The following is a 121,857-nucleotide window of genomic DNA, read 5'->3' on the forward strand; positions in this document are numbered from 1 at the left end:
GTAAATAATGGAATTATTACAGCTTTTGGCATGAATGTATTGCTCGCACTGGTAGTAGTCAGGGCTTGACAAATTATAGGCATCAGGTCAACATGGCGCCTAAAACTTTCTATATGTGATTAATAGCTCTGAAAAATACACTTGGCTCTCTGAAAATATTCTCTCAGTTGGATGCCAAAATTTTTTTCATAGTGGTTAAATTAGTTGATAATGGTGTTGATTAAATAAATTGCCAAATTTTAGTTACTGAGAATGGACGATGGTTGACAAAATTAGTTAGATATTGCTATTCAGTGAGTTTTCAGAAATAAGTCTCACAAAAACCAAAACGTTGTTATTCAAATATTTTAAGGAAGTAAAATTGGCTGGAAAACAATTAAGGAAAAACCTGCCACACACTCTCTCTAAAATCTTATCCAATGTTTCTCTGGGAAATAAAAAAAACTTGCCAAAGTTATTTTGCTACAGCTGTTCCCATGAAAATGTTATTTTTTTTTGTCATACTGTAGATAGAACATTTGGAATTCTAACAGTTTAGACCAGGGCTTAACAAATTCTAGACATTGGGTTACAATGGCAACCCCCCCAAAAAAATTGGTATCAATGCTCAAAATTTTCCATGGAATTACCAACACAGGCAAAAATATAAAAAGTAATTTTGCTTCTTCCTAAAATATTTGATTGGCACTTGGATTTTTTCCTCGATTTGTCAGACTGTGGTTATGACACAGGCTTCACAAATTTACAGTGCTAGGCAGAATAAGAAAAATTATAATTTGCACTTAATACAAATTCTTCGGTATTCATTTTGGAATTGCCTAATAACCAGGAAAAGGTTAATTTTCCATAAGCATGGGTTATAACCAATGCATCAACATTTTTTTGTTCGCACCAAAATCAACAAAACTGACCGCTGATTCGGTTTTTGCTAGTTTTTTGGCAACACTTTATCTCTTTCTTAGCTGTATTTTCTTGCGTTAATCAACCACATATTTTGTTAAATCAAATTTTCCATATCTTTCCACATTTCCTGCATATTTTTATTGAAAATTGCAAATTACCGCATACTAGATTGATTCATTTTTTGCGTGATTGTATGCATTGTCGGCCATCTTGAATTGGCCGCCAGAAGCAAAGAAAAGCAGCTACATGTTAGACCGACAATGCTAATGGAAAATTAGAACCAGGAAACAAAACCAATTTCCCAGAACGGTAAAAAGAAATTTTTCTGGCACTCTAGAAATATCAAGGTTTGGTTTAGACTAGGATGACCATACGTCCCGTATTTCCCGACCGTCCCCGACTTTTTAGCGAAAGTGTCCTGGTTTTTCCCGTTTTTTTACACGAAGCTTACTTGAATTTTTATTCTGTACTGAAATCAAAGAATGAAATTATTTTTACACTCATAAATTATAATTACAATTATAAATAAGAATATAAATCTCTCACATTTGTCTTGGTGAACGTTTGATTTCATGGAATTCATTTAAATCCACTGCAATTTGCAATAATGCCTTATTTCCCGCCATTTTGACTTTTACGTAATTTCGCCAATATTTTTCAACTTTGTTTACTTTTAGCGATAATTGACGATGTCCCGTATTTCTTTCGAGGAAATATGGTCAGCCTAGTTTAGACGTTATCGGTCAAAATCATTTGATTTCATTCAGACGAGATTCCCAGAAAACTTTTCGAGCAACACAAAATTTTTTTTTCAAGAAAAATAATGTTTTACTCAATATCACGAGGACACACATATCGACCCCCTTCCATGTCGGTAGATATGCTTAAATAAATCTTAAAAATGTGTTATCCTGGCCATAGGAGGTGTTTCAAGTTTTCTTTTCTTCTGAAGAGAGGGGGAGTTTTATTTTTTCCGGCAAAATAACAATATAATCCAGGCTCAAGGGGAAGGGGCTTACAACCCCGAACTCTCTCCCCCTTTGCCTATGCTAATCGTCCCGACTCTAAGTAACCTCTTTGGTAGTATCTAGTTTTTTGTGAAACATTGCGATATTTTACGGATTATCAATATTAGCGATGTTATAATTCCCCCTTTTTTTTCCCCATCAGATGACGATTTCCCAGGTCGTTGTCTGAAATTTCCAGGTTTTAGAACAAAAATGTGCTATTTTCCCTGACTTTTTTTTAGTAAAAATTCTGTGGTGTTTGGTCAGAACTCCAAAAATCACATTTTTGAGATATAAGCATTTTCATTGTCACTTAAAAAACAAAAATGAAGCTTACACACAAATACAAATTAAAATATCATACATCAACATGTTGTTTAGCAGTACGCAAGTATTTGTGCATTTATCTCACTTTTAATTAGTTATAATTGGCAAGAGACTTACTACAAGATCAAAAAAGCCCTTTTTTGGAGATATGTTCTGACCAAACGCCACAGAATTGTTTCCGTTTTCCTGACCCGTACAAACCCAGCAATTCTGAAGTCATCGATGGATATCTCAATTCCAAAATATGCTTAATCGTTTTTAATATTAACCATATACAGGGTGCATAGGGAACAGAGGTACGGCATTTTACTGGCAAACCGTTGACCCTAGAGGCATACTTCCATTTAGAAAAAGTATCCAAATAACGTGTAGTACTCAGGTATGTCATTCATGTTGCAAGGGGATGTGTAATCATTGAAATGTTAACTTTTTGTACGGACATCCTGCGCTCAAGAAACCAATTTCAAAGTTGTTGCCCTGTCTCTTTTCAGTACAACAAAGAAAATTCTACGTTATTGAGTGCAATATTCACTGAGATTTTCGATTTCAAAAAACGAAAGAAAGTTTGGGGGAAAAGCAGCATGAAATGCGGGTAAACAGTTTTATCCGCATTTAAAGCTCTTTTTTCTAAACTTTCCTCCAGTTTTGGAATTCAAATATACATCAATGAATATTTCACTTAGAAAAGTGGATTTTTTTTTGTTGTTGGCATCACAGGAGAGATGAGGCAACAACTTTTTAATTGGATTCTTGAGCACATGGTGTCTGTATAAAAAGTTTTTTATTGTAATAACTATGCAACCCCTTGAAACATGAATGACATATCAGTATATGACATGTCTGAGAATGACATATCTCAGTATATGACATGTCTGAGAATGACATATCACGTTATTTGGATACTTTTTCTAATTGTAAGTATACTTCTAGGATCAATGGTTCATCAGTAAATTACCATAGACCCTGTATATAGGCTCGAAAAAGACACTAAAACCATGGCAACAGCCTTAGGCAGGAAATGTTAAGGAAGAACAAAAATAATGTTATGAAATCATCGAATCTCACAGCGGTGGAGTCGGAACAAAATTTGGCCCCTCCCCACAAAAAATCTTACTCATGACCATGACTATTGCCAATAACTGGTGAAGACAAATTTTATTGAAAAATTTTGACAAACACAACATATTTTTATTGAGCACCATTTTTGAATTAATCCTTTAATTTTTTTGGGCCACTTGACACAATCGCAAACAAATGAAGAATGCGTTGATCCATTGAAAAAAGTTTTCATGATGCGAAGTATCACACTAGATAACTGTTTATATGGGATGATCAGAGAAAAAAAAAATCTGTCAGTCTAGAACAGTATACATTGAGAGAGTTTCATTAATAATTTAGTTTCCACGTCAGTCAATAAAAGTTTCACAGAAAACTACTTGACCTCCATCAGTTGGCAAAATCCAGTGCAAGCTTCTCAAACAATGAAAAAAAAAAACCCATTTACTTCATTTCTAAAATAGGTTTTAGAAGATTTCTAATAAGGGGTTTTTTATATGTGTGTACTTATTCTCCACCCTCTAAAACACCCCACTTTATCACTTGTAAGAGCTGCAAGTTCTCCCACTGAATTATCATGGTAAGACCGGGGCTTGACAAATCGGGGGAAAAAAATCTATGCACTAGAAGAATTTTTTAGGAGTCAAACATTTCTTTCTATAAGAAAAATGGTGAGAAACAATTTTTTTGCTTTTAAAGAACATAGTCACTCCTTTCCATGTTCGTACATATGCAGAGATAAGTACCAAAAATTTTATATAGTTCTCGGACTATAAATTTAAAAACAAAAACAAAGAAAAATTTGGGCACCAATACCAATCCTTTAGTCACCATGGCAACCTGGGATTTGTCAAGCCTGAGTTAGGACATATTCCCATGCGAAGCTATTTGCTTGACGACACTAATTTCATTTGAACTCCCTTCTGAATGAATCAACTTGTGCTTCTTCAGATCAGAACTGGTTGAAAACTTCTGGTAACAAAAATTACATTCCTGTGCCTTCTCTCCAGTGTGGGCTCTTATGTGTTTGTTAAAACTGATACTTTGAGAAAATGTTTCAAGACAGATATCACACTGGTGTGGCTTCTTCCCTGGTATGGACCCTGTGGTGTGATTTTAAACTGCCTACTCGAGAAAATGTTTTACCACATATTTCACACTCATGTGGCTTCTCCCCCGTGTGGATTCTTTTGTGTCGGTTAAAATTGCTATGGTTAGAAAATACTTTACTACAGATATCACACTTATGTGGCTTCTCCCCAGTATGGATCCTGTTGTGTACTTTTAAATTACTTACTCCAGAAAATGTTTTACCACAGATTTTACACTCGTGTGGTTTCTCTCCAGTATGGACCCTGCTGTGCCCTTTCAAACTGCTTACTTGAGAAAATGTTTTACCACAGATACCACACTCATGTGGTTTCTCTCCCTTGTGGACTTTTTTATGTGATGTTAAAACACTTACTCGAGAAAATGTTTTACCACACACATCACACTTGTGTGGCTTCTCTCCAGTATGTACCCTATTGTGCAGTTTTAAATCTCCTAATCGAGAAAATTTTTTACCACAGATGTGACACTCATGGGGCTTCTCTCCCGTGTGGAATTTTTTATGCATGCTTAAATCACCTACTCGAGAGAATGTTCTACCACACATATCACACTTGTGTGGCTTCTCTCCAGTATGGACCCTGTAGTGTAATTTTAAATGGATTAGTTGAGAAAATGTTTTGAGACAGATTGCACACTCATGTGGCTTCTCTCCTGTGTGGACTCTTTTATGCCTATTTAAATAGCTTACTACAGGGAATGTTTTACCACAGACATCACATTTGTGTGACTTCTCCCCAGTGTGGACTCTTCTGTGCATATTCAAATTGTTGCAGCTAGAAAATGCGAGAAATATTGACAAAATGTGAATGTTTAAATCACCTACAAGAGAAAGTGTTTTACCACAGATTTCACACTCATGTGAATTCTCCCCAGGTGGATTGTTTTGTGTTGGTAAAAACTGTAAATGTCAGAAAAAATTTTTATCATTGAAATATCACTTATATGGCCTTTCTCCACTATGGAACCCGTTTTGTTATTGAAATTGCCTGCATGAAAAAATATTTTACCACAGACTTACACAGGTGCAGCTTCTGTGTGGACTTTTGCATCAGTTTAAATTGCTGATGTCAAAAAATGTTTCATCACAATTGTATTACTTCCCTCGTGTATTTTGGGTATATTTACATTTTTTGCAAAATAATTCTTTCCATGAAATTCACTCATGTGACATCTCCTCAGAGCGAATTTTTGTGTGCTTGTTTGAAGTGTTCATCTGATGAAACGTTCTTTCGATGTGGATTTTTTTGTGTAGGTTCAAAAATTGCTGATTTCTGAAAATGTTTCACCAAACATATCATCTGATGTGTGTTTTCTACATTGTGGAAATTTCAGTCTAATATTTTTATGGACACTAGTCTAATAAATCATTAATTTTCATCAATGTTTTTCTGCAACACTGGCACTTGTCTGAGTTTTCTTCACAACGAAATCGGCCAGGAACTATATATTGTGTCTAAATCAATATAAAACTGGCATTTTTTTCATCCACATCATCTTCATTATGTCATCTCACAGATGATTCACTCATACTCTCAAAGATGTGTCTGAATGGAGAGTGGGCAATCAAATCTGTTTATAGCTTCTGCAATTCTTCTGAAGTCTGAGGTTTTTAAAAAAACTTCTCTGGATATCCTTTTGTACAGCTTCTGCTGTTTATGATAACTTCATTTATCTGCAAAAGAAAAAGTATCATCAAAAATTGTAAATCTATTACAATCAATGTTGGCAAGGTTTTGATCAATACTGTAAAACCCTTGGTATTTACCATACTGCACAAAACACCCGCTTCAAAAACCATATATGAAAAATGAAAATCAAAGTTTCGATAATGGGCCGTATTAATAAAAAAATAAAATGCTTACAAGCAAAAGGATCGAAGTAAAAGAAAAACTTTCAATTTGTATAAATAACGATTACCTTTTAATCGCAAGTAAATCATTTTAATCTATGAGTAAGAGGCGAACCAGAGCAACTCATGTTGATATGTGGGAATCTGTCGATTGTGCAGATTACATTGGTCAACAGCTTTTAATTTTTTTAATAACACGATTGAAATAAGTTTATTTAGACTAATTTTGGGGTGCTGAATTCAAATATGATTGTAAATAATCTCTATCAGGTACAGTTTTTTCTGAATCAATGATTGCCATTTTTTTTAATACAAATACACAATGAAAAACTTGCATACCTAGAAAATGGAGATAAATAGCATGTACTAAATGCTATTAAAATCTAATAACAAAACATTTATTACGGTAGTTATTTTATTATATTCATACATTGTTATACGTGAAATAGCGATATGTATATTGGTCATTTCTGAAAAGAAATGTACCTTCCACATTTTTGAAATGAAAAATTCAAAAAGTTGAATTTCCAAAATAAAATTTATATCGAATTGTAGCCAATGACTTGAAAAATTTAATGTTTCACAAACATTTTAATTTTATTTTGTAATAATATTTTATTTTTGCGTTTTATGACTCAAAGTCATGGAATTTTTCCACTCTGTTACGAAAACAAATACTGCTGCACAAAAATAAATGTTATCATTTCTGCTATTTTTAACCCTTCAAATAATGAAATTGACTCATTTCTTACTTGTATATTGTGTTATAGAGAACAGAAAAAATGGAAGGTGCATGGTCATTATTATTATTCTGTGATGTGTTTTAGAGACTGAGGAAAAATTAAACCTGATTACTTATTACACTCATTTCACATACACACATGCACACGTAAATACTCCCTATTCGTATATGTAGCCCACACGTAAAAACAAACAATACACAGTCATCACCTACTAGATTATTATTTATTAGATGTTTCAGCAAGGCTGAAAGTTGTGTTTTTTTATATTATATTGAAATCGACAAACACTATTGCACACACTATTCCACCCCATCTATTGATGTAAACTCCACACCGAAACATGGCACATATCCACTAATTGCATCATGATTGGTATTATTATTTTGTTGTATGATATTCAAGGGAAGTGACGGAAAATATATATTTTTTTTCATTTTATCAAATCCTCACGTCACACCTCGATTTTCCCATATCACCATGTATGTAAACCCCACCTGGAACACCTCCCACACTAATTGATTGCCTTAATTAGAACCCCCATTGATTAACACGTGAGAAAATTAAATCCTTCTTTTGGCCCATTCAACTCTGTTTGCCGATGCTGCGATTGGTCTCATTCGACGGGGAATAAAATCAAGAAATCGAATTCAAGATCTCAGAACTTTCAACTCATAATTTCTGCAGGAATTCAAATTTCACATGCTAAGTCAACATTTCTGCTTATTCGTGTTTCAACACGTTTTTGGCCCTTTTGCTTTCTCTCCCCCCCCCCCCCCATCCCTCCTTCTCTTCCCCGGGGGTGAGTCATCAATTCCCGCGTGGTTTCATCGAGGGAGCATGACGTGACGATCCCTTAAGCCTCTTCGCGTCCAATCGGAAGTCAGAAAAAGTTCAAGATCTGGAAAAAAGTAGAGAAAAACAGGGCTTTTTGCTGGAGGAGATGATGCAGTTTGGTCATGCTCTCCTCTGTCTCCGTGGGTCTCTCGCCACCCACTCCCCCCTTGAACTCTCGTTGCCTTTCAAGGTAAGGGGAACCATTTCTCTGATACTCCCCGAATAAAAGATCCTCAGAACCTTCCATGGTGTCAAGCCTTCAACTTAGCCGTATCAGTCTGGTCAGCTGCTACCATGGTGCCACATCTCTGATGACTTAACAAAAATTTGCTGGTCAGCCATACCCATAGTCCTCTTCGATGTCTGCTACATCCGTGGTGTCACTTCTTCGATGGCCTCAGAACCACGCTGGCCAACCATAACCAAGGTGCCACATCGTAGACGCCCTAAGAACCACGCTGGTCAGCCACTATCAAGGTGTCCCCATTTCTGACTTCCCAGCAGAATCTCGCTGGTCAGCCGCATCCATGGCACCACTACTTCGATGTCTGCCACATCCGTGGTGTCACTTCTTTGATGGCCTAAGAACCACGCTGGTCAGACGCTACCAAGATGTCCCCGTTTCTGACTTCCCAGCAGAATCCCACTGGGCAGCCACATCCATGGGGGCCACCTCATCGCGACTAGAACTGTCTTCCTCGAACCGTAAGTAAATTGACTCTAATCCGCTATTAAACATATGTTTCGCCCAAGTAATGCCATTACCCTGCCCATCCCAACAGCTACACTATCATACTAGATGTAAAGAAACTGTAAAAGATGTTAAATTTTTGTCTGCATAATTCCCTAGGGGCCCCTAAGTTTTCATATCAAGTTTTTTTTCTCGTTCATTTTTCATTAAAATTTAATATTTAAATTTCACTTATTACTTGGACTCCTGGTGTCAATTGTTGGTCGAGATTGTGTTTTCTTTTTGTTGTAAGATTTTCAGCTATAGCGTACCTGGGTACACTGAATGATACCCCTCCCCTCTCTTCACGGTCACCCTCAGTTAAATTTCTAAATAGGTAAAAATGTTAAACTTTACAATTAAGGTATAATCTAAATAAACTAGATAACAATTGAAAAAAAAAAAACAGTTTTAAGTATTTTTTACTTTTTATCTGTCATGTTGATGGTTTTTCATTTTTCAAAATAGCACTTAGAAAAGTATATCTTTTATGCATATCTAATGGCTTAAAACCAAAAATTCTATTTCTAACAGACAATGGGTTGGCAATTTATAATTTAATATCTTAGTTTGGAGTGTTTTTCAGTTTTTTTGCCTGTGAACTGCTGACTCTTTCATTTCAATATTTTTGTATTTCCAGCAAGGGTGAAACACATACTTTCAGAGGAAATCAATGAAAATTTTTTTTTGTAAAAGTTTTATTTCTGTTTTTGGCAACAACTTCAGCATCACTCCCTATTACTGATTGAGGCACTTTTTGAAAAAAAGCTCACATTTTGTTACACTTTTTTCAAAAGAAGCAAATCAGGTATGTAATTGTTGCTATTAATTAATTAATTTGTGAAATATTTCAAACCAAATTTTTGAAAATCAAGAGCTTTAAAATCAAGCTTGACTGTTATGTAACATCAGTCACAAAATATTTTAATTGCTTCTATCATTCTTAAACACGGCTACCAAAAAATTTAACAAGTCATATTCTCCTTATTTGTGTGGATTTAGTTTTAATATTAATGTCTAATTTTTAAAAATATGCATTACCATTCACCTAAATTTTATTTGAAATGTGTAACATCAGTCACATCTGCCATACTTTCTTTTTTATTTTTCAAGGTTTTATTTAGAGAAGCAGGGCAGCAACTAGATGCTTGGTCACGCAGGGCAAGCGCACATTTTGACGCATCCTTGTAATGTTGAAGGAGAGATTTCAGAATGAAATTTGTGCCCCCTTGGGTCTAGCGTCCAGGGCACGAGAACCGCCCGCTCTCCCCTAGTTGCGGCAATGTAGAGAAGAATATTAAAATGACCATGACTGCAGCAGAAATACAGAAAAAAAGAGAAACTAAAGAAAGGAGGAAAGTATGAAGAATATAGAGAAAAAAATAAAGTAGAAGCAGCTAAAAGTCAAAAGAAAAAGAATGAAAATTTCGAAAAAAAAAAAATCCAAATTACCAAAATCAGAACAAACAAAAATAAAACATGACACAAGACAAAACATTAAAAAAAAGAATGGCAATCTTTTTTAATGTTGTTTTCAGACAACATTCAGAGCATTGTTTGAGCTTTTGGAACACGTAACAGAGTGAACAAATCAGCCTAAATACATTTTTTCCATTAAAAATTGAAATGACTGATGAAAATTTTTATTATATTTCAAAGTAAATTTCTATGAACTATCACTTGATATTGACACAAATGAAAAAAAAACTTAATTATTTATGATAACGACGTAACAGAGTGGGCATTCTATAAAGAAAAATCAGGTACTAAAGACAAAATGTGAATTTTAAATCGTTTTTCAAAAGTCAAATCCAAAATTGTTGATCAAACATTTAAAGTAAACCTTTCAATGAGTTCAAAAGTGTTGTCATTTAATCTAGTATGAAAATATATTTCCCAAATGAGACCGTAAAAGAGTGGTCCAAACACAACATCTTTAAAATTTATTAAATAAATGTTATCTTCTCAAAGGATGATGTCACTCTTCGCTATCCCTTAAGAAGGTTTTTTAATAACTAGCTGATGCGAAGATAAATTTAGGAAAGCCAGACAATTCAACTCGCCTTGTGGGGAATTGAACCCATGTCCTCTCACTTGCCGGATGAGTGCCCTAGACCCACCAGACTACAAAGGCAATGAATATCTAGCTTTCCTGAGAGCTCGTGTGCACTGAACAGTCCATGTACGGAATCAGTGCCTGAACAGTCCATGTCAGTGCACATAAGCTCTCAGGAAAGATCGACATTCGTTTCCTTTGTAGTCAAGTGGTCTAGGGCACTCATCCAGCAAGTGAGAGAACGTGGGTCCGATTCCCTTCAAGGGCGGTTGAATTTCCTTTCTTTTCTATGTTCGTCTTCTCATCAGTCAGCTGTTAAAAACCTTTTCATAACCAATCTTATTAATAATAATACGGGTGGGATGCAGTTTAGACATCTTCAGAAAGTCGCCAACTGTGGCACTTCGGAAACGTTTGTTTACATTCTGCTTCAACTGCATTATACTGCCTGCTAGGGCAGGATGTTCTGCTCACAGTCGTGTTTCAGCCCCAATTTTTTAAATTTTTGACGGTGTTAAATAGCTTCTGTTGGGCCGAGGCCTAGTAAGTTCAAATACTTCGGAATTTATTTTTTCTCGTGATTTTAATTTTGTATTGTTGTGACTTATTATTAAAATTTGGTAGTATGAGTTTACCGCTCGTTCAATTCCGTTGGATTATTTCAATTTATTACGCTCATTTTGGATTATTTGTGCCTCAAGGATTATTATGTGTCCCAAGGATTATTTCTAATGAATTATTGCTGTACTGTTCAGGATGGGGGAAAAAAACAGGCGAGCACTGAAAAAAAAACTTTTTTTATTTCCCTTTCACAGAGTTACGTTAGACTCAGCACTGCTTGGCGCCAAAGCAGTTCCAAGAAGGGTGCTTAAACTGCTTTTTCACCAAAAAAAAAAAATATTTTTTTTTGGTTTTCTTTGCACTCATTTTGATCATGGTCTCCATAAATAATAAACTGAAAAGTTCTTTGATGTTCTGCCGAAACTGATATTTAGAAAGAAAAGTGATCTGTCTTCTCCGGAAATCAAACCTGGATCCCCTTGCACTTGCCCAGATCCGGGTTTGATTCCCGGAGAAGACAAATCACTTTTCTTTTCCAAATATCACAGTTTCGGCATAACATCCAGAAAATTCAATTTCTCTGTATACTTTTCGGGCCGAAAAAATACCATCTCTTCATATGAAAAGTTCTTTAATTTCAACATGGGGGCCGGGTAGGAATTGTAATTACTTCAATTTGTTTGTAGACCATCTCCCCCCCCCCTCTACACAAAATTAATGTGACCCTCCTGCAAAGGATTTAAAACTTATTAGGAGTAAGATGTTAAAAGGGGGGTGGAACTCTTTCACATAAGCATTATGTTAAGGGCGGCATAATTTCTAGAACCGGCTTTGTCCCTCACCCCCCCTCCCCTACAAAAGGAATGCTTCGGCTCGAGAGTTCGTTGAGACGACTCTACATGTGTATCTACTGACCTGTAGTTCAATTTGAACTTGACAACGAATGAATCTGTCCCAAGAATCCACGCCAAAAAAAGGAGATCCTAATTATATTGCCTTGATGACCAATTATGGCCATTCAATGGTCCTTCAGTGATAAGCACGACTTGACTTGACTTGACTTGTTTTACGTCCTTTTGTACCAACCTAGGGTTTTAGGACGGGTAAAAACAAGAAATATACAAGGTTAATGTGTTAGTTTGTTAGTTTTTTAGGGTAGGAAAAAAAATTTTGATACATCAACATATATGGAAAATACCATACATTTAGAAAATTATAAAATAACAAACATATATATAACTATACCCATTCACTTTGTATATACCACCTATACAAAACCCATACCAGTACACAGCTTTATCACAAATTGTATAAATATTAAATCAAATTCACAATATATACAGCACAAGAAATTTTCTCGCATCAAACCAAATAGCTACATACAAGAAAAACAATCATACTTGTATGATCCAACATAATTATTCATAACAAAAATCACAATACATTAAGCAAAAAAAAAAAATAAAATAAAATAAATTCCATAAAATAGACAAATGTATTATAAAAAAATATATATATACAAGAATTATAACGATGTTTGCAAGACATGAGTAGATGGAAAAACAAATCAGTGATATTTACATCAGATTAATCAGGGACTTGAGGGGAAGAAAGAGAGAGAGAGAGAGAGAGAAAAAAAAAATTTGACCATTCAAAACAGGATGTATATCAAATTATCAAATTTTGAAAAAAAAAAATCAGAATCTATTACATTTAGATAAATACACTTCCAATCCTTTGACAAATAATTTTGGAGGAGCAATAAACATAGCTCTCCAATTACAATTCTGATTATTTCTTATACCAATACTTTGGAAAAAGGTATTGCGATATTTATTCCAAGGTTTGCATATAAAAAAGAAGTGATCATTTGATTCTTGATCATCACAATAGTCACATTTCGCAGTCTCTTTCTGATTAATTCTGCACAGATAACCATTAGTTGGGGCTCTGTTTGACAATAATCTGTAAAATAATGTTTCATATTTTCTCTTCGTAAAGTAAGGTGAATATTTATTAATAGTATTAAAAAAATGTGATGCAAGTGGATAAAGAAACTGATATCTGAAATATCGTTCAATGTGGATGTTCCATGACTTCTCAAGCAAATTCAGCACATCTTCAACATATGAAAAATCTGGAAAAGTAGGGTTTGCATTATTAGCAGCAGTTCGAGCCAGTTTATCTGCAATTTCATTGTAGATGTTCTTGTGACCAGACAATTGAAATGAATTCTGCCCGGCTAGAAGCATCTATTAAAGAGATGTGTAGTAAAGATGGCTGAATGTGACTTTGGATTTACGGAGGCTAATGCAGAAATTGCTGATTTGCTGTCTGATAATATAACGTAGTGACGTTTTTCAGATATAAATTTTGAAGCAGCAACAGCAATGGCAAGACACTCAGCTGTAAAAACAGAAGAAGAGTCATGAACTGTAGCCTGGAAAGTTCTCATATTTTTATTACAAAAGACTCCTATTGTTGTATGAACTGATTTGGATGCATCACTAGCAATTATAATTGAGTTAGACCAATGTAATTGTTCGTATTGTTGAAATAAAGGGTTGACCAAGTTTGGATCTGTCGTAATCTGGAATGGCAGTTCATCAGTAGTATACGATATATTAGAGATGATCCAGGGTGGATTAGCAAAAACTATAGGTTGAACTGGTATGAGTAGATGATTGTCCTGGATGAAATTTATGACTGAAGAACTAAACATGGGTAGAGAAGAAGTCACAGCTGTATTATTTAAGTTGGCACTAATGAATTTGAAGCTGGTGTTGTACGTTGATGCTCTGGCTTTAATAATTTGTCTTGATACAGATTTCATAATCATTAGTTCAAAAGGAGGTTTGCCACAAATACTTAATAATAATGGTATTGGAGTTGAAATGGGTAATCCAGCTGCAATTCTGAGAACTTGACGATATAATACTGCACATCTGTTTAAATTTCTTTGTGAACAGTTATGCCAGAGTGAAGAACTATAATTGAAAAAACTGCAAATGATATTTGATGCAATAGCAAGGAGTTTGCTACCAGGGGCTCCTCTAAGACGACCAGCAATGATCCGAATTATGTTTAATGTTTTTATTCCTTTTTTAGGATGTGATCAACCTGAGGATTCCAAGTAAGTTTCTGGTCAAAGATGACACCCAAAATCTTGATGTTTTGTACTAATGACAGAGGGTTCCTATTAATGGCCAGATTACAAGTACCAATAACATTTTTCTTTGTAAATATACTATACGAACACTTTTTCAACTGATAGGGTAAAACCCCATTTTCCTAACCAATCAGTAATCTTCAACAATGCATTGTTTATATTATTTTCTAAGATTTTAATGTCTTTATCACTACACCATAACAGTATGTCATCTGCATAAACAAATTGATGGATAGAACTTGGTAATTGAGCAAACATATCATTCATATATAAATTGAAAAGCCATGGTGATATAACTGATCCTTGAGGAAGGCCTCTATCAAAATTGATTAGATTTGACTTGTGATTTCTCCAACTAATATAACATTTTCTTTCAGATAAGAAACTTTTCAACCAAGCAATAAATTCACCACAAAAACCTGTGGATTGAAGTTTATATATAAGAGCAGAATGTATTATAGAGTCGTATGCACCCTTTATGTCTAGAGAAACTAAAATTCCAATCTCTTTAGATTTGAAAGTATTGACAATATTGCACTTTAAATCATTTAACAAATTTTGTGTCCCAGATTTAGATTTAAAAGCATATGTGTTTGAAGGGAACAGTTTATATTTCAATGATATCCAGTTCAATCGAGATAAAACAATGCGTTCAAAAATCTTCATAATTGTGTTTGTGAGAGTAAGTGGTCGATATGATGAAGGGCAAGTAGGTGTCTTGTTGGGTTTGAGAAGAAATATTATCTTTCCCTGCTTCCAATCTGAAGGAATGGTGCCTGATGACCAAATCTCATTAAGTTCAGAATTGAGGAATTTTAGATGATCATCTGGAATTAATGAATAGGCCTTGCTGTTAATTGAATCAGGACCTGGAGTTGTATGTGGTGATTTAATAATTGCTGTCTTCAATTCCGAAATTTGTATTGGAGAATTCATATCTGTGGCAAAGTTTTGACAAGGGACACAAAAAAAATCAAAGTCTTTATGGATATAAGGTTTGATGAGGGTTTGCTGTAAGAGTTCAATTTGTTTATAAGGATCACTGATGACTGTATTGTTATGACAGAATAACAAATTTTCATCTTCATATACTTTGGAGTGAATAACTTTCAGTCTTCTTAAAATAGTAAAAATTTTTGGATAGGCTGCATGTTTATACAGTTGATCTTCAAATGATTTATTTCTTTGATTTTTCAGAGTTCTTTTAAAAATAGCTGAGTTTTTCTTATAATTAATCCAGCATACCTGACATGGACATCTCCTGTATTTTCGAAATGATCGTTTCTTTGCTATTAGCAGCATACGTAGATTAGCATCAAAGTAGTCATTGTATTTGAAATGATGACGATTTGAAGATCTTTGAGCTTCCATGTGTTTATTTTTCACAAAATTAAAGTAAGTAATATTTTCATCATAGTTATTCAGACTGTCATTAAATGTTCTCCAACTAGTGTATTTATGAATAATGGATGTAGATCTTGCTTGAGTTTTCAATTCTAATGTTATTGGAATATGGTCACTGTCATACAGAGAGTTACCACATGACCAAGTAATATTTCCAATTAAATCGGTACTACAAAAACTCAAATCAATTGAGTTGGAAGATTGTGAAGAGTAATGAGTTGGAGCAAGCGGTTGAATTAGCCCAATAGAATTCTGAAGATACCAATCATAAAGCTGACGACCAGCATTATCAGTTCTGGATGAGCCCCATGCAGGATGTGAACTATTAAAATCACCCAAAATAACAAAAGGTGGAGATATTTGATCAAAAATCACATTCATGACGTTAATAATATTTGAAGAATCTGATATATATAAGTTTACAATGGTGAAATGAAAATTCTGCAAATAAATTTTGATAACAAGAGCTTCAACACCAGATGAGTTATATTTGAAAAGAATGTTTGATGGAAACTTATTTCTGATAGCCATTACTACACCTCCTCTCCCACTGTTAAGTCTATCACATCTGTATATTTGGAAATTAGGTAAATAATATAATTCATCAGATAAAAATGTTTCTTGGAAGCACATGATATCAAAATCATTCATGAAACGAAGAATATGATATTTCTTATTTTTAATACTTCTACAATTCCATTGAAGAATTCTATGGATGTTAGTCATGTGTGATTCAAACCGAATCTTCAAGTAAATTTTTAATAAAGTAGTATTTATAAATTAGTTTGGCAATGAGTAAATGTGGCATAAAATCAAATATAAAAACAGGTTAAGACTTTCTCTTTGAACCATGTCTGTCTTTAACAGTTTCAGAAATGGTGCTATTGAAACTAATTGCATCTCTCAATTGATCATCAGAAGAAGCCGAAGCCGATCTTTTTCTTGAAGAATTAACAAGATCTTTTAACATAGGCTGAAGCTGGTTAGATATACAGGAGATGATTTCTGGTACAATTTCTTTCAATGATTGTGTAATTATTTCAGCTACAGACTGTTTGATTTCCAGCATTATTGATTCTTTTATTTCTGCCAGTTCTTTTGCGACAAGAGATTGGATATCTTTTTTGATATTAGATAAATCTATGTGTTGAGACGAAGTTTGCACTCTAGTGGCATATGACATCTCATTTGGCTTACAGAATCTCCTCGCTACATGAATAGGCACATTATGTTCAGACTTGTAATTGAGAATTTTTTGTTCATGGATATATTTTGGACAATTTCTGTCAGTAGGAAGATGATCTGGTGATGAACAATTAATGCATTTCTTTTCACTATCACAATCTTTGGCAATATGGTTACCACCACAATATAAACAGATTTGAGACTTGACTGGGCAGAATTTTGATTTGTGAAAGAAACTGAAACATTTGTTACACATGGAAGGTCGTTCTATAAATCTTTGTGGCTTAAAGATCTGATACCATAATTTAAGTTCAATGGGCACAGAAGTCCCTAGTGCAATAATAATAATAGTTGGTGTCTGAATTTGGTTTCGTAGAATATGGCGGATATTCAAAGGGTAAAAACCATTTAGAATTAACTCATTAGCAATTTCATCTAATGGAATTTCAACTGGAATATTCCTCACAATATATTTTGAAGATAGTGTATCGGTTAGAAGTGAGTTAACAACTGGAATGTCAAGGATAGTTTTGATGTTAAGTAGCTCCTTCGCCACCAATGCAGAATTAGTAGTAACAAAAAGATCACCGCTCTTGGCTACCCTTATTTCAGTAATTTGATCTGAATTGCTGATCATATTAACAAAGTTCCTTCTGAGATCATTAGGTCTGGACGTTGGAATTCTGGTATTTCCGTGATATTTCACGGTGAAGCTAGTGATGTCTGTTGAAAAATCTATTATTTCATTATCAGAATAATTAGATGACCATACAGGGAAATTAATACCCTGACCTTGGTTTGCATTACCATTCCCTTCTTGAGTCTCCATTAAACTTGCCGCCATTATCGCCAGAGCTATGGTGGCTTCAATTTACGAAGCCATATAAATAACTGAAGGCAACTTGAAATTAAGTATTCAATACGGGTATGAAGTTAGAAAACGTCTTCCGACGTTGTTCGATGACAACTAACCCAACGCTGGTACCACTAATGTTCGACACAATAGGCCTGTCTTTCAATCTATATTCCTTAACTTGATAATTGTTAGAGCAAAAAAAATACAAATTCACAAAACAAAGAATTCAATCACGAAGAGCAAACACAACACGTCCGTTCATGAACTCACCTCTTTGTCCCGATAAGCACGATCCCAACAACATTGGGTACCAGTAGGGTAAATACAGTCGGCTGTAACCAAAATCAACTCCAATGTTCTAATATTTTTTCATATTTTACGGCGCAAACGCCATCTTCCGAGAAACTGCTCCTCGTCGAATTCCGTAGTGGCATTACGATAACTTTCGGAGATCGTTATGATAAAACTCATATAAGACTTTCCAATTACGATTCCAACCCAAATCAGACTCATTCAGTTTTTCGGAAGATGGCGCTCCAGTTTTTTAAATTAAAAAAAAAAAAAAAAATGGTGCGGTGGATATTGCTCTAAAATCAAGAAAGAAAATTGAATATCAAAAATAGATAACTATTTCGAAAGGGAAGTTATTTGAGATGAGAATAAGAAAAAAATTGTCACGTCACTATACAAATACAAATACACCACCACCAGGGGCGTAGCCAGAAATTTCGTTCGGGGGGGGGGGGGAACCAAAGTGACAGAACAATGGATTTGGCCATCTTTTTTCCTTTTTTCTGTCATTTTCTCACATTTCGGGGGGGGGGGGACTTGGGGGTCTGGTCCCCCCCCCCGGCTACGCCCTTGACCACCACAACAGGCATCACAACCACATCTTTTTCTCAGCCACCTCGTTGTGGCTGAGAAAAAGATGCCCATAAAAATATGGATGTCATATATTTCAAAAATACAGCAACCCAATTAAAAATGCAACTAACACAAATTATAATCAATATATACACATGATAAAATATTATACTATATTATTACTGATAATAAATAAATAAATACAAGATATACAGAAGACTGGATGTTGTGAAGATATTTATTATTTTAGATGTTAATTTTTTTTTTAAGGAAGGAAGAAAAACTCATCTCTGCCTCTACCGGGAGTCGAACCCGGGTCCCTCGATTGCCGGACGAGTGCTCTGACCACTAAGCTACAGAGGAGATAGAGATTTTCCTTCGCTAGAGCGTATATGTGCCGAACAATATGGAATAATAAATAAATATTTCTTCTCTAAGAAACTATGACGTCACATGGTGATTCGAAAAACAACCACTACGAACTTCATACTTTGTTTACCTCATGAGTTGAGTGCAGTTATAGTCGACAATATTTACCGGTATCTTGTTGATGGGAGAACAGCTGTCGTATGGTCGGGCGCGGTAGCCCGGTCGATAAGATGCTCGCCTAAAGTACCCAAGGATGTTTAGAGGTGTCGCGAGTTCGATACCCGGTTCATCTTTGTCAGAAAACTTCCCTGATACAGGAGTGCAACAAAAAACGGCGACTTCATCGCAGCAAAAAATTGGTACCGCAGGGAGTTCCCCCATCGAGGGGTTAGCGCACCAACCTCTCGATGAGTATAAAAAAAAGCAAGCCTGCTGTTCGGAATCGGCAATAATTTGTAGGTCCCGGTCTAATTAGCCCTCGTGTGCAGAAAATGACCGTGGTGCGACAAAAATGATGTCGTATGGTCCGCCACTTGGCGATTATTTGGCGCCAAACATGTCTGATGGCCCGACGAAGAGTCGCCAAGGCCGTCAGACACTACGGACGCCGAAAAAAAAAAACAGCGTGCAAAACATAATAGAAACCACCAAGCACAAAAATAGAAAAAAATATCAGTTAAAAAAAATTACACCTGGCCCATCTTTTTAATAATAAAAAGATCGGGGCATAAGTAGGGTGACCATACGTCCCATATTTCCCGGGACAGTCCCGGTATTTTCTGTTTCTTTGGCCGTCACGACTTTTTGGCAAAAGTGTCCCGGTTTTTCCCGTATTTTACACGAAGCCAACTTGAATTTTTATTCTTTATTGAAGTCAAAGATTGACATTATTTTTCAACTCATAAATTATTTTACGATAATTACAACTATATATGAGAATATCTCCCACATTTACCTTGAACGTTTGTCTTTCGTGGAATACATTGTAATCCACTGCAATTTGCATCATTTCCCGCCATTGTGATTTTTCCGTAATTTCAACAATATTTGGCAACTTTGTTTGGTTTTGGCGATAATCGGCGATGTCCCGTATTGGGAAACGCAATGTCCCGTATTTCTCTCGAAGAAATGTGGTCAGCCTAGGCATAAGGAATTCCGGGCATAAATATTCTATGTATTAAAACTAAAACCCGGACCCTTTTTTTTAAATAAACGGATCCGGGCATGAAAAATTCTGTAAGTTCATTTTAAATAATAAACCGATAAAACAGAAGGCATGGCAATGGATGAATAACTAATAAACACAACGAAATAATAAAACGGTATGATACAACCTGAGTAGGCTGACCATATTTCCTCGAGAGAAATACGGGACACTGCGTTTCCAAATACGGGACATCGCCAATTATCGCCAAAAACAACGCCAAAACCAAACAAAGTTGCCAAATAATGTTGAAATTACGGAAAAATCCCAATGGCGGGAAATGATGCAAATTGCAGTGGATTACAATGTATCCCACGAAAGACAAACGTTCAATCAAATGTGGGAGATTAATATTCTCATATATAGTTGTAATTATCGTAAAATAATTTATAAGTTGAAAAATAATGTCAATCTTTGACTTCAATAAAGAATAAAAATTCAAGTTGGCTTCGTGTAAAATACGGGAAAAACCGGGACACTTTTGCCAAAAAGTCGGGACGGCCAAAAAAACAGAAAATACCGGGACTGTCCCGGGAAATACGGGACGTATGGTCACCCTAAACCTAGCAGTAGATAATAATCCAAATGATGTAAGCTACAGAAGGGAGGAGTAATAATCAGAGAGAGAGAGAGACGCGCTGGAAATGGAACAACGGCTGTTTTGAACTTTTGAAAAAAACGCAGTGGACGATGAAGGGGGAGAAAAAAATCTTGTTTGGCGAAACTAGCGTCACCTTGTATCACCCAGCGAAAACTGGAAAGATGTTAAAAAATACGGCAATCCAGAGCCCCATTATGACGGCCTTGGTGCTTATCGTGAGGAAAAAGTCGTGGTGGACCATACTGCATCTGTTCTAAGCTCGTTATTAAGGTATCCGACTACGTTCGAGAGCACTTTTCTATAAAATGGTTGAGAAGTGAACTTTGATAACATTTTTTGATTGAAAGTGTCTTGAAATGATGGAAACAGTAACAAATTTAGGTCTCCCTATGTTATTTTCTATGAAAAATTCATTTTTATGTCAAATTTTAGGCAAAATTCACATAATATTCGAAACATGATTGCAAAAAATTTTTTGAATGAAATGTTTTGTGATTTTCACAGTGCATTTAGCTAGTGATATTACAGGTTATGAACCAAAATCTAAAGTATTGTGTGATATGCTCATAAGTTACACTCAAATACGTTAATGTACATGTGAATTTTTCGAAATTTCATCCAATATTTCGTCTATAAAACACAGTAATTCAAAAAGTATATGTGATAGACCTTAGATTTTGGTTCATAACCTCAACAATATATAATACAATATCATATTAAAATTTCGTAATGATACAGTGAGTTGATTTTCAGAAATCATGTCACAAACTCAAGTAAAATGTCAAAAATATCATTTTCTGTAAAACGCGTTTAAAGTTTTCATTCTTAAATTACTTGAGGTAGGGGAATGTTTGAAGTACTAAAATCCACCACTTTTGTACATCACACCTTGTTTCATTTCAGCGGTACGATTTTTATTCTTTCGAGCACCTCGAAGTTTTTTTCTAGCCATTTTCGTGGAAGGCAGTGAATGTCGTTTGGACTCTCTGATACGTTCAAAGTCAAAATCAATGAATTTTTCTGCTGTAAAAGAGCATTTGCTTATATTCAACTTATCCATAACTTGGCAAAGTCCTCTAAAACCATCATTGAATTTAATTACAGCAACATATGCTCCTAACTGAAGGGTTTGTAACTCAACAAACACATTTTTTGGTATTATCATCCAAATGACGTTATTGAAACTCTCATTTGCATTTTGAGTTAAACCATGTAAGCATTTACTCAATAGTTTTTTACTACAAAGTTTCAAATATGTAGGCTTTATAATATTTACAATGTTCTCTGGAAGACCATTTCCACTTTGCGTGAACTTTTTTCCTAAAGAAAGAGCCTTTTGGTACTTGCACCAGCTTTTTGGGCCTTTCGGACACTGTCCATGCATCGGCTTCTTTCTGGATGAACAGCAGTGAGCGAATGCTGCAATAGTTGCACTTTGCATCTTTTGAAAATTTCCTGCATTACTTCTGATGGCGATGCCATAATAGTTCTGCAATTTATTTATGAAATCATCTGTGAGTTTGCCTTTTCCACCGAGACCTTTTGTGGTGGCCTTCAGTTTACGTAAATGAGAACCAACTCTTTTCTGTATGTGACCAATACATTCAAACTTTTCTACTGAATTTTGACCATAAATATGCTTTACATTTTCGTAAGCTTTTGAGTCACCATCTCCAAAGTACTGATTGTAGTGCAATCCCCTGAGATGTTCAGAACGCTCGAATATTCTATACGTCCCAACTACTTCCATGTTGCCAGATGATCCTTTATGATTTGAACAAATATGCTCATGTTTTCTAGAGTTAGGATTCTTACAAATTCTGCAAAACTGTGACATGATTTCCACGTCCAAAATTTTACCAGTTTTGACAGATATAACGCTTACTATCCCATTCAATGACGAATAGCCCCGCCGCTGCCACGTTCCATCAACAGACACACCACAATCTTTGACATCATTTGTCGTCGCTGTTTCGCAATGACTTATCTCTGCTGCTGCATTCTTCATGGAATTAATGGCCACTTTTGTTACTGCATGCAGAATCTTTTTCTCTTGATATCTGAATGCTCGTTTTGAAAGGAACGAAGGTAAATTCAATGTGGAACATAAAACCTTTGCTGCTGACAAGCCTTTTCCAATTAGTCTGAGACCGTATATAAAGCGTGTATTTATCTCATTATTTTTGTTTTGCTTTGGTGTGCTTGAAAAACCTTTTGAAAATTGGCAGGTTTTACAGGAAATAGAAAAATTTGAGTTGAGACCAAACCTGGAATCTTCTATAAGAGACAGATTATTGGACAAGCATGTTGGACACAATAGCACAGAAATGACCGATAGCAACACTTCAATGTCAATAATTCTAAACCCTTGCAACTTTTCAGCATTCACATTTTTTGGAAATTCACAAACATTTTTAAGTTTTGAAGCACTAGCAGTTTCCACTCCGGTTTCCAAAGGCACACTTGGAGAAGTTTTTTTTCTTGCTGTTGACGAGCTCGAGCTGTACTGATTTCCAGCAAATTTACGCTTTAGAACACGAGTTCTGGCTCTTGCCATCGCCAAAAAACACGAATAAAGCTTTTAAATAATATAAATAAATTAAAAAAACGTGAAAAATGTAAGATATTGCTATAAAGAATGAGCAGATTCCCGTATAATGTGGTCACGAAAAATGTAAACAAAGATGTAAACAACCAGTTCAAGTTGGTAAAGTGTTGCCAGCTGCTAAAAAATATTTGTAGTGAAATATTTATTCTCTTCAGAAGAATAAAATAAATAACTCTAAAATTAATTTTGCTGGTTTTGATCAAAATAGACTGAAAACAATAGGTAAAACTCTGGATTTATAGCACTTCCGGTCCTTTAAATACCCACTTCCGGTTGTTAAAAGGACACACATCACTACACAAAAGTGGGCGTAACTCCAGTTCTAAGCGTCATATAAACAAAACAAGACCTGTTTTGAAATCGCAAAGAATGGGACTTTCATAAAAGACTTGAAAAGAAAAATCGATATTTTCTTCAAAAATGACGTTTTCAACGTAGTCGGATACCTTAATATTAATTCCCCAATATTCACAAAAGCCTCAAAAACGTACCATCCCCCCGAACCATCTACGACCATTTATTCAAGGGTCAAAAACACCCACCAAACACCAGAAATATTCACGTCAGCTGAGATAATCAGCAACCTTTTCGAAAATCATGCACAAGCACAGTGACTGTTTATGATGGGTGTATCATTTAGGGCTAAGACTTTTATGTACTAAAAATTAAACATTTCTGATGGATAAAAAACCCTTAAATTCGGGTTCACAAATTCAACCAATCACAAACAACATTGAATTTGAATCCTGTTTACGCACATTAAGTGATTAAGCTGGTAATGAAATTTTAAGTTGGCAAGTATGTTACAATGTATGCAGACGGTAAGGACAGTTTACACAGGTTTAGTTGGTAAGTGCATAAGTGATTTAGTAATTGAGTGAAATAAAGATGGTTCTATTTTGTCCGGTTAAATAGACCTATGCACCAGTGGGCATGGCCTGTCACTTGGAGGGATCATTTTGCACTCTCATGTGGGTGTTTAATTTGATCTTATAAATGTAAATGAGTTCAACTCCACAATCTGCCCCAGTTATAATAAGTTTCTTGGTATGGCAAAGTGGTTGGAAGATACCACTATGAAATTCGTTGAGGAGTACTTGAAACATGAATGTGTCCAGTGGCGGATCCAGGGGCTCGACCATCTACTTGTCCCCGGTAACGATTTTATCGTTCACTCAGCGATTTCTCGTTATGAGCGATAAAAGGGAAGTTTTTGCGACCATATTCTTCGTGAACGATAAATGCGGATCGCTGGGAGGGACAATTGTGAACGAGAGCCGGGAACCTCTCGTTCAGCGGAAGGACAATTATTTCAGTAGGCTTAACAATGGCGATGGCGTCGACTTACGTGTTGTTAAATGATTATTACGATTCTCAAATGCCTGCACGTGCTCCGGTTTGAAATAGATACGTCATGGATGCGTTTAAGCTGTCGGATAAAGAATTCGTGAACCTTTTTAGGTTGAAGAAAAATGCTACGAGGAAAATGTTCGAGGAATTGCGCCGATGTTGGCCCATAGGTCGGAACTCGAGACACCGCTGACAGTTGAGAGAAAGGTAAGTAATAATTAACGTTTAAATTAAAATAATTTTAATCAGAAATTATTCGTTGTAGTGGTGTTTCATTTTGAATGAATGTTTTTTTATTAATAATGGAAAACGAATCAAGTACTTAACGTAAGCCTATTTAGGCCTATACATTTTTTATGTTCACAATGTTTTCAGGTAATTTTTATATTCATTAAAAAACACTAGGCTTTCAAAATAAAAGTATTTTGAAAAACTCATGCACAAAATATGTAGTTCTGTGCAGTGCCGTCTTAACACGTGGGGCCCCTTCCGGGCACGACCCGATGTGCATAAGTGGCCTCGTAAGAGTTGGTGCTATGATTCTCGCGAGGAAAGCATAAAACTTATAAGCTACAGGCCCTTTCAGTTAATTAGGGGGGGTCCTAGAATATAACTTTGCCTGAGGCCCATGCATGGTACCCACAAGGGTGGGGCTGAAGGGGCCCGGGGACGATTTCTATCATTTTTCATTGTTTTAAACTCTAAATTCACCTTTTCTGGAAAGGACCGGCAAAGATCCAAGCGTAGGGGTCCTGCAGAATAGGGGCACATGGACCCATTGCGTTCTTGAGACAACCTCAAACCTGTGATTACCAAATTTTGCAGAGCAGCTAAGAAATTACGCTGGCGCCTAAATATTTTTTCCATTTGTCAAGCCTTGCCTGTATATATATATATGTGTGTGTAAAATTAATAAGTACCCTAAACAAGTTTACAGTATTTTGTTTAGATCACCCTTTGTCCATCACAGTTGTTCCAATGAAATATTCACTTAATGGTTTACCTATTTTTGTGAGTACTGAAGCGATTACACACTGCATGGATAATAATGCTATTCGCTTGTATGCCTCTCTCACTGAGGTCCAGAACTAGATGCTTGGTCACCCGGGGCAAGCGAGTATTTTGATGCCCCTTTGTAACGTTTTGGAGAGGTATCAGAATGAAATTTGCACCCCCCTCGGGTCTAGTGCCCGATACCCATCTGCTCCCCCCCTAGTAGCGGCCCTGTTCTCACTTATGCATGTTCTTCCCTTGTACTTTTGCAATGGGGGGATGAGTGAGAGATACGGTATACAGTCTATATGCTCGTTATAATGACCATTCCATTACTAACCGATAGTTACACTATATGTCATTGTTTTTCATGTTTTGGGGGGGGGGGTGGTGATGATTACATTTTCCGAGAGCGCGTTAGCATTTGTTTCTAACAGAAGTTTCTCGTAGCACTTTACCATAACATTAGTTTATTCAAATATAATAGTTTTACAATATATCTTGAACAACTACCTCATGTTTGACTTTTGCGCAGGTTCTATGTGCATGTCACTGGTGCCTACCAAAGAAGCCTGAGTCAAGACGTCAGTTTGGGGATGTACGAACAGTCTGTGAGTAACTCTATCCATACAGTTACTGAGGCCATCAATACGTTGATGCTACATAAGTATGTGAGATGTCCCAATATGTCGACCTGCAAGAGAGTTTTTGGGAGTACCTGTTGTGGCACCATCAAAGTTTGACAAGAAGTATCCAGAGCCTTCCTACGTCAACGCACAATTGGTGAGAAATATAGTATTTCCACTTCTTGCCAATAATCATCCTTTATGATTTTGAATTTTGGGAAACGTCTGTGGAAGGGGGGGGGGGATTAATTTTTTAAAAGCGCCAGTTATATGGTTTTTGCATTTATACGACACCATTATTTGAGCCTGAACCCCTCCCTCCAAATTTTCAATGAGTTTATGCCTATGGGTGCCACATGGCATCACTATACCAAACATTAGACAGAAACAAGCTTCACATTAGGTTCACAACACGGACACACACATTCAAACATGTATCGATTTGCTAGAAGTTCCACAGAGCAATATGGCTGAGGTGCATGTCTGGTTTAGTAGTCATTTATGATACGTTCCATGAAAACTGTCACTATGCAATGACATAAAATAAGAAAAGGTGTGATATCTTTATACAAACTATCAAACAGAATTTATTCTTGTAGTACTATACACGTATGTTGTCTGAACACTGTTCTCACCCTTTATGTAAAATTTTTTTTCCATTATTAAATTTCAGGATATTTGTAATGATTTCTGTCTGACACAATGTCAGGTTTTAATAATTCACATGCTTCTATGCAGTCTTTTTAACTATCATTACATAGTTTTTTTTATTATTTCAGACAGAACTTCTGACTCTTAACATCGAGGCAATGGATGCTCAGCGGTAATGATGACTATTGCTAGTGAACTGTGTGGTTTTTTTTTTGGAGCGGTAAACACTGACTGCGGGTGTGTTTTTCAAACCTATATGTGTGAATGCAGTCAAAAATAAGGAGGGAAAGCATTATTGACCAGAAGGGCATGCACAAATGTTGCGTTTGTCTTCCAAGTTTTATCTTTGTGAATTTTTGATTGTGATGTTTTCAGTTTTTGAATGTAGTATTGCTTATAAAATGTCTTGTGTTTCGAATGTTTTATGCTGCAATGTATTGTGCTGGCAGTTAAATTTTTGCCATACCTCAAATTTTACAAGAAAAGAAAATAATAAATGCACAATGAAACTAAATGTAACTGAGAGTTGACTCATTACTTAATCAAGGTGTGAGGAATTCATTGATTTTAAAAAGATTTGGAAATAGTTTTTATTAAAATATTTTTAGTGATCTTGATCCTTCCATATGTTTGGAAAGTTAAAATGAACAATCTGCTATTTCCTGATCTCTGTTAGCCAATGCATACATTTCATGAATTTTTAAATGGTTGAATTTAACTGTAAACAGGGCCATATTATCCTCCAGTCTCCTGTGGGAGATTAAAAAGTGACCTATCTAAATGAAATACAGCAATACAAATTCAATCAATAAAAAGGAAAAAAAAAAAAATCACAATTTTAATTTTTCTTATATACTTCAATAAAATCTTTAAACATGTTACATAACTGTGATGAAAGAATGTTTAAAGAAGTGGGTACTTCTTTGAAGGTTATTGCAGTTTCCTCCTGTGCCTGTATGAGCTCTTCTATAGCATCCTTTTTTTTTTTTTTTTTCTTCGTTGTGGCGTCCTGTTCAATGAAGCTGAGGCTGTTTCCTCTTGATGGGAAGGAACAGTAAGGGATACATCAACAGGACCTGAAATGTGTATTCAAGTGAAGGAGATTTAACAAATAATACCTTATAATCATATCCATTATGCATCAAACTTTCAGACAGTTATATACAATAATGATACAACCCAATGCCATCATGTCACAACTGTATGTGTTATAAGTTTCTGAAAATGCAGAGCAGTCTCAAACCTGGTGGGGGGGGGGGGGGGGCTATGCATTAAGACGGCACTAACTGGAAGACCACAAAACTCAATTGGAAATGTGTGAAACATTTCTGTATGCCAGAGGTAATAGGCACAGTATCCCAAAAGTTAAATTTAATGAGATCACAATGTAAAGAAGCTCTTCGCTTGTGAGAAAATGTGACATTGGATGAAGCGAATTTCACATTTTTTTCACAGTACTCTTGTAGTGAGTCCATGTCTACACAAAAAGAAATGTTGTGGTTTAAATAATCATCCTATGCATAACTGCCACATTAATTCAACCTTCAAAAACCAGATTCAAAAAGGCCTGTTTGGACCGCTGTTAATTTTTGTAACATTCTACCATTGTTTATATAAACCACATAAAAAACAATTACATTAGATTTTTTTTCCTTTGAGAGATGTTGATAAAAAAAAAAATTTAGTTTAAGTGATTAAATGCAATATTTCCTTATTTCGTTTCTGTAATTTTTCTGACATCAGCAGGAAACAAAACTTTTGGTTTTATAAATGAAACATATTTAATAAATTAACTATATTTCATAAATTACAAGGTAAAATTCAACAAACTTTGAAGTACTCACCTTTTTCCAATCCTTCCCATCTTTGTTGGGACCATACGGAATGGCATTTAATTTTGTCGCCAGCAGTGACCATGTTGTATTTTTGTCGTGACTTGTGAGGTCAGAGGACAGCTTCCCCTGAATTAAAACATGGCGTTTCTCCAAAAAAATTATCACCTCATACTGAGCGGCGATGGTCTTGGAGCATCGCTTGGGTTGAGCACCATTCATTGCGATAGGGAAAAAAAACACACGGAAGGGACAGAAAGTAAATAAACAGAATGTTTCTGTTGCCACCGGCAGAAAGAACAATTAAAATAAAAAACATAGTAGTTGTCGTATTTCCTTAACATAGCGCTGATTGGTCAGAAGATGAATTACTCTCGAAGAAGCATTTTCGCGTACTTATCGTATCACGTGGTCTGAACGACAATCTTCAACGAGTGGAAAATGGTCGCTCAGAATTATCGCTGAGACTTTTGTCCTTCAGCTTGTCTTTCAGAATTGTCCTTCAGCGAGGGACAGGTTGTTATGAAGGACAAGTAGATGGTCGAGCCCCAGGATAGGGGCGATCGCCCCTCCCAAGAGCCTTCAAGCAAACATAACTCCAGTTACCTCACTTTTTTTCTTTATTAATCCTTAATTTTTTTTATTAATTTCCTTTTTTTCTCAAAGTTCCTTTCCCTAAAATTTGTTCCCCAAGTTCCACCTTGAGATTTCTTCTGCTGGTAAGGTCGAAAAAATAAAGAAGTCATAGCCGGAGGAGGGTCAATTGTATTCCCACCAAGGTTCTACAGGGATTCCATGCGATTCGGCTGTCACGCTGCCTTTTCGCTGCAACATACCCCCTAGCGCCTAAGGACTCGTGTAGAGAGGCAAAAAAAATGTACACCCTTCAGTTTTCTTGGTAACGCGCAATAAAGCACAAGCCATCCAATAAGATGAATCATCGTTTTCTAGCCTTTGTTATCTCTTTTTTTTAAAATTCAGTCCTGAAACCCGCAAGCTTGACGTGGATCAAAAAATGGCCATGTCTTCGAAAAAAACTGTTTTCAGTAAGCAAAAATTTTAAAATTTTAAAATAAATGGATGTTAAGAAAATTAATTCTATTACTTTTTGTAGCACATCTGGGGTTTTCCCAGAGAATGAAGCTGCATTCGCTTACGGATTCACTGATAATGACATTAACGGGGGGTTCCCCCACAGGGTGAGGCTAACAGGGCTCAGGACGATTCTTATCATTTTTTGATTTTCACTCTACAAATTCACTATAGGGGGGCCTAAAAGTATGAAAAATCTCAGCAAAGCCCCCCCCCCCCTCCTCGAAAACGTAGCTCAAAAGCCCTGCGCCAGCAGGAGAGCATTTGAACACACATAGCTTCTCTATAATATCTATGAAAATATAGGCCTCGGCCCCATCTAATAATTAAAGCCTTTGTAATTTGAAATAAGTACCTGGATTAAACATTATAAGTGGATCGCGCGTATAATGCTTTTCCAAAAACCGCCATAAAATCGTTTTAAGCGGAAAAACACTTTGAAAGCGTTTTTCCGCTTGCAACGTCTCTATAGTCTGAGCATTAGTTGAAGATGGAACCACGAAAATGAATCGCACTAAGCGGGAAAAGGTTCTAAGAGCAGTGCCGCAACCAGATGCTTGGTCAGTATCTTGGTGTCCCTTGTAATGTTAAAGGGCAGGTAAAAGGTTGAAATTCACGCCCCCCCCCCTCCGGTCCAGCGCCCGGGGCACCAAACCTACCTCCTCTTCCCATGTTTCGGCCTTGAGGAACGTTATAAGTGGAATCCACTATATAAAATTGATTGTGTGGTGTCGGATGTTCTGCGGGAATTAAATTTAACCACCATCTTTTCAGACAAAAAATCTGAAAATTAATATTGTGCACTTGATAATCATAATTAAATATTAATGAAAATCATTCCGATTTGCATGAAAGTAAGCTTTTGCTATTTAACGTATCTGTGGCGAAAAACTGTTTTTGAATAGGTTTTTGACAACCATATAGTCTGCACAAAATTGAATAAGAAATTTATTATTTTAAATCGCGCAATATTAGAATTTCATTAGGAAGTTTTTTTACTCTTAAATTTTTCTTAATTATGCAGACAAATTGGTACCCACATATTTTATTGAAATATGCGTCAATTATTTCTTGTTATCGAAAACAGTCTATACTTGTTTCAATAACTTTTCAATGCTATATTTTCATATTTAAAAACATTTTCATATTTTATCTTGACGTCCTATTCGAATAAGCAAGATTTACCATTTAGTATTTCGTGTATTTGTGTATTTCCAAGATTTTATATTTCCTGATTAGTAATTCTCTGAAACTCGTGCTAAGGTGGTTCCAAATTAAAGTTTTCATCCTTTATGAGTTGTTTATTTGAAACCGAACCAGAGATTCAGGTTAGGAGATTGAGAGTAATTTTGATGTTCAGTCAGAAGCGCATTTACGGTTTCCTGTAGGCTACACAAATTTCACCGCCCTTGTTCCACTCTAGTCTAATTTTCTCGACTACTCTATCCACGAATTTTCCATCCCATGTTATAGCCCCCCCCCCCACTCCTGCAAGTACACCTGTATTAAAGTCAATCTTTTAAAAATCCGTCCCACGAGAGTTTGCTAGGGGACGCTGGATAAGATAATTAAAGTTAAAGATAATAAAAGTCTTTGTCAGGATCCGCGGTCGTCTCGGGCCTCGGGGAAGCAATAATTTTTAAGGCTTTCAATACAAAGGCAGAGGAACGAGCGTCTTCCTTTGTGAATGACCGAAAAAGCACGGTTTACTTCACGCCGGCTGTTATTTTTGCGGTTTATGTCCGACAAAGACTTTTATTAACTTTAATTATCTTACCCAGCGTCCCCTAGCAAACTCTCGTGGGACGGACCTTTTAGTCATTTACATGTTTGCACCCTGTTTTGGTCACACACGTGTTTGACGCTGGTTTTGGTAATTGTTTCGTTACTTACACGCGCTCTAGACAATACCGTCTTAACGCATTCCCCGCGGGCGGGGGGCCTCTGGTTTAAAATTTTAAAAGTAAACGTGTCTCGCCAGGTAGGGGGCTCAGAAAAATTACTTTTTCCGAGGGCCCAGTATACGCTTCTGACGGCTGACTCTAGGCCACTCACTGAACTGGTCCCTCACTCTTTATGTCACACATTTCATTACTCCCGCTCTAAGTCACGCTTTTGCTCATTCACGTGCTTGCAAACTCTCTAGGTCACTCACTGACACGGTCACTTGCTGTCTGGGAAGAGGTGGGTTTATTTGAGGGTTATAACAATTTCACCGCCCTTCTCCCATTTTGCTAATTTTCTTGGCCACTCAATCCTCAAATTTGCCGACCTTCTGAACTTGCCGCCCTGGGCTATAGCCCATTTAGTTCTGTAAATAGGACATTGACTTCCGTAACGGGGCATGAGGATGGTTAAAATCAGTGTTGCAAAAAAAAAAAATTGAGGGGAAAAACTGAAAAATTACCAGCAAAAAAAAAAAAGGCTGATGGAATTGAATTTTTCTAGAACTAATATAGATATGAATTATTAGTACAGTAGACTCTCGCTAATCTGGCACATATCACACCAGGGTGTACTGGGTTAACGAAATCGCCGAATTACTGCAGATTGATTGAAAAAGTCCATTTAAATAACAAACCTCTGCTCATAATCATGTGCACACTATGTTTTCCTCTTCTATGTTCGGAGAAAACCGGCCTAAAAACACCGGATTACTGGAGGGATTATTGAAGGTCTGACTCTATACGTAGTAGGATGGGAAACTTTATTTGAAGACAAAAATGGGTTTCAGACGCAAAATATTTTCATAAATCGGGTATACAAAGCTGGAAATTTGTAATTTTTTTAATTTTATCGTCTCGTTTGAAAATTATTAGTGATAAATGAGGAAGTTAAAGGTATTATTTGTAAATACAGACATGTCATAAATGGGTGTTTTATTATGTGTAGTACCTATTTTCATTTTAAGAAAGGATACAAGTTTGGTGTGCTATAAAATTGTTCACAGAAAGAAAAATTAACTGTCTAGAACGTGAGTAACTGAAAGAAGACTGCTTAATGTTCTCTACACCAATCGCCAAGTCCTCGAAGCGTATACGTGAACACGAAAAGTTGCTGGAGTGAGTGTAGCTCGGCTTTGGATGCTTGAGTTTCCAGCAGCGGTTCCGAACCTTTTCAGTGCATACGCCAAGCAGATCATGAGTAAATACTAAACAAGGTATTGAGCGAAACAAGAGGGACCACATGGATGGAAACAAAGTCCCTTTGGTCGGGTCCAGTGCCGAGTGGGGAGTACTGAGCTGATACGAATTAGTACGAGACAAGCAGAGCCAGTTGAGGGTCCCACATGGATCTGCCGGCAAATAGATAGAATTCTCTATCGAAAGAGACAGACCACAGAGGGCTCACCCGGAATCACTGATGTAAACAAAGCTCATTTGGCCGATCCCATCACCGGCATTCAAAATCTGAACAGGGAAAACATCTACCCTGTGCTGTACTGAAACCGAAACTGCCTTATCACGGACCCTACATATGACAGGACAAAAGCTGCGCCGCATAGGTTCAGCTTTTTATCTGAAGCCATGAAGTAATTTAAAGTTTGAGCGGTCACAAGAATTCTTCGCAAGCTCAGTGCGACCCGTTACGGGTAAGGGGACTGTCAGTGTGCGCGTAGTAGCCTACCTATTTATTTGATAACTACTTTGTTGTTGTGCGTAAAGTTCATGCTCCCAAGGGTGGAGCTGACAGGGCCGGGGACGATTCTCATCATTTTTTTTGTTTTTTAAGCTATAAATTAACTATAAAGGGGACCGTGAAAAGTCTGGTCTGGGGGCCCACTAGATGCTTTAACCTAGGGGCCCCGCTCTAAGATGTGGAGGCCATGGTCAGGGCTTTAGATAATTTTTTTTCCCTTCAAATGTTCAAGGATTGTCTCTCTTAAACGAGGTTTCCTGTATCCGAGTTAGCTTAGAATTCATTTCCTCTGGTTGACCGAGATCCTTATTTTATTCATATTATTTTGCCTAATTGTTATCATAACGTCACAAAGAGAAACGTTTAATACTTTCACAGGGATCAAAAAAATTAAATTTAAACGGAAAGTATCTCTCTACTTTGCCTTGAAAAGATGGAAAAAAGCATTTATCGAATACATTCGGATGAATTTTTATTTGTGCACATTGTTTTGTCCGGTTAACTGTGAGCCTTAATTTTTAATTTTTATCAAGCGAAGGAGGAAGTAGTATTCTAGGAACATTTTAAAATACCAATTCTTCATACGCTTTTCATATTCTGCTCTCTTTTCAACTGCAAAGTTTTTATTTATTTGTACAATTGCTCATGATACTGTTAATAAAAAAACATTTTTAGCTGGTAATGTGCATCAGAATTCCTTACAATGTTTATAAATATAACACACATTATTCAGTCTGCACCTCAAACTTTTTTATCATACGGTATTTTTTGCGAGGGTAGCCGGCACAAACGTTCAAATTTATTATCAAAAACAGCTTATTCTTTAATTGTAACACCAGTTGCTGCAAGCAAGTTTTTAAATAAGTATGTTGCATATTGAAAAAATAGAATTTTTATAAATATAAATTTTAATTTAGATTTAATTTTTAACTGCCTTCAATTTTTAATTAATTTTTATTTTCAATTAAAATGTAATCGTAATTAATTTTAATGTTCAATTAATTTTTTAAATGAAAATTAATTGAAAGTTTTAAATAATTTTAATTCTTAATTAATTTTTTATTAGTTTTTTTATTTTAAGTACGTTTGGCACCTGCGGACACTAGGTTGGGTCTCACCGATCGACATCTTCATTGTAAAAAATCGCCCCCCCACCAACACATCACCCTGGATCCGCGCCTGAATGTGTCTTTGGAACTACCAGAACTTGAGCTACACAAATAAGCACAAAAAAAAAAAAAATGCCATTTTAAGAATAGTGGAAAAAATGGAGCTCCAGGGTTTTGGTATAAAAGTAGTGGAGTTGAAAATAAAAAGTATGCCTATCCAATCAACATATTCACAAGAACTAAAAAAAATGAAAGAATCAAGGGCATCGGGTGCTGGTGCAGAGAAGATCTACAGTTCAAGAATGAAATGGTTTGGGATCCTGCTCCAGGCCCTGCTGTCTATTGATGCGAGAGCATTGCAGGATTTTTTTTTTGTATTTGTATTATAAATTACCAATCCATTGTCTGTCAAAAATAAATGTTTTGATTGTAAAATATGTGTAAAAAATAAACTTTTCTATGTGTTATTTTGAAAATATCATGAAAACCATCAAAACAACAGGAAAAAAGTCAAAAACTTTGTAAAACTGTCTTTTTTTTCAGCATATGCGTAAGAAATAAGCTGATTTCATTATTTTAAGGTGTAAAGATAATAGAAATAGTAATATTTATTTTTTACGGCGATTTTTTTTTTCCGTAACAGAGTGGGCAAAATCTGCGACTTTCAGTCATAAAACACAAAAAAAAATATATTTTTCAAAATAAAAGTCAGGAAATATTCCAGAAATATTAATCTTCAAGTCATTGCCTATAAGCAGGGCCAGAACTAGGGGTGGGGGCAACTGCCCCGGGTAGCAGAATTTAAAGGGTGGCAGTTTTATGTGAGAACAAAAAACACTTATAAAGTTATTGAACTTGAAGTTGCGGGGCGGAAAAATCATGCTCGTCCTAGGCTACAAAAATCCTAGTTACGGCCCTGCTGTAAGTTTAGATCAATTTTATTTTGAAAATTCAACTTTGATTTTTTGTTTCAAAAATGTGGAATGTAGCTTACATTTTCTTTCAGGAATGGCCCATATACGTATTGCTATTTCTTGTATAACGATGTATGAATATCAGGTAAAATAACTATCATAATAAATGTTTTATAATTAGTTCTCAATAGTATAGTATAGTAGTAGTGTTTTGGACATTATGGTATATGCCAAGGGTTTTATAGTATTGACCAAAACCTTGCCAACCTTGATTGTAATAGATTTAAACTTTGTGATGATGATACTTTTTCTTTTGCAGATAATCAAAGATTCCCATCATAATCTGCAGGGTAAAACACCAGAAGCTTTGCAAGAGGATATGCTGGGAAAATCTTTTGAAAAACGTCTGACTTCAGAAGAATAGCAATGAATGAACGCCAGGGTCTCTGCTACCGGACTTATCCCGTTGCCGAGATCTCTTCCAGCCCAGCTTCGTGGCAGAGTCTGGAACAAAGTGAGTGCACCTAACAGTCTGAGTGTGTAGCTAGGGTTGTGTATGATATTTCAGTGCTGCCATCTATACTTCAAATTGTGAGTGAAGTGTAATGATTGAATATTTGTAACGTTGTAGGCCCGTTGCTCTCTGTGGCGAGACTTTTTAACGGGGAGATCGGCTCGCATTCGCGCCTTGAAGTTGGGAACCACAGAAAACCAACTTCAGCCGACCACCACTGTGGGGTTCGAACCCGTATTGTCGCACGCGAGTCCGTCACTATAACCCCTCGACCACCACAGCGGCTCACGGTCAAGGCAGACAAGACAAGGTCCTGAAGTTGATTTTCTGTGGTTCCCAACTTCAAATAATTTAAATTTTTTACTAATTTTGTTTATATTGTGAAATATAAATCAGTTTTCATTGTCTGAAACATTTACAACAAAACAGTTTTTGGTATAATCCCCCCCCCCCCCCCAATGATAACTTTTAGTTTGTGAATATTCTCCGGGTCATGATGAGAGGTTTTAAAAGTTTGGTTATAAAGATTTTAGAAAAAAACCTTCAGATTATATAAAACCTTAAAAAAATATTTTAAAATTAGATAAATTTTCAGAAATAAGTTCACAACAAAAGTAATTAAATCAAAGTTGTGATTGATAAAGGAAGCTATTCTTATATAATCACCTTCATTCTAAGATACAGAACTGTTGTTTTCTTCAATGCACATACACTTAAATTCTATATCACTCATATTTCTTTAAGAGTTGTGCAATTCAGCCCTGTTGGTTCAATTTCTTGCTTTCAAACTTTAATATTGTGGTCTACAAACTTCAATATACCCATCTTCTTGGCGAGAAGAGAGAATATTCTGTCTCTCTTCTCTCAAAGGACTACTATTATAAATTACTAAAGAATATTCTTATCAAAAATAATTTTTCTCAAGCTATTTATTGAGATTATTTGTTATAATAAACATTATTACATATATTCTTGATAACTCTCTCTGGAAAGATTTCGGTAACTGAAGAATATCCTCTTCTATAATATTCTCATTGAGGAGAATATTCTCTGGAAGGACTTTTATTAATAACTATAGAATAATTATTATTTTCTATAAGAATATTCTCCAGTAATTTATGGACCCCGTGTCTGGCCATCTATACTTCAAACTGTGAGTAAAGTGTAATGATTGAATATTTGTAACGTTGTAGGCCGGCCTGTTGCTCTCTGTGGTGAGACTTTTTAACGGGGAGATCGGCTCGCATTCGCGTCAGAAGAATAGCAGAAACTATAACAGATTTGGTTGCCTTCTCTCTGTTCAGAAACATCTTTAAGAATATGACTAAGTCATCTGCAAGATTACATAATGAAGATGATGTGGATGATATAAATGCCAGTTTTATATTGATTTAGACACAATATATAGCTTCTAATCAAATTTGAAACTGAAGAAAACTCGCACGATTGCCAGTGCTAAAAAAACATTGATGAAAGGGAATGATTTAGACTTGTGTACGTTAAAAGAAATGTCCATACCGTAGAAAACAGATATCCGTGTCATATCTGAGACAAAACATATTCATGAATCAGAAATTTTAAATCTACACAAAGCGAAGCTACATCTGTGGAAGAACGTTTCATCAAATCAACACTTCAAGCAAGCACACAAATATTTAAACTGAGCAGGAACTACATGAGTGTAAATGTATGGACCCTGTTGTGTGACATTAAAGTCACACAACAGGGTCCATAGTAGAGAGAAGCCACATGAATGTGATATCTGTGGCAAAAATTTTTCTCAACTTTCCCATTCAAAATTACACTATAGGCTCCATACTGGAGAGATACCACATGAGTGCAATATCTGTGGTAGAACATTTTCTAACATTAGCAGTTTGAAAAAACACCATAGGGTCCACCCGGGAGAGAAGCCACATGAGTGTGAAATCTGTTGTAAAACATTTTCTAATGTTGGCAATTTAAAAGTGCACAACAGGATTCATACTGCAGAGAAACCACATGAGTGTGAAATGTGTGGTAAAGTATTTTCTTGCCGAAGTAGTTTGCACCGACACAGAGGAGTCCACACGGGAGAGAAATCACACCAATGTGATATCTGTCATAAAAAATTTTCTGGAAGTAGCAGTTTAAAGCGACACAAAAGAGTACACACAGGAGAGAAGCCATATGAGTGTGATATCTGTAGTAAAGTATTGTCTAACCATACCCATTTGAACCGACACAAAAGAGTCCACACTGGGGAGAAGCCACACAAGTGTCAAATCTGTGGTAAAAATTTTTCTCGAGTAAGCTATTTGAAATCACACAACCGCGTCCATATTGCAGAAAAGCTGCATGAGAGTAATATCTCTGGTGAAATATTTTCTTAAACAGCCAATTTGACATACTCTAAAGAGGCCACTTGAATGTGATTCTCGTTGCCAGAAGTTTTCAACCATTTCTCATCTGAAGAAGCACAAGTTGATTCATGCTGAAGGGAGTCGAACAAAATTGGTAGTGCCAAGCAAGTAGCTTAGCATGAGAATAAGTCCTACCCCTGACTTGACAAACCCCATGTCACCATGGCAAAGTTTGCACATGTTTTTGCCAATGGATGTGGCCAAGTAGTTCTCTTATTGAACGTATTAACACTAGTTATGTCACATAAGAACTTTTTTCATTGGGCCAACGTATTTTTTTATTTGTTTGTTATTATGGCAAGAGAAAATTAAAGAACCAATTCAAAAATGTCGAAAAATAATGCTAAATAAGAATATCTGTTGTGTGTAAATTTTTCAGTGAAATTTGTCTTTACAGGTTCTTGCAAATGCCTAGGGATAGGATTTCTGTGGAGGGGGGGGGGGGAGCAACATTATTTTTCAAATTCCACATTTACGAGATCCGATTTCATAACAATATTTTTGTTTTCTCTTAAAATTTTCTTTTTGCCTCTGCCCATTCTCGTCCCATTCCTGGCTACAGTTTAGTATATCTTCGGAGCGTATATGTACTGTATATACAGGGTGGGCAAAAAGTCCGTAGAAACTTTAAAAACCGGAAAAATAACCGAAATAAAAAACGGTTTGCAGGGTTAGCGACCGTTTACCTCAAAATTTTTTAAGACAGGTAAAACCTAAAACAACAGCCGATAGGTGACGTTGACGAGCACGAATCAGAAAAAGATACGCAAATAACGACCAGAATGCCTCCAAATCGTTTATTACAGCAATATGTGTTCCACATGACCACCACCACAGGGACTAACACATCACAAATCCAGCAACGACAGAGTGTAGCATTCCCTGTGGTGGTGGTGTGGAACACATACTGCTGTAATGAACGATTTGGAGGCATTTTGTTCGTTATTTGCATATCTTTTTTTGACTTGTGCACGTCAGAGCCACCTATAGGCTGTTTTTAGTTTTTTTCTTGTCTTAAAAAAAATTTCCGTGACCTAGCGATGCTAACCCTGCAAACCGTTTTTTATTTCGGCTATTTTTCCTGTTTTTATGAATTCTTAAAGCTTCTACGGACTTTTTGCCCGCCCTGTATATATGATTAATATTAAAAAGATTAAGCCTATTTCGAAATTGAGATATCCATTGACGACTTCAGAATTTTTATAAACATTTTTATTGTTGTGTCGCAATCGATGGTTTCCGAAATCAAATACAGTAAAACCTGTCTTAAACGGAAAATATCGTGGTACCGTGATTTCAATGCCAAAACACACGTTTAAAAAACCTGGATTGCTTGCCACAATGCGCGTTCTACTTCACCCACCCTTACGTTTGTAAAAACCGTTACCATACTTGATGCTGTGGTTTTTGAAAAGCCACATGTAGTGAAGCAGTTGCTTTCGGAAACTGTAACAAAATTTTTCGGTAAATTAGGCTTTTCTACGGAAGAAATCATGGTTAGATTTGCAAATGATGTACAAGCATTTTCGTACGCAAAGGGTGGGGGTTTTACCCCCCCCCCCCTCCCCTCCTGAGATAAGATTATAGTGTTATTTTGCAGGGAAAAAAAGTTAACCATCCTCGAGATAATTCTGTGTACGCCTGTGTATACAAGACCTAAAAAATTGTATGCAAGCTGCTTTCTGTGATCACAATTGCTGAGGGGGGGGGGCGGAATTGCTGGGCGGCAAATTTTACGCGGGAAAATAATCGAATTTTACAGTGGTGGGGTCAGTGAAATCATGTTGCCCTTTTCCCCACAAAAATCCTAGTTACGGTCCTCGTGCTGGAGAGTACATAAACACAGACGATAATATACAATTACTAGGAGCCCGGATTATATGCACTTAAAAAGTGGCAAAATATGCTCTACAAATATGCACTCAAAATGCTAAAATATTCACTTAAAAGCTCCGAAACATATACCATCTTTACACTCATCCATATTTTTTATGGGTATATTTTTTCAGCCACCTCGTTAGACAATTTGCCTGTTGTGGCCTTTGTGTTTGTATTCAAAAAATTATTTAAAAAAATTAAAAATTCCAAAATATGTACCCAAAAAAATGAGAAAATACGTGTTAAAAAAATCATTATGCAAAAAAAAAAAAGAAAAAAAGAAAATATGTTTTAAAATGCATATTTTCTATAGTGCACATATTCATTTACAAAAACTATCCTCACATATGCATATACTGCATATGCAAATAACTTGTAAAACGCTAAAACTTTTTACTTAAACATTTTTAATTTCTAGTTAGTTGTGGCTGTGTTTAGTAACGAAATACCAGTAAAAAAAAATTTCGAGGCTATTTGTAAATGAATCGAACATTTTTGACGATATCTATAGAAATAACGTTACAATGAAACAGTTGATGTTTGGGGAAAAAAAACAATTCCACCTGCGAGGAAAAAAACCGGTGTTATGTAAATATTGTGAGCGATATTCATTTGAATAACTATGAAAAAGTGATTGAGCTTCAATAAACCTTCACAAAAAATCTTTCCTTCGAATTTTGAATTCAAATATCTCAGCGAACATTATACTTGTCAACTTGGATTTTTTGTTGGTCTCAGGACATACAGTGCAGTCACTTTATAATTAGAAGTTTTAAAAATTTAGATTTTTTTTATTTTGTTACACACTGTGTTTTCACTCTCAAAACTGGTACAGGGTAATTTTTGAACGCTTTTTGAGCATTTTTTCAAACTGAAATCATCTCTACCACAGATGGTTGAGGAGACAATGGCCGTACTAACTCTTAAAGGACACCCTGTATGCAACTACACTACCACACAATTTGCATACTCTCTTCAAAATTTTAACCTATCAAATTATCACGAGGTCTTCCTGACACTCGAGGCTCCTCAGCAGCAGTAACATCATAGATTGCTCGTGGTAAAATGATTATTTTCAACCCCACATAAACTATCTGCTTATCAAAATTTCCATACTTACAGTGGAAAATTGTAAACAAATCTAATTATCACGGGGGAGGAGCATGCGTTGAAGTCAAAAATGGGGGAGCACCAAAATCACTTTAGTGCTTAGGGCCTTCATATGGGTTAATCCGGCCCTGCTAAGCTGCCTTTTACACGTTTACCTTGCTAATTTACTTTTTTCTCCATGATTGCAAGAAGGAAATGCAGTAAATCCTGTCTTCTCAACGGAAAAATTTCGTGCTCCCATGATTTCTTTACTGCCAAAATACACATTAAAAAACCTGCATTACCCATTTGCATCATAAGCGTATATATGCGCGGAATTTTCCTGGCCATTATCACCAAAGCGCAGATATGCGCTTCAGTTTTTTATGCACAAGAACAAAACACTAGAATACTAACATATACTGCATCAAACTATTAAATTTAATTTTTTAAATTATTTTCAATATATATTTTCATTGAACTAAGTAAAATTATAAATTCTATGTGTACGCCATTTTGTTTTTCGCTTTTTATCATTTTGAAATATTTCTAACTTGCATTTCTATGATGCAAATGAGTTAGTTAAACGGAACCTGTCTAACGTGGAAACAGAAAGAAAAACTTTATCCTTTAACGGAAAATTTCACACACGGTGATCAATGGACGATAATCATCAGAATGATATAAAAATGGCATCGGAGGACAATTTATGAAGTAATAGTAAACATTTTTGAGTAGGTAAAATTTTTCATCTCAATCTATGCTCGCAAATGAGAGTTATACATTATCAACACCTTAGATTAGCATAAATCTTTTCTGTACTTAATGCAGTGGTTTTGATAAGCCATAACCATAGTAAAACAGTTGCTTTCTGAAATTGTAACAAAATTTTTCGGAAGAGCAGGCTTTTCAACAGCAAAAATCAATGTAAGGATTGAATTTTCAAATGTTATGCAAGACTTACAAAATTGTATGCAAGCTGTGTGCATTCCGTGGTCGCAAGGCTTAGCAGGGCCGGAATTATTTAGAGAGAGGAAAGGGGTGGGACTACTACACTGGTGGCAAAGTTCAGGGGGTGATAAATTTTAGGTGGGAACAAAAAGACCGCTACAAAATCTTCGAATTTTACAGTGGTAGGGGCAGCAAGACCATGTTGCTCTTTCCCTAACAAAATTCCTATTTAAGGTTCTAATGCTGAGGATTACATAAACATTGACGATAATGTACAACCTGAATCTGACACGACAGACAATGACACCCTGATCGAAAATTTTTGATAGTTGTTAAAAAGAACGTAAATGTCGTTATTTTAGAACACAGTGTAGGTCGGAACTTTATAGAGGTGCTGCCAGAACTCAAATACATTATTTAGTAATTATAGACTGATTATTCATTTACATTCAATTATTTTAAATATAATTAATTTTATCATCTTTTTTTAAATTATTTATTTTCAATTAATTTATTTTTATATGTTATTTCAATTACCTAAGAGATCGTTACATAATTTCACACGTTATATCATTGCACCTTTATTAAGCGGAAACCTGCGCTCAAGACAGGTTTTACTGTATTTGCAAAAGCAATCAAGAATGTATTGAACTCAATCCTCGAACTGCACTGTAAAAATTAATTTTATCGTTATATGAGAAAAGAAATTTCAACCTATCAAACATTATGAGAAAAACCAGAACTCTCCACGAAGCCCACGGGCGAACAACTGCAGCAATTAACAACGGCTTAATTCGGCGTACAATGGGCCAACGGGAACCCGGTTAATCAGAGGCCAAAAAAATAATTGAAGGCATTTTATTAGTTTGAAATTATTTCGTTTTTCAGTTTAAGTCAATTTTGAGAGAGAGAAATGATTCTTTTCGGTACGTAAATCATCATGAAAATGGGAAAATTTTCGTCATTTATTAGTATGCTGTATCATGCTGTTGAGACGGTCCTGGTCAGGGCTTCCTTCAACAAATAGGCTAGCTAGGGCAATACGTACGACCTCGAGTATTTTGGAGCCATCGTGACTCCTACAAGGGTACCAGCCCTGGTGTTCAGGACGACTGTGCATAATTTTTGTTCTGCATACTTTATAATGCAATGTGGGGGTCAAAAAAAGTCATTTGGCAAACACTTTACACATCTGGTGATCAATTTGCCTATATAGTGATCGAATTTATTACGTAATAACAAGGTTATAACATTAATCCTCACGAAGAGGAAAAGTACCAATCGTGAAAGAAGACAATCGAACTTGGATTCTAACGTGATTGAATATTTCAGTTCATTTTCAAAAAGCCCACCACAATCCGCTGGGGAAGAATTTAACTTTCGTTGGTTGTGTGGCGCGTAACTGGCCGTTATAAAAATGATACGTCACAAAAGTTCAAACTGTTATAATACATTTAATATTCTGACGATCCTAAAACGGAACAAACTTTTTGACATTAGTTTTTCTCAAGGAATCATGTGAGTAATTATCAGCCAGTCGATAGTTTTACCACCCTGTATATATATATATATACACACACAGTCGACGCTCATTATAACTACCTCATATTATAGCGATCATTCCATTACAACGACCAGTGGGATTGTTTTCACAGAACGACAATCATATATATTTTACTTTCGATACAATGACCCTCCCACTATAACGTTCATTTTGAAGAGACGAGGGGGTCGTTACATCGAGCGATGACTGCATATACGTATATCTTATATATAAATGTGAAAGTATGTATGTATGTAAGCTCTTTATACAAATCTACAGTTTTAGGCCGATCGTCGCCAGATTTCGCATATATACCAAACAGGTCCGGGATTGAACCGTAGGATACTTTAAAACTTCGTCAGAGCTGGGCAAATGCCCGAAATGGGCGAAAAACTGTCGGGCAACAATGGTTTTGGGGCCTCAACAATCACTTTCGGAACGTTTACTTTGGTTACCGTGGTTTCCAACAATGCGTTTCAGACGGGAATATATGCCTTTACAATGGTTTGTCACACCTTTAATTCTGTTATTATAACAGTTTATTCCTTTATAACGGTTTGTCACTTTTCCAATCCTCCCAGTGATAGGAGAAAACCAGGAAAGCGCCGGGTATTTCTGCTAGCCTATATACAGGGTGTCCTGTAAGTGCTAATGCAGCCTTTATCTCATCAACTGCCCATCGTAGAGGTATATTTTCAATTTAAAAAATGCGTAAAAGGCGTTTGAATAATATTCGCTGCACAAGGTGGACGTATGACGTCGCTGACAAAACGGGGAATAAAAATGTTCAACGCCAACTGATGAACTCAATGCTTGCCTCAAATCATCAATACTCTGGCACGAAGTTAAAAAAATTATCATTATCCACCAACATGCGAGTTCAACTGCAAAATGACTCATCACTGCTATAATTTTCACATCAGTTGACCAACCAGTAGACCCAAGCACTGGACCGATTACGTTCCCAGATGGATTTTGCCAGTTGTTAAACTCAGTTCAAGAACTTGCAGACAAAGTCTTCCCAAACATTCAACAAAATGACCAAAACCATGAGTGGCTTTCTGAGAGCGATTCTGGCACCGAAACATCACAGTGTGAACAAGATCAACGAAAAAATCCTAAAAATTATTCCAAGAGACTCCACATCTTACAAATCGGTTGACTCTGTCACAGACATTTAGTTCTGTATCCTGCAGAATTTCTGAACTCCTTTGGATATTCCGGGTGTGCCACCACACAATTTGACCCTCAAAGTCGGAGCACCTATAATGCTTTTAAGAAATTTGGAGACATCGAGACTCTGCAATGGCAACAGACTCTGCGTGAAGAAATTGCATCATTGAAGCAACGATTCCAACTGGATGTGAAAAAAGAAGAAGTCTTCATTCCACGTATCCCAATTATCACCGAAGAAATGCCATTCGCTTCGAAGCGATTACAGTTCCCGGTTCGTTTAGCTTTTACCATGACAATCAATAAAGCGCAAGGCCAGTCGTTAGCAGTGGCAGGTATCAACCTACTTGAGCCCTGTTTTTCACACGGACATCTTTTCGTCGCCTGTTCGCGTGTTGGTAATCCCAAAAATTTGTAAATCTACACACCAGATGGGAAAACAAAAAAATATTGTGTACCCACAAGCGATTGCCTGAAGATTTTAATTAAAATATTTAAAGTAATTTTTTAAAGGTAATTTTTTCGTACTTGATGCAGAAATTTTTTTGATTAAGAAATAATTAATAAGCTATATATATATACATATAAATCTTTTACGGGGCGAGCAACGTCGCCGGGTATCAGCTAGTCTTATATATAAATGTGAAAGTATGTATGTATGTATGCTCTTCATACAAATCTACAGTTTTAGACCGATCGTCGCCAGATTTTGCATATATACCAAACAGGTCCGGGATTGAACCATAGGCTACTTTAAAATTTCGTCAGAGCTGGGCAAATGCCCGAAATGGGCGAAAAACTGTCGGGCAACAATGGTTTTTGGGCCTCAACAATCACTTTCCGAACGTTTACTTTGGTTACCGTGGTTTCCAACAATGCGTTTCAGACGTGTATATATGCCTTTACAATGGTTTGTCACACCTTTAATTCTGTCATTATAACAGTTTATTCCTTTATAACGGTTTGTCGCTTATCCAATCCTCCCAGTAACTGAAGAAAACCCGGGAAGAGAGCCGGGTATTTCTGCTAGCCTATATACAGGGTGTCCTGTAAGTGATAATGCGGCCTTTATCCCATCAACCGCCCATCGTAGAGGTATAGTTTCAATTTAAAAAATGCTTAAAATACGTTTGAATAATATTCGCTGCACAAGCTGGACGTATGACGTCACTAACAACAGAGAACAACAACTACGACGACAAAACTGGGAATAAAAATGTTCAACGCCAACTGATGAACTCAATGCTTGCCTCAAATCATCAGCACTCTGGCACGAAGTTAAAAAATTATCATTATCCATCAACATGCGAGTTCAACTGCAAAATGACTCAGCACTGCTATCATTTTCACATCAGTTGACCAACCAGTAGACCCAAGCACTGGACCGATTACGTTCCCAGATGGATTTTGCCAGTTGTTAAACTCAGTTCAAGAACTTGCAGACAAAGTCTTCCCAAACATTCAACAAAATGACCAAAACCATGAGTGGCTTTCTGAGAGTGCAATTCTGGCACCGAAAAATCACAGTGTAAACAAGATCAACGAAAAAATCCTAAAAATTATTCCAGGAGACTCCACATCTTACAAATCGGTTGCCACTGTCACAGACATTTAGTTCTGTATCCTGTAGAACTTCTGAACTCGGATATTCCGGGTGTGCCACCACACAATTTGACCCTCAAAGTCGGAGCGCCTATAATGCTTTTAAGAAATTTGGAGACACTGAGACTCTGCAATGGCAACAGACTCTGCGTGGAGAAATTGCACAATTGCATCATTGAAGCAACGATTCTAACTGGATGTGAAAAAAGAAGAAGTCTTCATTCCACGTACCCCAATTATTACTGAAGAATTGCCATTCACTTTCAAGCGATTACAGTTCCCGATTCATTTAGCTTTTGCCATGACAATCAACAAAGCGCAAGGCCAGTCGTTAGCAGTGGAGGTATCAACCTACTTTAGCCCTGATTTTCACACGGACACCTTTTCGTCACCTGTTCGCGTGTTGATAATCCCAAAAATTTGTACATGTACACACCAGATGAAAAAAGAAAAAATATTGTGTATTCACAAGCGATTGCCTGAAGATTTTAATTAAAATATTCAAAAATAAAAGTAATTTTTTCTTACTTGATGCAGAAATTTTTTTGATTAAGAAATAATAAGCTATACATATACAATTTTTTTACTGGGCGGGCAACGTCGCCGGGTATCAGCTAGTATATTTATATATGTTACTGTCAAACCTTGAAGTTGGCCACTTCGCGAACTGGCCAGCCCAGTAGACCCGGCCAATGTACGAATTACGGGCTTTCCCCAGGCCCTACATGTCGATCCCTATGTATGGATCACTAAGATATCTATATTCAGATTCTTTTGACTGTTAGAGTTGCCACAGCTAACCATAATAATTACGATTAGCTATAGCTAATTATAAATGGCCATAATTGTCACAAAAAATACTTCAATTCGGCGATAACCTCGAACCATAGGCATCGATATAGGGATATATAGGGATACACACACTAAAGACTGGCCAAAGCCCGTATTTCGGACATTGGAAGGGCCAACTGGGCTAGTCAGTTTGCGAAGTGGGCAATTTCGGGCTTTGGCAGTAACATATAAACCGTTATTCTCCTCTCTGGGCTAAATCCCCCCAGCTCCCACTGTGGGGCCATGGAAGCTAGGCTCCCAAGAATACCACTGCCGTGTGCACGGGTTCAAAGGGTTCTGTCTATAGTAAAGTACAAAATGAATCGGGGGGGGGGGATGATGAAAAAGTGGGGAATATCCATGAATAAGGAACTAACTATTACACGCGTCTTCACTAGCGTGGATTTGGTAATCTGCAAATTCTTCCTTAAGACCAACTTAGAGGTAGAATTTTAAGAAATTTTTTTGGGAGTCTCAACAGTATAAAATAAAACTACTGACCGAATTTTATGTTTATAGCTTCAGCAAGACCGTAGTGAGAGGGGGGAATTGGGGATCCGGTCCCTTCGAAATGTGAGCAAATGATTGAAATAAGGTAAAACATGGCCAAATATATTATTTGACCACTCCCCCCCCCACTCCGAATGAAATTTCTGGATACGGGCCAGACCTTCAGTGGTTGCGGCTCGGCGATGAATCAGTGAATTAAGCTGTCAAGACATGTAATTTTATTCATATGAATAAAAAGATTTCTCTACTATTACATTGCTTTCGAAAAACCTTGAAAATTTTAAATTAAGATATTCATGATACGGTCTAACTTTGTGCAATATCATTTGACATTTTAAGTCTATTTGAAACTTGAGCGAGAAAGAATTTCGAAAAATTCTCAAAGAAAATAATAAGGAATCGCAGTATTTGTGGCGGATAGAAAAAGCGATAAATGCCAGGAAAAGGCAATCCTGAATCCTTTGCTTTTCGCTGAAGTTGGAAAATTAAATGAATTTCCAAATTATTGATCTCCATTGATCTTGGTATGCGCCACAAACCACTGGCGGCGACAAACGGAAATACCGACAGAAATCGCGAAGTGCGGCTTATTCGGCGAAATTAAAATTTGAAAAATTTATTTGATCGCATTTTATCATTCTCATCGTCACCCCAATGCCCCTCGACGCGAGAAATTCAAATCCCGACAGAAATCGCGAAGTGCGGCTTATACGGCGAAATTGAATTTTAAATTCGACAGTGACGGGATTTCGACCTGTCGGTATTTGTCTGTCGGGATTATGACCCACATCCGTTGAGAAACACTGAACTAGAGTAAACCATCTTCAGCTGCACGATCAAGGATATGATGAAGGTTTCACGATGAAAAGCCCGATGAGGTGCCGATAATTTGAATAAGGAGCTGCGGTTACCACAATCCGATTTTCGGGGACAAAATGTAAAATCAAGAGCGGGAACTTGCCAAGGAAAATCCTACGCATCTAAATTCAATTTCAATCCTCCAAATTTTGTAGAGGACTGAAAATACTCTTTCAAATTTTGCGTAATTTTTTTTTTTGTTTTTCATAAAATAAAATACCGCTTAAAAAAATAAAAAAAATTCATAATTACAATAAATTTTTTATTTTCAAAAACCTCCCCTCAAAATTTTGGAGAGGAGTGAAATTACTCTTCAAAATTATTTTCTCGGATAATTCTAAGTGCGACTATGGAAGATGGGAAGAAGGAATAAAACACGCTCTCTTGGGAAAGAATCATTTCGAGGCACGCGAAAACAAAACTTTTTTTTTTTTTTGTACCCTTTTCCGAGTCTGGGAATTTAATGCGCTGAGCGCGTCATTGTACATACTATAGAGGAGAAACTATAAGTGTTTCTCTATTTCTCCTCTAAGGCCGGGATTACACTATAAAAATTTTAAAAGAGCTTTTTTGAAATTCAATCAATAAGATTATCGGTTGCATTTGCACAAATGTAATATATGAGCATTATTGGTTGGATTTTTCAAGTTTTATAAAAGGGATTTTATCAAACTTTTATAGAGTAATCCCGACCTGAGGTACATACAAAGCAGGTATAAAAGTATTTCGAAGAGTTTACAAGTACGCACACAAAAAAAGAAAACGCGCTAATTAACTCAGAAAAATACAAAAATACACTGGAGAAAGATTTTGGCGCAGAGTTCCCACCACTGGTAGTAGCATCATTTCCTGGCAGGAATAATAGTTAGAGCTAAGCTAACTTCTTCATTTCAGTTTCATTGTCAATTTTTTCGACAGCACAACAATCTTCTTTTCCCGTTTTTCTCAGCATATCGGGTATGGCCACTGTAGTCCGACCAATCAGGTGACGTGATCTCTCACGCATTTTCTTTTCCCTTTTTTTTTCAGGGACTTTCTTTCAGCGTCAAGTGCTACTCATCATCAACCATTCATCCTTAGCAGGAAATATTCCAGGGTGGGGGGAAAAGTCAACTTTTTTTTAGAAACAGCTGGAAGGATTTTAAGGGCACTTAAAAAGGAAATGAAAATTAATGACTTTTTAAGGAGTTTTTAAGAACCGTACGAACCCTGTCTTCTGTCCTCACCTGGAAGAAGTTGAAATGACAGTCCTGTCCTTACTCTTTCGCTTAGGTTTTAATGGTAAATTACTGTGTGTTGGCTCTCAAATTATCTCTCTAACCGAAGACATTATATCGATTGACGGGGCTGTGAGTCTCATGAGTTTGCCACTAACGGTGGTCCATTACAGGATTCTACTCTAACCCCATTCTTTTTACTCTTTTACTTTAGACATCACTTCATACATTGCTCCAGATATCTTTACATATATTCAGATGATATTTTTCTCCAGGTCAGGGTTTCAGATGGAAAATATGATGAATCTAGACTTAGGTAAAATAAAAAGATATTCAGTTTTTAATTTTCCTTGAAATACTTTTTCATCCAATTGCGAAGTTTTTCATTTCAGCGCTCGGTCAGTTTCTATTTTTTCCCTTCTTTATAGTGCTTTTAATTGTGATTATTCTTGTGTTTTATGTAAGCTACTATGAAAATTTGAGCAGGTCTTAGAAACAATTAAGCAATTTTCCATAGAAATCTATGGGAAATCACATTTCGGCTAACGAATGCGATTCCGGAACGAATTACCTTCGTTGGAGGGAATATCGCTGTGTTGGGATTTATCTTGAATTTTATTTCAGCAATAAATTCTTGGTTTCAAACATGTAATAACACTAAACAGCTCTTATAGTAAAATTGAGTTACTCTACATCGTCAAATACAGTACTTACATGTTTCAATATTTTTCGTTGATTATTGTATATTAAATTGCTTCAAATTTACGTTAATTAAATATAAACAATAAAAAATTTTAAAAAATCGAAGTTATCAAATTGCTAGACGATAAATGCTTTAAAATATGTGTCACATATGTAGGCTATGCCTGTTCAATATGATCTGAGCGACAATTAAGTGTGAGCAGGTGGGGCTGGTTCCCGGGCACCGACCGTGTTTGTCGAAATAATTGAAATTTAACTCACTCTCGATAGCTTGAACAACCTGCCCAAAAAGCATATTTTTGTATGCTATTCCAAAAGTATCCATCTACCTTAATAATAATTATATGGGAAAAAATATTTATATATATATTTTGTATAAATTTATACAAAAATCATTGTACAAGTTTTTCTTTTTATTACGAAATTTTTTATTATTTATTATTTTTAAAAAGAAAAACTTCTCGGTGATTCCAACGATGAATTATTTAAAATCATTGCTCATAACCATAATTTTTTGACATTACACACGGTGTTTGATCACGACCAAACCCATTAAAGCGTTCATGAAATAAAAGAATAATAAAATAAGTTCTTTCTAAACATCCTCCTCCCCTTCAACATCCGAAAATTTTATACTCCATCACACTATCCCAGACTAATTTTCACCAACGCTAATCAAATGGCTGTCTACGACTGTCAAAGTATTTCTGTTCGCAACTCGAAAAGCGACTATAATATATTTTTTCGGAGGACTGAAATTTGTCTTTTGCACTGTTCCGCAAAATTCTTAAGCTCGGCCCTGGGCTGTGCAAACTGTGTGGCCGCTCGGGGCACCGCAGGAAAAATAGTTGTAGAAAAGCTTAGAAAAAGTGTTTCGTCTATAAAAAAACTCAGAGTTACTGAGCGTTAAAAGTTCTTTCATCCACTTAAAAAGAAAAAATAGAGCCAAAACTTTTGTACATTTTTATTTATTTTTTTTTTTTCAATTTTCAAATTTATTTTACAGTTTGTGTGAATACATATTATATGATACTATTGGTAACCAAGGAGACGAAATGTTCCATACTGGTTGTTACAATGAATAGGTTTATAAAATATATTTCAGTGAAATTATTTTCAGATATATGATGGGAAAAAAACAATACAGAAAGAAAGAAAAATAGTGGTTACGAATAAAAATAGTATAATTAACAGAAAATAAATAACATAATGAAGGATATTCTCATGCAACGGTGGAGGTGATATAAGAATTACACATGAATAACAACATGAATTCTTAATAGACTTAATATTGACCCCAAATACACAAAAGACAGGGACGCCGGAACATATCTGCTCGTGTTGCTAAAGCAATACCAATCACCATTTGAACATACCTCAAATATTGCACTGAAAGCGCATTTTTTTTAATTAAAATTTTTGAAAAAATACTTTTTCCTTGTGAGGAGTTGCATAGCTGTAGTTCCGTCTGCTAGTCATTTCAAGTCCAAGGGACTTTCCCATACACCCTATATGTCCATTAAGCATGAGAATAAAATGAGCATCATAGAATCTGAATACCACAACGGTAGTCATAGCAATGGACTTGAGATAGTACGTTTCATCGCTGATTTCAGATGGATCTCAACCGTTTGAGTGGCATTGACAAGATATCTCACCTTCTTAATGGGAAGTCCAAATATTTTGTAAAGTTAATCCCTCTCTGAGTGGAACACTTTTCCCTATACCAATGGTTCACAAACTTTTGTCGACCACTGCTCCCTTGCCTAATTCATGATTTGTCAGCGGCTCTTCAGGAAATCAAATAGATTCGAAACAAAAAAAAACGGGACACTCTACTTCAAAAAAAAGGCGTATGGTCAGTGCAAAATATATGTAAATATCGTGGCCTATACAGAGAAATTACTCGCATACTTTGAGCAACACCAATTATTTTTGACATCCGGCGTCCCTGACAAAAGAAAAAAAAATATGAATAACATGTTAATGATATGCATAATAAATATGGGGCCAGCAAATGAATTTGTACAGGATTATGGAAGATGATTTAAAGATATGATTTAATTAAGCAAAATGTTAGAGGATATAATCAGAAATGGGACTCAATGTCAATGAGTTCGAGCAGGTAAAGTTTGAGGCGTTTTTTAAAGGAAGTAAATACAGTAGTGTCAGTGATTTCTCTGGGTAGATTATTATAGAATTTCGGAATCGGAAAGCAAAAGTGTTTTTTAAGAATATTTTTATGAACTAATGGCAGGGAGTAGATGGCATTTAGACGAGCAGAAGTACGTGATACGTTAAGAGGTAAGGAGTATCGGTGTTTTTTTATTATTAATAAGGATTTGTAAAAGTATAGGTAACGCACTGGGAGAATTCTTAACCGATGAAATTGATCAAATAGAGGGGTAACATAATCATTAGTTATGCATCTGATAGCTTTTTTTTGGAGAGGAATAATAGGCTTAATATTAGTTAGATAATCTCCTCCCCAAACTGAGAGACCATACATTAAATATGAATGAAACATTGAATAATAGAATGTTATGAGAAAGTGGTTATTAATGTACAGTTTCAGATGATAAGCTTATATAAAATGAAACGGAGCCGAGTTTGAAGGTATTTAATATGCGAATTCCATTTCAAATTTTGGTTAATATGAACGTCAAGGTATTTAATGGATGTTACTTCATCAAGACATTGGCACGTGCACGGTGTTAAATGCGAACAGACATGGAAAGTTATACCATTGTTGATTTGAGGAATGGATTGAAGAGAAAAATTTATAAATTTACTTTTTTGTTCCATTTATTTGTAAATCATTACATTGAAACCAACTTCTAATTTTGATGAGGTCATTGTTAATAATATCAGTGAGTGCCAAATACCCCGTTCCTGAATAAAGTATGGCTGTGTCATCAGCAAAGGTGATAATTTTACCTACTATGTCGAGGTTACAAAGATTATTAACAAAGATTATGAATGGCAGGGGGCCCATAACCGATCCTTGAGGGACTCCCATTTTTATTTGCATGATATTACTCAGAAAGCTATTGCATTTTACCATCTGGGTTCTATTGTCAAGATAAGATTTGATGATACTAAATGTATTTCCTCTAATTCCATAAGCATACAATTTCGAGAGTAATATATATACACCCATGTCCATAAATTAAGGATAACGCCATCTCCGGCAAATAAAGGTTCAGAAACAAAACAAACTTTACTTATTCATAAAGCCCATTTATTAAACAAAAGATAAGGAACAAAAACGATGGTGTATGTATGATACCATTCATAAAAACTACGATTTTTGCTCCCTGGAGCAATTGTAAAAAATATCTCCTTTACAAAAACTTACTATTACATGGTTGGTATGATGGTTAATACATTGTATGTCTCCCATGCGATGAAATACAGTCCGTACAACGCCTAGGCATGATGAGCATCAAATTATCGATCTGATCTTGGGGAAGATCACTCCACTCAGCAAGCAATGCTCTCCGAAGTTCCGGTACACATTTAGGAGGTGGTTGACGGGCTGCAACTCGTCGGCCAAGCATGTTCCACACATGCTCTATCGGATTCAAGTCAGGTGAGAATGCTGGCCATTCCATACGGGTTATATCCTCTCAGGGGCGTAGCCAGAAATTTCGTTCGGGGGGGGACCACTTTCATTTCGGGGGGGGGGGACCAAAGTGACAGAACAATGGATTTGGCCATCTTTTTCCCTTTTTTCGGTCATTTTCTCACATTTCGGGGGGGACGGGGACCAGACCCCCAAGTCCCCCCCCCGGCTACGCCCTTGTATCCTCTGATTCAAGGCATTCGTTTACGATGTTTGCTCGGTGAGGACGGGCGTTGTCATCCATAAACACAAATTCTGCGCCCATGGCCCCCACAAGGGGTGGGCTGACAAAGCTCCAGCCCTGGGTGATTTTAATCATTTTTTTGTTTTTCACGCTATAAATTCATCATAAAGGGGCCCCGTGAAAGATCCCAGCCTAGGGGCCCTGCTTCAGGATGTGGGGACTATGCCCATGGCACCCCTAAACAAACGTACATGTTCCAGAATGATGTCCCGATAAATTTGGGCTTTCATGGTTCCGGTTTGAACATGCAGATCTGTTCTGGAACCCAGTATAATTCCACCCCAAACGAGCAATGCTGCACCACCGTAACGGTGTCGTTCAATGATGTTGTCTTGGTGGTAACGGGTACCTGGCGTTCTCCATATGAAAGCCCGACGTGAATCAGACTGCAAGCTAAACCTGGACTCGTCGGAAAACATCACACAAGCCCACTGTGACGATGTCCGCATTGCATGTTCTCTACTCCAGGCTAATCGCTGCCGACAGTGAGTTGCCGTGAGCGGAACACATCTGACAGCATGTAGACCAATATCTCCCAAACGTCTGTACACGGTTTGCCTTGAAACTGTGGTACCCGTGGCTGCAGATAGCTGACGAGACAGGTCGGATGCTGTGCCCGAGTGGCATGGTGGTAAGACATGGTGGTCTACCATCGTGAAGGTTGTTGTCAGGGTCCCGCGTTCGAACCCAAGGGAGGATATAGATAAGATATTTTCCCTAACGAACCCGAGGCGATCACCGACAGACAGCGCCTTCACTTTCAACCCATCTCACTAATGGCAGTAAATTGCAATATAGCGACATGGCCAGAGTTGGTGTTTGGTGAAGTAGTAGGTCGGATGCTGTGCTCCGTCTGCTTCTTTTGGCAGGTATTGCCAAAAACCGTCTTCATTGCGACTTGTACTGTAACGTCTACTGACATTTCCGTTATCTTGGAATCGTTGCCAAAACCTAGAGATGACACTTTGGGCAATTCCAAGTTCCTCGGATACTTCCATCTGAGTACGCCCACATTCCAGGCGGCCGATAATTCTACCACGTAAAAAATCATCCACATGCGTCCTCTGTGTCATAACTATTCGCTTATGGCACTGAGCGCCTTACAGAACTCTTGTGAACAATTTCACTTCTTTGCCACAATTCCTTATATACCCCCCCCTCCCTTACACTCTCGTCATTGTGACGTACTATCGGCATCATCTGGTGGCTTCCTGAAATTTGCATATCATTCTTGCAGATGTGTGTGATAATTCTACAGGTGAAATTTTTACTTTAGATTTCGATTTCCGTGTGATTCTGAATTATCCTTAATTTATGTACATGAGTGACATACTATGATTAACACTGTCAAAGGCTTTCTTGATATCTAGAAATACTATTGTTTTTATAGAATGACCTATAAACAAATTAAGTGAATGTTAATAGAGCAGATTCTGTGTTTCTGACAGGTAAAAAACCATGTTGATTTTTCGAAAAAAAAATTAGCAGATAAAAAAGAGTAAATTCTGGATTTAATGACTGTTTCAAAATTTTTTGAGGTTTGAGATAAGATAGAAATAGGTCTATAGTTATGCAAACAATTTGAATCTCCATTTTTGTAAATAGGGTTTACAACAGCTGACTTGAGAGACAGGATATTCCCCATTTTCAATACATCATTTATAAGATCAGATCTGTAAGAAGTTGTTAAAGTACAGGAAGGAAGACTTTTTAAAGCCTTTGCAGTTATGATATCAAAAGAAGTAGCCGAATTGCGCAAGGACCTTACAATTTTTGTAATTTCACCAATATCTATTGGAGCAAGAAAAATAGAGTTTACATTGGAACATACAGATTGTAGAAAGTTATTTTGTACCATTGTATGTTGTGTAATATTTATGAAATGAGTGTTGTTAGCAAAGAGGTGTAAATTTGTTTCGGTGGGTAGTATGCGATTTTTAATGTTGGATACTAGTATTTTATTCGTTAGTTTCCAGCGTTCAGTTGACGTCTTGCAATTTAAAAATTGTACTGTGCAATAGTTTTGCTTAGCTATTTTTATTTTGTCTTTGAGAATTTTTTATTTTGTTTTTCGATAATATATAATTATAGAATAATTAAATAATTTTTCATTGAAGAAAATCATGTGCAGCCTTTTCTGAATTCAGACAACGAGTCCAGGATGTGGTCGGTTTGACCAGATTTGTAAATTAACCACTACTCAGAGATACTTCATGGCCTGTTAGTAGTATTTAAATTTTACTCGTATTCTTTGGGCTCAAACGCAATGCGAGCTTTCTCCGCCATGTTTTGCTCTTCTGTGAGTGTTCAAATGGGACTTATCAGAAAACCTAGTATTACAAACGTCACATTCATGAGGTTTCTCTTCAGTGTGAACTCTCCTGTGCCTTTTTAAATAAGACGCACACAAAAATTTTTTACCACAAACCTCGCATTCATGAGGTTTTTCTCCGGCGTGTACTCTCTTGTGCCGCTTCAAGTAAAACGATTGCGAGAATTTTTTACCGCAAACTTCGCATTCGTACGGTTTCTCTGTGGTGTGTACCGTTCCGTGCCTCGTCAGATCGGGTCCACGAGAGAACTTCCTGCCGCAAATCTCGCATACGTGCGGTCTTTCTCCGGCGTGTATCATTTTGTGTTGGTTTAAATGGGATCTATGCCGATAATTCTTACCGCACAACTCACACTGATGAAGTTTCTCTGTTGAGTGCAATTTTCTGTGCAAGTCCAAGTAATCTATTTGCGAAAATATTTTACCGCAAACATCGCATTTATGCGATTTCTCTCCCATGTGCATCATCCTGTGCCTCTTTAATTCTCAGTTACGAACGAATCTCTGACTACATACCTCAACATGCGTACGTCTTTTCTCCGGTGTGCAGTCTTTTAGGGGTTTCCAAGCAAACTCCGCAAGAGACTCTTTTACCGCAGACGTCACATTCATGCAGCTTTACTCCATTGTGTACTATTTCTTTGTGCTGTTTTCAAACGTGATACGTGTGCGATTTTTTCATCGCAAATATCACATTCGTGTGAATTTTCTCTGGTGTGGATCTTACATAACATGAGCAAAACTAAGTAAGCCTCTTACGTGAATTTTTTCAGCAACGAGCACACTCATATGATTTTTCTCCGGCGTGGGTTCGATCACATACAATTAGGCTGAAACACCGAGCGAGTGTCTTGTGGCATCAGGTTTAGGATAACCTTTTGAATGGATTTTTGGCCGCAGACATTACGTTCAAACGACTCCTCTGATTGAAACCTCCAACGAATGAATGCAGTTGAAAAATCGATAAAAATTCAGATGATATCAAAAGGATTGACACATTAATATGAGTTCAACACTTCTAGGTCGTACGCATGAGTATACGATTGATACGGACACACTCAAGTGTCTTTCGTCTATTGCCTTTTTCGGTTGAAGACGTGATTGAGAGGACCGGAGACTGTCGTCAGCAGCTAGACACCATTCTCTTCATCGAAAACAAGCTTTATGTTTTGAATTTCCACGATTTCTTCAGATGCCTGCAGGTGAAACAAAAACTGCAGTCATTTTCAGGAAAAATTTCTGCATAAAACGAATACAATACATAAAACGGACACCCTTCCGGTGTCCGTTAATGCCAATCTTCTTTTACGACCGAATAACAATTGTTCCTTGTGTAACATACACTATCTACCAATAAGTATTTGGACACCTATGCAAATGACGATATCTGCGGTCCTGAGATACGTCACGCCCTCCGCCGGTATATATCGTGTAGGAAACAACATCGGCATTAGTCGCATGCAAGATGCCGCGCAGTTCGGAGCTCTCTGATTTCGAGAAAGGTATAATTATCGGGTATCACAAAAATGACAGATCCTTAAGGGTCATATCTAGCGAGCTGAAGTACCCAAAATCGACAGTGGCCTATGTGATTAAGAAGTGGAAGGTGAGCTGTGATTGTCGGAATTTACCCCGAGTCGGCAGACCAACGAAACTCGGAGATAGAGACCGACGGGTGCTGTCCAGAGAAATTCGGAAGAACCGCACCCAACCGATGGCCCTCATCCGCGAGGAGTTTCAACAGGCATCCGGGAGTATTGTTTCAATGAATACCATCCATAAGGAAGCACATCTGATTGGTTTTCATGGTCGTGCTGCTGCCCATAAGCCTTTGATCACAAAGTCCAACCGCGTTGCTCGCGTAATGTGGTGCAAAGCACATCGAAATTGGACCGTAGATCAGTGGAAACGGGTTCTTTGGAGCGACGAATCAAGGTTCACCCTCTACCGTCCGGATGGCAGGGTCTGGCGTCTGCCTGGAGAACGTCTCCTGCCAGAATGCATTGTGCCAACAGTCAAGTTCGAAGGAGGTGGAATTATGGTCTGGGGGTGTTTCTCCTGGTATGGACTGGGACCCTTGGTCCCCATTCATGGTAAGCTCAACGCCGATGCCTACTGCACTATTTTGGATGACAATGTGCTTCCTACGTTGTGGCAGTTTTACGGGGTGGACCCCCGTTACTTCCAGGACGACAATGCCAGCTGTCATACTGCGAGGTTAACCAAGGCTTGGTATGGTGCCAATGGGGTTCATCGAATGGACTGGCCTGCCCAGAGCCCAGACCCTATAGAGAACCTCTGGGACGAGTTGGATCGCCGAATTAAGGGGTGCCCTACCCGTCCAAAATCGGTGAAGGAACTGACATGTCTTCTCCAAGCCGAGTGGAAGAAAATACCACTAGCCGTCACACAAGGACTTGTGGAAAGTATGCCCCGGAGGGTTCACGCTGTAATTGCCTCTCGTGGAGGCTCTACCAACTATTGATTTTGAATAAAGTTAGTTTTTCTTTCCTATCACAGGTGTCCAAATACTTATTGGTAGATAGTGTATGTATGTGTATATATATATATATATATGCGCATTTCGAACCCCTGATTGTGACCCCCTGACAGTGAACTCCCTTTTACAGACGAATTTCTTGTTCGGTGTCCGCAAAATATTATTTTTAATATTGTTTATTACAAAAAAACTGGCTTTACACAAATTTGATGTTAAGAAAAGAATTACAGAACAGTCTCAATAATCCGAGGTGAGCGGGACCGAGACTACCTCGGATTATATACAGGGTGTCCTGTAAGTGCTAGCACAGCCTTTATCTCATCAACCGTCCGTAGTAGAGGTATAATTCCAATTTGAATAATGCTTAACAGGCGTTCAAAAATTACCCTATACCAGTTTTCAGAGTGAAAATCCACTGTGTAACAAAATAAAAATCTAAATTTTTATATTGTCCCCCCTGTGCTTCAACTTTCAATGAGAAAGTTGATGCCCTGTCTCTCCTGATGCCAAATAAAAAAAAAAAAAAAAAAAAAAAAATTCATATTTCTAAGTGCAATATTCGCAGACGTATAGGAATTCGAAAAACGGAGGAAATTTAATAAACAATGTTAAATGCGGGTAAAACGGTTCTGCCGCATTTAACACTGTTCTTTGGACGGTTGCTGATTGATAACCGCTCACGCCTAGAGCTGTTGTGCAAGACAACTTCCTCTCTTCACCTCCTGGGAGGCTCGGTCGTGTCGGAGAGCCTCTTCTATTTATTAAACAAATGAAATAATTATATACATTCTATGGAAACAATCAGGATTAACATAAGAGAAAATGGAATAACAATAAAATAAATGTACCAAAAAAGATTAAGCACACGCTAATTTACACCAATCAGCAACGAACCACTATATACATTCTATGGAAACAATCAATCAGAAAACATTGAGCACGATTCAATCAAGATTATTGACATGAACTACTATATACATTCTATGGAAACAATCAGAGAACTTTGAGCACGATACAATCAGAATTAACAAAAGAGAGAAATGAAATAATAATAAAATATATATGCCAAAGAAAAAAGATTAAGCACACGCTAATTTACACTGATTATGTACATTTACATCTGGATGCTGTAATTGGGATGTAGAGGGTATCTCCGAGGGAAGAAGGGCTGCCTGGATTGATCTTTCTTTACTCTTGTGATCATGGGAGGCTGGCTAGGAATTTTTTGTCTTGGGAGCCGTTCAAGTATTACGTCATCATCGATGGGGGGGGGGGGGTTCCGATTTGCTGACTTTTGATGACAAGGGGGAGGGGATTTGGATAATGCTTACGTCATCATCCACCCTTTATGAAAATATGAAATTCTTTTTTCTTTTACTGGCGTCTTACTCCGTGCGCCAAAAACGAGAAAAACCTTTCGATAGTTCGTGGACACTTGAAGCAACATTTCCCCCTCCCCCTATTGATAAGTGCCCTAGAGCCACTTTAGTAATCTCTAAATGTTTTGCGGATCCAAGTGATCTGAAAATGTGTCCGGGCCGCTTAGGTGCTCTGGAACTGTGCCACGCATCGCTCAAGTGATCCGTAATTATATGCCACGGATCACTTAAATAATCCGAGAATGTGCCGGGGGTAACTTGAGATTAGAACCGCACTGGGGGGGGGGGGCACTTAAGTGCTCTAAAACTACGTCACATGTCATGCAAGGGATCTCTAAATGTGTCACGGATCGCTTAAGTGTTCTAGAACTGTGTCCCGGGTCATTTAAGTAATCTGAAAATGTGCCACGGGCCGCTTAAATGTTCTGGAATTGTACCACTGGGCACTTAAGCGATCTGTAAATGTGCCGCTTAGTTCATTTTTACAAAATTAGGTTTGAGGAGGGCAGGCCGCATCAGATAACCCCCAGGGCCATATTTGGTCCGCGGGCCTTTATGCGATTTATCATTATATGGCTTAGAGAGTGAGCCGCAATGAATTTATTAAAGATAAATTTTGAGTTCATAGCCTTCAAATAACATTGAAATAAATTAACAGAAATTGATTATAACAACATATAAAGGTATTTTCTTCCAAAATTTCAATTAAAAAAAATATTATTTTGCATTAAAAAATAAACTTTTGATCGTTGAGGGGGGCTCGTCCCCCCCCCCTCCCCCCCCATGCACGTCTCTGATCCCACCAATATGCGTTAGGATTCAGAAGGGCAGAGCTGATGACGAAAATTTGCTGACAAGGGGGGGGGGGTGGTCAAAATTTGCTTACGTAATACTTGAACGGCCCCCTGGCTCTGAAGCGGTATATTCGGAATCGTCAGTCCGGCTAACCGGACGTCTGAATTCAGTTTTGCATGTTTCAAAACGTTTCACAAGTTTTATTATGCGATTCACATTCATCGGATTTCTGATGATGCGTCGTTTCCAGAGTGTGTCAGCCAGTCGTCCGGGTCTGGTAATTTGAAATGGAACTCTTTAGCCCAAAGCTGCATTAAGAGTCTTAGTTAAGTTTAGTTAGTTAAGTTAAGAGTTAAGTTAATCTTTCAAGCGGCTTTGCTTTAGCCCGTTCACATGTGCAAGATTGGGGGTCACATTGGTGATAATTACCGGCATGGCAACTTTTTCCCCCTCGCAGGGAAAAAAAAAGGTGGGAGAGTAGCTCATCAAGAAAGCCCATTTTTCTAGGTGTGGATTGGTGGTCGACACCGACCTTCTCTTCCATAATCCTTTGCGCCGCGAAACCTACTGCAAGTTCCTTCGTCAGCGATCTTGAATCAACCACTTCCGTTAAACCCACGTAAACAGTCACGACTTCCGGAAAGAAGAGGGGGATTACCGGCTTAAACTAAACGTCGTGTGAATGGTTTGTAGCGAAAATCCCTGTTACCGGGAACTTCCCGGGATGTTTTATTTTTTATTATACATGTGAACGGGGCTTTTGGCCTTGTGGCACTGAGATGAAATGAAAATTTTTCCCCTTTTTCGCAGAGGCTCTATTTTGAATCTTGCCAGATAGGCCGGGAATGGCCCGTGTTCGGTGAAAAAGATGGTGATATTTCTGGGCCATAGTAAGTGGTGTATACCGACTTTGGATAGAATTTTGTGAATCTTACGCCCTGTATATTCAGTATCCCATCTTTCTTGCCAGTGATGTAATGATTCTTGCATACATTCTTGCATACACTTTCTTTTGCAGGACGGTTGCTGAGATAAAGACCACGCTAGCACTTACAGGATACCCTGTATACTGAAAATTCAGATTATCCGAAAAACAATGGGAAAAATCTTTCGGGGGGGGGGGGGAGGAAAATATAGGGTCTATTCCTGGTTCACTGACTGATTGGAACTTATTCCCAGCTGATGACATTGTTATTGTTTTCTTTGGACCTACGCATTCGCACTTACTCTCTTATCCCTTTTCAGTTCTTGATTCACTGAAATTGGGGCTGCAAAGACCCATGCCCTCTTTATAATTTGAGCAGACGGAGGTCCCAGCACTGGGTACCCGATATAAAGATATGATTTTGTTTTTCTACACATTTATTACAAATACAAATACAACGCCACAACAGGCAAATTGCCCAACGAGGTGGCTGACTTAAGAACATCATGGATCCCCGAGCCATTTTTTGGAGGCCCTACCTACTACTACTACACCACTCATGCCAAAATTTTTGACTCTAGCAAAAAAAGCCTAGTAGGCTCCAACATACCCCATTTTTTTTCTTAAAATGTTCTACTTTAAGAAAAAAATGGTATGCTAGAGCCGCCTAAACATCTTTTTTCATTTATTCACTAAATTTACTGATAAATTTCATTTTACCGAAGAGGCCACAAAGCGCCAAGGGCTCCACAGAGCACCGGTTGTGCACTACTGATTTAATCAATCTGATTTACAGAGAAATGAATTAATGACTATTTACAGGTGAATGACATAATAAATGATAAATAAAACTATTTAATGATAAATAAGACAGACAGGTGAAAGATGACATAATAAATGATAAATAATGACTATTTACATAATTTTCCTAATAATATGAAATTCATCCTCCTAAGGAGCTTATGGGTAGTTTAGCATGAGTTCCACGCTTGGTGAAGCTGCTTCTGATGCTCGCAGAACTTGTTCCAGAGAAAACGTTTCGTAGTAGGTGGTCCCATCTATCAGTTGATGGCAGCACCATATAACAAGCATTACATAAACTTCACGGAAAAGGTTCACAATACGAACATGCTCATTCCAACATGTACCAGTTCAGTAGGGGTCATTCAAGTATTATGTCAGCATCGATGGGGGTTCCGATTTGCTGACTTTTGATGACAAAGGGGGGGGGGAAGGGTTGGGTAATGCTTACGTCATCAACCACCCTTTATGAAAATATGAAATATTCTTAATGGCATCTTACTCGGCGCGCCAAAAACGAGAAAAATCTTTCGCTAGTTTGTGGGCACCTGAACTAACATTCTTTCTAATGATAAATCCCTTACCGAACCACTTCAGTCATAGGCGTACGCAGAATTTTTCCTTCTGGGGGTTTACGTTTTTTCCTGAAAAATAACACCATAATCTTGGCTCAAGAAAGGGGGGGGGGTTAGAACCCCAAAACCCCCTTTCCGTAAGCCAATGACTTCAGCGATCTCTAAATGGTGGTCAAGTGGTTATAGTGACGAACTCGCATAGCGAGGATCCGGGTTCGAACCCCACCGGCGCCACAGTGGTGGTCAGCTGAAGTTGGTTCTTTGTGGTTTCCAACTTCAAGGCGCGAATGCGAGCCGATCTCCGTGTTGAAAAGTTTCGCCACAGAGAGCAACAGGCCTACAACGTAACAAATATTCAATCATTACACTTCACTCATAATTTGAAGTATAGATGGCAGCACTGAAATATCAAGCACAACACTAGCTACACACTCAGACTGTTAGGTGCACTCACTCTGTTCCGGGCTTTGCCACGAAGCTGGGCTGGAAGAGATCTCAGCAAAGAGGTAAGTCCGGTGGCAGAGCCCCTGGCATTCATTCAGTTAGCGATCTCTAAATGTTTCACGGATCCTTCAAGTGCTCAGGAAATGTTTCCGGCTGCTTAAGTGCTCTGGGGAACTGTGCAACGCATCATTTAAGCGATCCGTAATTATGCCACGGATCACTTAAGTAATCTGGGAATTTTCTGCGGGCAACTTGATTGATGTAGAACTGCACTGGGAAGCCGCTTAAGTGCTCTAAAATTGTGCCACGTCACTCAAGGGATTTCTAAATGTGTCACGGATCGTTAAAGTGTTCTGGAACTGTGTCACGAGTTACTAAAGTGATCAAGGAAACACTTATTTTCCGGATATTTTTGCTGAGGCGAACTCGGAAGAAAAGTCATCACGCCTCCGCCGGGACTCGAACCGAGGCACTCTTGCATAACCTCGGGCTGAGAAAAAGCCATCTATCTTACACTAAAGTGATCGTTGAATGTGCTATGGGCCTAATTCAATGATCTTTGAATGTGCTATGGGCCTACTTCAATGATCTTTGAATGTGCCATGGTCCACTTAAATGCTCTGGAATTGTGCCACAGGTCATTAATAAATTGTTTGGAAATTTAATTTGCTTATTTTATCTCGTCAGATAAAAAGATAAACATCCTTTATTATTACTAAAAGTTTTTTTTAACTGTCTGTTATAATGAAGTTCTATTGTAATTTTTCACATTAAAATTTAATAACAAACCGAGAGAAACTCCTAAAATTGAATTGACCAAGTTTTTATGTATTTTGAATGGAAGACTAAAGTTTTGATCGATTAGGAATAATTCTCCATTTGTGTTGCAAGGAATTTTTTCTAATTGGATTGAAAATTCGTAGAGCAACTTACCTTCTCTTAACATGAGTTTCCCATGACAGACACCTTTGAGAGGAAATTTGATACTCTTGGTGGGAATAATCACGAAACCATCTTTACTTTAATGAATGACACCATGTTTTTATATATATGGGCAGTGTATAATCTCTTTTAGTCTTAAAGTGTTTGTATTATACGTGCATGTATTTTATGTTTGAACATATATGTGTACAAACGAGTGTAAGGCAAACTTCAAAGAATCAGCTGGAATACATTGTGGAGTACCAGCCCATTTACATGAAGACATTTCTTGAGTTTTAGTTACAAGACAAAGAAGGTTGTACTTAGTCTGGTGTAACGAGGTATAAAATCCATATAACTTTTCAAACTCGCTTTCCTTGTAAATGATACAGCCTCCACCTATTTTTTCTGATGAAAAGTTCTACCTAGAAAGTGAATCTCTGACTTAACCAAGTTTCAAGATCTGAATTATCACACAATCATATTGAAAAACATGTTGCTTGCGGCAATGATGTTGAAAATCGCTACAGATCAGTTATGTCCATTGACGATAAGATATAGCTTCTATTGGTCCATTCAATCAAGGAGGGTTCCCTGTATATCCAAAGAAATAGAAATCGCAAAATTTTTATATGTGAACATGTTAAAATATACGTTTTCTTGTGCGACAACATTAAGGAAAATTTTTGATTTATACTATGGAAAAAATGTATTTCTATGGATTCCCCCAGTGTGAACTCTTTTGTGCTTCTTTAAAATTAGGTTTTTGGAAACTTTTCATCACAAACGCCTCTCTCAAACAGCGTCTCTCTAGTGTGAACTCTTTTGTGAGACTTTAAACTTTTGTTATGAGAAAATTTTCCATCACAAACATCACATTCATATGGCTTTTCCTGTGTGAACTCTCTGGTGAGTCTTTAAATTCCCGATTCGAGAAAACGTTTTATGACATAGATTGCACTCATATGGCTTCTCGCCAGAGTGAATCATTTTATGAGTTTTCAAATAGCTGATATGAGGAAATGTTTTACCACAATAATCACACTCATATGGATTTACTCCAGTATGAACTATTTTGTGAATCATTAAACTTCTGTTATTAGAAAATTTTTCATCACAAACATCACACTCATATGGCTTTTCCCCAGTGTGAACTCTCTGGTGAGTCTTTAAATTACCCATTCGAGAAAACATTTTATGACAAACATCACACTTATACCGTTTCTCTCTAGGGTGAATTCTTTTATGATTATATAAAAGTTGAATCTCAGAAAACGTTTCACCACAAAAATCACATTCATATGGTTTCCCTCCAGTGTGAACTCTCTTGTGAATCATTAAACTTCTATTATAAGAAAATTTTTTATCACAAACATCACACTCAAATGGCTTTTCCCCAGTGTGAACTCTCTTGTGAGTCTTTAAATTATCCATTCGAGAAAACGTTTTATGACAAAGATCACACTCATACAGTTTCTCTCTAGGGTGAATTCTTTTATGATTATAGAAAAGTTGAATCTCAGAAAACGTTTCACAGCAAAAATCACATTCATATGGTTTCCCTCCAGTGTGAACTCTCTTGTGAATTGTTAAACTCGTGCTGTGCACAAATTTTTTATTACAAACATCACACTCATATGGTTTTTCTCCAGTGTGAACTCTCTTGTGAGTCTTTAAATTTTCCATTCGAGAAAATGTTTTACGACATAGATCACACTCATATGGCTTCTCTCCAGTGTGAATCATATTATGAGTTTTCAAATAGCTGATATAAGAAAATGATTTACCACAATAATCACACTCATATGGTTTCCCTCCAGTGTGACCTATTTTGTGAATCATTAAACTTTTGTTATGAGAAAATTTTTCATCACAAACATCACACTCATATGGCTTTTCCCCAGTGTGAACTCTCTTGTGAGTCTTTAAATTTTCCATTCGAGAAAATGATTTACCACAATAATCACACTCATATGGTTTCCCTCCAGTGTGAACTCTCTTGTGAATTGTTAAACTCGTGCTGCGCACTAATTTTTTATTACAAACATCGCACTCATATGGTTTTTCTCCAGTGTGAACTCTCTTGTGAAATGATAAACTTCCTCTTTGAGAAAACCTTCTACTACAAACATCACACTTATACGGCTTTTCTCCGGTGTGAACTCTTTTGTGCTTCTCTAAACATTTGATTTCAGAAAACGTTTTGCCACAAAAATCACATTGATATGGCTTCTCCCCAGTGTGAGCTCTTTCATGAGTATTTAAATGGTCGATTCGAGAAAACATCTTAGCACAAAAATTGCATTGATGTCGCTTTTGTTCAGTGTAAAAGCTTTTGTGCCCATTTGAATCAGAGCTGTTTGAAACTTTTTCCATGCAGCAATCACCCTTATGTGGATCTTCAATATGGAAGAGATCATCAGAGATTGGATCGAAATGCTTCACACTAAATGCCACCAGAATTGGAACACAACTGGAATCGTATTCATCTACACCATAACCATCATGTAATCTCATACAAGATGATTCTTCCATTTCAAGAGAGTAAGAAGCCTGTCAAGGATGTTGTTTCACAGACAGCTGGGGATAAATACAGAATCAAAAACTTTCCTTAAGACTTTTATGAGGATCTTCCATTACCTGAAAAAGAGAGGAATTATATCTTCTATCAGTGAATGCATATAGCATTAGAAGTGTGTGTGTGTGTGTATATATATATATATATCACCAAACTGAGTATGATATTAGGTAGGTACTATATTTATGTTTAAAAATGTGGTTACTAAAACTTTATATCATTTCATATTTGAACGGTATCATGCAAACCAAAAAAGTGAAATTGGTCCAACTTAGAAAAATAGTTTCCTAATTTGGATCCCTAGTTTTTCAAGTTGGATCAGTTATTGAAAAATTTTAAAGCAGGGTTGGGTTTTTCACATGACAAACATCAAAAACAGGTTTAAACTGTCGAAAACCATCAAAAACCAAAATGAAGGTTTTTTGATAATGTTTTGAACACAATAGGTATATAACCTGATGAAAAACTTATTTTTTTGTATACTACAATGTTTTATTTTTTAACATTAATTTATTACAAAAATTAAAACAAAATATTAATTATAATTTGCAATTTTGAATTTTTTGACATAAGAGTCTAGAACATAAAATATAATTTTGTGGTTCATTTTATCTAAGCTACTGATTACCTGTGTTCAATTTGCTAAGTGGATTAGAGCTGCTTGTTCAAAATATGTATGATAGGGGCATCACAGAGTTAGGTTTTAGACTTCAGAAACTATAAATCAGTATTAAAACAGTAAAAAACTTATTGTCAATGTTGTCAAATAGTTTTTTAAACCTAATAGATATGCTAAATAAAAAAAACACTTACTTTTGTAGATTAAAGGATTTTATATTCGGAATTATAATTACTGAGAATCTATTTTGATATTTTAAATTTTCTGATCTGCCCAAAATTTTATTCCACATGAAAATTCTCACACAAACTGCTAATACACTAATTAAACTCATTTACTTTCATCTAAAAATTTCTTAGAGTTCAGGGTGTATAAATTCACAGAGTTTTAAAGAATATTTTCAACCAAAGCAGAGCCATCAGGACTTGATACCCAAAGCATCTGTTTCGCACATGTGAATACTGCTCCAATTGGAAAATCATTGCATTATAAATGCTAGTAAATATACCATATCATAGTGCAGAAGTAAGAATAACTAAGTTTGATTAAGGATAAGTTACAGGAGTTTCTTAAGCTTCATGTACAAGCTAGCATTGCCAAATTAAATGACATTTTAGTTCTACAATTTAGTATTTTGATGGCTAGATATATTTCAATGTTATGCACAATAAGAGTATCTCAGTGTGTGTGTTGTGTGTGTGTGTGCTGATTATCCAGATAATGTAATAACAACAGAAATCAACATTACATACATGATGTAATAAACTTTTTTAAACACTTATCTGTTGTATAAAGAGTACAGCATATCAATTTATATAAATATATATATAATAAATAATATATAATAAAAAATAAATAAATCATATAAATATCAATGCACGCATATATAAGCAGTTGAAGAAATTTAGGAAGGTCAAGAATCATCTTGAATCAGAGAATGTCAAATAATTCCATAGTTTTCCTTCCAGTGTTTATGCTATGCTTTATTCAAATTGTACATTTTATAAGAAAAAAAAACCACATATATTCTGTCCAAAATAATTCGAGAGTGAAAAATTATTTTACAATCATATTAAATATTTATTCTTTGTATAACATAGTCACTTTAAACATTACATGAAATTGACGTGCACATTTCCAAAGGGAATTTTTATATCTAAAAGCAATATTTGACGTTTTTGAAAGAGGGTTTTTGACGTGACAGTTTAAACCATCAAAAACTGCCAACCCTGGTTTAAAGTCAATATCTTTAAACCTTGCTGTGACGAAAATACATTATTTTCACAAAGTTCATGAGTAATGAAAAATATTCAAGGGAAAAAAATATTTGTAAAGTAAAAAAAAAATTATTATGAAGGAATTATGAAATCCAGTTAGATTTTTCTAAAGGTATCACAATATATACAACTAAAATTATGAAACATTTATGACAAAAAGATTGTCATCACTTTGTCTGTCCTTAATTTCATCTTTATGTTATTATCTTCTATTGCCGGAATATCAGGCACAGCAGGGAAAATGAATGAGTTAATTATTTTATTTAATTTTCTCATGTAGGAAAATTCTATATTGCCTCCCAAACTCTTACCTCTGATGACTTTTGTCCAACATAGATAATATTTTTATAATTCTATCTTTCAAGCCAACTAGGTTAATTCATTTTCTTTTAATTTGCTCTTATCAAGTCTTTCAGTCTTTCATTCCAAAGCAATCTTCATCTCTTAAAAATGAACCATTAGCTTTGAACTCTTCTGAACTAGAAGAACGATTGTGATCAATTATTGCCTTTTTTATTTTTCCTCACATTAATGTTCCTGTTGTCTTTAAAAATCAGCTTATAGCATTTACTTCTTTTGCATTTGTTTTTCTACAGCTGTTCATTGTACAGAGTGTTTATTGGCCCCCATACAGGGCTCAGCGCGACTCATGGCCTCAAAACTAGTGAAAATAGTGACCTAAATATTTGTAAAGAGTGACTAAATTGTCGTAAAAAGTGACTAAATTGTCGTAAAAAGTGTCCAAATTTTGACATTCTGAAATCGTATGAACCGTTTTCACTAAACTTTGCATTTCAATGGAACTCTTACAAATTGATTATTTTTACATTATAAGAAATAATTAAATCAAACTAACCATTTTGTTAAACAGGAAAGTTTTGAATAACTTAGCAAATTTATCAACAGCTATGCGAGAGAGAGAGAATTACATTACGCAAACTGTAGGCAGCAGTTGTAATGCCTTTCTTCGTGCTGATTTCCACAACTCATCTCGAAATTAATTTAAGCAGGAAAAATTTCAAACAGTAGAAAGTTTTCACGTACAAAGAAATAACACAAAGTTTGAAGGAGAGAATTTTTTTTCATCCACACACTAGTGGATTTTTTATTCATGTTATGCTATGAATGGCAGCACACAAAATACAATCAAATTTTCTTTTACCTAGTACGAATTTTATTTACATATGATACGTAAGTCTGTATAATCTGTTCAGATGTGTTTTTCAACTCGTCTGAGTCATTACAGCACAATTAAAAGAAGCAAGAGCAGCAAATAATTTAAGTCCTATATTCACTGCTTGCTCTAGAAAATGGTGCAGCTTGAATTTTTCTAGCACGTGTTCGGGATTTACTATTATTTTTTCTTCCAATGTATCCGCTGAGGGACATTTCCAATTCTATATCCCAAATTGACAATACATTCAACAATAACATTAGAATCTTGTGATGAATTCTTCAGACATAATCTACAAAAAATATTTCATGATTTAAAGTGTTTCAATTTAAACTATTGCTACTAAGCAATCTTTAGAAAATGTGTCGTTTTTCAAGACAAAGTGGTAGAAATACTTCGCTGCTTAACCATCTTTAAAAAATGCAGCGTTTTCAAGACAGTAGTAGAAATACATTGATTTTGTTAAGCAAAGTTTATTGTATCTATGTTAAGCATTCCAAAAGTAACAAAGGTTGAAATTCTCAGCACAACAGATGTTTTCAATACTTATTAGCCATCTCCTGTTTAACATCAAGAATATTTTCTTAAGAGCTACATGAATGACAAAAATCCCATTTTTTTTCTTATATTGACCCATATACAAATCTACTCTATAATATAAAATCACAAACTCGAAATGGGCCTGTTTCTAAGCAACCAAAATTAGTGACGATTTTATGTAACAGAAGTTGGTGACGATTTTATATAACAGAAGTCAGTAAGGTTTTGTTACAAAAATCTGTTACGTTTTGTGTTATGGAAATTGGTTACGATTTTAGGTCAAGTTTTCATTTAACTCTCTTGCTGTTTGATAAAACTTACATCCACTTGTAGTGACATAAAAATTAGTTATAATCCAAGCTGGGCATAAAAAAAATTTAGTTTACAAAGCAAACAAATAAGCATACATCAGGGTTGGTAAAAAAAAACGTTTTTTTTAAAAAAAACCAAAAAACCGGGTTTTTTGGTTTAAACCAGGTTTTTTTGGTTTAAACCGGTTTTTTGTTTTACATAGTATTAACATTGAAAACAATGAAATTTCTGAAAAATCCTTCAAACTTCTAACAATTAACTAAAATAAAATGTTTATTAATGTAATTAACACTATTCCCATGCTAATTAATCAATAAATATTTATTACATTTTAACAAAAACCAACTTTTGCAATTTAATTATTTTTTGCTTAACTCAATGGATTACTGTGTGTTTGAAAATCCTTTTAATGTTATTATTAATCATGTAATATATAAAGGTTTTTCTCCAGTTACTTTCATTATACTTAATTAGGTGAATATAATGTATTTAATGAAGCATAAATAATGCAGATTAATTAGCAATGATTTACGATATAAAGGGGGATTATAACTAAGGTTCTGATTTCAAAACACTGTAAAAAAAGAACGATTGTCAGAATGACTGGAAAATTGACATGAATATTCCTGAAAAAATTCAATTTTATTTGATAAAGGGGAAAAAATACTTAAAAATGTAAAATTAATGACATCATCCAACATGTGGGAAATTTGCTCGCAGAATGGAAACAATAGCCAGTCATGGCAGAATACCTTAATTATAGCATTTCACGATTTCATAATTCATGGAAACATCACAAAAAACGAAGTAATTGAACAAATAACTACAACTTACTTAAGAAATGTTAAATATGTTGTCCACTGCGTGTTCTGGCTATGAGGTTGAAAGCACAAAATTTCTTGTTCAACAACAGAATCAGAGTATGCCATGGTCATAATGTGGATGTGCTTGCAATTCAGCTTTATTAAACTAAACCAAACGTGGCCTTCCCCCCCCCCCCCGTTAATATTCCTGAGGAACTTCTAACATATAGGGAATGTGCTGGAGATTGCAATTCACCAAAGTTTGCAATCTGACCACTGTTTATAACATTTTGAGGTACCCCCACAGCCAGAAGTTGCAAGGGTTAAGGTGCATCCTGTCAAAATGGGTCTTCAGCAGCTGCTTTGCTGGTATTGCAATGTGCATCTTGATAGAAGTTCTATCCACACACTGATGCTGTGGAAGTGCCGAATGATGTGGTTTCACAAAATAGATTATACTGCTCGCCAAGTACAGCATCATCTACTTGCACATTTTGCACTTTTTTCTTTTGCGAAAGAAATTTCCATTGCTTCAGGAGTATCCATGCAAATTTTCAAGTCATTCTGATCAGTACTTATTGTATAGTTTTGGAGAATCAAAACTTAAATTATAATCACCCCGTATATAGCTGATTATTGTTCATAAATCTGTTACTACTATACAGTAGAACCTTGATTAACTGGGCTTAACAGTGTGTGTGTGAAAATATAAAAAAAACAACTATGGAATGTTAAGACTGGGAGATATACAGTAGGAGATGTGCAACTTCTTATGGGAAAGAAAATGAAAATATATGTGAGGTAATGTAACTACTAGTACACTAGTCTTTGTCCTTTAAGGACAGCTGGTGTCTTTATTGGATTATTGGACCACCTGCCCCTAGCATGATAATGTCACTACTGTAGCTGCTTCTTTGTGAAGGGAAAAAGAAACCCTGTGAGACAATACACCACTACATTTAGATGTGTGATGCAATACTTATTCATGAATTTGCTAAAGATAGAGCATCAGAATGTAGCCAAAGGTTAGAAAATGTTGTAAGAATGAGAAATTTTGACTTTTATATATAACTTTAAATAACTAAGATACTTCATATGAAATATATATATATATATTCTGGCGACTTTTATGAGACTTTTTGAAAAAAACCACTTATAAAATCTTATGTCATTTAAAGATATACCATCAGAATGTACCCCAAGGATATAAAATGTGGTAAAAATGAAACATTTTGGCTAATAATGAATGAATATGACATTTTTCAAGGGAAAAAAATTATATTAAGGCAACTTTTTTTTGATTTTTTGAAAAAAAACTTGGTTAAAACCAACATGGTTTAACCCTGACATACATTAAACCCCCCCCCCCCCCATGACATTTTGTTGACTGTTTGTTGTATTATCACTTTATTTTAATCAAGAAAAACATTACATACACAAACTCACACAGAGCATTTACACTGCTTGTCAGTTCCCCTTCCCATCCAGACAGCTTTGACTGCCCAATTCTTTGGCTGGTGATGATGATTATTACACATCTTCCCCCCTCTTTTTTTTCATAGGTTGAACCTATTAGGGGGATGAACAATTCTCCCACTTATAAAGTGCTCTGACAGCTGAGTTGTTACTCAAATTTGATGGAGTTGCTGCAGGACAGTGTTCTAAAGAAGGAAAGTCCAATTATTCTTCTTTCTCTGGGTGGAAATTTGGTGATGGGATTAGATGTCTCCTATTTCTTCTATAGATGTTATTTCCCAACTTAATCAGATAAGATCTTGGGAATGAAGTCTTTTTTAGTACTGCACCAGTAGCTCTTCTGTCAGTTATCCATACTTTTTCCCCTTCCTGTAATTTCTTCAGATCTCTCACCCTATGGCTTTGGTTGTAGTTTTGGCACTGTCTTTCAACTCTCCTTTCTTCCTTTACCTCGATGGTTTTTCTATCCACTGCTTGTGGTTGCAATTGACCTTTGGCTATTGGCAAAGTTGTTTTAATTCTTCTACCCATCAACAACTCTGCTGGACTGAATCCGTTTTCTAGGGGAGTTGCTTGATATGCCATAAAGGCAATGTATGGATCTTCAGACTTCTTAATCAGCATTTTAACTGTTTTAACTGCTGACTCAACCAGTCCATTACTTTGAGGAAACTTTGGGCTACTAGACATGTGTGTAAATCCATACCCTTTAGAGAACGCTTGAAATTCCAATGTTTGCACTGGATCAAACTGAGGCCCATTGTCTGATCGAACAATATCTGGAATGCCATGTCGAGCGAATATAGACTTGCAATGGTTTATGACTTCAGTAGCTGTCAGTCTATCAAGTTTTGCAATTTCAGGAAAACATAATAGTCAGCTAAAAGAAGATACCATGAATTCTTGTACTTGAACAAGTCCATACCAATCATCTCCCATGGTCTCTCAGGAAATGGTGTTGGAAGGAGAGGTTGGTGCCTGTACTTAGATTCTTGGATGCAAGCAGTGCAATTTTTTACCTTTTCTTCTATTTCTTTACGTATTCCAGGCCAATAGACAGAACATCTGGCTCTAGCTCTGCATTTTGTAACTCCAAGATGACCTTCGTGAATCTGATTTAGAACTTCCCTTTGATGTATTGAGGAATGATTATTCTACAGCCTCTCATCACTATCCCATCCTGAATGGAGATTTTGTAACGATGTTGCCAGAAAGGTAGACAAAAGGAATCAACATCTTTCTTTGCAGGCTATCCCGTCATTGTATATGATGAAAGTTTCTGACAAACTTCGTCAGCAAGTTGTGCTTCTTTTAGTTCTTCCAGTCTTTTCGATGAAGCTCGTAGAGTCTCTTTAACCATTTGAACATATGCATCTTGAGGACTCCTGGATAAAGCATCTGCTGCATACAGTTCCTTTCCTGGAATGTGAACTATGTCATAAGAGTGTCGCATCATCCTCAATTTGATCCTTTGTAGCCTCGGTGACAAGTCATCCAAATGTTTGGTTTGGATCACCAAATGGTTTATGATCACTCTCTATCTTGAAATGAGTTCCTGTTAGGTAATCCTTAAATTTCTTACAACCCCATGCAATAGCTAAGGCTTCCTTTTCGATTTGGGCGTATCGAGTCTCAGCTGTGGTTAAAGTTCTGGAACCATAGGCAATAACACCAATCTGACCGTCATCTTGCTTTGGCGTAAGGTGGCTCCCAAGCCATATGAAGATGCATCGACAGTAATTATGGATTCCTGGTTGGGATTGAAGATTTTCAAAACAGGATCAGATGGCAGTATCTCCTTCTATTTGAGAAAAGCATTTTGCTCTCTGAGGTATATCCCACACAAAATCTATTTTGTTACTGAGAAGCATAGTTAGAGGAGAAAGCACTTCTGCATAATTTGGAACAAAACGAGCCAAGTAATTCGCCATTCCCAACATCTGTTTCAGTTCCTTCTTATTTGTTGGTGACTTATACTCCTTGATAGCAATGATTTTCTCATCATCTGGGTGAATTCCTTGGCTATCAATGATGTGACGAAGAAATTTAATTTTGCTCATTGAGAAGACACATTTTTCTTTGTTCAAAGTCAAATGAACATCCTTCAGTTTCTGGCAAACTTCTCTCAATCTCATATCATGCTCTTCTTGAGTAGACCCCCCACACTAGTATGTCATCCATGTGACAAACTGTTCCACTTGTGTTTTCCAGAATTTGTATCATTCTTCTTTGGAAATGTTCTGGAGCGGAAGAGATTCCAAAGGGCAGTCTAAGAAATCTGAATCTTCCAAACGGAGTAATAAATGTTGTGAGATAAGATGATTTTTCATCCAATGGGATTTGCCAGAATCCTGAATTGGCATCCAGTTTTGAGAACACTTTAGCACCAGATAAGAGATTTAGTGTGTATTCCACTTTGGGTAAGGGATGTAATTCCCGTAGAACATTTTTGTTCAGCTCGATCAGATCCACGCAAATTCTCACCTTTCCATCACTTTTGGGCACTATGACAACAGGAGAGCACCACTCTGTTGGCTCGGTGACTGAAGTTATGACTTTTTGTTCGACCATCCTTTTTACCCCGATTTCTGTCTTTTTCAAAAGAGGTATAGGTACTCGCCTTGGCGATGTTACTGCAGATGGAATAGCATCAGGCTTGGAGTTGTATGGAATAGCATTCCTTCATGAGTCCAAGTCCTTCGAACAGTTCAGGAAACTCTTTTTTCGGATCTATTGTAGTAATCCGTTGAACAGCGCTGATATTGGGTCCTAAGCCATAGGATATCAAAGCTGGTTTCCCAAGAAGACAGTTTTTCAAGCCATCGACGACATAGATTTCTTCTGTGCATTTCTTGTTTATATAGCTCAGAGGTGCTTCGAACATGCCCAGCACTTTCAACGGAGTGTTATCTGGACCACAGAGAGTTCTATCAGCTGGTTTCAAATTAAATTTCTGAAAAATCTTGTGATACAAAGTTGCAGGTATTACTGTATGATCTGCTCTGCTATCTAGTCGAAATTTCAATTTCTTATTCATAATACTTACAAAAACTGTCCAATCTTGGTTTGTGTTGTCTTGAATATGACCCAAGAATGAAATTTTTGAATGCTGGTTTGGTTTCTTTGATAAACACAAGCGTTTCCGAAATGTCCCAGTTTCGAACATTTAAAACATTTGGCATCTCCAGCTGGACATAATCTTCTCTCATGTTTCTACTTGCCACACCATTTGCATGCCTCCGAATGTTGGGAATCTGAAAAGTTCTTGCTCTTTGGTTTATTTTTCACACCAGACTTTTGATATTGAAAGTGATCAGATTTTCTTGAAGACATTGCATGTATAGGAATAATGGTTCCCGTTTCATTGAGTTTATGTTGTTGCTGCTTGATTGATTCACTAAGCCTAACTTGTTCTACCGCTTTTGTTAGTGTAAGTTCAGCATCCAGTTGCAACTGTTCACTCAGAGGTTTATCTCGAATACCAACAACAATGCGATCACGTATGAGTTGACCATGCAATTCTCCATAATCACAATGTTCAGCAAGGCTGTAAAAAGCAGTAATGAAGTTGTTTACTGATTCCCTTTCTTGCTGACCACGTTTGTTGAACTGTGCTCGTTCACAAAAATTGTATTCTTTTTAACAATGAAATGATCACTAAACTTCTTCACAACAAATTCATAATTTCCCTTTTCAGTGTCAGCCAACTTGAAAGAAGTGTAAATGTCCTTGGCTTGTTCACCCATAATATAAATCAGCGAGTTTACCTGCTCTTCTTCCGTCTTGGTGGACAGCACAGAAGCTATGTGGAATCTCTGGAAGCGCGTTATCCATCTTGACCAGTTTGCAGGTGTTGAAAATGTAAAATAGTCCGGCTGGTTCATCTGTATTGCTGGAATGGCAAAAGGAAAGTGCTCTGGATCAGCCATGTTTACTTTTCAGATTGAAAGTTCCTTGCAAGTACTGATTTTCATCTACTTGATGTGTATCAGAAAATTTTTTTTTCTCTGAAGCTACTTTGATGTTATGGCCTTTTACCGCTGCCACCATGTTGTATTATCACTTTATTTTAATCAAGAAAAACATTACATACACAAACACACACAGAGCATATACATTGCTTGTCAGTTCTCCTTCCCAACCGGACGGCTTTGACTGCCCAATTCTTTGGCTGGTGATGATGATTATTACACACTGTTTCTGTTGACTCATGATGCTGTTTTCCTCTAATTTCTCAAGAACCCTACACATTTTTTCTTTCAGTGTTTTCAGACGAACTTGCCCACTTTCAATTTCTACAAAGTTTTTCTCTCTATCCCCACTTCTATCATTTGTTCAGCAGTGGAAATAGTGTAAATGTACACACTGTTCTGGGGAAGGCGATTCAAAGGCATTGTGGTTGAATGTTCTGACTCCATTGCTGGGTGGGATGCCCCCCTGCCTCAAGGTGGAAGGGGGGAGGGAATCAAAAATTTCCCGCCGAACTGTTTTCAAACCAGCCCAATTTGGTGGAAAAACCGCCAATCTGGCAACTCTGATAGGGGGGTGTTGCTTTAGCTGTATGAAGAGAGAAAGAGAATAGGTGACCTTGAACCCATAATCTTCTTCCTAGAAGAAAAGAGAAACGTAACTACCAGAAAAGCACGAGAGACCAAAGTCGCGTTTTCTTTTCGCTAAAAAAGTGACCTGGGCCCAAAAATACATAATAATAGTGACCAGCTTTTAAAAAAGTGACTTTTCGGGGGAAAAGTGACCCATGCGAGCCCTGCCCCATAGCATCTGTTTACTTATTGTGGCTTCAAAAAGGAGCCAGAGTAAACTGTAACAGTGAAACAGTTTGAAGCGATTTCACAAAAGTTTCCTGGGCTTCTGCTCTTACCCTGTTATACAATTGTGATATTCACACCCCATGCTGATTCACACCCCGTGGCTGAGCCAATCTGGTGATTCCTGTTTGTGTCAATTATCTTCTGGTATTCCTTTTGGACTGTGGTGTAGCCACTCTCATATTCTCATCAACGTTAAATACTTGTGAATTGTTTAGTTGCTCTTTGGGAATTATCACAAATTATGGACATAGTATAAAACGAGATAATGCTATCCAGTAGTAATGTTGTGATAGCATCCGATACAAAACTGGTTTATATGGATGGCACACAGACTCTCGAAAGATCCAGTAGGCATTTGTGGTCTTGCGGCAGGATGACTTTCGTGAAGTCGCTTGGAAGAGAGGACTTGAAACTGAGGGCAGTGTCTTTCAGGCTGCGCTACATGCAATTTCAATGGGCACAATCCGGGCAGCATCCAGTGCTCATACTTTTAGACAGTGCATCGAGTCTGAGAGCAATGAAAAAAATTCACGTTCACTGTATTACAATGTTGGAGAGATTCGCTACATCCTCTGTGGAAATCCAAGAATACGGTTGGCCTAAGTGAAGGTGCACTCTAGGGTACCTGGCCATGAGCAAGCTGACCAACTCATTAACGAGGGTACTAAACTTCAAACTCCAAATGAACATTTATGGCACGGGAGTTTGCCCACCGATTATTACAGGAGTATCTGCTGAAGACCTAGCAATCTAGTTGGGATTCCAATTTGGCGAAAGACTCCTACAAAATTCAACAACAGGTCCGGTGGTAACATCATGTTTGGCCTAGAGAAAAGCTATTAGTGATCACAGAGCATGGCCTATTTCCGATCTATTTAGAATGGTTTCGCTCAACTCACTGTGCCTTTAATTGTGGAGCGTCTGGATCCATCTGGCACTATGCAGTGCAGAATGACCCAGTTCCACTTCGGTTAGATGTCAGAGCCTCATACCTTAGCCTGAAAGATAAGGACCCTTGGTAGTCCTATGAACTTCTGCTGCCTGATAGGTCTTGTGATTTGTTAAGATCCAACTTATGGTTCAACTTATCTAAATCCTTCAAAATTTTGAATATTTTCATTATGCACCGTTAATTATTTATTATTTTAGGAGTGGGGACTGCTAAGTTATGCATGGATTATCATGGCCAACAACAAAGAAACAACTGGCAACAAAAGTATTCTTTTCATGTAATGGTTGTCGTTGGGGCATTGTTAACAACAACAGGTATTATGAACTTGCTATGAAGCTTCCGCCCACAATAAATGGTCACGCAAAGTGTTGCTTCAACACGGCAATGCATGTCCCCACAACAGCCATCAGACCTGCGACAACCTCAGGCTTCACAGTGTTGTTACACTCACATGATCTGGATCTGGGTCCTTGGGACTATATCATGTTTGAGAAAATGAAGGACAACGTGTGAGGTCAACAAATGCAATGTGATAGGGTATTGCAGACTATTGTCCCTAGATGGTGCACCAACACACCCACAGAATGGTTCATCATAGAAGTTCGAAAACCCTCAGTTAAATGGCAGAAGAGCCTGCACATGAATGGGGAGTATGTGTGATGATGTTTTCCACCTGTGACTGCATTTGCGCCAATCATTTCTGAATCAAATCTATCCTGAATTGGGGGGCCGCTATGGTGGTCGAGTGGTCATAGTGGACTCGCATCGCAAGGATCCGAGTTTGAACCCCACCATCGCCACAGTGGTGGTCAACTGAAGTCGGTTTTCCGTGGTTCCCAACTTTAAGGTGTAACACGAAGGGCCCGCCAGTTACTGATGGGAAGTCCCGCAGATTGCCGGCAGGGGTTCCCGCAAGGGATCGTCATCTAACTCCGTAAAATGAAAATATTATTGTGCAATATCAAATTGCGATAAATGTTTTGCAATGCAATTATACAGGAATAATGTGCAATGTTTTTACCTTCATACCGTCTGTGGGCTGCGGACCACTTCACGGTCAATAATTTCATGAGTCCTTGCAATCCAAAATAGGCCTATTGTTGTGGACCCTGGCCAGGTCTCCAATGTTTACATTCTATGTGTTGCTAATTTCTATATGTTAGTTTTGGTAATAGTGTTTTATTTCGTATAAATATGCAAATGAGATGCTATAATTTCAGTGCCATTCCATTCTCAGTTGTGATTCGTTCTCGCATAACCGATGAGATGAAGGTTTTCTTCATATAAACCAGCAGTGTGCTAGACCGCTACGCTTTCACTTCGGTTTTGCTTACGCATTCATGCGCTCTCATACTTGAGCTTTGAAACCAACTATGTAGACGTTCATCGCTGAGTCGTCCGACCTCGCTCTGTACGAAAGGCGCTTCCTTCGTGGTCATGAGTTGACAAGAGGGTTTACTACTGTGATTCTGCTAAAGTAACTTCACCTCTCCTCTTGTTGGTCATCTCTTTGTCCTTTCCGGTGGCCCGCAAGTGAAGTCAAGAAGGGACGTCCTCTTGCCGGAGATGGAATGTTGCTGACAGACTTCGAGACATGTTTATGTCCATCCTGGACTCGTTTGAGTGGTGTACTGCAGAGTTAGTGCCATCGAGATTAAGACTGGATTGATCTTTGGTAGTCGGAATTGAGAGAACGAACGGACACATTTGGTGAGGTCATTTCCTAATATTTGTGATATATTAACCTTTTTTGTTAACCTTTAGAAGATTTGTTGCACAATATGTTAAAAATATTTTTATTTTAATGTTAATAAATAATATTAGTGGAGATAATCACGTCATTCATTGTTGTCATTCACAATTAATTTCTATGTTGGGAAACATTACAATGAACCACGAATGCACCATTGCAATATTATGATGGGAAACATAGGCGGAGATAGACTTGGAAGTGTGGGGGGAACATGGTCATTATTGCTGGGGGGGGGGGGGGCAAGATGATGATGATGTTGATTCATCTATACATATATACATTAGATCAGTCGACTTCACCTTTGATGCTGGGGGGGGGGGGGCAATGCCCCCACCCCATATCTCTGCTCATGATGGGAAGTCCCGCATATTGCCAGCAGGGGTTCCGCACAGGATCGTCATCGAACTAAGAATATGAAAATATTATTATGCAATATTAAATGTTTGATAAATGTTTTGCAATATAATTAGGCCTATACAAGAAAAGATGTGTAATGTTTTTACCTTTATGCCGTCTGTGGGCCACAGACCACTTTACGGTCAATAATTTCATGATAAAAATCAATGTGTAATAGGTCTATTGTTGCGGACCCTGGCCAGGTCTTCAATGTTCACTCCTTCTTGTTACCAACTTCCATATGTCAAAAGTTGAAATAGTGTTTTATTCCGTATATGCCGCAAAATGAGTATGCAATGAGTTTTACTACTCATATATGCTAAGTTTTTACAGGCTACTGATCCTGCTATCTGACTGGATGTTGGATTGGGAAGAATCCCTTAAAGGGTCACCACTGTGCTGAGAAGATCGAAAAGTACACAACAATCTGTTTTTAACAAGGCGTTTCGGCCCAAATAGGTGTACATTTGCATGTTCTGGTGATCCGACAATGTAATAAAGTTTAGACATAATGGCTTAGGGCCACCAGGCTCTTGTTCTTGTTGGTCTTGGCACGAGCGAGATGGAGTACTAGTCTTCTCTTTGAGACACCGACTCCTCACCTATCCTGAAATCTGGTTGTGTAGAGCTCACGTGGAGAACGAAGATCTGAGACAGGACAGTGGGGCAGAGCTGATGCCATCACAGAACCTCCATCACATGGGATGCTGAGCTGATGCAGTCTCGAACCTGACCACTTGGGACATACGCCGGTGATACTCTTACAACTGAAGAAAGGAGACGCTGACACGTAGATGTGAAGAACCTCGTCTAAGAGACTGATAGATTGGTGAGACCTAATCTTATTCATGTGCAATATTTACTAAAGAACTTTAAAAAATTGTTGTATTTATGTTTACTCCTTTAACAGGTTAAAAGTTATAAAATATGCAAAAACTTAATATTGTAATAAATTTTATTAGTGGAAAGAAATTTGTTTTTTTCATTGTTGTCATTCGCAAATGCCGGTTCTATGTTGGGAAAGGTAAAAAAAAGAGAATCCGGGATGTAAAAACAGCTAAGCTAAGCAAATACGTTACAATGGGTGAATGTGAGCCAATCCCTCAGTGAAAAGTCTCGCCACAGAGACCGATACAATGATACGAGCGAGGCTTACAATGATAAAAATTTTCAATCGTTACACTTCAGTCATAGTGAGAAAAATTGATGGCAGATTGTACACATTGGTAAAAATTAGTACACATAACTATCATTACACAGAAACAAAGTTCACGTCAGGTTCACAACACATACACACACATTCCAACATGTACCAATTCCTTAGAGGTTCTGCAGAGGAATATGGACGAGGTGCATGTGTGGTTTAGTAGTAGTATCTTGAATTAGGAGCATAATTTCTAGCATTTAAAGCAAGCATGGTGACAAAGTTGATATTTGGCAACTGATGAATATTTTAGTGACAATACAAGATCAACGTTCCTCCTAATTTTTTTTTCTGTGCCTGATTTGTACAGATTTATGAACAGTGTGGAAAGTGGCCATTACATGATTTCTTCTTCAGCTGTAACTTTGAAGCTAGTCATTAAAAAAACAAACAAATGAAAGAAATAAAGTTAGCTTGAATTTGTTACTCGCAGCGATTTATTCCTCTCCCTGATGATTTGCAAATTGTTGAACAAGATGAAAGAGCATCGATAGTGAGAGTGGATACATTTTCTCCTTAATTAATAATAATTTCATAGTTTCATAAATAATTTAACCAATAGTTATAAACGTCTATAAAATTAGTTGAATTCACTAAAGTTTAAATATGATACTATTTTACACATGTGATTAAATTACAGCCCTCGTTAGTTTTGGCCAGCTGTCAAGTGTTTTCACTTTCAATGAACTTGTTGACGTCATAAACAAACTCTGCCTTTTTCCCACCAGAGGGAGCTATCAATACAGATATTTTGGAACAGCTTTGGTATAAGGGACAGATATTTTAAAAGAAATGAAAATTTCCAACACAATGCATTGTTGCCCTGTAAAATTTTTCTTTCCATATTTATTGAACCTGTTCTTATCATGGCCTCCTTGAAGGGGTCAGATGACACCTTTTTCTTTTCTTGGCATGGGGCCAAATATCGAAAGGGAGTGACGATGGGCACCGGGACAAAACGAAATCCTCGACATGGGGATGGCCAACTGAGTCCAGGTCTTGAGTAAAACAATAAGAAGTAATGAAAACTTCTTTCATTTATTTCCATTTTCCCAGAACAGTAAAAAAATACCCTAATAACCTACTGACCTGTGATCGAATGTGAACTTGACATGAATGAATCCACACAAGGAATTAGTAAATCCGTGCAAGGTGGAATCCTAATTGAATCCTTTGATGACAAGTTATGACCATTTAACGATCAACAGCGACGAGAGCACGATCTCTACAGCAATGACCATTGGGTAAACATTGTCGTCTGTGACTGCACTTGACTCTCGATTTAAACAAAGAACAAAGTTCGTAGTGGTTGTTATAGATTTTTTGAAATTAATATGACATCATTGTTTTCTTTTCAATTGATTATGACATTACTTATATCACACTTTCCATTTCCATTAAATGTTCTATTAAATTTTTATCGGTCAACTCGAAATCTAATAAAATTTCTTCAAAAAGTTTTTAGTTCACGGAAGAACAACCACTACGAACTACCATCCTTTGTTTATCTGAGGAGTTGATTTCAGTCACAGTCGACAATATTTACCCGATGAGCTTGGCTGATGCTGATGTCGATCGTTAAATGATTAGTTTAAAAAATAGTCATAATCAGCCATTAAGGGTATTGTAATAGGATCCTTTCTCGGCGGCGATCCACTAATTCTTTGGACGGATTCATTCGTGATCAAGTTATTCAAGTGCAGGTCAGTAGCCGTAGGCCCGTTTTAACTTATTCGGAGGAAAGAAGCATTTTTTTTTTTAACGGGGGGGGGGGGGGAGAGAATGTCTCCTTTACTCAGTTTGTTCATCAAAAGTGTAGGTGTTAACGACACAAGATCTTGATAATTATCAGCCCCCTGGGTCAATCACCCATCAAGGATCTTGGTTGTCCTGAACATTTCCATTAGCGGGGTGGGCAGGGCGAGACCAGGATGAAAAACTTATAGTTTAACTTGTATTTATTTACACCGTGTTGAGAAAGTGGTTCCCAACTTTAAGACACAAATGCGAGCCAATCTCCCAGTTTAAAAGTCTTGCCACAGATCGGTACAGGAATACAATGGTTTGGGATGCTGACCGAGCTGATTTGAAAATGCATATCTCTGACTCCACTCTGATTATAAGACGAATTGTCAACAATCATCGCATTAATTTATTCACAAAAATTCACACCACGAAAAGACGTCAACATGTTATTTACACTGACACGCAACAACTGTATATTTTTTTTTCTTCTTCCGGTCGCTTGGCACGCATAATCTGCATAGTCACTTTTTACGCCAAGCGTTGGTGAAACCCAAACCACAATGGCACAGTTATTCAATCATTACACTTCACTTATAGTTAGAAAAATTGATGGCAGCTCTACACATAACAATCATTACACAGAAAAAAAACTTTGTGTTAGGTTCACAACATGCACACTCACATTCCAACATGTATCAATTCATTAGAAGTTCTACAGTTGACGAAGTGCATGTATTTTTTAGTAGTAGTAATTTCAAGTAGTAGCTTAAATTGACAACAGTTAATGCAGTCTGGATTGTGTATGGTTAAAAACCTTTCCTTAAAAATTAATGTACAATAAGAAAAATAATAAGGATTTAAAAATAAATAAGTATATTTTCGTGTTATTCACTGTTTATGCATCAATAAATAAGCATTAGCCTTACGTTAGATGCAATAAGGACTAATAATCTTGTGAAATAATGCTTTTTGTTAATTTTTGCGTGGGAAATCTTAATATAGTGAGGTCCCCTATACAAAATCTCAGCCTAGATGCAGGATGGGGAAGACATTATGACATTTGCTGGGAAAACCTTTAAAAAACATCCCTATCCATATTCTCTTTCTTTCTTCTGAATCGAACTCAACACTGGTCCATCACCATGGGCATTTTGCTTCTGAAACATTTTTGCGGAACAGCTAGGCCTATAGTATAATCCAATGTTTCTCAAAGTGTATGGCACAGCTCCTAGGGGCATCGCTAACCTTTGTCAGAGGTATTATAGAGAGCCAGAGATATTGATTTTTCTGCCTATTTGTGCTTTGAAAGGGTTATTTTATAGGTGGAAAATATCTACTCAACTATTCTGGGGAGCTGCAGATGAAAAATGAATTGGGCAAGGGATCCGCAACTCTCAAAAGTTTGAGAGCCTCTGCTATGATTCTTTGTTTTGCGAGAAAGCATAACAAGAAGCTGCCAAGAATGAAACATTTAATTTTGAAATCATGCTTTTGGAAGTGTTTTTTGCCCAAAATCGATAACGCTATGGCTGTTAAAATGGAAAAATAACAATAAAAAAAATGAACAACTGAAACATGTATTAATAAGGGCTCGAGATTGGAAATTAAACATTCTTGGGCCAGTTTCAGGATTGAAAATAATGAAAAACTAGGACTCGGGCAAACAACCGTCTCCCCTCCTGATACAAAAATAAATATTCTGTGGAATGTTATTTAAAAATAACAATTAATTAAATTGATAATTTATAAAAAACATTTATAAGTCCTGACTCTCTTTTAATCATTTATGGCAAAAGGGACATTTGTCTGTCTTTGTTGAAATCAGTTCCTGGATTTGATAAAAACACGACTGCGGGATATAATGGCCAATATGCAAAAAATGAATTAGAATAGAAATATGAAATGTGCACAGCCTAAGAGAATCCATATATAATCCTGTAAACAGTATGTACAATACAACGTATAACAAAAAAAAAGAAGAAAAAAGAACATGTATGTGCCTATTAGAGATGGGAGGAATATTCTGCTGCAAATTTAAGCACAACAAACTTATTTTAAAAAGTATATTAATTGGAATTTTTCGCGTAGAATTAAAAATGTACCTGCTATATTTTATTGTGTGTATCCCTTTCTGTGAGGGAGGTTATGTTAGTGCGAATTTCTAGGATAAGTAAACCATGAAACTGAAAGTAGACTACTATTGTCATAACATGGAAGTGAGCATAAATTACACAAGTTCATTAACAGAAGGATGTACCTAGATGAGAAACATGTTGAGATACTGAAAGGGGCAAAGAACATCTAGAGTGTGAAGAATAAATCATAAATTTTATGATGCGTTAATACCTGAGAGTCAATAGCGGTTAGCATTTTCTTAATTAGGTGTAAAATTCTAACAAGTGTTAGAAAAAAAAGATTTTGTAAGTGCAGTGATACCTTGGCTAACGAACGCCTCAGCTTATGAAGATTTTTTCATAATTTTTCTGCCTCGGCTAACAAACATTTTCGATGATAAGAAAAAAAATTCATGCACTAAAGTAAAATAACTGCATTGTGAGTTGAATTTTCGCACCAATCATCATCAGAATTACTGTCACTAGAGTCTGATTTACTCATGTCCGCCTCTGAATGTTTTTACAGATGTACCTACAATTCTATTTCTGAAATTCTTTGAAACATTTCATGTAAAATGCAAAATTCAGCTAAAATAGAAAATGTCAGAGCACGCATTCCTTCAGTGCCAAACTCTTAGCATCAAGCTGAACAGTCTAGAAGATTATCTGTTTTTTAGTATCAGACGCAGAAATGAGCTGACCAAATCACAAATGGATGGGGGACACTTATGAACTCGATTGGGTTGTGTCAACACGAGCTTAACTAAACTAAAGCTGGGGTTTTGGCTGTGTACATAATGAGAAATGAAAAAGGTATCTCATCGGTATCTCATCCTCTTGTAGATTCTTATTTATCCAATTTGGAAGCTGTTCATTTTAGCCTTCATTCAGTTTTTGTCTTTCGTAGTATTCCTTGGTGTTTTAAAAACTTATCTTTACATACTTCACGGCAGAAGCTAGAAAAAATCAAAAGATTTTTCATAGAAACCTATAGGAAATCACGTTTTAGCTAACGAATGTGATTCCAGAACGAATTATCTTCATTAACTGAGGTATTACTGTAATATTAAGATACAATATACCATCATTAAATTTGATTTCTCTCTCTCTCTCTCTCTCTCTCTCTCAGTATCACGGCGATAAAAATCTCAGTTGCCAGTTTTTTTAATATTCATTTAAATTAGAAATTACATAATTAAAATTTCATATCAATCATTTGAAATAACTGATAATTTTATTTTAAATTGAAAATGGCAATTTTATTTATAATTGTGATGAGTTTTATGAAAATTTTTTTATATTTGGCTAAAACATTAGCAGAATATTTGGTATTCAGCTAAATCACAATTCGTCCCATCCCTAGTGCCTATACTAATGGGCTAAATTCAAATGCTGTGGAACACAGCCTATTATAATTACAACGAACTTCCTGAGGTGATGTTGTCACCTTCAGACTACAACTAATAGCAAAAAAGGAAATAATAATTGCAGGAGAAAAAAATGCCATGCCAACAGAAGAAAATGACTGGCCATCACCAACCAGGTAGAAAAGCGGCTAGAGACTAGAAAGGAAATAATTGCCAAAACTTGCCATTTAGAGATTATATTACAGCTGTTCCAGTTTTGCCGTAAGGCAAGCATGTGCACCTAACAGCTTGAATGCATTTCTAATGTTGTGCATGAGTTTTTAGTGCTGCTATCTATTCTTCAAACTTTGAGCAATGTATAATGATTAAATATTTGTTTTCTGTTAAAGGCCAGATACTCTCTGTGGCGAGACTTTTCAATGATGAGATAGGCTCACATTCACACTTGAAAGTTGACAACAACAACAAAAAATTCTTCACCCGACCGACAATGGAATCCATATTTGCCAACAGTGGTCCCCAATCTTTGGAAGCTTGCAGCCCGGTTTCATTTATTTTTTGTAAGTGGAAGGCCTTTGTCAAACACACAACCAAAGGGAAATGAATGGTGAGAAAAGAAACGGTCAGTCACTCGTGGCCTGATAGGAATGATGCTGCAGCATGGCAGTTGAGAAAACACTGGTGTCTAGTTGGTGCTCTGCATGAACTGATTGTTTTTGCTAGGGTTTTGCATGAATAGCTGTGAATTATCTTTATTGGTGCTGTAATAAAACTGGTTTGTACTGAAGAAATATATATATATATTTTTTTTTTATAGATATTGGGGTTCCATGGAACAGTTCCAAAAGTCAAAACCATCAACGGTTCTGAGCAAAGTAGAATGTCACAAATTTCTTGGCTAAGGCTCCACCCACAAGTGTCGGTGATAGTAAGGCATTTTATTTATTTAGTTTATACATTGAAAATCCTGTATAATGATATATAATCGCCCATACAACAATAAGGTGAGGCTCAGTAAACCGCCGCTTTTGAAATGATTTACTTTTTAATTTTTGAGATCAATATTTTTCATTTTTGGATGACAATGAATGTTTTCAATCAAAAAAGTAAAGGTCCTCCTTACACTGGGATATTGATCACTCTTGAGTAGCAGAAAGACCAAAGTGACTGGTGCACTGAATGACTAAAGTTGCTCGTTTTCCCCTCACACTGCGCTACTAAAAACACTTCAAAAGACTGAAGAAAAATTTTGAATTTTTTTTAGTTTCTTACTTTTCCATGATCATGAGAATATATCAGTCAATAATCATAGTGAGAAGATAGACGAGACATAAAATTGGCCATTTATTAGCATTAAAAAAATTAGAGATATGAAAGTTGTGAACGAGATCATCTAGTTAATAATGACCAGATCCATACGAAAAAGAAGCAAGGGAATTGGTGCTCCATCTATATGTGAAAAACTCTTTATATACAGACGTAAAGAAATATTTCATAGTCAAGATATTAGAGCAATGATTAGACTAGTATACAAAAACGCCAGTTAACCACTTACGAAGGTATTTTATTCATAGAGAGAGGGCAAAATTTCGATTTTCGGACAGAGAGGCCTGGGAGGGTTATGATTTGAGAGGTTTCTTTTAAATGGAATTTAAAAAAAAAAATGTATAATCACATTGATGTAACTGAAGGAGCTCTCCCAGAACAAATTTTGACCAATAAGTTATTATTTACAAAAGCATTGGAGTAGGCTATAGTCTCCTTCACCCTCATTTATACTTTAGGCCGGAAATCTTCTTATTTTCAGTTGATTTCCTCCTCTTTGTGGTTTTTCAGTTGCAGAATCTACTGAAAATTTCTAGAAAAAAAATTATGAAATTTACTAAAATATCTGAATTTTATAAAATTTCAACTCAAATCAATTCAAAATAAATCCACCCGATTTGCTCACGACGGCTGGTCATCTTTTGTCTCCATGTCCAACCTTAAAACCAAACTAAATCTTCCCCCCCCCCCCACCGTTTATTTCTTGACTAACTGTGTTTTACAAGATTTTTCCACGGTCATCTCAACTGTGATACTTCTGCTATTTTAGCCAAACCATCCTACATCTCTTGAAGACTCGACCATTCCTGTAAAATAAAACCAATTTTTGATTCCACTGACTGCTCTAAATACAGTTTCTTCCCTCATACCATTGGTGAATGGAACAAACTCCCCAACTCTACTGTCAACTTCCCCACTATCACTAGTGTTTTTATACAATATCTATATCTCATTCAACCAAATTCTCTTATATAGACTTATAGGGCCGATAATATGGTATAAGTAAATAAATTTTGGAATTTTTTAAAAATTTAATAATTTTTTTTAATTGTGTAAAATTCCACCCTGATACTTCAAAGCTACTTTCGTCCATGAAAATTATTAATCTAAGGGGGCGGAGTGTTGATATACGTGAAATCATGTTTGAAGGCTAGAGAGTGTAATGTGCAGAGAAGTGATATTGAAACTGTATGGGTTGAGCTTGAGAACAAAGACGTCATAAAGTTATTGTTGGGGTTTGTTACAATCCACCAAATAGGGATCCAAACTTCATGATGAAATTTCCTACATGTGTAAGCGAAAGAGGGTTGTAATACGTGCGGATTTGTATATCACAATTATTTCTGGAGATCAATATGAAAAGGCTTTCTTAAGAGTTGGTGTTTGATACCTTTTGTGTCAGCATGTATTAGAAGCCACTAGGGGTACTGCTATTTTATATTTAGTTCTCACTAGTTTTTTAACGATCTTGTTGAACATGTTTCGGTAGGGACGAGTTTTCCTCCAATGATCATCGTATCGTCAGTTTTCTCTGTAAGTTTTCTTCGGATGAAGTTGATAACAAAAGACTGGTTCCTTGTTTTCGGAAAACTAACTTTGATGTTTTGAGAGAAAGATTAGCAGAGGTTTTCAAAGACCTATCAGAATCAGTCAAGGCAGTAAGTCAATGGGAATAATTCAGTATGAAGTGTGATGGTTGAACACCACCACTTAAAAAAAAATTATATACAGCACCCAAAATGTGGTTATCTTGAACATAACAACCCTTTATTACGGGGGGGACTTTTGTTAACACATTTTTCAAATCTGACCACATGAAACAACAAAAGAAATGATTCACCAGAACAAAAATTAAATTCTTGTTACACACAGTTAGGTTATATAAAGAAATTCAAATTTAATTGCTTTTCTTTTAAAGGCATTTTACCATTTCAAAAACATGACACAGAATAAATTTTTCAAAAATACAAAAACAGTCTCTTCACACAGAATTTTTCTTTTCTAACTTAACTATTCAACGAATTTTCCTTTTGGCAGAAAATATTAAGATACTTCACAAAACCAAAAAGGTGCATGTCCCACCAATGTTTCAAAAACTTTTTTTTATTTCAAAGAATTTTTTTAAAACTTAAGCGATACTGAAAAATGTTCAAAGGCAGACGTAGTAACAACGTGGTTTCCATCTTCATTCTGGCCATGGTGGCTCACTTATGGACCATTTCTCCAGGATCTTCCATCCTGTGGTAGACTCTGGCAACCGGAGGATTATTCATAGTGCAGGAAAACTTCAAATTTTGAAAATTTACGGAGAAAAAGGGGGAATTTTGACTCAAACGAGCCGAGGCTCACCACCTCAAAAACAGAGAGACTGTCCAACCCTCCAACGTTCCCAGAGTGTAAATAAAATTAAAAGTGAGCGTGGGTTAGGAATGCGCACCCTTTGATTCATAGTGCAAATTTTTATTACCCAACTTGTGACCAATTAAGATGAAAGGGGCATGCCTTAAACCTGGACGAGAGCACACCCTGAACAAGAACTGACTACAGGGTTTCAACTTGAAACATTAAGGGACGGTGCACTCAAAATTTTATAATACCCTTCCCATTTCCCTCCTCGCATGCACCTCGTCTACTGTAGAACTTCTAATGAATTGATACATGTTGGAATGTGAGTGTGCATGTTGTGAACCTAACACAAAGTTTTTTTTCTGTGTAATGATTGTTATGTGTAGAGCTGCCATCTGCTATCAATTTTTCTAACTATAAGTGAAATGTAATGATTGAATAACTGTACCATTGTGGTTTGGGTTTCACCAACGCTTGGCGTAAAAAGTGACTATGCAGATTATGCGTGCCAAGCGACCGGAAGAAGAAGAAAAATATACAGTTGTTGCGTGTCAGTGTAAATAACATGTTGATGTCTTTTCGTGGTGTGAATTTTTGTGAATAAATTAATGCGATGATTGTTGACAATTCGTCTTATAATCAGAGTGGAGTCAGAGATATGCATTTTCAAATGGCCCTCCCCCCTCAGACTTTTTCTCTTAAACATAACTTTCATTTTTTTCCATCTGCTTTATCAACTCAATATATGAATTAAATAAAGGGGAAAAAATGCTGTCAAATAACATACCCAACTTTTTGTTTAGAAAAATTAGACAATTGCATGTGTATATTGAAGTACATTATTGTATTCTGCATACGTTGACCTCCAACCTCATTACATGTTTATTATTCACACCAACTGTATATATCTGCCACCTCTTATTATTATACTGAATTCACTTACATTTTCCTCTTCTCTGTCCTCTTATTTTATTTTGTCTTCTCTTTTTTGATTTTCACATTTCTTTGTATTTCATAGTATGTTCACTCTTTTCTTGTCATTAATTATTGTCTTTTTTTGTTTATTTTATCATGAATTCTAATTTATTGTAATTATTTCAACATATACAAACGTTTTTAATGTAATAACTAGTATGGGACTAACATTCCTTTGGTTGTCTTATTTTTGTTTTGCATACTGTTTTACTTTTTTTGTAACTATTTGAAATTTAAAAAAAATTGACATTATCATCGTGTCCCCCCTCCCTCTCCAGACCTTCAAGTCTGTATCGATGTATGGTGGTTCCTCAACCTTTTTAAGCTCATAAGAATTTTATCAACGAACCCCCCCCCCCTCCCCGACAACAATTTTATTGGTGTGACCTCTCCTCTTCTTCCATAATCAATTTCATTGAAAATAAAATATCGACTGCACATTTCTCTGCTATCAAATATAATTTCTTTTATTTTTTCTTATTGTTTTCTATGTATATAAATTCCAATAATATGTATTTGTCTGTTGATTATTGTAAATGTAGAACAATATCTTATTATATCTGTATGTTTAATAGCTCAATTAAGAGTTAAGACATTATATTGACTCTATACATTTTTACTTATGTTGCGAATGATTAAAATTGATTTCTTATATATCGTGTTTTTATTTCGAAAATTCATTCGTTTTCCCCTATTTTATTAAGACTCTTCCCCCCATATAACTGAAACTACCCCATAGGAGGTCATGTGACCAACAGCTTAGAAACAACTACTATAAGAAAATAGTCCAGCATGGTATTTTGTCAGACAAGAAATGGTCTCGAAAACTCACTGAATTTTGCTTTTGGTATATGGTAGACACCCTGTATGATAATCTCTCACATCATCTAAATTCACTTATAGAAAATGTTATGTTACCTTTCTCTTTTTTTCAGGTAAATGCAAAGAGAAAATTGTCAGTTTGGTACAATTCGACACGTAAGATCAGTTTTTCTAACAACATCGAATCAGATAAGAAACATGGTAGATAACAAAGATTTTGGTCCAAATTGAAATACATCTTCAGCATCCTTCTAACTCTATTAGAAATGAATGGAACATCTTTTATGGGATCAAATGATGGACACCATGAGTATGAAGACAGTCGTGCTTGTGTTCTAACTCCAGAAGCATTGAGTGTGAAACATCCCAAACCCATTTCTCATGATGGCATCAGCTCTGAAGATTATCCGCATAGAAGTGCACACTGCTCAAAAACAATTTCGAGAAGCGCTTATTTGAGAAAGCCTATAATAGGTCACAGGAGAAAGTATGAGTGTAATTTCTGTGGTAAAGCTTTTGCTGCAATTAGCAACTTAAATATTCACATAAGAGTTCACACTGGAGAGAAGCCATATGAGTGTGATGTTTGTGGTAAAACGTTTTCTGTAATCGATATTTTAAAAAAACACATAAGAGTTCACACTGGAGAGAAGCCGTATGAGTGTGACATCTGTGGCAAAACGTTTTCTGAAAGCGGAAATTTAAACAGACACAGGAGAGTTCACACTGGAGAAAAGCCATATAAGTGTGATTTTTGTAATAAAATGTTTTCTTACGTTCACGCTTTAAATATTCACAAAAGAATTCACACTGGAGAAAAACCATATGAGTGCGATTATTGTGGTAAAAAATTTTCTTTAATCGCTAATTTGAATATTCACAAAAGTATTCACTCTGGAGAGAATTCACATACGTGCGATGTTTGTAATAAAACTTTTTCCGAAATCGTCTATTTCAACCAACACAAAAGGTTTCACAGCGGAAAGAAGCCATACGAGTGTGATTTTTGCTCTAAAACATTCGCTCAAATAAGTGATTTGAATAGACACAAAAGAGTTCACTCTGGTGAGAAGCCTTATAAGTGTGATTCTTGTTCTAAAACATTTGCTCAAACCGGAAATTTAAAGAGGCACAAAAAAGTTCACGCCGAAAAGAAACCATATGAAGTTTGAAAAAGCAGAAAAGAGTTGACTTCGGCTAATGGCCAAATCAGTGTGATTCTTGATACTTTCTTGGTCATTTGAGCATTCTCTAGAGAGATGCCACATAAGTGTAATTTTTTAAGAATAAATCATATTTTTTTTAGAAAAATAATATGCTGATTGGATTTTTGCCAGTTTTTTTGCTAATTTTTCGTTTCTATGAGCCCTAGTTTCTAAAACTATCAAAAGCATCGGCCTATCTTGGCACAAATAAAGCACCAAAAAAAGTATTTGAAAACTTGAATATGCAATTCTATAACAAATACTTTATAACGATGCTAATTCTGGAATGATTCCAGAAGGTAGAGAAAACAAAACTGCCAAGAAAAAGTATTAAAATATAGTTGTTCCCATTTACATTAAATTGAGCGTTACATAAGAAAGTGCCTTGTTTGTTGCTTATTTAGTTGATAATTGTTGAAATATTAGAAGTGAAAGAAATTTATTTTGCATATGAGCTTGATTGATTGATTCTGGCAATTACATTCAAGCATTTTTATGTTATTGTGTTTGTCTGTCTCCTCCCAGGCTTCACAAAAAAATCTAAGCACCAGAAAACAATTTTAGGAGCCAAAAAAAAGTTTTGCAAAGAAAAACATGTTTTTTCCCAATATTGTTTCTTCATACGTTTCCAGGACTGCGTTCATGTTGATAGACACGCTGATATGAATTCCAAAAATTTTATTGTATTGACTTCACTTTAGTAACCACATATAGAAAATTTTAGGTGCCAATTCAAATTGTTTAGTCGTCTTGGTGACATGGCGCTTGGGATTTGTCCAGCCCTGGTCTCGTCATTTTCAAAATTGTCATGCATATAAATAGCACAACATATTTCAACTGCTTTGTACAAATGATATCAATATCTCTCAGATAGCTTTTTCGTAGTATCTATAGAAGGTATTAACAGTACTCATCAAAATTATCCAGACAACCGTTTTGAGCCTTCCTCAGATCGGCAGGATTTAGAGCGCTTTCGTTAGTAGCATGACATTCCTATTCGAGCTTGTGATATCACTGGCAACTTTTTTTTAACGATTGAAGTTCTCCCCCTTAAGTATAATTTTGATGTTGTCAAGTTCTTTAAAATGTATGCAAACGTCAAGGGCCATTTACATAAGTTCAGTTGTTTAAATTGTTGAGTAGTGCGATAGAAGCTGGTTTATTTTTTCGGTTAAGTAGGACTATGTGCATAAGCCCTTATATTATCCAATGAACATTGACTACTTCATTACTTACGTTGGGATACTTTTTTTGAGGACTTGACTTAAAATTTAGTTATGCTTGCAAACGGGTCTTTAGCATTGGCCGCTCTATTTTTTCAGTGGCGGGTGTCCCGATAACTGATCAGTACTTTACTGTTTCTATCTTTGTGCTTAAACCATCTTTTCTTAAAGGTTCTCATTGTCTGACTCATTCGCATCGCATTCCTTAGGTGGGAAGGGAAGGTTTCATTTTGGAGCCCTTGAAAATCATCTGTACTCTATGAAAATGCTTGGAAAGTTGGGAAGGGGGCAATGAATGAACGCCAGAACTTTGCCACTGGACTTATCCCATTGCCGAGATCTCTTCCAGCCCAGCTTCGTGTCAGAGTCCGGAACACTTAATTTTGTGTCAAAAAAAGAAGAAAAGAGAAAAAAAAAACATAATATACAAAATTTTTACAACATATTTTCCCCGGAAAATTGTGTACTGTCGCGATTAACATTTTGTGGTGATTACAGACGAGATGGGGTTGGGAGTTGGAGAAACGTTTCAGGGTTTCGTTAAGACGGATGCGTGTACACATATTAGGATGGAGGTATATTTTAAAAGCAATTGGAGGGGGCAACATGCCATCTCATCTGCTATCTTACACTTGTAAAATTATACACATAGGGTACAACAAACAAACAACACGAAAATCTCATTGTATCACATAAAATATCCATCTGAGCTAGTCACCTCGCTTACACCTTGTTGGTGAGCAAATCGGTTTGATAACTTGCGGACTAGAAGCCAGCATCAGTTTTATAGGGTTGAGTTCACTCACTCCGGGGGATCTGATGAAAATATACAAAATAGAAATATTGTGTGGGGAAATATATACAATTAGGGATCACCTGTGCCATCTCGCTTAGCACCTTATTCGGTGAGCAACATGAATACGACAATTTGAGTAGGCACGTGTGTTGTGGACACGAAATGCATGAAGAACTTGAATAGAGAAATACACATAAATTTATATATATAACTGCCAGGCCGAGTTGTCTCGCTCTAAACCAGTGATTCCCAACATGGGCGATGGAAAGTTCCAGAGGAGCGGTAGAAGCTATGGGTATAACATAGGATCCTATGGGTTAGATTGCGTTGAGGGGGGGGGGGGGGTGATAGGAGAAAAAAAGTTGGAAAATTATGCTCTAAACATATTTTGGTAAGCAATGTGGGATTAGTTTAAATGGGGGGATTGTCTGGAAAGAGCCATAGCTACATATAAGGATTAGCTTTGGTCTTTTTGTTTTGGTTGACTCGCTGTGACTGGTTATATTTATTAAAGAAAAAGAATGAATACACATAAAATAAAAACTACATGTAATGGTTATTAAGAAACCATTCGTGTCCTCTCGATTAGCACCCCCACTAGAAGAGCTGAATGGAGGACACTTGTGGTTATTACATTTTACATCATTGTTGCGGGAATGTCATAAAAATGGGGGAGGCAAGAAAGTCTCAGTTCACAACTTTTATGCTGAATCGGTGAATCTTTATCGGGTGCAGTGAATGAAAGAGAGGCAAATTTCAAATTTGTGATTTGTTGGCTCGTGAATTACTGCAGTCACAGTGCTCCGCTGTTGGGCTGCATTAAATTTCTTTCGCTTCCACTATGTTCTTGTGGATTCTGCTCTGGGAATTTAAATATTTATTAAGAGCTATTTTCAGTTGATCTATACAGACGAAATGAGATTTTTTTTGCTTGGCTTTTCGATATCTTGAAACAATTGCATATTTCTTTGCAGGATTGTAACTGGAGCTTGCTACATATCTCTTCTTTCCTGTTGCGCAGTTTTTGTGTAATTATGATTATTAGAGCTTAGTCACACTAAAAATTGCAAATATGGGCTTTAAAAAGGCACTTATATTTAATGGAGGAAAAGAAAGTAAAAGCTACGATATTAAGAGTTCAAAAAGCAGCTAAAGAACTGACTGCACACACATTGAATCAACTGTTTCAATTGCCGATTTCAATAACTACATGATTAACTTATTAAGTTAATAGGTCTATTGTGGCAAAGGAAGTGTTAGTGGTTCTTTCAGAGGTTAGGTTGGACTCCAACCGTTGGAGTTCGATTTAATCAAATACTTGATGTGTGCAAAATAGAGCTATATAGCTGGAATTAAATAATAATTATATAAAACTATAGCGTTTTTATATACGTTGTAGAATTACTTTTAAAAAAACATTTTCATTATAATTACATATTTATTAAGCTTTGTTCATTCGATCGGTTTGCATCACTTTTTAAAGGGAAAAAAATGTATTTAATTCTGGGGAGATGATGTTTGCACATCTAAAATAACTTGTCATGGTTGTTTTCAATGTATTTATTTATGGGGTAAAAAATTAAAAAATCATTACAACATGGGCTTCAGTGCTAGAACCCTATGAGCTCTCACCACCTGGTGGAGACATGACGTTAACGAAGGGCTATTTTTACAGTCATCTCGGTCAGCTATAGAATGCTCTACTACTACTAAACCATACATACATCTCGTCCATATTCTTCCGAGGAACTTCTAATGAATTGATACATGTTGGAATGCACGCGTACGTTTTGCGAATCTGGCGTGAAGTTTTCTTCTGTGTGTAGCTTGTTATAGTGCTCAATTAATTTTTCGAACTTTGAGTGAAGTGTAATGATTAGTACCACTGTAGCTGTAGGCCAGTTGCTCTCTGTGACGAGACTTTTATTGGAGAGATCGGCTTGCATTCGCGCCTCAAAGTTGGGAAGCTGTCAAAGAAGACGGATGAAAATGATGCCGAGTTCTTCTCAATTACAAAACGGCAATACCTTAATTCTAACGAGTCTCAATTTATTGCAGTAGCAAAATGATTCACAATACTCGATCATTATTTGGGGTGTTGCAGGCCAGTAGTAGGGCACTTAATAGGAAGCATTACAGTATCAATTAAAAAAACTTTAAAGATGTGATGTCAATCTTAGAGGAAGTCCCAATACATTATCTGCTTGGATTGCTTATAGAAACAAATCAAATCAATTTATTAATTAATATAAGGTTAATAAAAATTATTACATTTGATTAATGAAAACCACCAAGGAGACACCTAGGTTCCATACAGGCTGTTACAATGAAGTTAATTTATAAACACTAACAATTGACAATATAAAATATAATTACACTGTTTAGTAATTTTGGAGAGAAAAAAAATGAAAAAATCAAAATATGCACACACACATATAATACATAAGTTAAAATACAATATAATGATGCGGGGGGGGGGTGTGCATTATTACTTATATAAAAAAAATCTATAAATCAACATGAGTTTATATAATATGATTTGAAATAGAACAGCAGAGTTTTTTTTGACAACAAGGGAATTTTAAATGAGATATTAACCAGTTGGAGCGGGAAGTCAATCTGTAGCAAAGAAGGGAGTGTGAATTTGAGGACGAAATCAAAAGTAGTTTTCAATATTGACTATTTGAAATAAGTATTGTTTAAGAAGTTTTTTGAAAATCGAAAATGGGGATGGCTGTATAAGATCATTTGGAAGGCTATTATAAAATTTAGGAATGAGGAAGCTAAAATGTTTTTTGAGAATATCTTTTATGAACTAAAGGCAGAAAGTATATGGAATTATGTCTATTGAAATGTTCGTGACGAATTCAAAGGTAAAGCGAACTGTTTTTTCTTGATTATAAGTATGGATCTAAAAAAATATAAATGCCTTAAGGGTAGGATATTTAGGTATGGGAAAAGTTCATTTGTGTGTGAAGGAGTGGTGTAATTTCTCATCAAAATTCTAATAGTTTTTTTTTGTAAGGAAATTAAGGGTGCAATAGTGGTAAGATAATCACTTCCCCAGAGTTTAAGACCATCTTAAATATGTTTAAAGTTATACAGCAATGTAGTTTTAAAAAATTAAATTTCGCCGGTATTTTCCTCATGTATGATTTGGTCTCTTGGAGTTCGTTATAACTGAATTCGACTTTATTTCTTTTCAGCAGAGGCAATGGATTGGCACCGTCCTCAAAATTCATAAAAAAATACCCCAGAGCAATCATTTTTTTATTCGACTTTTATAAATATATTCCCCATCAGACCATTCAGTGCCGGCCGAAGATAGCTTTGTGCTAAACTAGATGGCTATCCGTCTGTAATTGCATGAAAACGATGGGGGTTTTTTTTTACACGCTTTCATTTTTCACACATCTACTTCTTGGATTACATTTACTACCAACACTCAAAAGAATGTCAATGAATGGTCAACAAATCTTTGTCTGCTTTCTTTATGGCAGCCCTCTTTGAATGAAAAGTCTTCGAACACACACAATTTCTGTCTTTATAGTTATTCCATTTTGCTTAAACCTCTTCTATAGTTTGTGTCAGGACCCACTACCATCCCAAGTCGTAAAACCACCAAGATTACATGAACCACTTTTTTTATTTCCTTCCTCATGTTAATGTTACATGAATAGGGGAAAAACTGCTAAAAATATATTCTATGCATTTCGTTTGAAATTAAATTTTTTTAGTCAGAAGTGACTAAAAAAATTTAATTTAACAAACTTCTTCGTGGCCCTCGTATCAGTAGCCGTGGCTCCCCTTTTGTGAGATTTTCATCCGTAGCCCCCCCCCCCCCCCGGTTGAGAACCACTGGTATAGATAATTCATATTTTATAGATTTTCTCCTGTTGCACCGAAATCAATTTTCGTGAAAAATTTTTACATGATAGTCAAACATGAACCACGTTTAAAATCAGTGACCGAAAATGCAACTCAAAACTTCATGGTTTCCGAAACTTGGTATTTTCCTCAGTTTCCAGACAGTTTTCCAAAATTTCAATTCTACAGGTCTGAATAATAAAATTTATTATATTAAATTGATTCTAAACACGAATAATATGGGATTTCCTGAGTGGCAATTAATTTTTTCATTAGAATTAAAAACGAAATGAGCAATAACTAATATATATTTTATTGTGGTCTTCTGTTTTTATATTTCATTGCGTATATTTTTTTATTGCGATACATGTATACTGCTCAAAACAATTAGGGAAGCAAGCAAAAAAGTGAAGAAAACCGTGCAAGACAGCCACGTATTGGCATACAATGGATAGTACACGCGTATCAATGCGCAATACAGAAAAAAGACGTAAAAAAATTTGGAATTAAGCTTTAATTCTTTGAAAATATGGAAAAAACATGAAAAGATAATTTAGGGCAAAAATTTCGTTACATGTAAACGATAAAAAAAAGTACTGTTTAGACATGATGCATGAGTTTTAATAGGGCGTGTGGTCTCCTCGAACAGCTACTTTGGGGAATACTGTCCCACTCCTCAAGAAGTGCAATCTGCAAGTCTCGGAGTGAAACAGGCGGCCTTGGTCGCGCAGCAATGCGTCTTCCGAGCATGTCCCAAACATGCTCGATTGGATTCAGGTCAGGAGAGCACGCTGGCCATTCCATACGCTGTATTGTTTCAGCTTCAAGCATGTTCTCCACCAGACGAGCTCTATGCGGTCGGGCATTATCATCCTGGAAAGAAAAGGAATCTCCAATGGCTCCAGCGTAAGGGATGACATGAGGTCGCAGTATCTCGCCTGCATACCTTCGGGCCGTCAAAGTGCCATTCCGAATGATATGCAGGTCCGTACGTCCGCCTATGCTGATTCCACCCCATACCATCCAACCAGCTCGTCTGTATTGTGACCTTTCACGAACGAATGCGGGGTTATTTCGAGTGCCCCTGTCTCTCCATACCAGAACACGTCGGGTGTCACACTCCAGACTGAATCGGGACTCGTCTGTAAACAGCACTTGGCTCCAATCATGTTGCTCCCAATCTCAATGTTCAGCAGCCCATCTTCTTCGGGCCGCACGGTGGCGTGTGGTCAACGGAATGCAGACCATTGGCCTACGTGCATAGAGCCCTCCCTCATGAAGCCGATTACGTACTGTTTGGCTGGACACCCTTCGTCCTGTTGCCAAGAGCAACCGTCTTTGCAGCTGCGTAGCATTCTCTGTTCTGTTTCGACAGGCTGTTAACCGTATATACCGGTCATCAGTTGCTGTAGTGGCGCGTGGCCGACCTTGCCCTGGTCGACGTCTAACATTTCCTGTTTCTTGGAATCGATTCCACAGCCTTGCAACAACACTTCTGGCGACTCCAACAGCGTCCGCGACACTACGTTGTGTTTGGCCGGATTCCAGTCTGCCTATAACACGCCATGCCATGGATTCCGGTAAATCACGTTGTTCAGAAGTAGTGTACGCAGCGGTTTGGCGTAATTTTTCGGCACGCTCTCCTCATGTGACGTTTTCCTGAAATAAAAGGGTGGGGACAAATGTGGAGCTTGGCAGAACCACATTTTTATTAATTGTATACAGTATTACAAAACTACATTCAGTTATAAACGCAGGATTACCAACAAAGCGGAAAAAAGCTCTTCATTTTACACTTTCCGGACGAAAACAAAGTTAGTAAATATAAAATATAGCTACTCATTTCTGATAAGTTCATAGGTTTTGTATTTTGTGAGACTTTTCATCAATAATAATTTATGAACAATCGCCACAATTCAAATCTTAGGTAATTTGGAAGCCTTTGTAAGGGTGTGAACATAGTGAGTCGGTATTTCCGATTCTGGAAACCCGATGTTCATTTTCATTTCAAAAAACAATTTCCAAGACATTAGCCTATTGAATCACATGATATTCAACTGTCAATAAACCGAGTAGCATTTTTAAAATTCGACAAGCATTACTGAGCATTTAGCAAGTATTTCCGAAATTAAAAAAATAAGCACTCAATAAATTTTATATCAGAAATGTGCGGCGTGCGGGGATCGTTGTGTAAATAAACGAGCATTAAGGGGCCGTTCAAGTATTACGTCATCATCGATGGGGGGGGGGGGTTTCGATTTGCTGACTTTTGATGACAAGGGGGGAGGGGGGGTTTGGATAATACTTACGTCATCAACCCCCCTTTATGAAAATATGAGTTAGGATTCAGAGGGGCAGAGCTGATGACGAAATTTTGCTGACAAGGGGGTCAAAAATGGCTAAAAATTTGCTTACGTAATACTTGAACGGCCCCTAAGTTCATAAACAAAATGTCATATATTGATTGCTCTTTTTTTCCGATACAGCGAAGCATACGTTCATGTGGCACTTATTCCAAGAAATGCGGTGCTGTATTAAACTACACTGCTCAAAACAATTAGGGGAGCACATGGTTTTAACAAAATTACGCAAAGATGTATACCGATAAGTAACATAAAATGAATCATCCATAATTTAAAGCCTAGCAGGAAACGGAAGAAGAAAACTTCATATGCAAATCAAAATTCATGACGTCAAAAACCAGAAAAAGGAGATAAGGGCAGAAATCGGGATGTTGCAGAAACGTCTGTTTTACTGCCGTAACTGTGAAATTCGAATGCGCAGTATTTTTTTTTGAGACAATGTGACTTGAGGATGTCTGAAAGAAGGAAGTGTATTAAAGAACGTCGCTCCTAATTTTGATGTGCCTATGATCGACGATCGTCCACGGAGTTATTGGTGAAAAGTGCGCATATTGTGAACCATATCTACTGTTTTTCAATTATTTTCCACGAACCATTTTTATTTAAATACATTTTTAAAAATTTTCTCAAGATGGTCGATCACGTGACCCACGTTGATGACGATACTAGATGGCAGCACTACCGATATTTAACTTCCGTGAAAATTATTCACTATGTCGTTATATAAAAAAATTTATGAAATGTCGTCCCGATTTTCTCTTTGGACATGAAGCTGTATTAGAAATGAATTTAAAAGAGAAAAAATTAAGTCGCCAAATTACGGCGAAAATGTCAATTTTGGCACCAAACTCTCTAGCTGTTTTCAAATCTCAAGTTTGAAAAGATATAGTTCGTTTGTGGTTGATGATGATGCTAATTAACCACTAGTGTTCAAATTATGCTGCTTCGAGAAGAGCCTTTTTATTAAAAAAATATCCAAGTTAATCAAACATGATTAAAAAAAAACGCTCACTTTCCAAGCGTTATTATTTTTACCCATCGTCTTTGGATCTTTAAGAGATTAGATACCAAAAATATGCACAAAAAAAAAACCACACACAAGTTTTCATTGTCAACATTTCTATATTTCCTTCCATAACGAAACGAGATTTGTAACTACACCCTTAGAAAGCTTATTCTTTAGACATCACTTCTTATACCACATAAATAAGAAAGATATTGTGTCTTCCCGCACTTTATTATTTTATTTCTATTTTAGTTTTTCATTATGTCACTTTATTCATGGCTTTTATTTTATTCACTTCAAACACTTAAAAATTTATTTATTTCACTTTATCAAACTTATTCTATATTTAATTATTCAAACTTTTATTCAAAAATTTTTAATATTTTCTTTATTTTATTATCTTTTTCATTTCGTTTATTTTTAATCATTCAAAATTTTATTTTTTAATGTTTCATCGTTTATCTATTTGATTTTATTATCTTTGTGTGAACATTTTATTTTCATTGATATTATTTTTTAAATTTAAACCTACTTTTAGTTTTTCATTATGTCACTTTATTCATGGCTTTTATTTTATTTTTTATTCACTTCAAACACTTAAAAATTTATTTATTTCACTTTATCCAATTATTCTCTATTTAATTATTGAAACTTATATTCGAAAATTTAATTTTTTCTTTATTTTATCTATTTGATTTTATTATCTTAGTGTCATAATTTTATTTTCAGTGCTAGCTTATTTTTTCATTTTTAGTTTATTTTTATATTACATTCACAACCACTTAAAAATTATTTATTTCACTTGTTTTAGTTCACTTTATTTCCATTGATATATATATATTTTTTTTAATTCAAGCCTTTCCAACTTATTCTATATTTAATTATTCAAACTTTTATTCAAAAATTTTAATTTTTATTTATTTTATCTATTTGATTTTTATTATCTTAGTGTCATCATATTATTTTCATTTCGTTTATTTTTCAATCATTCAAAATTTTTTTTTTAATGTTTCATCGTTTATCTATTTGATTTTTATTATCTTTGTGTCAACATTTTATTTTCTTTATGTTTTTATCGTTACTATCCATCTATATATCGTTTTTTCATTATCTTCGTTATTTTATTTTTATTTACTTAAAAGTGTTTATTTTGTCGTTTGAAGATTTTACATTTCTTAAATAATATATTTTTTAAATTAAAATGTCATGTGAATAAATTTCACGCGTAGTTCAAAAAATGAGACAGACTACAAGTTTATACAGTCAAATATTTATTCATATCAAGATATCGATAGCATGCTCGATAAGTTTATACATTTGTCTGGAATTTAAATTAATTCCTTTTATCGTCGGTGTGTTGTTGACAAAAACACGAATGTCATAAATTGTATTACATTTCGTGAAAAAAACACCATCACCAAGAGGTTGGGAACGAGAACAGTTTCCTCTAAATTTGAAGCTGGGGTCGTCGTACACATTCAACGCAAGGCTAGATAACGTGATAATCACGGACACAACGATGATCCCGATCAAGGCTTTCCCGGTCTCTTCACGGCTAAAAAATTTTCTCTGGGCCGTCACAGCGCTATCCTTTGATACGTCTTGCATAACTCTGCACGTATCACGATCTCCACTGGAAGTGACAAATGCTAGCGGGATTTCAGCAATTAATATGCTTCAGTATGAAAAATCGACGTGGTCTTTCTAGTGTTAAATTATATTTACGTTGAATTGGGTGTGAAAACCGTGTCTCTGACATGTCTCAATGAATAAAATTTTCATAACTTAAGAAAATATTCATTTCCTGGCGTTTTATGAAATATGAATGTTTCTTACATTTCTGCTGAAAATATTTCTAATGTTTATCAATCCGGAAGGTTACTTCGGCTTACGTACTATGAAATATTATATCTGTATGTTTATTCGAGTTTTTTTTTTTTCATGAATTTTATGTTCCTTAGCAGACATTGTTATAACGAGAGGCATGTTTTTTCGAATAGTGATGAGAATAACAAAAGGCTAAAAATAAACTACGGTATCCGATATGATGGGTGTCAACTAAAGAGTGGACACGACATTTTAACTTTTATTCTTTCTCGCACCATTTTTCTCAGAAGCATGTGTGTATTCAATAAAATAATAATACTTTTATAAAAAAAGGGGGGTAAATAACACGAAAAAATGTTAAAACTCATAAAAATGATAGAAATGTTAAAATTCATAAAAATGATAGAAATGTTAAAACTCATAAAAATGATAGAAATGTTAAAACTTATAAAAATGATTCCAAAAAAAAATCCACAAGGAATTTTTAGCCAGCAAGACTTCAAAATGAAAGTCCTTTTTTACTGTTTCTAAATCGCATGTTATATCGTGACTTAGAACGTGACCTACGTGAGTGACACTTAGAATGACCAACTGAACATTATTCCTCCCTAACTATTCAGTGTGAATCCATTGTTTCTTTCATAAAAGTTCTCACAGTGAATGCTTTCCAAAAACAGTTTTTGGTTTCCAGTCCTTAATTCCGACATATTCAATTTCTCGAGATGAACGAATTCTCAGCGGTTTTCTCTCATTCAATTTACTATCTTTTACTAATTTTAACAAACTCTTATTTCAAATGAAATTAAATTTATTCTTTTTATACATACAAAAAAAAATAATTGAAGGGTATTTATGAGAAACATAACCGAGACAAATGCCTGTACCGACGATTAAAAAATTACATTGCAATTAAGGGATAAATAAAATATTTATAAAATAAACAAAATAATAATAAAAAAATACGTATATAGCTTTCATGTCAACGACTTGGTACTTATAGCGGCTTACCCTCCTTACGATAAAAAACATATTTTCCCCCCTTGACATTATTTTCCCTGTTGAAATCGATTCAGTAAAAATACGAGTGATTTTTAAAAATGTTACTACATACACCACACACTACATAGTGTTAAATACCTAGATAAAAAACACAAAATAACACTAAAGACCATTTTTAGAGAAAGGTAATAAAAATTTATTCATAAAAAAAGGGGGGTATATACATGGGGGAAGAGCGACTGATATACGGCAAGATAAAAAAAAAACAATAAACAGATTAAAAAAAAGAAAAAAAAGGAAGCAAGCTTTCTCTCCGACCGAGGGAAGCAGCCGTCATGACCAGGGTAGTAGTTCTACAGCGATACAAGAAAAAATAATATCAGGTTAGCAGGCGACGCTTGTGTATTTAAGTTTAATATTTTTAAAACAGATATATTAACAGCTGAAAGACAGGGCCGTAATAACCCATTTTCTGACCGAAAATCTCATATGCATGAGAAGACTACTCAATTTTAAAAATGTATATTGATTTACATTCTATATAGGTGAAATCAATATTAAAATATATACATATATATATATATATATATACTATTACGAGTGAAAAACTCGATAAACAATCGTTTTAAAAAAATTTTGAAACAATACGTCATACAAATTCAGTCAAAGCTTCTACTGTTTTAATTTAAGAAGACGTTCGATTTTTTTTTTTTTTTTCAAAGCTTATTGAGAGCGTTCTGATAAGACTAAAATTTAAAGCCGTTATTTCTGTGTATGATATATTTTAAAATAGTTCTATTTCAAGAAAAGATATAATTAACAATTAAAAAAAAAACTTAATAATATGACTCACCATGCTTTCATAGGCTGATTTCATACAGCGTCCTATACTTCACACCCAGGGCTGATGCTATCCAGGATTTATACAAATAAACCTCATCCAATGGGCAGTGATGTCGCTCCCCGTCGATGTGATGACCACAGCTCATCGATGTTGCCAGACGCCAGGGTTCACCGGTCTCGATATTCATAACCTTCTTTTTCAGCAGGGTGGCCTTTGGACAGCCGAATCTCTCAATGTTAAGGGCCGGTATCCCTGGCGTCTGGCAACATCGATGAGCTGTGGTCATCACATCGACGGGGAGCGACATCACTGCCCATTGGATGAGGTTTATTTGTATAAATCCTGGATAGCATCAGCCCTGGGTGTGAAGTATAGGACGCTGTATGAAATCAGCCTATGAAAGCATGGTGAGTCATATTATTAAGTTTTTTTTTTAATTGTTAATTATATCTTTTCTTGAAATAGAACTATTTTAAAATATATCATACACAGAAATAACGGCTTTAAATTTTAGTCTTATCAGAACGCTCTCAATAAGCTTTGAAAAAAAAAAAAAAAATCGAACGTCTTCTTAAATTAAAACAGTAGAAGCTTTGACTGAATTTGTATGACGTATTGTTTCAAAATTTTTTTAAAACGATTGTTTATCGAGTTTTTCACTCGTAATAGTATATATATATATATATATATGTATATATTTTAATATTGATTTCACCTATATAGAATGTAAATCAATATACATTTTTAAAATTGAGTAGTCTTCTCATGCATATGAGATTTTCGGTCAGAAAATGGGTTATTACGGCCCTGTCTTTCAGCTGTTAATATATCTGTTTTAAAAATATTAAACTTAAATACACAAGCGTCGCCTGCTAACCTGATATTATTTTTTCTTGTATCGCTGTAGAACTACTACCCTGGTCATGACGGCTGCTTCCCTCGGTCGGAGAGAAAGCTTGCTTCCTTTTTTTTCTTTTTTTTAATCTGTTTATTGTTTTTTTTTTATCTTGCCGTATATCAGTCGCTCTTCCCCCATGTATATACCCCCCTTTTTTTATGAATAAATTTTTATTACCTTTCTCTAAAAATGGTCTTTAGTGTTATTTTGTGTTTTTTATCTAGGTATTTAACACTATGTAGTGTGTGGTGTATGTAGTAACATTTTTAAAAATCACTCGTATTTTTACTGAATCGATTTCAACAGGGAAAATAATGTCAAGGGGGGAAAATATGTTTTTTATCGTAAGGAGGGTAAGCCGCTATAAGTACCAAGTCGTTGACATGAAAGCTATATACGTATTTTTTTATTATTATTTTGTTTATTTTATAAATATTTTATTTATCCCTTAATTGCAATGTAATTTTTTAATCGTCGGTACAGGCATTTGTCTCGGTTATGTTTCTCATAAATACCCTTCAATTATTTTTTTTTGTATGTATAAAAAGAATAAATTTAATTTCATTTGAAATAAGAGTTTGTTAAAATTAGTAAAAGATAGTAAATTGAATGAGAGAAAACCGCTGAGAATTCGTTCATCTCGAGAAATTGAATATGTCGGAATTAAGGACTGGAAACCAAAAACTGTTTTTGGAAAGCATTCACTGTGAGAACTTTTATGAAAGAAACAATGGATTCACACTGAATAGTTAGGGAGGAATAATGTTCAGTTGGTCATTCTAAGTGTCACTCACGTAGGTCACGTTCTAAGTCACGATATAACATGCGATTTAGAAACAGTAAAAAAGGACTTTCATTTTGAAGTCTTGCTGGCTAAAAATTCCTTGTGGATTTTTTTTTGGAATCATTTTTATAAGTTTTAACATTTCTATCATTTTTATGAGTTTTAACATTTCTATCATTTTTATGAATTTTAACATTTCTATCATTTTTATGAGTTTTAACATTTTTTCGTATTATTTACCCCCCTTTTTTTATAAAAGTATTATTATTTTATTGAATACACACATGCTTCTGAGAAAAATGGTGCGAGAAAGAATAAAAGTTAAAATGTCGTGTCCACTCTTTAGTTGACACCCATCATATCGGATACCGTAGTTTATTTTTAGCCTTTTGTTATTCTCATCACTATTCGAAAAAACATGCCTCTCGTTATAACAATGTCTGCTAAGGAACATAAAATTCATGAAAAAAAAAAAACTCGAATAAACATACAGATATAATATTTCATAGTACGTAAGCCGAAGTAACCTTCCGGATTGATAAACATTAGAAATATTTTCAGCAGAAATGTAAGAAACATTCATATTTCATAAAACGCCAGGAAATGAATATTTTCTTAAGTTATGAAAATTTTATTCATTGAGACATGTCAGAGACACGGTTTTCACACCCAATTCAACGTAAATATAATTTAACACTAGAAAGACCACGTCGATTTTTCATACTGAAGCATATTAATTGCTGAAATCCCGCTAGCATTTGTCACTTCCAGTGGAGATCGTGATACGTGCAGAGTTATGCAAGACGTATCAAAGGATAGCGCTGTGACGGCCCAGAGAAAATTTTTTAGCCGTGAAGAGACCGGGAAAGCCTTGATCGGGATCATCGTTGTGTCCGTGATTATCACGTTATCTAGCCTTGCGTTGAATGTGTACGACGACCCCAGCTTCAAATTTAGAGGAAACTGTTCTCGTTCCCAACCTCTTGGTGATGGTGTTTTTTTCACGAAATGTAATACAATTTATGACATTCGTGTTTTTGTCAACAACACACCGACGATAAAAGGAATTAATTTAAATTCCAGACAAATGTATAAACTTATCGAGCATGCTATCGATATCTTGATATGAATAAATATTTGACTGTATAAACTTGTAGTCTGTCTCATTTTTTGAACTACGCGTGAAATTTATTCACATGACATTTTAATTTAAAAAATATATTATTTAAGAAATGTAAAATCTTCAAACGACAAAATAAACACTTTTAAGTAAATAAAAATAAAATAACGAAGATAATGAAAAAACGATATATAGATGGATAGTAACGATAAAAACATAAAGAAAATAAAATGTTGACACAAAGATAATAAAAATCAAATAGATAAACGATGAAACATTAAAAAAAAAATTTTGAATGATTGAAAAATAAACGAAATGAAAATAATATGATGACACTAAGATAATAAAAATCAAATAGATAAAATAAATAAAAATTAAAATTTTTGAATAAAAGTTTGAATAATTAAATATAGAATAAGTTGGAAAGGCTTGAATTAAAAAAAATATATATATATCAATGGAAATAAAGTGAACTAAAACAAGTGAAATAAATAATTTTTAAGTGGTTGTGAATGTAATATAAAAATAAACTAAAAATGAAAAAATAAGCTAGCACTGAAAATAAAATTATGACACTAAGATAATAAAATCAAATAGATAAAATAAAGAAAAAATTAAATTTTCGAATATAAGTTTCAATAATTAAATAGAGAATAATTGGATAAAGTGAAATAAATAAATTTTTAAGTGTTTGAAGTGAATAAAAAATAAAATAAAAGCCATGAATAAAGTGACATAATGAAAAACTAAAAGTAGGTTTAAATTTAAAAAATAATATCAATGAAAATAAAATGTTCACACAAAGATAATAAAATCAAATAGATAAACGATGAAACATTAAAAAATAAAATTTTGAATGATTAAAAATAAACGAAATGAAAAAGATAATAAAATAAAGAAAATATTAAAAATTTTTGAATAAAAGTTTGAATAATTAAATATAGAATAAGTTTGATAAAGTGAAATAAATAAATTTTTAAGTGTTTGAAGTGAATAAAATAAAAGCCATGAATAAAGTGACATAATGAAAAACTAAAATAGAAATAAAATAATAAAGTGCGGGAAGACACAATATCTTTCTTATTTATGTGGTATAAGAAGTGATGTCTAAAGAATAAGCTTTCTAAGGGTGTAGTTACAAATCTCGTTTCGTTATGGAAGGAAATATAGAAATGTTGACAATGAAAACTTGTGTGTGGTTTTTTTTTTGTGCATATTTTTGGTATCTAATCTCTTAAAGATCCAAAGACGATGGGTAAAAATAATAACGCTTGGAAAGTGAGCGTTTTTTTTTAATCATGTTTGATTAACTTGGATATTTTTTTAATAAAAAGGCTCTTCTCGAAGCAGCATAATTTGAACACTAGTGGTTAATTAGCATCATCATCAACCACAAACGAACTATATCTTTTCAAACTTGAGATTTGAAAACAGCTAGAGAGTTTGGTGCCAAAATTGACATTTTCGCCGTAATTTGGCGACTTAATTTTTTCTCTTTTAAATTCATTTCTAATACAGCTTCATGTCCAAAGAGAAAATCGGGACGACATTTCATAAATTTTTTTATATAACGACATAGTGAATAATTTTCACGGAAGTTAAATATCGGTAGTGCTGCCATCTAGTATCGTCATCAACGTGGGTCACGTGATCGACCATCTTGAGAAAATTTTTAAAAATGTATTTAAATAAAAATGGTTCGTGGAAAATAATTGAAAAACAGTAGATATGGTTCACAATATGCGCACTTTTCACCAATAACTCCGTGGACGATCGTCGATCATAGGCACATCAAAATTAGGAGCGACGTTCTTTAATACACTTCCTTAAACGTTCTACGTTTTATTATTTTTATATACTTATTTCATAAGGCATTCGTCTAGCAAGTCTGTTTGGTTCAGTGGTTAACACACTAGCCTGGAGAACGATGTACTCTATCGGTTGTCATGGGTTCGAATCCCGATAGGACACTAAAATAGTTTTTTTCCAAATAAATAAAACCAACCGCCATTTTGAAAATAAATACGGTCGACAGGTAATCCGGTTCGAAGTCCGGCTAAAAAAGGAAGTCGGTCAAAAACGCGCGAAAAATAGAAAACATTTCCGGTGGCGCCATCTAGCGGCGGAAAATGGCGTAAATCTCAGTAAATACCTACCCGATTTCTGCCCTTATCTCCTTTTTCTGGTTTTTGACGTCATGAATTTTGATTTGCATATGAAGTTTTCTTCTTCCGTTTCCTGCTAGGCTTTAAATTATGGATGATTCATTTTATGTTACTTATCGGTATACATCTTTGCGTAATTTTGTTAAAACCATGTGCTCCCCTAATTGTTTTGAGCAGTGTAGTTTAATACAGCACCGCATTTCTTGGAATAAGTGCCACATGAACGTATGCTTCGCTGTATCGGAAAAAAAGAGCAATCAATATATGACATTTTGTTTATGAACTTAGGGGCCGTTCAAGTATTACGTAAGCAAATTTTTAGCCATTTTTGACCCCCTTGTCAGCAAAATTTCGTCATCAGCTCTGCCCCTCTGAATCCTAACTCATATTTTCATAAAGGGGGGTTGATGACGTAAGTATTATCCAAACCCCCCCTCCCCCCTTGTCATCAAAAGTCAGCAAATCGAAACCCCCCCCCCCCCATCGATGATGACGTAATACTTGAACGGCCCCTTAATGCTCGTTTATTTACACAACGATCCCCGCACGCCGCACATTTCTGATATAAAATTTATTGAGTGCTTATTTTTTTAATTTCGGAAATACTTGCTAAATGCTCAGTAATGCTTGTCGAATTTTAAAAATGCTACTCGGTTTATTGACAGTTGAATATCATGTGATTCAATAGGCTAATGTCTTGGAAATTGTTTTTTGAAATGAAAATGAACATCGGGTTTCCAGAATCGGAAATACCGACTCACTATGTTCACACCCTTACAAAGGCTTCCAAATTACCTAAGACTTGAATTGTGGCGATTGTTCATAAATTATTATTGATGAAAAGTCTCACAAAATACAAAACCTATGAACTTATCAGAAATGAGTAGCTATATTTTATATTTACTAACTTTGTTTTCGTCCGGAAAGTGTAAAATGAAGAGCTTTTTTCCGCTTTGTTGGTAATCCTGCGTTTATAACTGAATGTAGTTTTGTAATACTGTATACAATTAATAAAAATGTGGTTCTGCCAAGCTCCACATTTGTCCCCACCCTTTTATTTCAGGAAAACGTCACATGAGGAGAGCTGTCCTTATAGGACCAGTAAACGGAATCGCGTGATCCCGCCTACCATTCTGTACCAGGATTTCTTTATATTTCAATTACCCAAGTAGCACAAAGATATAGATCTATATCGCAAAATTTCAGTTTCCAATATAGCTCTATATCGGGCCACGATATCGTTCTGGCTAAAAAAGGCATAGTCAGAGATAAATAGATCTATGTATATCGTGAATGTGATATATTAAAATACTTCAGATTTTGGATGATAGGTGGCGCCCTTTCAGAAGAAATTAAAAAAAAAAGGTGTATTTTTCTGTAGGTGGGTTTGAATCCATGTACCCCAGGGGTGTCGGAAGTGTTTCGAACCTGTGGGTGCTCGTCTTGAGTTCCATATAGGAAATTTCGATTTCTGAATCAATTCTGTGGGTGCTCGGACCTGTTTTACAAATTTTCGTGGATGCTCGAGCACCCACAGCACCCCCGGCTCCGACGCCACTGATGTACCCTGAACTCTTCCCATCTGGTAGTTTACAAGTAATGGGTTTTTTACTTGTATTTTAAATTAAATTTATTCGTTTTCATGTATGCACAAAAATTACGAAATAGAAATTGTGAGACATATTTATCATTTTGAGGCAGATAATTGAAAAAATTATATTGTAATTAAAGAAATTATATATAACACAAGAAACAAATTAATGTATTGTGTAGTATATTAATTATTTATTTAAAGTTATTAATTTATGCTAATAAAACAAAAAAAATATGCAACACAAAAAAGTCTAAACTCTGAAAGTATGGTAAAAAATGAACACATCAAAGGAAAAAAAATAAATAATTTTAAGAAAAACACACACATATACAACAAAAACGAGAGCAAATTTTTCTAAATGAAAAAATATGTGCAATTATAAAGTGGCAATTAAAGTTACGGTCGATAAGTTCTTGCTCCTCCTAAAATACCAGCATCTACGATGTGAAACATACACAGTAAGGATTCAATTATAACTGACGAAATGATTTTGATATATCAACATAATTAATCCTATTAAAATCAAAATTTCATATGAAAAATTCAAACGTTTTTAATTTCAATTCAAACAAAAAACTGTACACACGACTTTAAATTTTCTCCAAATTTTTATTTCAAGGCAATATTTTTATTTAAAGGCACACAATATGTTGATATATCAACATATTGTTCATCTGATATATATATATCTTTGTCAGGTTCATGATATAGATGTATGTCATGTTCAGGATATAGAGCTATGTCATGTTCAGGATATAGAGCTATGTCATGTTCAGGATATAGAGCTATGTCATGTTCAGGATATAGAGCTATGTCATGTTCAGGATATAGAGCTATGTCATGTTCAGGATAAAGAGCTATGTCTTCTTTGATAGATCTATATCAGGTCTATATCGAGAATCTGCTATAGATCTATGTTTCTCAAACTATATTAAAATAATTTATTGTCCCAAGTTGTTGTTCTTCAAAGTATAAATTATTCACATGGAATCAAATGCATATTCGACTGAAAAATTAAAGACTTGATCAATTAATATCATAAATAATTTGCACCATATAGGACAAGATCGTTCTATATCATAGTTATGACATCTGATATTCCTCTGACATTTCGATATATAACAATATGGTCCAGATATTGTACTATATCGTTGTGCTACTGGGGTAGTGACTGCAAACAGATGTTGTTCTAGATTGACCAGCTTCATCCCATTTCGATTCTCAAACAAGCTAAAAAAATCATATTGTATTCAAATTCATCCATTCGATTTATAGCACTTAACACTGTTTCTATCCCCTCAGATGGTCAATCATAGCCCACTCCTAAAGCCTCTCTTCAAATCCTCGACCGGAGTCAATAAAAGCATCTTTGTTGCAGAAGATTCTTTCTCATATGGCGGGCGTCGTTGAAATCAATGGAATGTTCTGTCTTGAGAAATTCCGAAATTGAGGTATTGAAATGTTCTTTGTGGTCAGCTGGGAAAGGTGCAGCAGCCTGCAGTCACTGAAAGAATCCCCTTTATTCTCGCCCTCACCACTGCACCAACACCCTCCATAGATAGCTCTCCGAAGAAGATACCCCCCGTCGGCTGAACTCTTGTCTTTTTTCCAACACCTTCAGTAACCTGAAATGAGTGCTGCTTTGCTTCGCTGGACGCCTATTCACTGTTCCACCTCTGCTTGTGACAATATTATTTGGGAAGGCCGCACACTGTAAATAGGAAGGTTAGACAATCATACATTTTTTTTTTACTTCAACGGCAGTCTGTGTGGAAAAAACACAAAAAATAAACAATATGGTTTAATAATTATATATTATTTACGATAGAAATAACACATATGGGCACTTCCACACGTTTACGAAACATGAAATAAAAAAATGTTTCCCCCCCCCCACTCTTTCTATACTCCAGAATTTGCCACCCTGGGCTATAGCCCGACCCTGGAGTTCTGTTCGCAAGTATGGAGCCCTTACAAAATCAAGGACATACAGCTCCTCGAAAAGCCACAGAGGTCGTTTACTAAACGAATACCTGGCATGAGCGGTCTATCTTATTGCCAGAGACTTCAATTTCTGGGTTTACACTCACTGGAATGGCGTAGAATCGCTGCAGATCTGAAGATGTGCTACAAACTAGTCCACCAAAATGTTTATCTACCATCGAGAGAGCCTTTCTTTGAGATCATAGACAGGCGAGTTAACCTACGTAGGCATCGCTTCCAAGTAAGAATACCAATGGCTAGAAGGGATTGTTTTTTCCACGGATATAGATGCCGTGTGGCAAGAATATGGAACAGTCTTCCATCAGAACTTGTATGTGCCTCCTACGCAAGATTTGCTTCCAATATTGGGGATTTCGACCTGGCTCCGTATGCGAAGTGCTTCCCGTACTGACTATTATTATTATTATTATTAATTTTTTTTTCTTCCAGTATAAGTGCATTTCATGCCTTCTGGGGTTATTGTAAATAAATAAATAAATAAATAGCCCGCTTAGCCTCCCTATAAATACACTACTGATGCCCATCGGAAAAACACTGTCTGCTAAAGCTCTGTATTGTGATCTCTTTTCTTTTCTATCTCTTTAATACAGCTTTGTTGTCGACCTTAACCAGCACCTCCTAAAGATAGAAGGCCTTCGCAGTCTGCTAGTGACATCAGTAAGTAGTCCATTTTTCCTCAGAATATTCAGGGGAAAAAATTCCCTGCTCGCCATCGTTGTGAGGAAAAAAATTATCGGGCTCAGAAATGACGATTTCTATGCCCCATATCCAAACAACATGCGGTATTTGTGAGCCAATCAGGAAGATTCTACGCCAAAATAAGAAGAAACGAAATAGGATGCCGTGTTTCAAAATGTGGCAAACGTGCTTGGTAGTCTGGATGACGTTTATGGCAAACAGTGCAGAGGCCTTCCTTCTATCTCTAGGAGGTGCTGCCTTAACCACGAAATCAACTCCCGACATCATAGGCGGAGATAGAAGTCTGGGGGGGGGGGGCACGATGATGATGATATCAATTCATATATGCATATATACATTAGATCAGTCAACTTCACCTTTGACGCTCGAAGGCCAATGCACAAGCGTCATCTTCCGAAAAACTATCTGGCATGACTTTGAATCATCGAGCTTGAGCTTATATTACTGGAGGGATCATCCAGCCACCTCGACCAACACCTTCTAGAGCAAGCTTAGAAGGTATCTGCTTTAGAAGGTATTGCCTCGACGCAGCGACATCACATGCAAGGAAATCACGTGACTCGATGAAACAAAGTTCGTTTGTCCATAGAAATGTACAGTTCGGTCTCTAAATATTGGGTTTTAAAGATTAAAAAAAAGGATAGACAACTCATCTAAAGATGAAAGAAGATCAAATTATTTATTTCATTAGGGGCCATTCAAGTATTACGTAAGCAGATTTTCAGCCATTTTTGACAACCTCCCCCCTTGTCAGCAAAACACTAACCCCCCGTCAGCAACTTAGAATATTTCATATCTTCAAAAAGGGGTGGTTGATGACGCGTAAGCAACCTTCAAACCCCCCCTCCCCCTCGATGCTGACGTAATACTTGAATGACCCCTTAATATTGGAATCATTTTTTTCATTAATGCTGGAATAATTTCTTTCGTTAATGCTGGAAAATTTCTTTCATCAATTCTTGAATTTTCCTTCATTGATTCTGGAATATTTTCAACAATTCTGGAATTTTTTCATTAATTCTTGAATATTTTTTCATTAATTCTTGAATTTTCTTTCATTAATTCTGGAATTATTTCCTTTATTAATTATTATTTCTTTCATTACTTCTGGAATTATTTCCTTTATTAATTATTATTTCCTTTATTAATTATTATTTCTTTCATTACTTCTGGAATTATTTCCTTTATTAATTATTATTTCCTTTATTAATTATTATTTCTTTCATTAGTTCTGGAATTATTTCCTTTATTAATTATTATTTCTTTCATTACTTCTGGAATTATTTCCTGTATTAATTATTATTTCTTTCATTACTTCTGGAATTATTTCCTTTATTAATTATTATTTCTTTCATTACTTCTGGAGTACTTCCTTTCATCAATTCTCGATTTGTTTCTTTCATTATTGCTGAAATTACTTCTTTCATTAATGCTGGAATAATTTCTTTCGTTAATGCTGGAATAATTTCTTTCGTTAATGCTGGAAAATTTCTTTCGTTAATGCTGGAAAATTTCTTTCATCAATTCTTGAATTTTTCTTCATTGATTCTAGATTTTCCTTCATTAATTCTGGAATTTTTTCATTAATTCTGGAATTATTTCCTTTATTAATTATTATTTCTTTCATTAGTTCTGGAATTATTTCCTTTATTAATTATTATTTCTTTCATTACTTCTGGAATTATTTCCTTTATTAATTATTATTTCTTTCATTACTTCTGGAGTAATTCCTTTCATCAATTCTCGATTTGTTTCTTTCATTATTGCTGAAATAACTTCTTTCAATAATGCTGGAATAATTTCTTTCGTTAATGCTGGAAAATTTCTTTCGTTAATGCTGGAAAATTTCTTTCATCAATTCTTGAATTTTCCTTCATTGATTCTAGATTTTCCTTCATTAATTCTGGAATTTTTTCATTAATTCTGGAATTTTCTTTCATTAATTCTGGAATTATTTCCTTTATTAATTATTATTTCTTTCATTAATTCTGGAATTATTTCCTTTATTAATTATTATTTCTTTCATTACTTCTGGAGTAATTACTTTCATCAATTCTCGATTTGTTTCTTTCATTATTGCTGAAATTACTTCTTTCATTAATGCTGGAATAATTTCTTTCGTTAATGCTGAAAAATTTCTTTCATTAATGCTGGAATAATTTCTTTCGTTAATGCTGAAAAATTTCTTTCATCGATTCTTGAATTACCCTTCATTAATTCTGGATTTTCTTTCATTAATTCTGGATTTTCCTTCATAAGTTATCCTTCATTAATTCTGGAATTTTCTTTCATTGATTCTGGATTTTCCTTCATTAATTCTGGAATTTTTTCATTAATTCTTGAATTATTTCCTTTATTAATTATTATTTCTTTCATTACTTCTGGAATTATTTCCTTTATTAATTATTATTTCTTTCATTACTTCTGGAATTATTTCCCTTATTAATTATTATTTCTTTCATTACTTCTGGAATTATTTCCTTTATTAATTATTATTTCTTTCATTACTTCTGGAATTATTTCCTTTATTAATTATTATTTCTTTTATTACTTCTGGAGCAGTTGCTTTCATTACTTCTGGAGTAATGACTTTCATCCATTCTCAATTTGTTTCTTTCATTATTGCTGAAATTACTTCTTTCATTAATGCTGGAATAATTTCTTTCGTTAATGCTGAAAAATTTCTTTCATCAATTCTTGAATTTCCCTTCATTAATTCTGGATTTTCCTTCATTAATTCTGGATTTTCCTTCATTAATTTCGGATTTTCCTTCATTAGTTTTCCTTCATTAATTCTGGAATTTTCTTTCACCAATTCTTGAATTTTTTCATTAATTCTTGAATTTTCTTTCATTAATTCTGGAATTATTTCATTTATTAATTATTATTTCTTTCATTAATTCTGGAATTATTTCCTTTATTAATTATTATTTCTTTCATTACTTCTGGAGTAATTACTTTCATCAATTCTCGATTTGTTTCTTTCATTATTGCTGAAATTACTTCTTTCATTAATGCTGGAATAATTTCTTTCGTTAATGCTGAAAAATTTCTTTCATCGATTCTTGAATTACCCTTCATTAATTCTGGATTTTCCTTCATTAATTCTGGATTTTCTTTCATTAATTCTAGATTTTCCTTCATAAGTTATCCTTCATTAATTCTGGAATTTTCTTTCATTGATTCTGGATTTTCCTTCATTAATTCTGGAATTTTTTCATTAATTCTTGAATTTTCTTTCATTAATTCTGGAATTATTTCCTTTATTAATTATTATTTCTTTCATTACTTCTGGAATTATTTCCTTTATTAATTATTATTTCTTTCATTACTTCTGGAATTATTTCCCTTATTAATTATTATTTCTTTCATTACTTCTGGAATTATTTCCTTTATTAATTATTATTTCTTTCATTACTTCTGGAATTATTTCCTTTATTAATTATTATTTCTTTTATTACTTCTGGAGTAATGACTTTCATCCATTCTCAATTTGTTTCTTTCATTATTGCTGAAATTACTTCTTTCATTAATGCTGGAATAATTTCTTTCGTTAATGCTGAAAAATTTCTTTCATCAATTCTTGAATTTCCCTTCATTAATTCTGGATTTTCCTTCATTAATTCTGGATTTTCTTTCATTAATTCTGGATTTTCCTTCATTAATTTCGGATTTTCCTTCATTAGTTTTCCTTCATTAATTCTGGAATTTTCTTTCATTAATTCTGGAATTTTCTTTCACCAATTCTTGAATTTTTTCATTAATTCTTGAATTTTCTTTCATTAATTCTGGAATTATTTCATTTATTAATTATTATTTCTTTCATTAATTCTGGAATTATTTCATTTATTAATTATTATTTCTTTCATTATTGCTGAAATTATTACTTACATAAATGCTGGAATAATTTCTTTCGTTAATGCTGAAAAATTTCTTTCATCAATTCTTGAATTTCCCTTCATTAATTCTGTATTTTCTTTCATTACTTCTGGAATTATTTCCTTTTTATAACTATTATTTCTTTCATTAATTTTCCTTTATTAGTTCTTGAATTATTTCCTTTTTATAATTATTATTTGTTTCATTACTTATGGAGTAATGGCTTTCATGAATTCTGGATTTGCTTCTTTCATTAATGCTGAAATTATTTCCTTCATTAATGAGGCTTTTTGGATCACGTGATATTTCCCTTTTTTTTAGGGACATAAAAAGTAACCAATATGGCGACTTCCTGTGCGATTCATGAAAGAAACAAATCTAAATTAAAGAAACGAATCGTTTTTTCTTCTTATTAATGGGAGCTAGAAATTTCGAATTTCTTTTTTAATTTTTCGATCTAATATTTTTTCCTTCAAAAAATGCTCAATTAAAGCTGCGGAATTTCTTTAATATAATTTA

General features: G+C 35.7%; 4 protein-coding genes and 1 long non-coding RNA gene across 12 annotated transcripts; 1 reads left to right on the forward strand and 4 right to left on the reverse strand.

Moving 5' to 3' along the window:
* Positions 1-3,368: 3,368 nt before the first annotated feature.
* LOC149068490 (uncharacterized) lies at positions 3,369-18,248 on the reverse strand. 4 transcript variants are annotated; one of them, XR_016195177.1, is made up of 3 exons: positions 18,064-18,248; positions 12,095-12,265; positions 3,369-6,078 (listed from the first exon to the last, which is right to left on the reverse strand). XR_016195177.1 is itself a non-coding variant. In XM_089251523.1 (3 exons), exon 3 carries the CDS (start codon positions 5,161-5,163, stop codon positions 4,363-4,365), a length of 801 nt encoding a protein of 266 aa, XP_089107649.1. In that variant the 5' UTR covers positions 5,164-6,078; positions 12,095-12,265; positions 17,730-17,815; the 3' UTR covers positions 3,380-4,362. The 4 variants fall into 4 exon arrangements, 1 of the variants encoding a protein (XP_089107649.1); XR_016195179.1 differs by having other exon boundaries at positions 17,910-18,064; XR_016195178.1 differs by lacking the exon at positions 18,064-18,248 and adding an exon at positions 17,745-17,828.
* Positions 18,249-21,113: 2,865 nt separating this feature from the next.
* On the reverse strand, positions 21,114-23,505 carry LOC149068491 (uncharacterized). The gene has a single exon (XM_089251656.1). The coding sequence runs from the start codon at positions 23,386-23,388 to the stop codon at positions 21,691-21,693; it is 1,698 nt and encodes a 565-aa protein (XP_089107782.1). The 5' UTR covers positions 23,389-23,505; the 3' UTR covers positions 21,114-21,690.
* Positions 23,506-27,684: 4,179 nt separating this feature from the next.
* LOC149068492 (uncharacterized) lies at positions 27,685-29,166 on the reverse strand. Its single transcript, XR_016195183.1, has 2 exons — positions 28,904-29,166; positions 27,685-28,135 (listed from the first exon to the last, which is right to left on the reverse strand). It is a non-coding gene; the product is annotated as an uncharacterized LOC149068492 (long non-coding RNA).
* A 23,250-nt stretch (positions 29,167-52,416) lies between these two features.
* Positions 52,417-84,631, reverse strand: LOC149068493 (uncharacterized). 3 transcript variants are annotated; one of them, XR_016195185.1, is made up of 3 exons: positions 84,459-84,613; positions 65,469-68,096; positions 57,582-58,312 (listed from the first exon to the last, which is right to left on the reverse strand). XR_016195185.1 is itself a non-coding variant. In XM_089251587.1 (2 exons), the coding sequence occupies exon 2, from the start codon at positions 67,989-67,991 to the stop codon at positions 66,336-66,338; it is 1,656 nt and encodes a 551-aa protein (XP_089107713.1). In that variant the 5' UTR covers positions 67,992-68,096; positions 84,459-84,613; the 3' UTR covers positions 63,961-66,335. The 3 variants fall into 3 exon arrangements, 1 of the variants encoding a protein (XP_089107713.1); XR_016195186.1 differs by lacking the exon at positions 65,469-68,096 and having other exon boundaries at positions 52,417-58,312; positions 84,459-84,631; XM_089251587.1 differs by lacking the exon at positions 57,582-58,312 and having other exon boundaries at positions 63,961-68,096.
* A 240-nt stretch (positions 84,632-84,871) lies between these two features.
* On the forward strand, positions 84,872-95,366 carry LOC149068494 (uncharacterized). 3 transcript variants are annotated; one of them, XM_089251775.1, is made up of 3 exons: positions 84,872-85,072; positions 89,414-89,524; positions 94,179-95,366. In XM_089251775.1, the coding sequence occupies exon 3, from the start codon at positions 94,332-94,334 to the stop codon at positions 95,235-95,237; it is 906 nt and encodes a 301-aa protein (XP_089107901.1). In that variant the 5' UTR covers positions 84,872-85,072; positions 89,414-89,524; positions 94,179-94,331; the 3' UTR covers positions 95,238-95,366. The 3 variants fall into 3 exon arrangements, with proteins under 3 accessions (XP_089107901.1, XP_089107902.1, XP_089107903.1); XM_089251776.1 differs by having other exon boundaries at positions 89,414-89,518; XM_089251777.1 differs by lacking the exon at positions 89,414-89,524 and having other exon boundaries at positions 84,896-85,072.
* The last annotated feature ends 26,491 nt before the right edge of the window (positions 95,367-121,857 follow it).

This window comes from Pholcus phalangioides, unplaced genomic scaffold (assembly GCF_987345545.1).
Source record: "Pholcus phalangioides strain wild (caught in Gottingen) unplaced genomic scaffold, Ppha-v1.0 ptg000027l_1, whole genome shotgun sequence".
In the NCBI taxonomy this organism is placed as follows: Eukaryota; Metazoa; Arthropoda; class Arachnida; order Araneae; family Pholcidae; genus Pholcus; species Pholcus phalangioides.

Coding starts and splice junctions, on each gene's coding strand:
- LOC149068491 (XM_089251656.1), bottom strand. CDS start 23,388: ATGGCAAGAGCCAGAACTCGTGTTCTAAAGCGTAAATTTGCTGGAAAT.
- LOC149068493 (XM_089251587.1), bottom strand. CDS start 67,991: ATGGAAGAATCATCTTGTATGAGATTACATGATGGTTATGGTGTAGAT.
- LOC149068494 (XM_089251775.1), top strand. CDS start 94,332: ATGAATGGAACATCTTTTATGGGATCAAATGATGGACACCATGAGTAT.
- LOC149068490 (XM_089251523.1), bottom strand. CDS start 5,163: ATGCACAGAAGAGTCCACACTGGGGAGAAGTCACACAAATGTGATGTC.